Source organism: Saccoglossus kowalevskii, chromosome 15 (genome assembly GCF_978046115.1).
Source record: "Saccoglossus kowalevskii chromosome 15, keSacKowa6.1, whole genome shotgun sequence".
In the NCBI taxonomy this organism is placed as follows: domain Eukaryota; kingdom Metazoa; phylum Hemichordata; class Enteropneusta; family Harrimaniidae; genus Saccoglossus; species Saccoglossus kowalevskii.
In genome coordinates this window covers 1,685,455-1,829,633 of record NC_140655.1, presented here as the reverse complement: position 1 = coordinate 1,829,633, position 144,179 = coordinate 1,685,455, and the positions used below count along the sequence as shown (strand labels likewise).

The 144,179-nt window shown below is 39.3% G+C and overlaps 3 protein-coding genes across 8 annotated transcripts; 2 read left to right on the top strand and 1 right to left on the bottom strand.

Moving 5' to 3' along the window:
• The first annotated feature begins 63,567 nt into the window (after nt 1-63,567).
• LOC146733854 (uncharacterized) lies at nt 63,568-69,484 on the top strand. Its single transcript, XM_085490780.1, has 4 exons — nt 63,568-63,998; nt 64,033-64,694; nt 65,070-68,492; nt 68,802-69,484. Exons 1-4 carry the CDS (start codon nt 63,568-63,570, stop codon nt 69,482-69,484), a joined length of 5,199 nt encoding a protein of 1,732 aa, XP_085346906.1.
• A 2,136-nt stretch (nt 69,485-71,620) lies between these two features.
• On the bottom strand, nt 71,621-124,226 carry LOC102804909 (uncharacterized). 5 transcript variants are annotated; one of them, XM_085508604.1, is made up of 13 exons: nt 124,111-124,199; nt 106,975-107,104; nt 101,881-101,987; nt 92,765-92,886; nt 91,280-91,365; nt 90,865-90,947; nt 88,978-89,098; nt 86,404-86,633; nt 86,355-86,382; nt 85,477-85,589; nt 84,424-84,633; nt 77,731-77,823; nt 73,758-74,134 (listed from the first exon to the last, which is right to left on the bottom strand). In XM_085508604.1, the coding sequence occupies exons 2-13, from the start codon at nt 107,066-107,068 to the stop codon at nt 73,841-73,843; spliced, it is 1,581 nt and encodes a 526-aa protein (XP_085364730.1). In that variant the 5' UTR covers nt 107,069-107,104; nt 124,111-124,199; the 3' UTR covers nt 73,758-73,840. The 5 variants fall into 5 exon arrangements, with proteins under 5 accessions (XP_085364732.1, XP_085364731.1, XP_085364730.1 ...); XM_085508606.1 differs by lacking the exon at nt 73,758-74,134 and adding an exon at nt 71,621-72,383 and having other exon boundaries at nt 86,355-86,633; XM_085508601.1 differs by having other exon boundaries at nt 86,355-86,633.
• A 156-nt stretch (nt 124,227-124,382) lies between these two features.
• On the top strand, nt 124,383-134,417 carry LOC100372346 (large ribosomal subunit protein eL22-like). 2 transcript variants are annotated; one of them, XM_085508607.1, is made up of 4 exons: nt 124,383-124,460; nt 126,385-126,516; nt 132,675-132,796; nt 134,168-134,417. In XM_085508607.1, exons 1-4 carry the CDS (start codon nt 124,452-124,454, stop codon nt 134,313-134,315), a joined length of 411 nt encoding a protein of 136 aa, XP_085364733.1. In that variant the 5' UTR covers nt 124,383-124,451; the 3' UTR covers nt 134,316-134,417. The 2 variants fall into 2 exon arrangements, with proteins under 2 accessions (XP_085364733.1, XP_085364734.1); XM_085508608.1 differs by having other exon boundaries at nt 124,418-124,460; nt 126,391-126,516.
• Nucleotides 134,418-144,179: the final 9,762 nt, after the last annotated feature.

The following is a 144,179-nucleotide window of genomic DNA, read 5'->3' as shown; positions in this document are numbered from 1 at the left end:
ACAAACCTAGTGTTATCATCGTGTTGCTGATGCAATCCTGGTGGTATCGTGGGATTACTGCTGCGATACACTCACACAAACCTAGTGTTATCATCGTGTTGCTGATGCAATCCTAGTGGTATCGTGGGATTACTGCTGCGATACACTCATACAAACCTAGTGTTATCATCATGTTGCTGATGCAATCCTAGTGGTATCGTGTGGTTACTGCTGCGATACACTCATACAAACCTAGTGTTATCATTGTGTAGCTGATGCAATCCTAGTGGTATCGTGTGGTTACTGCTGCGATACACTCGTACAAACCTAGTGTTATCATCGTGTTGCTGATGGAATCCTGGTGGTATCGTGTGGTTACTGCTGCGATACACTCATACAAACCTAGTGTTATCATCGTGTTGCTGATGTAATCCTAGTGGTATCGTGTGGTTACTGCTGCGATACACTCATACAAACCTAGTGTTATCATCGTGTTGCTGATGCAATCCTAGTGGTATCGTGTGGTTACTGCTGCGATACACTCATACAAACCTAGTGTTATCATCGTGTTGCTGATGCAATCCTAGTGGTATCGTGTGGTTACTGCTGTGATACACTCATACAAACCTAGTGTTATCATCGTGTTGCTGATGCAATCCTGGTGGTATCGTGTGGTTACTGCTGCGATACACTCATACAAACCTAGTGTTATCATCGTGTAGCTGATGCAATCCTAGTGGTATCGTGTGGTTACTGCTGCGATACACTCATACAAACCTAGTGTTATCATCGTGTTGCTGATGCAATCCTGGTAGTATCGTGGGATTACTGCTGCGATACACTCATACAAACCTAGTGTTATCATCGTGTTGCTGATGCAATCCTGGTGCTATCGTGGGATTACTGCTGCGATACACTCATACAAACCTCGTGTTATAATCGTATTGCTGATGCAATCCTAGTGGTATTGTGGGATTACTGCTGTGATACACTCATACAAACCTAGTGTTATCATCGTGTAGCTGATGCAATCCTGGTGGTATCGTGTTGTTACTGCTGCGATACACTCATACAAACCTAGTGTTATCATCGTGTAGCTGATGCAATCCTAGTGGTATCGTGTGGTTACTGCTGCGATACACTCATACAAACCTAGTGTTATCATCGTGTTGCTGATGCAATCCTGGTGGTATTGTGTGGTTACTGCTGCGATACACTCATACAAACCTAGTGTTATCATCGTGTTGCTGATGCAATCCTAGTGGTATCGTGTGGTTACTGCTGCGATACACTCATACAAACCTAGTGTTATCATCGTGTAGCTGATGCAATCCTAGTGGTATCGTGTGGTTACTGCTGTGATACACTCATACAAACCTAGTGTTATCATCGTGTTGCTGATGCAATCCTAGTGGTATCGTGTGGTTACTGCTGCGATACACTCATACAAACCTAGTGTTATCATCGTGTAGCTGATGCAATCCTAGTGGTATCGTGGGATTACTGCTGCGATACACTCATACAAACCTAGTGTTATCATCGTGTTGCTGATGCAATCCTGGTGGTATCGTGGGATTACTGCTGCGATACACTCATACAAACCTAGTGTTATCATCGTATTGCTGATGCAATCCTAGTGATATTGTGGGAATACTGCTGCGATACACTCATACAAACCTAGTGTTATCATCGTGTTGCTGATGCAATCCTGGTGGTATCGTGGGATTACTGCTGCAATACACTCATACAAACCTAGTGTTATCATCGTGTTGCTGATGCAATCCTGGTGGTATCGTGGGATTACTGCTGCGATACACTCACACAAACCTAGTGTTATCATCGTGTTGCTGATGCAATCCTAGTGGTATCGTGGGATTACTGCTGCGATACACTCATACAAACCTAGTGTTATCATCATGTTGCTGATGCAATCCTAGTGGTATCGTGGGATTACTGCTGCGATACACTCATACAAACTTAGTGTTATCATCGTGTTGCTGATGCAATCCTGGTGGTATCGTGTGGTTACTGCTGCGATACACTCATACAAACCTATTGTTATCATCGTGTTGCTGATGCAATAATGGTGGTATCGTGTGGTTACTGCTGCGATACACTTATACAAACCTAGTGTTATCATCGTGTTGCTGATGCAATCCTGGTGGTGTCGTGTGGTTACTGCTGCGATACACTCATACAAACCTAGTGTTATCATCGTGTTGCTGATGCAATCCTGGTGGTATCGTGTGGTTACTGCTGCGATACACTCATACAAACCTAGTGTTATCATCGTGTTGCTGATGCAATCCTAGTGGTATCGTGTGGTTACTGCTGCGATACACTCATACAAACCTAGTGTTATCATCGTGTTGCTGATGCAATCCTGGTGGTATCGTGTGGTTACTGCTGCGATACACTCATACAAACCTAGTGTTATCATCGTTTTGCTGATGCAATCCTGGTGGTATCGTGTGGTTACTGCTGCGATACACTCATACAAATCTAGTGTTATCATCGTGTTGCTGGTGCAATCCTGGTGGTATCGTGTGGTTACTGCTGCGATACACTCATACAAACCTAGTGTTATCATCGTGTTGCTGATGCAATCCTGGTGGTATCGTGGGATTACTGCTGCGATACACTCATACAAACCTAGTGTTATCATCGGGTTGCTGATGCAATCCTGGTGGTATCGTGTGGTTACTGCTGCGTTACACTCATACAAACCTAGTGTTATCATCGTGTTGCTGATGCAATCCTGGTGGTATCGTGTGGTTACTGCTGCGATACACTCATACAAACCTAGTGTTAGCATCGTGTTGCTGATGCAATCCTGGTGGTATCGTGTGGTTACTGCTGCGATACACTCATACAAACCTAGTGTTATCATCGTGTTGCTGATGCAATCCTGGTGGTATTGTGTGGCTACTGCTGCGATACACTCATACAAACCTAGTGTTATCATCGTGTTGCTGATGCAATCCTGGTGGTATCGTGTGGTTACTGCTGCGATACACTCATACAAACCTAGTGTTATCATCGTGTTGCTGATGCAATCCTGGTGGTATCGTGTGGTTACTGCTGCGATACACTCATACAAATCTAGTGTTATCATCGTGTTGCTGATGCAATCCTGTTGGTATCGTGTGGTTACTGCTGCGATACACTCATACAAACCAAGTGTTATCATCGTGTTGCTGATGCAATCCTGGTGGTATCATGTGGTTACTCCTGCGATACACTCATACAAACCTAGTGATATCATCGTGTTGCTGATGCAATCCTGGTGGTATTGTGTGGTTACTGCTGCGATACACTCATACAAACCTAGTGTTATCATCGTGTTGCTGATGCAATCCTGGTGGTATCGTGTGGTTACTGCTGCGATACACTCATACAAACCTAGTGTTATTATCGTATTGCTGATGCAATCCTGGTGGTATCGTGGGATTACTGCTGCGATACACTCATACAAACCTAGTGTTATCATCGTATTGCTGATGCAATCCTGGTGGTATCGTGGGATTACTGCTGCGATACACTCATACAAACCTAGTGTTATCATCGTGTTGCTGATGTAATCCTGCTGGTATCGTGGGATTACTGCTGCGATACACTCATACAAACCTAGTATTATCATCGTATTGCTGATGCAATCCTGGTGGTATCGTGTGGTTACTGCTGCGATACACTCATACAAACCTAGTGTTATCATCGTGTAGCTGATGCAATCCTAGTGGTATCGTGTGGTTACTGCTGCAATACACTCATACAAACCTAGTGTTATCATCGTGTTGCTGATGCAATCCTAGTGGTATCATGTGGTTACTGCTGCGATACACTCATACAAACCTAGTGTTATCATCGTGTTGCTGATGCAATCCTGGTGGTATCGTGTGGTTACTGCTGCGATACACTCATACAAACCTAGTGTTATCATCGTTTTGCTGATGCAATCCTGGTGGTATCGCGTAGTTACTGCTGCGATACACTCATACAAACCTTGTGTTATCATCGTATTGCTGATGCAATCCTGGTGGTATCGGGGATTACTGCTGCGATACACTCATACAAACCTAGTGTTATCATCGTGTTGCTGATGCAATCCTGGTGGTATCGTGGGATTACTGCTGCGATACACTCATACAAACCTAGTATTATCATCGTATTGCTGATGCAATCCTGGTGGTATCGTGTGGTTACTGCTGCGATACACTCATACAAACCTAGTGTTATCATCGTGTAGCTGATGCAATCCTAGTGGTATCGTGTGGTTACTGCTGCAATACACTCATACAAACCTAGTGTTATCATCGTGTTGCTGATGCAATCCTGGTGGTATCGTGTGGTTACTGCTGGGATACACTCATACAAACCTAGTGTTATCATCGTGTAGCTGATGCAATCCTAGTGGTATCGTGTGGTTACTGCTGCGAAACACTCATACAAACCTAGTGTTATCATCGTGTTGCTGATGCAATCCTAGTGGTATCATGTGGTTACTGCTGCGATACACTCATACAAACCTAGTGTTATCATCGTGTTGCTGATGCAATCCTAGTGGTATCGTGGGATTACTGCTGTGATACACTCATACAAACCTAGTGTTATCATCGTGTTGCTGATGCAATCCTGGTGGTATCATGGGATTACTGCTGCGATACACTCATACAAACCTAGTGTTATTATCGTATTGCTGATGCAATCCTGGTGGTATCGTGGGATTACTGCTGCGATACACTCATACAAACCTAGTGTTATCATCGTATTGCTGATGCAATCCTGGTGGTATCGTGGGATTACTGCTGCGATACACTCATACAAACCTAGTGTTATCATCGTGTTGCTGATGTAATCCTGCTGGTATCGTGGGATTACTGCTGCGATACACTCATACAAACCTAGTATTATCATCGTATTGCTGATGCAATCCTGGTGGTATCGTGTGGTTACTGCTGCGATACACTCATACAAACCTAGTGTTATCATCGTGTAGCTGATGCAATCCTAGTGGTATCGTGTGGTTACTGCTGCAATACACTCATACAAACCTAGTGTTATCATCGTGTTGCTGATGCAATCCTAGTGGTATCATGTGGTTACTGCTGCGATACACTCATACAAACCTAGTGTTATCATCGTGTTGCTGATGCAATCCTGGTGGTATCGTGTGGTTACTGCTGCGATACACTCATACAAACCTAGTGTTATCATCGTTTTGCTGATGCAATCCTGGTGGTATCGCGTAGTTACTGCTGCGATACACTCATACAAACCTTGTGTTATCATCGTATTGCTGATGCAATCCTGGTGGTATCGGGGATTACTGCTGCGATACACTCATACAAACCTAGTGTTATCATCGTGTTGCTGATGCAATCCTGGTGGTATCGTGGGATTACTGCTGCGATACACTCATACAAACCTAGTATTATCATCGTATTGCTGATGCAATGCTGGTGGTATCGTGTGGTTACTGCTGCGATACACTCATACAAACCTAGTGTTATCATCGTGTAGCTGATGCAATCCTAGTGGTATCGTGTGGTTACTGCTGCAATACACTCATACAAACCTAGTGTTATCATCGTGTTGCTGATGCAATCCTGGTGGTATCGTGTGGTTACTGCTGGGATACACTCATACAAACCTAGTGTTATCATCGTGTAGCTGATGCAATCCTAGTGGTATCGTGTGGTTACTGCTGCGAAACACTCATACAAACCTAGTGTTATCATCGTGTTGCTGATGCAATCCTAGTGGTATCATGTGGTTACTGCTGCGATACACTCATACAAACCTAGTGTTATCATCGTGTTGCTGATGCAATCCTGGTGGTATCGTGTGGTTACTGCTGCGATACACTCATACAAACCTAGTGTTATCATCGTGTTGCTGATGCAATCCTGGTGGTATCGCGTGGTTACTGCTGCGATACACTCATACAAACCTAGTGTTATCATCGTATTGCTGATGCAATCCTGGTGGTATCGTGGGATTACTGCTGCGATACACTCATACAAACCTAGTGTTATCATCGTGTTGCTGATGCAATCCTGGTGGTATCGTGGGATTACTGCTGCGATACACTCATACAAACCTAGTGTTATCATCGTGTTGCTGATGCAATCCTGGTGGTATCGTGGGATTACTGCTGCGATACGCTCATACAAACCTAGTGTTATCATCGTGTTGCTGATGCAATCCTGGTGGTATCGTGGGATTACTGCTGCGATACACTCATACAAATCTAGTATTATCATCGTATTGCTGATGCAATCCTGGTGGTATCGTGTGGTTACTGCTGCGATACACTCATACAAACCTAGTGTTATCATCGTGTTGCTGATGCAATCCTGGTGGTATCGTGGGATTACTGCTGCGATACACTCATACAAACCTAGTGTTATCATCGTGTTGCTGATGCAATCCTGGTGGTATCGTGGGATTACTGCTGGGATACACTCATACAAACCTAGTGTTATCATCGTGTAGCTGATGCAATCCTAGTGGTATCGTGTGGTTACTGCTGCGATACACTCATACAAACCTAGTGTTATCATCGTGTTGCTGATGCAATCCTGGTGGTATCGTGGGATTACTGCTGCGATACACTCATACAAACCTAGTGTTATCATCGTGTTGCTGATGCAATCCTGGTGGTATCGTGGGATTACTGCTGCGATACACTCACACAAACCTAGTGTTATCATCGTGTTGCTGATGCAATCCTAGTGGTATCGTGGGATTACTGCTGCGATACACTCATACAAACCTAGTGTTATCATCGTGTTGCTGATGCAATCCTAGTGGTATCGTGGGATTACTGCTGCGATACACTCATACAAACCTAGTGTTATCATCGTGTTGCTGATGCAATCCTGGTGGTATCGTGTGGTTACTGCTGCGATACACTCATACAAACCTAGTGTTATCATCGTGTTGCTGATGCAATCCTGGTGGTATCGTGTGGTTACTGCTGCGATACACTCATACAAACCTAGTGTTATCATCGTGTTGCTGATGCAATCCTGGTGGTATCGTGTGGTTACTGCTGCGATACACTCATACAAACCTAGTGTTATCATCGTTTTGCTGATGCAATCCTGGTGGTATCGTGTGGTTACTGCTGCGATACACTCATACAAACCTAGTGTTAGCATCGTGTTGCTGATGCAATCCTGGTGGTATCGTGTGGTTACTGCTGCGATACACTCATACAAACCTAGTGTTATCATCGTGTTGCTGATGCAATCCTGGTGGTATTGTGTGGTTACTGCTGCGATACACTCATACAAACCTAGTGTTATCATCGTGTTGCTGATGCAATCCTGGTGGTATCGTGTGGTTACTGCTGCGATACACTCATACAAACCTAGTGTTATCATCGTGTTGCTGATGCAATCCTGGTGGTATCGTGGGATTACTGCTGCGATACACTCATACAAACCTAGTGTTATCATCGTATTGCTGATGCAATCCTGGTGGTATCGTGTGGTTACTGCTGGGATACACTCATACAACCCTAGTGTTATCATCGTGTTGCTGATGCAATCCTGGTGGTATCGTGTGGTTACTGCTGCGATACACTCATACAAACCTAGTGTTATCATCGTATTGCTGATGCAATCCTAGTGGTATCGTGTGGTTACTGCTGCGATACACTCATACAAACCTAGTGTTATCATCGTGTTGCTGATGCAATCCTGGTGGTATCGTGTGGTTACTGCTGCGATACACTCATACAAACCTAGTGTTATCATCGTTTTGCTGATGCAATCCTGGTGGTATCGTGTGGTTACTGCTGCGATACACTCATACAAACCTAGTGTTATCATCGTGTTGCTGATGCAATCCTGGTGGTATCGTGGGATTACTGCTGCGATACACTCATACAAACCTAGTGTTATCATCGTATTGCTGATGCAATCCTGGTGGTATCGTGTGGTTACTGCTGGGATACACTCATACAACCCTAGTGTTATCATCGTGTTGCTGATGCAATCCTGGTGGTATCGTGTGGTTACTGCTGCGATACACTCATACAAACCTAGTGTTATCATCGTATTGCTGATGCAATCCTAGTGGTATCGTGTGGTTACTGCTGCGATACACTCATACAAACCTAGTGTTATCATCGTGTTGCTGATGCAATCCTGGTGGTATCGTGTGGTTACTGCTGCGATACACTCATACAAACCTAGTGTTATCATCGTTTTGCTGATGCAATCCTGGTGGTATCGTGTGGTTACTGCTGTGATACACTCATACAAATCTAGTGTTATCATCGTGTTGCTGATGCAATCCTGGTGGTATCGTGTGGTTACTGCTGCGATACACTCATACAAACCTAGTGTTATCATCGTGTTGCTGATGCAATCCTGGTGGTATCGTGGGATTACTGCTGCGATACACTCATACAAACCTAGTGTTATCATCGTGTTGCTGATGCAATCCTGGTGGTATCGTGGGATTACTGCTGCGATACACTCACACAAACCTAGTGTTATCATCGTGTTGCTGATGCAATCCTAGTGGTATCGTGGGATTACTGCTGCGATACACTCATACAAACCTAGTGTTATCATCGTGTTGCTGATGCAATCCTAGTGGTATCGTGGGATTACTGCTGCGATACACTCATACAAACCTAGTGTTATCATCGTGTTGCTGATGCAATCCTGGTGGTATCGTGTGGTTACTGCTGCGATACACTCATACAAACCTAGTGTTATCATCGTGTTGCTGATGCAATCCTGGTGGTATCGTGTGGTTACTGCTGCGATACACTCATACAAACCTAGTGTTATCATCGTGTTGCTGATGCAATCCTGGTGGTATCGTGTGGTTACTGCTGCGATACACTCATACAAACCTAGTGTTATCATCGTGTTGCTGATGCAATCCTGGTGGTATCGTGTGGTTACAGCTGCGATACACTCATACAAACCTAGTGTTAGCACCGTGTTGCTGATGCAATCCTGGTGGTATCGTGTGGTTACTGCTGCGATACACTCATACAAACCTAGTGTTATCATCGTGTTGCTGATGCAATCCTGGTGGTATTGTGTGGTTACTGCTGCGATACACTCATACAAACCTAGTGTTATCATCGTGTTGCTGATGCAATCCTGGTGGTATCGTGTGGTTACTGCTGCGATACACTCATACAAACCTAGTGTTATCATCGTGTTGCTGATGCAATCCTGGTGGTATCGTGTGGTTACTGCTGCGATACACTCATACAAATCTAGTGTTATCATCGTGTTGCTGATGCAATCCTGTTGGTATCGTGTGGTTACTGCTGCGATACACTCATACAAACCAAGTGTTATCATCGTGTTGCTGATGCAATCCTGGTGGTATCGTGTGGTTACTCCTGCGATACACTCATACAAACCTAGTGATATCATCGTGTTGCTGATGCAATCCTGGTGGTATTGTGTGGTTACTGCTGCGATACACTCATACAAACCTAGTGTTATCATCGTGTTGCTGATGCAATCCTGGTGGTATCGTGTGGTTACTGCTGCGATACACTCATACAAACCTAGTGTTATTATCGTATTGCTGATGCAATCCTGGTGGTATCGTGGGATTACTGCTGCGATACACTCATACAAACCTAGTGTTATCATTGTATTGCTGATGCAATCCTGGTGGTATCGTGGGATTACTGCTGCGATACACTCATACAAACCTAGTGTTATCATCGTGTTGCTGATGCAATCCTGCTGGTATCGTGGGATTACTGCTGCGATACACTCATACAAACCTAGTATTATCATCGTATTGCTGATGCAATCCTGGTGGTATCGTGTGGTTACTGCTGCGATACACTCATACAAACCTAGTGTTATCATCGTGTAGCTGATGCAATCCTAGTGGTATCGTGTGGTTACTGCTGCAATACACTCATACAAACCTAGTGTTATCATCGTGTTGCTGATGCAATCCTGGTGGTATCGTGTGGTTACTGCTGGGATACACTCATACAAACCTAGTGTTATCATCGTGTAGCTGATGCAATCCTAGTGGTATCGTGTGGTTACTGCTGCGAAACACTCATACAAACCTAGTGTTATCATCGTGTTGCTGATGCAATCCTAGTGGTATCATGTGGTTACTGCTGCGATACACTCATACAAACCTAGTGTTATCATCGTGTTGCTGATGCAATCCTGGTGGTATCGTGTGGTTACTGCTGCGATACACTCATACAAACCTAGTGTTATCATCGTGTTGCTGATGCAATCCTGGTGGTATCGCGTGGTTACTGCTGCGATACACTCATACAAACCTTGTGTTATCATCGTATTGCTGATGCAATCCTGGTGGTATCGGGGGATTACTGCTGCGATACACTCATACAAACCTAGTGTTATCATCGTGTTGCTGATGCAATCCTGGTGGTATCGTGGGATTACTGCTGCGATACACTCATACAAACCTAGTATTATCATCGTATTGCTGATGCAATCCTGGTGGTATCGTGTGGTTACTGCTGCGATACACTCATACAAACCTAGTGTTATCATCGTGTAGCTGATGCAATCCTAGTGGTATCGTGTGGTTACTGCTGCAATACTCTCATACAAACCTAGTGTTATCATCGTGTTGCTGATGCAATCCTGGTGGTATCGTGTGGTTACTGCTGGGATACACTCATACAAACCTAGTGTTATCATCGTGTAGCTGATGCAATCCTAGTGGTATCGTGTGGTTACTGCTGCGAAACACTCATACAAACCTAGTGTTATCATCGTGTTGCTGATGCAATCCTAGTGGTATCATGTGGTTACTGCTGCGATACACTCATACAAACCTAGTGTTATCATCGTGTTGCTGATGCAATCCTGGTGGTATCGTGTGGTTACTGCTGCGATACACTCATACAAAACTAGTGTTATCATCGTGTTGCTGATGCAATCCTGGTGGTATCGCGTGGTTACTGCTGCGATACACTCATACAAACCTTGTGTTATCATCGTATTGCTGATGCAATCCTGGTGGTATCGGGGGATTACTGCTGCGATACACTCATACAAACCTAGTGTTATCATCGTGTTGCTGATGCAATCCTGGTGGTATCGTGGGATTACTGCTGCGATACACTCATACAAACCTAGTATTATCATCGTATTGCTGATGCAATCCTGGTGGTATCGTGTGGTTACTGCTGCGATACACTCATACAAACCTAGTGTTATCATCGTGTAGCTGATGCAATCCTAGTGGTATCGTGTGGTTACTGCTGCAATACACTCATACAAACCTAGTGTTATCATCGTGTTGCTGATGCAATCCTGGTGGTATCGTGTGGTTACTGCTGGGATACACTCATACAAACCTAGTGTTATCATCGTGTAGCTGATGCAATCCTAGTGGTATCGTGTGGTTACTGCTGCGAAACACTCATACAAACCTAGTGTTATCATCGTGTTGCTGATGCAATCCTAGTGGTATCATGTGGTTACTGCTGCGATACACTCATACAAACCTAGTGTTATCATCGTGTTGCTGATGCAATCCTGGTGGTATCGCGTGGTTACTGCTGCGATACACTCATACAAACCTAGTGTTATCATCGTATTGCTGATGCAATCCTGGTGGTATCGTGGGATTACTGCTGCGATACACTCATACAAACCTAGTGTTATCATCGTGTTGCTGATGCAATCCTGGTGGTATCGTGGGATTACTGCTGCGATACACTCATACAAACCTAGTGTTATCATCGTGTTGCTGATGCAATCCTGGTGGTATCGTGGGATTACTGCTGCGATACACTCATACAAACCTAGTGTTATCATCGTGTTGCTGATGCAATCCTGGTGGTATCGTGGGATTACTGCTGCGATACACTCATACAAACCTAGTATTATCATCGTATTGCTGATGCAATCTGATGTTACTGCTGGGATACACTCATACAAACCTAGTGTTATCATCGTGTAGCTGATGCAATCCTGGTGGTATCGCATGGTTACTGCTGCGTTACACTCATACAAACCTAGTGTTATCATCGTATTGCTGATGCAATCCTGGTGGTATCGTGGGATTACTGCTGCGATACACTCATACAAACCTAGTGTTATCATCGTATTGCTGATGCAATCCTGGTGGTATCGTGTGGTTACTGCTGGGATACACTCATACAAACCTAGTGTTATCATCGTGTAGCTGATGCAATCCTAGTGGTATCGTGTGGTTACTGCTGCAATACACTCATACAAACCTAGTGTTATCATCGTGTTGCTGATGCAATCCTGGTGGTATCGTGTGGTTACTGCTGCGATACACTCATACAAACCTAGTGTTATCATCGTGTAGCTGATGCAATCCTAGTGGTATCGTGTGGTTACTGCTGCGATACACTCATACAAACCTAGTGTTATCATCGTGTTGCTGATGCAATCCTAGTGGTATCGTGTGGTTACTGCTGCGATACACTCATACAAACCTAGTGTTATCATCGTGTTGCTGATGCAATCCTGGTGGTATCGTGTGGTTACTGCTGCGATACACTCATACAAACCTAGTGTTATCATCGTGTAGCTGATGCAATCCTAGTGGTATCGTGTGGTTACTGCTGCGAAACACTCATACAAACCTAGTGTTATCATCGTGTTGCTGATGCAATCCTAGTGGTATCATGTGGTTACTGCTGCGATACACTCATACAAACCTAGTGTTATCATCGTGTTGCTGATGCAATCCTGGTGGTATCGCGTGGTTACTGCTGCGATACACTCATACAAACCTTGTGTTATCATCGTATTGCTGATGCAATCCTGGTGGTATCGGGGGATTACTGCTGCGATACACTCATACAAACCTAGTGTTATCATCGTGTTGCTGATGCAATCCTGGTGGTATCGTGGGATTACTGCTGCGATACACTCATACAAACCTAGTGTTATCATCGAGTTGCTGATGCAATCCTGGTGGTATCGTGGGATTACTGCTGCGATACACTCATACAAACCTAGTATTATCATCGTATTGCTGATGCAATCCTGGTGGTATCGTGTGGTTACTGCTGCGATACACTCATACAAACCTAGTGTTATCATCGTGTAGCTGATGCAATCCTAGTGGTATCGTGTGGTTACTGCTGCAATACACTCATACAAACCTAGTGTTATCATCGTGTTGCTGATGCAATCCTGGTGGTATCGTGTGGTTACTGCTGGGATACACTCATACAAACCTAGTGTTATCATCTTGTAGCTGATGCAATCCTAGTGGTATCGTGTGGTTACTGCTGCGAAACACTCATACAAACCTAGTGTTATCATCGTGTTGCTGATGCAATCCTAGTGGAATCATGTGGTTACTGCTGCGATACACTCATACAAACCTAGTGTTATCATCGTGTTGCTGATGCAATCCTGGTGGTATCGTGTGGTTACTGCTGCGATACACTCATACAAACCTAGTGTTATCATCGTGTTGCTGATGCAATCCTGGTGGTATCGCGTGGTTACTGCTGCGATACACTCATACAAACCTAGTGTTATCATCGTATTGCTGATGCAATCCTGGTGGTATCGTGGGATTACTGCTGCGATACACTCATACAAACCTAGTGTTATCATCGTGTTGCTGATGCAATCCTGGTGGTATCGTGGGATTACTGCTGCGATACACTCATACAAACCTAGTGTTATCATCGTGTTGCTGATGCAATCCTGGTGGTATCGTGGGATTACTGCTGCGATACACTCATACAAACCTAGTGTTATCATCGTGTTGCTGATGCAATCCTGGTGGTATCGTGGGATTACTGCTGCGATACACTCATACAAACCTAGTATTATCATCGTATTGCTGATGCAATCCTGGTGGTATCGTGTGGTTACTGCTGCGATACACTCATACAAACCTAGTGTTATCATCGTGTAGCTGATGCAATCCTAGTGGTATCGTGTGGTTACTGCTGCAATACACTCATACAAACCTAGTGTTATCATCGTGTTGCTGATGCAATCCTGGTGGTATCGTGTGGTTACTGCTGGGATACACTCATACAAACCTAGTGTTATCATCGTGTAGCTGATGCAATCCTAGTGGTATCGTGTGGTTACTGCTGCGAAACACTCATACAAACCTAGTGTTATCATCGTGTTGCTGATGCAATCCTAGTGGTATCATGTGGTTACTGCTGCGATACACTCATACAAACCTAGTGTTATCATCGTGTTGCTGATGCAATCCTGGTGGTATCGTGTGGTTACTGCTGCGATACACTCATACAAACCTAGTGTTATCATCGTGTTGCTGATGCAATCCTGGTGGTATCGCGTGGTTACTGCTGCGATACACTCATACAAACCTAGTGTTATCATCGTATTGCTGATGCAATCCTGGTGGTATCGTGGGATTACTGCTGCGATACACTCATACAAACCTAGTGTTATCATCGTGTTGCTGATGCAATCCTGGTGGTATCGTGGGATTACTGCTGCGATACACTCATACAAACCTAGTGTTATCATCGTATTGCTGATGCAATCCTGGTGGTATCGTGTGGTTACTGCTGGGATACACTCATACAAACCTAGTGTTATCATCGTGTAGCTGATGCAATCCTAGTGGTATCGTGTGGTTACTGCTGCAATACACTCATACAAACCTAGTGTTATCATCGTGTTGCTGATGCAATCCTGGTGGTATCGTGTGGTTACTGCTGCGATACACTCATACAAACCTAGTGTTATCATCGTGTAGCTGATGCAATCCTAGTGGTATCGTGTGGTTACTGCTGCGATACACTCATACAAACCTAGTGTTATCATCGTGTTGCTGATGCAATCCTAGTGGTATCGTGTGGTTACTGCTGCGATACACTTATACAAACCTAGTGTTATCATCGTGTTGCTGATGCAATCCTGGTGGTATCGTGTGGTTACTGCTGCGATACACTCATACAAACCTAGTGTTATCATCGTGTTGCTGATGCAATCCTAGTGGTATCGTGTGGTTACTGCTGCGATACACTCATACAAACCTAGTGTTATCATCGTGTTGCTGATGCAATCCTGGTGGTATCGTGTGGTTACTGCTGCGATACACTCATACCAACGTAGTGTTATCATCGTGTAGCTGATGCAATCCTAGTGGTATCGTGTGGTTACTGCTGCGATACACTCATACAAACCTAGTGTTATCATCGTGTTGCTGATGCAATCCTGGTGGTATCGTGGGATTACTGCTGCGATACACTCATACAAACCTAGTGTTATCATCGTGTTGCTGATGCAATCCTGGTGGTATCGTGGGATTACTGCTGCGATACACTCATACAAACCTAGTGTTATCATCGTATTGCTGATTCAATCCTAGTGGTATCGTGGGATTACTGCTGCGATACACTCATACAAACCTAGTGTTATCATCGTGTAGCTGATGCAATCCTGGTGGTATCGTGTGGTTACTGCTGCGATACACTCATACAAACCTTGTGTTATCATCGTTTAGCTGATGCAATCCTAGTGGTATCGTGTGGTTACTGCTGCGATACACTCATACAAACCTAGTGTTATCATCGTGTAGCTGATGCAATCCTGGTGGTATCATGTGGTTACTGCTGCAATACACTCATACAAACCTAGTGTTATCATCGTGTAGCTGATGCAATCCTAGTGGTATCGTGTGGTTACTGCTGCGATACACTCATACAAACCTAGTGTTATCATCGTATTGCTGATGCAATCCTTGTGGTATCATGGGATTACTGCTGCGATACACTCATACAAACCTACTGTTATCATCGTGTTGCTGATGCAATCCTAGTGATATCGTGGGATTACTGCTGCGATACACTCATACAAACCTAGTGTTATCATCGTGTTGCTGATGCAATCCTGGTGGTATCGTGGGATTACTGCTGCGATACACTCATACAAAACTAGTGTTATCATCGTGTTACTGATGCAATCCTGGTGGTATCGTGGGATTGCTGCTGCGATACACTCATACAAACCTAGTGTTATCATCGTGTTGCTGATGCAATCCTAGTGGTATCGTGGGATTACTGCTGCGATACACTCATACAAACCTAGTGTTATCATCGTGTTGCTGATGCAATCCTAGTGGTATCGTGGGATTACTGCTGCGATACACTCATACAAACCTAGTGTTATCATCGTGTTGCTGATGCAATCCTGGTGATATCGTGTGGTTACTGCTGCGATACACTCATACAAACCTAGTGTTATCATCGTGTTGCTGATCCAATCCTAGTGGTATCATGGGATTACTGCTGCGATACACTCATACAAATCTAGTGTTATCATCGTGTTGCTGATGCAATCCTGGTGGTATCGTGTGGTTACTGCTGCGATACACTCATACAAACCTAGTGTTATCATCGTGTTGCTGATGCAATCCTGGTGGTCCTGGTGGTATCGTGTGGTTACTGATGCGATACACTCATACAAACCTAGTGTTAGCATCGTGTTGCTGATGCAATCCTGGTGGTATCGTGTGGTTACTGCTGCGATACACTCATACAAACCTAGTGTTATCATCGTGTTGCTGATGCAATCCTGGTGGTATCGTGGGATTACTGCTGCGATACACTCATACAAACCTAGTGTTATCATCGTGTTGCTGATGCAATCCTGGTGGTATCGTGGGATTACTGCTGCGATACACTCATACAAACCTAGTGTTATCATCGTGTTACTGATGCAATCCTGGTGGTATCGTGGGATTGCTGCTGCGATACACTCATACAAACCTAGTGTTATCATCGTGTTGCTGATGCAATCCTAGTGGTATCGTGGGATTACTGCTGCGATACACTCATACAAACCTAGTGTTATCATCGTGTTGCTGATGCAATCCTAGTGGTATCGTGGGATTACTGCTGCGATACACTCATACAAACCTAGTGTTATCATCGTGTTGCTGATGCAATCCTGGTGGTATCGTGTGGTTACTGCTGCGATACACTCATACAAACCTAGTGTTATCATCGTGTTGCTGATGCAATCCTGGTGGTATCGTGTGGTTACTGCTGCGATACACTCATACAAATCTAGTGTTATCATCGTGTTGCTGATGCAATCCTGGTGGTATCGTGTGGTTACTGCTGCGATACACTCATACAAACCAAGTGTTATCATCGTGTTGCTGATGCAATCTTGGTGGTATCGTGTGGTTACTGCTGCGATACACTCATACAAACCTAGTGTTATCATCGTGTTGCTGATGCAATCCTGGTGGTATCGTGTGGTTACTGCTGTGATACACTCATACAAACCTAGTGTTATCATCGTGTTGCTGATGCAATCCTGGTGGTATCGTGTGGTTACTGCTGCGATACACTCATACAAACCTAGTGTTATCATCGTATTGCTGATGCAATCCTGGTGGTATCGTGGGATTACTGCTGCGATACACTCATACAAACCGAGTGTTATCATCAAATTGCTGATGCAATCCTGGTGGTATCGTGGGATTACTGCTGCGATACACTCATACAAACCTAGTGTTATCATCGTGTTGCTGATGCAATCCTGGTGGTATTGTGGGATTACTGCTGCGATACACTCATACAAACCTAGTGTTATCATCGTATTGCTGATGCAATCCTGGTGGTATCGTGTGGTTACTGCTGCGATACACTCATACAAACCTAGTGTTATCATCGTGTAGCTGATGCAATCCTAGTGGTATCGTGTGGTTACTGCTGCAATACACTCATACAAACCTAGTGTTATCATCGTGTTGCTGATGCAATCCTGGTGGTATCGTGTGGTTACTGCTGCGATACACTCATACAAACCTAGTGTTATCATCGTGTTGCTGATGCAATCCTGGTGGTATCGTGGGATTACTGCTGCGATACACTCATACAAACCTAGTGTTATCATCGTGTAGCTGATGCAATCCTGGTGGTATCGTGTGGTTACTGCTGCGATACACTCATACAAACCTAGTGTTATCATCGTGTAGCTGATGCAATCCTAGTGGTATCATGTGGTTACTGCTGCGATACACTCATACAAACCTAGTTTTATCATCGTGTAGCTGATGCAATCCTGGTGGTATCATGTGGTTACTGCTGAGATACACTCATACAAACCTAGTGTTATCATCGTGTAGCTGATGCAATCCTAGTGGTATCGTGTGGTTACTGCTGCAATACACTCATACAAACCTAGTGTTATCATCGTGTTGCTGATGCAATCCTTGTGGTATCGTGGGATTACTGCTGCGATACACTCATACAAACCTACTGTTATCATCGTGTTGCTGATGCAATCCTAGTGATATCGTGGGATTACTGCTGCGATACACTCATACAAACCTAGTGTTATCATCGTGTTGCTGATGCAATCCTGGTGGTATCGTGGGATTACTGCTGCGATACACTCATACAAACCTAGTGTTATCATCGTGTTACTGATGCAATCCTGGTGGTATCGTGGGATGGCTGCTGCGATACACTCATACAAACCTAGTGTTATCATCGTGTTGCTGATGCAATCCTAGTGGTATCGTGGGATTACTGCTGCGATACACTCATACAAACCTAGTGTTATCATAGTGTTGCTGATGCAATCCTAGTGGTATCGTGGGATTACTGCTGCGATACACTCATACAAACCTAGTGTTATCATCGTGTTGCTGATGCAATCCTGGTGGTATTGTGTGGTTACTGCTGCGATACACTCATACAAACCTAGTGTTATCATCGTGTTGCTGATGCAATCCTGGTGGTATCGTGTGGTTACTGCTGCGATACACTCATACAAACCTAGTGTTATCATCGTATTGCTGATGCAATCCTAGTGGTATCATGGGATTACTGCTGCGATACACTCATACAAACCTAGTGTTATCATCGTGTTGCTGATGCATTCCTGGTGGTATCGTGTGGTTACTGCTGCGATACACTCATACAAACCTAGTGTTATCATCGTGTTGCTGATGCAATCCTGGTGGTATCGTGTGGTTACTGCTGTGATACACTCATACAAACCTAGTGTTATCATCGTGTTGCTGATGCAATCCTGGTGGTATCGTGTGGTTACTGATGCGATACACTCATACAAACCTAGTGTTAGCATCGTGTTGCTGATGCAATCCTGGTGGTATCGTGTGGTTACTGGTGCGATACACTCATACAAACCTAGTGTTATCATCGTGTTGCTGATGCAATCCTGGTGGTATCGTGGGATTACTGCTGCGATACACTCATACAAACCTAGTGTTATCATCGTGTAGCTGATGCAATCCTGGTGGTATCGTGTGGTTACTGCTGCGATACACTCATACAAACCTAGTGTTATCATCGTGTTGCTGATGCAATCCTGGTGGTATCGTGTGGTTACTGCTGCGATACACTCATACAAACCTAGTGTTAGCATCGTGTTGCTGATGCAATCCTGGTGGTATCGTGTGGTTACTGCTGCGATACACTCATACAAACCTAGTGTTATCATCGTGTTGCTGATGCAATCCTGGTGGTATCGTGTGGTTACTGCTGCGATACACTCATACAAACCTAGTGTTATCATCGTGTTGCTGATGCAATCCTGGTGGTATCGTGTAGTTACTGCTGCGATACACTCATACAAACCTAGTGTTATCATCGTGTTGCTGATGCAATCCTGGTGGTATCGTGTGGTTACTGCTGCGATACACTCATACAAATCTAGTGTTATCATCGTGTTGCTGATGCAATCCTGGTGGTATCGTGTGGTTACTGCTGCGATACACTCATACAAACCAAGTGTTATCATCGTGTTGCTGATGCAATCCTGGTGGTATCGTGTGGTTACTGCTGCGATACACTCATACAAACCTAGTGTTATCATCGTGTTGCTGATGCAATCCTGGTGGTATCGTGTGGTTACTGCTGCGATACACTCCTACAAACCTAGTGTTATCATCGTGTTGCTGATGCAATCCTGGTGGTATCGTGTGGTTACTGCTGCGATACACTCATACAAACCTAGTGTTATCATCGTATTGCTGATGCAATCCTGGTGGTATCGTGGGATTACTCCTGCGATACACTCATACAAACCTAGTGTTATCATCGTATTGCTGATGCAATCCTGGTGGTATCGTGGGATTACTGCTGCGATACACTCATACAAACCTAGTGTTATCATCGTGTTGCTGATGCAATCCTGGTGGTATTGTGGGATTACTGCTGCGATACACTCATACAAACCTAGTGTTATCATCGTATTGCTGATGCAATCCTGGTGGTATCGTGTGGTTACTGCTGCAATACACTCATACAAACCTAGTGTTATCATCGTGTAGCTGATGCAATCCTAGTGGTATCGTGTGGTTACTGCTGCAATACACTCATACAAACCTAGTGTTATCATCGTGTTGCTGATGCAATCCTAGTGGTATCGTGTGGTTACTGCTGCGATACACTCATACAAACCTAGTGTTATCATCGTGTTGCTGATGCAATCCTAGTGGTATCGTGTGGTTACTGCTGCGATACACTCATACAAACCTAGTGTTATCATCGTGTTGCTGATGCAATCCTGGTGGTATCGTGTGGTTACTGCTGCGATACACTCATACAAACCTAGTGTTATAGTGTAGCTGATGCAATTCTAGTGGTATCGTGTGGTTACTGCTGCGATACACTCGTACAAACCTAGTGTTATCATCGTGTTGCTGATGCAATCCTGGTGGTATCGTGTGGTTACTGCTGCGATACACTCATACAAACCTAGTGTTATCATCGTGTTGCTGATTTAATCCTAGTGGTATCGTGTGGTTACTGCTGCGATACACTCATACAAACCTAGTGTTATCATCGTGTTGCTGATGCAATCATGGTGGTATCGTGTGGTTACTGCTGCGATACACTCATACAAACCTAGTGTTATCATCGTGTTGCTGATGCAATCCTGGTGGTATCGTGTGGTTACTGCTGCGATACACTCATACAAACCAAGTGTTATCATCGTGTTGCTGATGCAATCCTGGTGGTATCGTGTGGTTACTGCTGCGATACACTCATACAAACCTAGTGTTATCATCGTGTTGCTGATGCAATCCTGGTGGTATCGTGTGGTTACTGCTGCGATACACTCATACAAACCAAGTGTTATCATCATGTTGCTGATGCAATCCTGGTGGTATCGTGTGGTTACTGCTGCGATACACTCATACAAACCTAGTGTTATCATCGTGTTGCTGATGCAATCCTGGTGGTATCGTGTGGTTACTGCTGCGATACACTCATACAAACCTAGTGTTATCATCGTGTTGCTGATACAATCCTGGTGGTATCGTGTGGTTACTGCTGCGATACACTCATACAAACCTAGTGTTATCATCGTGTTGCTGATGCAATCCTGGTGGTATCGTGTGGTTACTGCTGCGATACACTCATACAAACCTAGTGTTATCATCGTGTTGCTGATGCAATCCTGGTGGTATCGTGGGATTACTGCTGCGATACACTCATACAAACCTAGTGTTATCATCGTCTTGCTGATGCAATCCTGGTGGTATCGTGTGGTTACTGCTGCGATACACTCATACAAACCTAGTGTTATCATCGTGTAGCTGATGCAATCCTAGTGGTATCGTGTGGTTACTGCTGCGATACACTCATACAAACCTAGTGTTATCATCGTATTGCTGATGCAATCCTGGTGGTATCGTGGGATTACTCCTGCGATACACTCATACAAACCTAGTGTTATCATCGTATTGCTGATGCAATCCTGGTGGTATCGTGGGATTACTGCTGCGATACACTCATACAAACCTAGTGTTATCATCGTGTTGCTGATGCAATCCTGGTGGTATTGTGGGATTACTGCTGCGATACACTCATACAAACCTAGTGTTATCATCGTATTGCTGATGCAATCCTGGTGGTATCGTGTGGTTACTGCTGCGATACACTCATACAAACCTAGTGTTATCATCGTGTAGCTGATGCAATCCTAGTGGTATCGTGTGGTTACTGCTGCAATACACTCATACAAACCTAGTGTTATCATCGTGTTGCTGATGCAATCCTAGTGGTATCGTGTGGTTACTGCTGCGATACACTCATACAAACCTAGTGTTATCATCGTGTTGCTGATGCAATCCTAGTGGTATCGTGTGGTTACTGCTGCGATACACTCATACAAACCTAGTGTTATCATCGTGTTGCTGATGCAATCCTGGTGGTATCGTGTGGTTACTGCTGCGATACACTCATACAAACCAAGTGTTATCATCGTGTTGCTGATGCAATCCTGGTGGTATCGTGTGGTTACTGCTGCGATACACTCATACAAACCTAGTGTTATCATCGTGTTGCTGATGCAATCCTGGTGGTATCGTGTGGTTACTGCTGCGATACACTCATATAAACCTAGTGTTATCATCGTGTAGCTGATGCAATCTTAGTGGTATCGTGTGGTTACTGCTGCGATACACTCGTACAAACCTAGTGTTATCATCATGTTGCTGATGCAATCCTGGTGGTATCATGTGGTTACTGCTGCGATACACTCATACAAACCTAGTGTTATCATCGTGTTGCTGATTTAATCCTAGTGGTATCGTGTGGTTACTGCTGCGATACACTCATACAAACCTAGTGTTATCATCGTGTTGCTGATGCAATCCTAGTGGTATCGTGTGGTTACTGCTGCGATACACTCATACAAACCTAGTGTTATCATCGTGTTGCTGATGCAATCCTGGTGGTATCGTGTGGTTACTGCTGCGATACACTCATACAAACCAAGTGTTATCATCGTGTTGCTGATGCAATCCTGGTGGTATCGTGTGGTTACTGCTGCGATACACTCATACAAACCTAGTGTTATCATCGTGTTGCTGATGCAATCCTGGTGGTATCGTGTGGTTACTGCTGCGATACACTCATACAAACCTAGTGTTATCATCGTGTTGCTGATGCAATCCTGGTGGTATCGTGGGATTACTGCTGCGATAAACTCATACAAACCTAGTGTTATCATCGTCTTGCTGATGCAATCCTGGTGGTATCGTGTGGTTACTGCTGCGATACACTCATACAAACCTAGTGTTATCATCGTGTAGCTGATGCAATCCTAGTGGTATCGTGTGGTTACTGCTGCAATACACTTATACAAACCTAGTGTTATCATCGTGTTGCTGATGCAATCCTGGTGGTATCGTGTGGTTACTGCTGCGATACACTCATACAAACCTAGTGTTATCATCGTGTAGCTGATGCAATCCTACTGGTATCGTGTGGTTACTGCTGCGATACACTCATACAAACCTAGTGTTATCATCGTGTTGCTGATGCAATCCTACTGGTATCGTGTGGTTACTGCTGCGATACACTCATACAAACCTAGTGTTATCATCGTGTTGCTGATGCAATCCTGGTGGTATCGTGTGGTTACTGCTGCGATACACTCATACAAACCTAGTGTTATCATTGTGTAGCTGATGCAATCCTAGTGGTATCGTGTGGTTACTGCTGCGATACACTCGTACAAACCTAGTGTTATCATCGTGTTGCTGATGCAATCCTGGTGGTATCGTGTGGTTACTGCTGCGATACACTCATACAAACCTAGTGTTATCATCGTGTTGCTGATGTAATCCTAGTGGTATTGTGTGGTTACTGCTGCGATACACTCATACAAACCTAGTGTTATCATCGTGTTGCTGATGCAATCCTAGTGGTATCGTGTGGTTACTGCTGCGATACACTCATACAAACCTAGTGTTATCATCGTGTTGCTGATGCAATCCTAGTGGTATCGTGTGGTTACTGCTGCGATACACTCATACAAACCTAGTGTTATCATCGTGTTGCTGATGCAATTCTGGTGGTATCGTGTGGTTACTGCTGCGATACACTCATACAAACCAAGTGTTATCATCGTGTTGCTGATGCAATCCTGGTGGTATCGTGTGGTTACTGCTGCGATACACTCATACAAACCTAGTGTTATCATCGTGTTGCTGATGCAATCCTGGTGGTATCGTGTGGTTACTGCTGCGATACACTCATACAAACCAAGTGTTATCATCGTGTTGCTGATGCAATCCTGGTGGTATCGTGTGGTTACTGCTGCGATACACTCATACAAACCTAGTGTTTTCATCGTGTTGCTGATGCAATCCTGGTGGTATCGTGTGGTTACTGCTGCGATACACTCATACAAACCTAGTGTTATCATCGTGTTGCTGATGCAATCCTGGTGGTATCGTGTGGTTACTGCTGCGATACACTCATACAAACCTAGTGTTATCATCGTGTAGCTGATGCAATCCTAGTGGTATCGTGTGGTTACTGCTGCAATACACTCATACAAACCTAGTGTTATCATCGTGTTGCTGATGCAATCCTGGTGGTATCGTGTGGTTACTGCTGCGATACACTCATACAAACCTAGTGTTATCATCGTGTAGCTGATGCAATCCTAGTGGTATCGTGTGGTTACTGCTGCGATACACTCATACAAACCTAGTGTTATCATCGTGTTGCTGATGCAATCCTAGTGGTATCGTGTGGTTACTGCTACGATACACTCATACAAACCTAGTGTTATCATCGTGTTGCTGATGCAATCCTGGTGGTATCGTGTGGTTACTGCTGCGATACACTCATACAAACCTAGTGTTATCATTGTGTAGCTGATGCAATCCTAGTGGTATCGTGTGGTTACTGCTGCGATACACTCATACAAACCTAGGGTTATCATCGTGTTGCTGATGTAATCCTAGTGGTATCGTGTGGTTACTGCTGCGATACACTCATACAAACCTAGTGTTATCATCGTGTTGCTGATACAATCCTAGTGGTATCGTGTGGTTACTGCTGCGATACACTCATACAAACCTAGTGTTATCATCGTGTTGCTGATGCAATCCTAGTGGTATCGTGTGGTTACTGCTGCGATACACTCATACAAACCTAGTGTTATCATCTTGTTGCTGATGCAATCCTGGTGGTATCGTGTGGTTACTGCTGCGATACACTCATACAAACCTAGTGTTATCATCGTGTAGCTGATGCAATCCTAGTGGTATCGTGTGGTTACTGCTGCGATACACTCATACAAACCTAGTGTTATCATCGTGTTGCTGATGCAATCCTAGTGGTATCGTGTGGTTACTGCTACGATACACTCATACAAACCTAGTGTTATCATCGTGTTGCTGATGCAATCCTGGTGGTATCGTGTGGTTACTGCTGCGATACACTCATACAAACCTAGTGTTATCATTGTGTAGCTGATGCAATCCTAGTGGTATCGTGTGGTTACTGCTGCGATACACTCGTACAAACCTAGTGTTATCATCGTGTTGCTGATGCAATCCTGGTGGTATCGTGTGGTTACTGCTGCGATACACTCATACAAACCTAGTGTTATCATCGTGTTGCTGATGTAATCCTAGTGGTATCGTGTGGTTACTGCTGCGATACACTCATACAAACCTAGTGTTATCATCGTGTTGCTGATGCAATCCTAGTGGTATCGTGTGGTTACTGCTGCGATACACTCATACAAACCTAGTGTTATCATCGTGTTGCTGATGCAATCCTAGTGGTATCGTGTGGTTACTGCTGCGATACACTCATACAAACCTAGTGTTATCATCGTGTTGCTGATGCAATCCTGGTGGTATCGTGTGGTTACTGCTGCGATACACTCATACAAACCTAGTGTTATCATCGTGTAGCTGATGCAATCCTAGTGGTATCGTGGGAATACTGCTGCGATACACTCATACAAACCTAGTGTTATCATCGTGTTGCTGATGCAATCCTGGTGGTATCGTGGGATTACTGCTGTGATACACTCATACAAACCTAGTGTTATCATCGTATTGCTAATTCAATCCTAGTGGTATCACTGCTGCGATACACTCATACAAACCTAGTGTTATCATCGTGTAGCTGATGCAATCCTGGTGGTATCGTGTGGTTACTGCTGCGATACACTCATACAAACCTAGTGTTATCATCGTGTAGCTGATGCAATCCTAGTGGTATCGTGTGGTTACTGCTGCGATACACTCATACAAACCTAGTGTTATCATCGTGTAGCTGATGCAATCCTGGTGGTATCATGTGGTTACTGCTGCAATACACTCATACAAACCTAGTGTTATCATCGTGTAGCTGATGCAATCCTAGTGGTATCGTGTGGTTACTGCTGCGATACACTCATACAAACCTAGTGTTATCATCGTGTTGCTGATGCAATCCTTGTGGTATCGTGGGATTACTGCTGTGATACACTCATACAAACCTAGTGTTAGCATCGTGTTGCTGATGCAATCCTGGTAGTATCGTGTGGTTACTGCTGCGATACACTCATACAAACCTAGTGTTATCATCGTGTTGCTGATGCAATACTGGTGGTATCGTGTGGTTACTGCTGCGATACACTCATACAAACCTAGTGTTATCATCGTGTTGCTGATGCAATCCTGGTGGTATCGTGTGGTTACTGCTGCGATACACTCATACAAACCAAGTGTTATCATCGTGTTGCTGATGCAATCTTGGTGGTATCGTGTGGTTACTGCTGCGATACACTCATACAAACCTAGTGTTATCATCGTGTTGCTGATGCAATCCTGGTGGTATCGTGTGGTTACTGCTGTGATACACTCATACAAACCTAGTGTTATCATCGTGTTGCTGATGCAATCCTGGTGGTATCGTGTGGTTACTGCTGCGATACACTCATACAAACCTAGTGTTATCATCGTATTGCTGATGCAATCCTGGTGGTATCGTGGGATTACTGCTGCGATACACTCATACAAACCTAGTGTTATCATCGTGTTGCTGATGCAATCCTGGTGGTATTGTGGGATTACTGCTGCGATACACTCATACAAACCTAGTGTTATCATCGTATTGCTGATGCAATCCTGGTGGTATCGTGTGGTTACTGCTGCGATACACTCATACAAACCTAGTGTTATCATCGTGTAGCTGATGCAATCCTAGTGGTATCGTGTGGTTACTGCTGCAATACACTCATACAAACCTAGTGTTATCATCGTGTTGCTGATGCAATCCTAGTGGTATCGTGTGGTTACTGCTGCGATACACTCATACAAACCTAGTGTTATCATCGTGTTGCTGATGCAATCCTAGTGGTATCGTGTGGTTACTGCTGCGATACACTCATACAAACCTAGTGTTATCATCGTGTTGCTGATGCAATCCTGGTGGTATCGTGTGGTTACTGCTGCGATACACTCATACAAACCTAGTGTTATCATCGTGTAGCTGATGCAATCCTAGTGGTATCGTGGGATTACTGCTGCGATACACTCTTACAAACCTAGTGTTATCATCGTGTTGCTGATGCAATCCTGGTGGTATTGTGGGATTACTGCTGTGATACACTCATACAAACCTAGTGTTATCATCGTATTGCTAATTCAATCCTAGTGGTATCGTGGGATTACTGCTGCGATACACTCATACAAACCTAGTGTTATCATCGTGTAGCTGATGCAATCCTGGTGGTATCGTGTGGTTACTGCTGCGATACACTCATACAAACCTAGTGTTATCATCGTGTAGCTGATGCAATCCTAGTGGTATCATGTGGTTACTGCTGCGATACACTCATACAAACCTAGTGTTATCATCGTGTAGCTGATGCAATCCTAGTGGTATCGTGTGGTTACTGCTGCGATACACTCATACAAACCTAGTGTTATCATCGTGTTGCTGATGCAATCCTTGTGGTATCGTGGGATTACTGCTGCGATACACTCATACAAACCTAGTGTTAGCATCGTGTTGCTGATGCAATCCTGGTAGTATCGTGTGGTTACTGCTGCGATACACTCATACAAACCTAGTGTTATCATCGTGTTGCTGATGCAATCCTGGTGGTATCGTGTGGTTACTGCTGCGATACACTCATACAAACCTAGTGTTATCATCGTGTTGCTGATGCAATCCTGGTGGTATCGTGTGGTTACTGCTGCGATACACTCATACAAACCTAGTGTTATCATCGTGTTGCTGATGCAATCCTGGTGGTATCGTGTGGTTACTGCTGCGATACACTCATACAAATCTAGTGTTATCATCGTGTTGCTGATGCAATCCTGGTGGTATCGTGTGCTTACTGCTGCGATACACTCATACAAACCAAGTGTTATCATCGTGTTGCTGATGCAATCTTGGTGGTATCGTGTGGTTACTGCTGCGATACACTCATACAAACCTAGTGTTATCATCGTGTTGCTGATGCAATCCTGGTGGTATCATGTGGTTACTGCTGCGATACACTCATACAAACCTAGTGTTATCATCGTGTTGCTGATGCAATCCTAGTGGTATCGTGTGGTTACTGCTGCGATACACTCATACAAACCTAGTGTTATCATCGTGTTGCTGATGCAATTCTGGTGGTATCGTGTGGTTACTGCTGCGATACACTCATACAAACCTAGTGTTATCATCGTGTTGCTGATGCAATCCTGGTGGTATCGTGTGGTTACTGCTGCGATACACTCATACAAACCTAGTGTTATCATCGTGTAGCTGATGCAATCCTAGTGGTATCGTGGGAATACTGCTGCGATACACTCATACAAACCTAGTGTTATCATCGTGTTGCTGATGCAATCCTGGTGGTATCGTGGGATTACTGCTGTGATACACTCATACAAACCTAGTGTTATCATCGTATTGCTAATTCAATCCTAGTGGTATCACTGCTGCGATACACTCATACAAACCTAGTGTTATCATCGTGTAGCTGATGCAATCCTGGTGGTATCGTGTGGTTACTGCTGCGATACACTCATACAAACCTAGTGTTATCATCGTGTAGCTGATGCAATCCTAGTGGTATCGTGTGGTTACTGCTGCGATACACTCATACAAACCTAGTGTTATCATCGTGTAGCTGATGCAATCCTGGTGGTATCATGTGGTTACTGCTGCAATACACTCATACAAACCTAGTGTTATCATCGTGTAGCTGATGCAATCCTAGTGGTATCGTGTGGTTACTGCTGCGATACACTCATACAAACCTAGTGTTATCATCGTGTTGCTGATGCAATCCTTGTGGTATCGTGGGATTACTGCTGCGATACACTCATACAAACCTAGTGTTAGCATCGTGTTGCTGATGCAATCCTGGTAGTATCGTGTGGTTACTGCTGCGATACACTCATACAAACCTAGTGTTATCATCGTGTTGCTGATGCAATACTGGTGGTATCGTGTGGTTACTGCTGCGATACACTCATACAAACCTAGTGTTATCATCGTGTTGCTGATGCAATCCTACTGGTATCGTGTGGTTACTGCTGCGATACACTCATACAAACCAAGTGTTATCATCGTGTTGCTGATGCAATCTTGGTGGTATCGTGTGGTTACTGCTGCGATACACTCATACAAACCTAGTGTTATCATCGTGTTGCTGATGCAATCCTGGTGGTATCGTGTGGTTACTGCTGTGATACACTCATACAAACCTAGTGTTATCATCGTGTTGCTGATGCAATCCTGGTGGTATCGTGTGGTTACTGCTGCGATACACTCATACAAACCTAGTGTTATCATCGTATTGCTGATGCAATCCTGGTGGTATCGTGGGATTACTGCTGCGATACACTCATACAAACCTAGTGTTATCATCGTGTTGCTGATGCAATCCTGGTGGTATTGTGGGATTACTGCTGCGATACACTCATACAAACCTAGTGTTATCATCGTATTGCTGATGCAATCCTGGTGGTATCGTGTGGTTACTGCTGCGATACACTCATACAAACCTAGTGTTATCATCGTGTAGCTGATGCAATCCTAGTGGTATCGTGTGGTTACTGCTGCAATACACTCATACAAACCTAGTGTTATCATCGTGTTGCTGATGCAATCCTAGTGGTATCGTGTGGTTACTGCTGCGATACACTCATACAAACCTAGTGTTATCATCGTGTTGCTGATGCAATCCTAGTGGTATCGTGTGGTTACTGCTGCGATACACTCATACAAACCTAGTGTTATCATCGTGTTGCTGATGCAATCCTGGTGGTATCGTGTGGTTACTGCTGCGATACACTCATACAAACCTAGTGTTATCATCGTGTAGCTGATGCAATCCTAGTGGTATCGTGGGATTACTGCTGCGATACACTCTTACAAACCTAGTGTTATCATCGTGTTGCTGATGCAATCCTGGTGGTATTGTGGGATTACTGCTGTGATACACTCATACAAACCTAGTGTTATCATCGTATTGCTAATTCAATCCTAGTGGTATCGTGGGATTACTGCTGCGATACACTCATACAAACCTAGTGTTATCATCGTGTAGCTGATGCAATCCTGGTGGTATCGTGTGGTTACTGCTGCGATACACTCATACAAACCTAGTGTTATCATCGTGTAGCTGATGCAATCCTAGTGGTATCATGTGGTTACTGCTGCGATACACTCATACAAACCTAGTGTTATCATCGTGTAGCTGATGCAATCCTAGTGGTATCGTGTGGTTACTGCTGCGATACACTCATACAAACCTAGTGTTATCATCGTGTTGCTGATGCAATCCTTGTGGTATCGTGGGATTACTGCTGCGATACACTCATACAAACCTAGTGTTAGCATCGTGTTGCTGATGCAATCCTGGTAGTATCGTGTGGTTACTGCTGCGATACACTCATACAAACCTAGTGTTATCATCGTGTTGCTGATGCAATCCTGGTGGTATCGTGTGGTTACTGCTGCGATACACTCATACAAACCTAGTGTTATCATCGTGTTGCTGATGCAATCCTGGTGGTATCGTGTGGTTACTGCTGCGATACACTCATACAAACCTAGTGTTATCATCGTGTTGCTGATGCAATCCTGGTGGTATCGTGTGGTTACTGCTGCGATACACTCATACAAATCTAGTGTTATCATCGTGTTGCTGATGCAATCCTGGTGGTATCGTGTGCTTACTGCTGCGATACACTCATACAAACCAAGTGTTATCATCGTGTTGCTGATGCAATCTTGGTGGTATCGTGTGGTTACTGCTGCGATACACTCATACAAACCTAGTGTTATCATCGTGTTGCTGATGCAATCCTGGTGGTATCATGTGGTTACTGCTGCGATACACTCATACAAACCTAGTGTTATCATCGTGTTGCTGATGCAATCCTGGTGGTATCGTGTGGTTACTGCTGCGATACACTCATACAAACCTAGTGTTATCATCGTATTGCTGATGCAATCCTGGTGGTATCGTGGGATTACTGCTGCGATACACTCATACAAACCTAGTGTTATCATCGTGTTGCTGATGCAATCCTGGTGGTATCGTGTGGTTACTGCTGCGATACACTCATACAAACCTAGTGTTATCATCGTATTGCTGATGCAATCCTTGTGGTATCGTGGGATTACTGCTGCGATACACTCATACAAACCTAGTGTTAGCATCGTGTTGCTGATGCAATCCTGGTAGTATCGTGTGGTTACTGCTGCGATACACTCATACAAACCTAGTGTTATCATCGTGTTGCTGATGCAATCCTGGTGGTATCGTGTGGTTACTGCTGCGATACACTCATACAAACCTAGTGTTATCATCGTGTTGCTGATGCAATCCTGGTGGTATCGTGTGGTTACTGCTGCGATACACTCATACAAACCTAGTGTTATCATCGTGTTGCTGATGCAATCCTGGTGGTATCGTGTGGTTACTGCTGCGATACACTCATACAAATCTAGTGTTATCATCGTGTTGCTGATGCAATCCTGGTGGTATCGTGTGCTTACTGCTGCGATACACTCATACAAACCAAGTGTTATCATCGTGTTGCTGATGCAATCTTGGTGGTATCGTGTGGTTACTGCTGCGATACACTCATACAAACCTAGTGTTATCATCGTGTTGCTGATGCAATCCTGGTGGTATCATGTGGTTACTGCTGCGATACACTCATACAAACCTAGTGTTATCATCGTGTTGCTGATGCAATCCTGGTGGTATCGTGTGGTTACTGCTGCGATACACTCATACAAACCTAGTGTTATCATCGTATTGCTGATGCAATCCTGGTGGTATCGTGGGATTACTGCTGCGATACACTCATACAAACTTAGTGTTATCATCGTGTTGCTGATGCAATCCTGGTGGTATTGTGGGATTACTGCTGCGATACACTCATACAAACCTAGTGTTATCATCGTATTGCTGATGCAATCCTGGTGGTATCGTGTGGTTACTGCTGCGATACACTCATACAAACCTAGTGTTATCATCGTGTAGCTGATGCAATCCTAGTGGTATCGTGTGGTTACTGCTGCAATACACTCATACAAACCTAGTGTTATCATCGTGTTGCTGATGCAATCCTGGTGGTATCGTGTGGTTACTGCTGCGATACACTCATACAAACCTAGTGTTATCATCGTGTTGCTGATGCAATCCTGGTGGTATCGTGGGATTACTGCTGCGATACACTCATACAAACCTAGTGTTATCATAGTGTAGCTGATGCAATCCTAGTGGTATCGTGTGGTTACTGCTGCGATACACTCATACAAACCTAGTTTTATCATCGTGTAGCTGATGCAATCCTGGTGGTATCATGTGGTTACTGCTGCGATACACTCATACAAACCTAGTGTTATCATCGTGTAGCTGATGCAATCCTAGTGGTATCGTGTGGTTACTGCTGCGATACACTCATACAAACCTAGTTTTATCATCGTGTAGCTGATGCAATCCTGGTGGTATCATGTGGTTACTGCTGCGATACACTCATACAAACCTAGTGTTATCATCGTGTAGCTGATGCAATCCTAGTGGTATCGTGTGGTTACTGCTGCAATACACTCATACAAACCTAGTGTTATCATCGTGTTGCTGATGCAATCCTGGTGGTATCGTGTGGTTACTGCTGCGATACACTCATACAAACCTAGTGTTATCATCGTGTAGCTGATGCAATCCTAGTGGTATCGTGTGGTTACTGCTGCGATACACTCATACAAACCTAGTTTTATCATCGTGTAGCTGATGCAATCCTGGTGGTATCATGTGGTTACTGCTGCGATACACTCATACAAACCTAGTGTTATCATCGTGTAGCTGATGCAATCCTAGTGGTATCGTGTGGTTACTGCTGCAATACACTCATACAAACCTAGTGTTATCATCGTGTTGCTGATGCAATCCTTGTGGTATCGTGGGATTACTGCTGCGATACACTCATACAAACCTACTGTTATCATCGTGTTGCTGATGCAATCCTAGTGATATCGTGGGATTACTGCTGCGATACACTCATACAAACCTAGTGTTATCATCGTGTTGCTGATGCAATCCTGGTGGTATCGTGTGGTTACTGCTGTGATACACTCATACAAACCTAGTGTTATCATCGTGTTGCTGATGCAATCCTGGTGGTATCGTGGGATTACTGCTGCGATACACTCATACAAACCTAGTGTTATCATCGTGTTACTGATGCAATCCTGGTGGTATCGTGGGATGGTTGCTGCGATACACTCATACAAACCTAGTGTTATCATCGTGTTGCTGATGCAATCCTAGTGGTATCGTGGGATTACTGCTGCGATACACTCATACAAACCTAGTGTTATCATAGTGTTGCTGATGCAATCCTAGTGGTATCGTGGGATTACTGCTGCGATACACTCATACAAACCTAGTGTTATCATCGTGTTGCTGATGCAATCCTGGTGGTATCGTGTGGTTACTGCTGCGATACACTCATACAAACCTAGTGTTATCATCGTGTTGTTGATGCAATCCTGGTGGTATCGTGTGGTTACTGCTGCGATACACTCATACAAACCTAGTGTTATCATCGTGTTGCTGATGCAATCCTAGTGGTATCATGGGATTACTGCTGCGATACACTCATACAAACCTAGTGTTATCATCGTGTTGCTGATGCATTCCTGGTGGTATCGTGTGGTTACTGCTGCGATACACTCATACAAACCTAGTGTTATCATCGTGTTGCTGATGCAATCCTGGTGGTATCGTGTGGTTACTGCTGCGATACACTCATACAAACCTAGTGTTATCATCGTGTTGCTGATGCAATCCTGGTGGTATCATGTGGTTACTGATGCGATACACTCATACAAACCTAGTGCTAGCATCGTGTTGCTGATGCAATCCTGGTGGTATCGTGTGGTTACTGCTGCGATACACTCATACAAACCTAGTGTTATCATCGTGTTGCTGATGCAATCCTGGTGGTATCGTGGGATTACTGCTGCGATACACTCATACAAACCTAGTGTTATCATCGTGTAGCTGATGCAATCCTGGTGGTATCGTGTGGTTACTGCTGCGATACACTCATACAAACCTAGTGTTATCATCGTGTTGCTGATGCAATCCTGGTGGTATCGTGTGGTTACTGCTGCGATACACTCATACAAACCTAGTGTTAGCATCGTGTTGCTGATGCAATCCTGGTGGTATCGTGTGGTTACTGCTGCGATACACTCATACAAACCTAGTGTTATCATCGTGTAGCTGATGCAATCCTAGTGGTATCGTGTGGTTACTGCTGCAATACACTCATACAAACCTAGTGTTATCATCGTGTTGCTGATGCAATCCTAGTGGTATCGTGTGGTTACTGCTCCGATACACTCATACAAACCTAGTGTTATCATCGTGTTGCTGATGCAATCCTAGTGGTATCGTGTGGTTACTGCTGCGATACACTCATACAAACCTAGTGTTATCATCGTGTTGCTGATGCAATCCTGGTGGTATCGTGTGGTTACTGCTGCGATACACTCATACAAACCTAGTGTTATCATTGTGTAGCTGATGCAATCCTAGTGGTATCGTGTGGTTACTGCTGCGATACACTCGTACAAACCTAGTGTTATCATCGTGTTGCTGATGCAATCCTGGTGGTATCGTGTGGTTACTGCTGCGATACACTCATACAAACCTAGTGTTATCATCGTGTTGCTGATTTAATCCTAGTGGTATCGTGTGGTTACTGCTGCGATACACTCATACAAACCTAGTGTTATCATCGTGTTGCTGATGCAATCCTAGTGGTATCGTGTGGTTACTGCTGCGATACACTCATACAAACCTAGTGTTATCATCGTGTTGCTGATGCAATCCTGGTGGTATCGTGTGGTTACTGCTGCGATACACTCATACAAACCAAGTGTTATCATCGTGTTGCTGATGCAATCCTGGTGGTATCGTGTGGTTACTGCTGCGATACACTCATACAAACCTAGTGTTATCATCGTGTTGCTGATGCAATCCTGGTGGTATCGTGTGGTTACTGCTGCGATACACTCATACAAACCTAGTGTTATCATTGTGTAGCTGATGCAATCCTAGTGGTATCGTGTGGTTACTGCTGCGATACACTCGTACAAACCTAGTGTTATCATCATGTTGCTGATGCAATCCTGGTGGTATCATGTGGTTACTGCTGCGATACACTCATACAAACCTAGTGTTATCATCGTGTTGCTGATTTAATCCTAGTGGTATCGTGTGGTTACTGCTGCGATACACTCATACAAACCTAGTGTTATCATCGTGTTGCTGATGCAATCCTAGTGGTATCGTGTGGTTACTGCTGCGATACACTCATACAAACCTAGTGTTATCATCGTGTTGCTGATGCAATCCTGGTGGTATCGTGTGGTTACTGCTGCGATACACTCATACAAACCAAGTGTTATCATCGTGTTGCTGATGCAATCCTGGTGGTATCGTGTGGTTACTGCTGCGATACACTCATACAAACCTAGTGTTATCATCGTGTTGCTGATGCAATCCTGGTGGTATCGTGTGGTTACTGCTGCGATACACTCATACAAACCTAGTGTTATCATCGTGTTGCTGATACAATCCTGGTGGTATCGTGTGGTTACTGCTGCGATACACTCATACAAACCTAGTGTTATCATCGTGTTGCTGATGCAATCCTGGTGGTATCGTGTGGTTACTGCTGCGATACACTCATACAAACCTAGTGTTATCATCGTGTTGCTGATGCAATCCTGGTGGTATCGTGGGATTACTGCTGCGATACACTCATACAAACCTAGTGTTATCATCGTCTTGCTGATGCAATCCTGGTGGTATCGTGTGGTTACTGCTGCGATACACTCATACAAACCTAGTGTTATCATCGTGTAGCTGATGCAATCCTAGTGGTATCGTGTGGTTACTGCTGCAATACACTCATACAAACCTAGTGTTATCATCGTGTTGCTGATGCAATCCTGGTGGTATCGTGTGGTTACTGCTGCGATACACTCATACAAACCTAGTGTTATCATCGTGTAGCTGATGCAATCCTAGTGGTATCGTGTGGTTACTGCTGCGATACACTCATACAAACCTAGTGTTATCATCGTGTTGCTGATGCAATCCTAGTGGTATCGTGTGGTTACTGCTGCGATACACTCATACAAACCTAGTGTTATCATCGTGTTGCTGATGCAATCCTGGTGGTATCGTGTGGTTACTGCTGCGATACACTCATACAAACCTAGTGTTATCATTGTGTAGCTGATGCAATCCTAGTGGTATCGTGTGGTTACTGCTGCGATACACTCGTACAAACCTAGTGTTATCATCGTGTTGCTGATGCAATCCTGGTGGTATCGTGTGGTTACTGCTGCGATACACTCATACAAACCTAGTGTTATCATCGTGTTGCTGATGTAATCCTAGTGGTATCGTGTGGTTACTGCTGCGATACACTCATACAAACCTAGTGTTATCATCGTGTTGCTGATGCAATCCTAGTGGTATCGTGTGGTTACTGCTGCGATACACTCATACAAACCAAGTGTTATCATCGTGTTGCTGATGCAATCCTGGTGGTATCGTGAGATTACTGCTGCGATACACTCATACAAACCTAGTGTTATCATCGTGTTGCTGATGCAATCCTGGTGGTATTGTGGGATTACTGCTGCGATACACTCATACAAACCTAGTGTTATCATCGTATTGCTGATGCAATCCTGGTGGTATCGTGTGGTTACTGCTGCGATACACTCATACAAACCTAGTGTTATCATCGTGTAGCTGATGCAATCCTAGTGGTATCGTGTGGTTACTGCTGCAATACACTCATACAAACCTAGTGTTATCATCGTGTTGCTGATGCAATCCTAGTGGTATCGTGTGGTTACTGCTCCGATACACTCATACAAACCTAGTGTTATCATCGTGTTGCTGATGCAATCCTAGTGGTATCGTGTGGTTACTGCTGCGATACACTCATACAAACCTAGTGTTATCATCGTGTTGCTGATGCAATCCTGGTGGTATCGTGTGGTTACTGCTGCGATACACTCATACAAACCTAGTGTTATCATTGTGTAGCTGATGCAATCCTAGTGGTATCGTGTGGTTACTGCTGCGATACACTCGTACAAACCTAGTGTTATCATCGTGTTGCTGATGCAATCCTGGTGGTATCGTGTGGTTACTGCTGCGATACACTCATACAAACCTAGTGTTATCATCGTGTTGCTGATTTAATCCTAGTGGTATCGTGTGGTTACTGCTGCGATACACTCATACAAACCTAGTGTTATCATCGTGTTGCTGATGCAATCCTAGTGGTATCGTGTGGTTACTGCTGCGATACACTCATACAAACCTAGTGTTATCATCGTGTTGCTGATGCAATCCTGGTGGTATCGTGTGGTTACTGCTGCGATACACTCATACAAACCAAGTGTTATCATCGTGTTGCTGATGCAATCCTGGTGGTATCGTGTGGTTACTGCTGCGATACACTCATACAAACCTAGTGTTATCATCGTGTTGCTGATGCAATCCTGGTGGTATCGTGTGGTTACTGCTGCGATACACTCATACAAACCTAGTGTTATCATTGTGTAGCTGATGCAATCCTAGTGGTATCGTGTGGTTACTGCTGCGATACACTCGTACAAACCTAGTGTTATCATCATGTTGCTGATGCAATCCTGGTGGTATCATGTGGTTACTGCTGCGATACACTCATACAAACCTAGTGTTATCATCGTGTTGCTGATTTAATCCTAGTGGTATCGTGTGGTTACTGCTGCGATACACTCATACAAACCTAGTGTTATCATCGTGTTGTTGATGCAATCCTAGTGGTATCGTGTGGTTACTGCTGCGATACACTCATACAAACCTAGTGTTATCATCGTGTTGCTGATGCAATCCTGGTGGTATCGTGTGGTTACTGCTGCGATACACTCATACAAACCAAGTGTTATCATCGTGTTGCTGATGCAATCCTGGTGGTATCGTGTGGTTACTGCTGCGATACACTCATACAAACCTAGTGTTATCATCGTGTTGCTGATGCAATCCTGGTGGTATCGTGTGGTTACTGCTGCGATACACTCATACAAACCTAGTGTTATCATCGTGTTGCTGATACAATCCTGGTGGTATCGTGTGGTTACTGCTGCGATACACTCATACAAACCTAGTGTTATCATCGTGTTGCTGATGCAATCCTGGTGGTATCGTGTGGTTACTGCTGCGATACACTCATACAAACCTAGTGTTATCATCGTGTTGCTGATGCAATCCTGGTGGTATCGTGGGATTACTGCTGCGATACACTCATACAAACCTAGTGTTATCATCGTCTTGCTGATGCAATCCTGGTGGTATCGTGTGGTTACTGCTGCGATACACTCATACAAACCTAGTGTTATCATCGTGTAGCTGATGCAATCCTAGTGGTATCGTGTGGTTACTGCTGCAATACACTCATACAAACCTAGTGTTATCATCGTGTTGCTGATGCAATCCTGGTGGTATCGTGTGGTTACTGCTGCGATACACTCATACAAACCTAGTGTTATCATCGTGTAGCTGATGCAATCCTAGTGGTATCGTGTGGTTACTGCTGCGATACACTCATACAAACCTAGTGTTATCATCGTGTTGCTGATGCAATCCTAGTGGTATCGTGTGGTTACTGCTGCGATACACTCATACAAACCTAGTGTTATCATCGTGTTGCTGATGCAATCCTGGTGGTATCGTGTGGTTACTGCTGCGATACACTCATACAAACCTAGTGTTATCATTGTGTAGCTGATGCAATCCTAGTGGTATCGTGTGGTTACTGCTGCGATACACTCGTACAAACCTAGTGTTATCATCGTGTTGCTGATGCAATCCTGGTGGTATCGTGTGGTTACTGCTGCGATACACTCATACAAACCTAGTGTTATCATCGTGTTGCTGATGTAATCCTAGTGGTATCGTGTGGTTACTGCTGCGATACACTCATACAAACCTAGTGTTATCATCGTGTTGCTGATGCAATCCTAGTGGTATCGTGTGGTTACTGCTGCGATACACTCATACAAACCAAGTGTTATCATCGTGTTGCTGATGCAATCCTGGTGGTATCGTGTGGTTACTGCTGCGATACACTCATACAAACCTAGTGTTATCATCGTGTTGCTGATGCAATCCTGGTGGTATCGTGTGGTTACTGCTGCGATACACTCATACAAACCAAGTGTTATCATCGTGTTGCTGATGCAATCCTGGTGGTATCGTGTGGTTACTGCTGCGATACACTCATACAAACCTAGTGTTATCATCGTGTTGCTGATGCAATCCTGGTGGTATCGTGTGGTTACTGCTGCGATACACTCATACAAACCAAGTGTTATCATCGTGTTGCTGATGCAATCCTGGTGGTATCGTGTGGTTACTGCTGCGATACACTCATACAAACCTAGTGTTATCATTGTGTTGCTGATGCAATCCTGGTGGTATCGTGTGGTTACTGCTGCGATACACTCATACAAACCTAGTGTTATCATTGTGTAGCTGATGCAATCCTAGTGGTATCGTGTGGTTACTGCTGCGATACACTCGTACAAACCTAGTGTTATCATCATGTTGCTGATGCAATCCTGGTGGTATCATGTGGTTACTGCTGCGATACACTCATACAAACCTAGTGTTATCATCGTGTTGCTGATTTAATCCTAGTGGTATCGTGTGGTTACTGCTGCGATACACTCATACAAACCTAGTGTTATCATCGTGTTGCTGATGCAATCCTAGTGGTATCGTGTGGTTACTGCTGCGATACACTCATACAAACCTAGTGTTATCATCGTGTTGCTGATGCAATCCTGGTGGTATCGTGTGGTTACTGCTGCGATACACTCATACAAACCAAGTGTTATCATCGTGTTGCTGATGCAATCCTGGTGGTATCGTGTGGTTACTGCTGCGATACACTCATACAAACCTAGTGTTATCATCGTGTTGCTGATGCAATCCTGGTGGTATCGTGTGGTTACTGCTGCGATACACTCATACAAACCTAGTGTTATCATCGTGTTGCTGATACAATCCTGGTGGTATCGTGTGGTTACTGCTGCGATACACTCATACAAACCTAATGTTATCATCGTGTTGCTGATGCAATCCTGGTGGTATCGTGTGGTTACTGCTGCGATACACTCATACAAACCTAGTGTTATCATCGTCTTGCTGATGCAATCCTGGTGGTATCGTGGGATTACTGCTGCGATACACTCATACAAACCTAGTGTTATCATCGTCTTGCTGATGCAATCCTGGTGGTATCGTGTGGTTACTGCTGCGATACACTCATACAAACCTAGTGTTATCATCGTGTAGCTGATGCAATCCTAGTGGTATCGTGTGGTTACTGCTGCAATACACTCATACAAACCTAGTGTTATCATCGTGTTGCTGATGCAATCCTGGTGGTATCGTGTGGTTACTGCTGCGATACACTCATACAAACCTAGTGTTATCATCGTGTAGCTGATGCAATCCTAGTGGTATCGTGTGGTTACTGCTGCGATACACTCATACAAACCTAGTGTTATCATCGTGTTGCTGATGCAATCCTAGTGGTATCGTGTGGTTACTGCTGCGATACACTCATACAAACCTAGTGTTATCATCGTGTTGCTGATGCAATCCTGGTGGTATCGTGTGGTTACTGCTGCGATACACTCATACAAACCTAGTGTTATCATTGTGTAGCTGATGCAATCCTAGTGGTATCGTGTGGTTACTGCTGCGATACACTCGTACAAACCTAGTGTTATCATCGTGTTGCTGATGCAATCCTGGTGGTATCGTGTGGTTACTGCTGCGATACACTCGTACAAACCTAGTGTTATCATCGTGTTGCTGATGTAATCCTAGTGGTATCGTGTGGTTACTGCTGCGATACACTCATACAAACCTAGTGTTATCATCGTGTTGCTGATGCAATCCTAGTGGTATCGTGTGGTTACTGCTGCGATACACTCATACAAACCTAGTGTTATCATCGTGTTGGTGATGCAATCCTAGTGGTATCGTGTGGTTACTGCTGCGATACACTCATACAAACCTAGTGTTATCATCGTGTTGCTGATGCAATCCTGGTGGTATCGTGTGGTTACTGCTGCGATACACTCATACAAACCAAGTGTTATCATCGTGTTGCTGATGCAATCCTGGTGGTATCGTGTGGTTACTGCTGCGATACACTCATACAAACCTAGTGTTATCATCGTGTTGCTGATGCAATCCTGGTGGTATCGTGTGGTTACTGCTGCGATACACTCATACAAACCAAGTGTTATCATCGTGTTGCTGATGCAATCCTGGTGGTATCGTGTGGTTACTGCTGCGATACACTCATACAAACCTAGTGTTATCATCGTGTTGCTGATGCAATCCTGGTGGTATCGTGTGGTTACTGCTGCGATACACTCATACAAACCTAGTGTTATCATCGTGTAGCTGATGCAATCCTAGTGGTATCGTGTGGTTACTGCTGCGATACACTCATACAAACCTAGTGTTATCATCGTGTTGCTGATGCAATCCTAGTGGTATCGTGTGGTTACTGCTGCGATACACTCATACAAACCTAGTGTTATCATCGTGTTGCTGATGCAATCCTGGTGGTATCGTGTGGTTACTGCTGCGATACACTCATACAAACCTAGTGTTATCATTGTGTAGCTGATGCAATCCTAGTGGTATCGTGTGGTTACTGCTGCGATACACTCGTACAAACCTAGTGTTATCATCGTGTTGCTGATGCAATCCTGGTGGTATCGTGTGGTTACTGCTGCGATACACTCATACAAACCTAGTGTTATCATCGTGTTGCTGATGTAATCCTAGTGGTATCGTGTGGTTACTGCTGCGATACACTCATACAAACCTAGTGTTATCATCGTGTTGCTGATGCAATCCTAGTGGTATCGTGTGGTTACTGCTGCGATACACTCATACAAACCTAGTGTTATCATCGTGTTGCTGATGCAATCCTAGTGGTATCGTGTGGTTACTGCTGCGATACACTCATACAAACCTAGTGTTATCATCGTGTTGCTGATGCAATCCTGGTGGTATCGTGTGGTTACTGCTGCGATACACTCATACAAACCTAGTGTTATCATCGTGTTGCTGATGCAATCCTGGTGGTATCGTGTGGTTACTGCTGCGATACACTCATACAAACCAAGTGTTATCATCGTGTTGCTGATGCAATCCTGGTGGTATCGTGTGGTTACTGCTGCGATACACTCATACAAACCTAGTGTTATCATCGTGTTGCTGATGCAATCCTGGTGGTATCGTGTGGTTACTGCTGCGATACACTCATACAAACCTAGTGTTATCATCGTGTAGCTGATGCAATCCTAGTGGTATCGTGTGGTTACTGCTGCGATACACTCATACAAACCTAGTGTTATCATCGTGTTGCTGATGCAATCCTAGTGGTATCGTGTGGTTACTGCTGCGATACACTCATACAAACCTAGTGTTATCATCGTGTTGCTGATGCAATCCTGGTGGTATCGTGTGGTTACTGCTGCGATACACTCATACAAACCTAGTGTTATCATTGTGTAGCTGATGCAATCCTAGTGGTATCGTGTGGTTACTGCTGCGATACACTCGTACAAACCTAGTGTTATCATCGTGTTGCTGATGCAATCCTGGTGGTATCGTGTGGTTACTGCTGCGATACACTCATACAAACCTAGTGTTATCATCGTGTTGCTGATGTAATCCTAGTGGTATCGTGTGGTTACTGCTGCGATACACTCATACAAACCTAGTGTTATCATCGTGTTGCTGATGCAATCCTAGTGGTATCGTGTGGTTACTGCTGCGATACACTCATACAAACCTAGTGTTATCATCGTGTTGCTGATGCAATCCTAGTGGTATCGTGTGGTTACTGCTGCGATACACTCATACAAACCTAGTGTTATCATCGTGTTGCTGATGCAATCCTGGTGGTATCGTGTGGTTACTGCTGCGATACACTCATACAAACCAAGTGTTATCATCGTGTTGCTGATGCAATCCTGGTGGTATCGTGTGGTTACTGCTGCGATACACTCATACAAACCTAGTGTTATCATCGTGTTGCTGATGCAATCCTGGTGGTATCGTGTGGTTACTGCTGCGATACACTCATACAAACCAAGTGTTATCATCGTGTTGCTGATGCAATCCTGGTGGTATCGTGTGGTTACTGCTGCGATACACTCATACAAACCTAGTGTTATCATCGTGTTGCTGATGCAATCCTGGTGGTATCGTGTGGTTACTGCTGCGATACACTCATACAAACCTAGTGTTATCATCGTGTAGCTGATGCAATCCTAGTGGTATCGTGTGGTTACTGCTGCGATACACTCATACAAACCTAGTGTTATCATCGTGTTGCTGATGCAATCCTAGTGGTATCGTGTGGTTACTGCTACGATACACTCATACAAACCTAGTGTTATCATCGTGTTGCTGATGCAATCCTGGTGGTATCGTGTGGTTACTGCTGCGATACACTCATACAAACCTAGTGTTATCATTGTGTAGCTGATGCAATCCTAGTGGTATCGTGTGGTTACTGCTGCGATACACTCGTACAAACCTAGTGTTATCATCGTGTTGCTGATGCAATCCTGGTGGTATCGTGTGGTTACTGCTGCGATACACTCATACAAACCTAGTGTTATCATCGTGTTGCTGATGTAATCCTAGTGGTATCGTGTGGTTACTGCTGCGATACACTCATACAAACCTAGTGTTATCATCGTGTTGCTGATGCAATCCTAGTGGTATCGTGTGGTTACTGCTGCGATACACTCATACAAACCTAGTGTTATCATCGTGTTGCTGATGCAATCCTAGTGGTATCGTGTGGTTACTGCTGCGATACACTCATACAAACCTAGTGTTATCATCGTGTTGCTGATGCAATCCTGGTGGTATCGTGTGGTTACTGCTGCGATACACTCATACAAACCTAGTGTTATCATCATGTAGCTGATGCAATCCTAGTGGTATCGTGGGATTACTGCTGCGATACACTCATACAAACCTAGTGTTATCATCGTGTTGCTGATGCAATCCTGGTGGTATCGTGGGATTACTGCTGCGATACACTCATACAAACCTAGTGTTATCATCGTATTGCTGATGCAATCCTAGTGGTATCGTGGGATTACTGCTGCGATACACTCATACAAACCTAGTGTTATCATCGTGTAGCTGATGCAATCCTGGTGGTATCGTGTGGTTACTGCTGCGATACACTCATACAAACCTAGTGTTATCATCGTTTAGCTGATGCAATCCTAGTGGTATCGTGTGGTTACTGCTGCGATACACTCATACAAACCTAGTGTTATCATCGTGTAGCTGATGCAATCCTGGTGGTATCATGTGGTTACTGCTGCGATCCACTCATACAAACCTAGTGTTATCATCGTGTAGCTGATGCAATCCTAGTGGTATCGTGTGGTTACTGCTGCGATACACTCATACAAACCAAGTGTTATCATCGTGTTGCTGATGCAATCCTGGTGGTATCGTGTGGTTACTGCTGCAATACACTCATACAAACCTAGTGTTATCATCGTGTTGCTGATGCAATCCTGGTGGTATCGTGTGGTTACTGCTGCGATACACTCATACAAACCAAGTGTTATCATCGTGTTGCTGATGCAATCCTGGTGGTATCGTGTGGTTACTGCTGCGATACACTCATACAAACCTAGTGTTATCATCGTGTTGCTGATGCAATCCTGGTGGTATCGTGTGGTTACTGCTGCGATACACTCATACAAACCTAGTGTTATCATCGTGTAGCTGATGCAATCCTAGTGGTATCGTGTGGTTACTGCTGCGATACACTCATACAAACCTAGTGTTATCATCGTGTTGCTGATGCAATCCTAGTGGTATCGTGTGGTTACTGCTACGATACACTCATACAAACCTAGTGTTATCATCGTGTTGCTGATGCAATCCTGGTGGTATCGTGTGGTTACTGCTGCGATACACTCATACAAACCTAGTGTTATCATTGTGTAACTGATGCAATCCTAGTGGTATCGTGTGGTTACTGCTGCGATACACTCGTACAAACCTAGTGTTATCATCGTGTTGCTGATGCAATCCTGGTGGTATCGTGTGGTTACTGCTGCGATACACTCATACAAACCTAGTGTTATCATCGTGTTGCTGATGTAATCCTAGTGGTATCGTGTGGTTACTGCTGCGATACACTCATACAAACCTAGTGTTATCATCGTGTTGCTGATGCAATCCTAGTGGTATCGTGTGGTTACTGCTGCGATACACTCATACAAACCTAGTGTTATCATCGTGTTGCTGATGCAATCCTAGTGGTATCGTGTGGTTACTGCTGCGATACACTCATACAAACCTAGTGTTATCATCGTGCTGCTGATGCAATCCTGGTGGTATCGTGTGGTTACTGCTGCGATACACTCATACAAACCTAGTGTTATCATCATGTAGCTGATGCAATCCTAGTGGTATCGTGGGATTACTGCTGCGATACACTCATACAAACCTAGTGTTATCATCGTGTTGCTGATGCAATCCTGGTGGTATCGTGGGATTACTGCTGCGATACACTCATACAAACCTAGTGTTATCATCGTATTGCTGATGCAATCCTAGTGGTATCGTGGGATTACTGCTGCGATACACTCATACAAACCTAGTGTTATCATCGTGTAGCTGATGCAATCCTGGTGGTATCGTGTGGTTACTGCTGCGATACACTCATACAAACCTAGTGTTATCATCGTTTAGCTGATGCAATCCTAGTGGTATCGTGTGGTTACTGCTGCGATACACTCATACAAACCTAGTGTTATCATCGTGTAGCTGATGCAATCCTGGTGGTATCATGTGGTTACTGCTGCGATCCACTCATACAAACCTAGTGTTATCATCGTGTAGCTGATGCAATCCTAGTGGTATCGTGTGGTTACTGCTGCGATACACTCATACAAACCAAGTGTTATCATCGTGTTGCTGATGCAATCCTGGTGGTATCGTGTGGTTACTGCTGCGATACACTCATACAAACCTAGTGTTATCATAGTGTTGCTGATGCAATCCTAGTGGTATCGTGGGATTACTGCTGCGATACACTCATACAAACCTAGTGTTATCATCGTGTTGCTGATGCAATCCTGGTGGTATCGTGTGGTTACTGCTGCGATACACTCATACAAACCTAGTGTTATCATCGTGTTGCTGATGCAATCCTGGTGGTATCGTGTGGTTACTGCTGCGATACACTCATACAAACCTAGTGTTATCATCGTGTTGCTGATGCAATCCTAGTGGTATCATGGGATTACTGCTGCGATACACTCATACAAACCTAGTGTTATCATTGTGTTGCTGATGCATTCCTGGTGGTATCGTGTGGTTACTGCTGCGATACACTCATACAAACCTAGTGTTATCATCGTGTTGCTGATGCAATCCTGGTGGTATCGTGTGGTTACTGCTGCGATACACTCATACAAACCTAGTGTTATCATCGTGTTGCTGATGCAATCCTGGTGGTATCGTGTGGTTACTGATGCGATACACTCATACAAACCTAGTGTTAGCATCGTGTTGCTGATGCAATCCTGGTGGTATCGTGTGGTTACTGCTGCGATACACTCATACAAACCTAGTGTTATCATCGTGTTGCTGATGCAATCCTGGTGGTATCGTGGGATTACTGCTGCGATACACTCATACAAACCTAGTGTTATCATCGTGTAGCTGATGCAATCCTGGTGGTATCGTGTGGTTACTGCTGCGATACACTCATACAAACCTAGTGTTATCATCGTGTTGCTGATGCAATCCTGGTGGTATCGTGTGGTTACTGCTGCGATACACTCATACAAACCTAGTGTTAGCATCGTGTTGCTAATGCAATCCTGGTGGTATCGTGTGGTTACTGCTGCGATACACTCATACAAACCTAGTGTTATCATCGTGTTGCTGATGCAATCCTGGTGGTATCGTGTGGTTACTGCTGCGATACACTCATACAAACCTAGTGTTATCATCGTGTTGCTGATGCAATCCTGGTGGTATCGTGTAGTTACTGCTGCGATACACTCATACAAACCTAGTGTTATCATCGTGTTGCTGATGCAATCCTGGTGGTATCGTGTGGTTACTGCTGCGATACACTCATACAAACCTAGTGTTATCATCGTGTTGCTGATGCAATCCTGGTGGTATCGTGTGGTTACTGCTGCGATACACTCATACAAACCAAGTGTTATCATCGTGTTGCTGATGCAATCCTGGTGGTATCGTGTGGTTACTGCTGCGATACACTCATACAAACCTAGTGTTATCATCGTGTTGCTGATGCAATCCTGGTGGTATCGTGTGGTTACTGCTGCGATACACTCATACAAACCTAGTGTTATCATCGTGTTGCTGATGCAATCCTGGTGGTATCGTGTGGTTACTGCTGCGATACACTCATACAAACCTAGTGTTATCATCGTATTGCTGATGCAATCCTGGTGGTATCGTGGGATTACTCCTGCGATACACTCATACAAACCTAGTGTTATCATCGTATTGCTGATGCAATCCTGGTGGTATTGTGGGATTACTGCTGCGATACACTCATACAAACCTAGTGTTATCATCGTATTGCTGATGCAATCCTGGTGGTATCGTGTGGTTACTGCTGCGATACACTCATACAAACCTAGTGTTATCATCGTGTAGCTGATGCAATCCTAGTGGTATCGTGTGGTTACTGCTGCAATACACTCATACAAACCTAGTGTTATCATCGTGTTGCTGATGCAATCCTAGTGGTATCGTGTGGTTACTGCTCCGATACACTCATACAAACCTAGTGTTATCATCGTGTTGCTGATGCAATCCTAGTGGTATCGTGTGGTTACTGCTGCGATACACTCATACAAACCTAGTGTTATCATCGTGTTGCTGATGCAATCCTGGTGGTATCGTGTGGTTACTGCTGCGATACACTCATACAAACCTAGTGTTATCATTGTGTAGCTGATGCAATCCTAGTGGTATCGTGTGGTTACTGCTGCGATACACTCGTACAAACCTAGTGTTATCATCGTGTTGCTGATGCAATCCTGGTGGTATCGTGTGGTTACTGCTGCGATACACTCATACAAACCTAGTGTTATCATCGTGTTGCTGATTTAATCCTAGTGGTATCGTGTGGTTACTGCTGCGATACACTCATACAAACCTAGTGTTATCATCGTGTTGCTGATGCAATCCTAGTGGTATCGTGTGGTTACTGCTGCGATACACTCATACAAACCTAGTGTTATCATCGTGTTGCTGATGCAATCCTGGTGGTATCGTGTGGTTACTGCTGCGATACACTCATACAAACCAAGTGTTATCATCGTGTTGCTGATGCAATCCTGGTGGTATCGTGTGGTTACTGCTGCGATACACTCATACAAACCTAGTGTTATCATCGTGTTGCTGATGCAATCCTGGTGGTATCGTGTGGTTACTGCTGCGATACACTCATACAAACCTAGTGTTATCATTGTGTAGCTGATGCAATCCTAGTGGTATCGTGTGGTTACTGCTGCGATACACTCGTACAAACCTAGTGTTATCATCATGTTGCTGATGCAATCCTGGTGGTATCATGTGGTTACTGCTGCGATACACTCATACAAACCTAGTGTTATCATCGTGTTGCTGATTTAATCCTAGTGGTATCGTGTGGTTACTGCTGCGATACACTCATACAAACCTAGTGTTATCATCGTGTTGCTGATGCAATCCTAGTGGTATCGTGTGGTTACTGCTGCGATACACTCATACAAACCTAGTGTTATCATCGTGTTGCTGATGCAATCCTGGTGGTATCGTGTGGTTACTGCTGCGATACACTCATACAAACCAAGTGTTATCATCGTGTTGCTGATGCAATCCTGGTGGTATCGTGTGGTTACTGCTGCGATACACTCATACAAACCTAGTGTTATCATCGTGTTGCTGATGCAATCCTGGTGGTATCGTGTGGTTACTGCTGCGATACACTCATACAAACCTAGTGTTATCATCGTGTTGCTGATACAATCCTGGTGGTATCGTGTGGTTACTGCTGCGATACACTCATACAAACCTAGTGTTATCATCGTGTTGCTGATGCAATCCTGGTGGTATCGTGTGGTTACTGCTGCGATACACTCATACAAACCTAGTGTTATCATCGTGTTGCTGATGCAATCCTGGTGGTATCGTGGGATTACTGCTGCGATACACTCATACAAACCTAGTGTTATCATCGTCTTGCTGATGCAATCCTGGTGGTATCGTGTGGTTACTGCTGCGATACACTCATACAAACCTAGTGTTATCATCGTGTAGCTGATGCAATCCTAGTGGTATCGTGTGGTTACTGCTGCAATACACTCATACAAACCTAGTGTTATCATCGTGTTGCTGATGCAATCCTGGTGGTATCGTGTGGTTACTGCTGCGATACACTCATACAAACCTAGTGTTATCATCGTGTAGCTGATGCAATCCTAGTGGTATCGTGTGGTTACTGCTGCGATACACTCATACAAACCTAGTGTTATCATCGTGTTGCTGATGCAATCCTAGTGGTATCGTGTGGTTACTGCTGCGATACACTCATACAAACCTAGTGTTATCATCGTGTTGCTGATGCAATCCTGGTGGTATCGTGTGGTTACTGCTGCGATACACTCATACAAACCTAGTGTTATCATTGTGTAGCTGATGCAATCCTAGTGGTATCGTGTGGTTACTGCTGCGATACACTCGTACAAACCTAGTGTTATCATCGTGTTGCTGATGCAATCCTGGTGGTATCGTGTGGTTACTGCTGCGATACACTCATACAAACCTAGTGTTATCATCGTGTTGCTGATGTAATCCTAGTGGTATCGTGTGGTTACTGCTGCGATACACTCATACAAACCTAGTGTTATCATCGTGTTGCTGATGCAATCCTAGTGGTATCGTGTGGTTACTGCTGCGATACACTCATACAAACCAAGTGTTATCATCGTGTTGCTGATGCAATCCTGGTGGTATCGTGTGGTTACTGCTGCGATACACTCATACAAACCTAGTGTTATCATCGTGTTGCTGATGCAATCCTGGTGGTATCGTGTGGTTACTGCTGCGATACACTCATACAAACCAAGTGTTATCATCGTGTTGCTGATGCAATCCTGGTGGTATCGTGTGGTTACTGCTGCGATACACTCATACAAACCTAGTGTTATCATCGTGTTGCTGATGCAATCCTGGTGGTATCGTGTGGTTACTGCTGCGATACACTCATACAAACCAAGTGTTATCATCGTGTTGCTGATGCAATCCTGGTGGTATCGTGTGGTTACTGCTGCGATACACTCATACAAACCTAGTGTTATCATCGTGTTGCTGATGCAATCCTGGTGGTATCGTGTGGTTACTGCTGCGATACACTCATACAAACCTAGTGTTATCATTGTGTAGCTGATGCAATCCTAGTGGTATCGTGTGGTTACTGCTGCGATACACTCGTACAAACCTAGTGTTATCATCATGTTGCTGATGCAATCCTGGTGGTATCATGTGGTTACTGCTGCGATACACTCATACAAACCTAGTGTTATCATCGTGGTGCTGATTTAATCCTAGTGGTATCGTGTGGTTACTGCTGCGATACACTCATACAAACCTAGTGTTATCATCGTGTTGCTGATGCAATCCTAGTGGTATCGTGTGGTTACTGCTGCGATACACTCATACAAACCTAGTGTTATCATCGTGTTGCTGATGCAATCCTGGTGGTATCGTGTGGTTACTGCTGCGATACAATCATACAAACCAAGTGTTATCATCGTGTTGCTGATGCAATCCTGGTGGTATCGTGTGGTTACTGCTGCGATACACTCATACAAACCTAGTGTTATCATCGTGTTGCTGATGCAATCCTGGTGGTATCGTGTGGTTACTGCTGCGATACACTCATACAAACCTAGTGTTATCATCGTGTTGCTGATACAATCCTGGTGGTATCGTGTGGTTACTGCTGCGATACACTCATACAAACCTAGTGTTATCATCGTGTTGCTGATGCAATCATGGTGGTATCGTGTGGTTACTGCTGCGATACACTCATACAAACCTAGTGTTATCATCGTGTTGCTGATGCAATCCTGGTGGTATCGTGGGATTACTGCTGTGATACACTCATACAAACCTAGTGTTATCATCGTCTTGCTGATGCAATCCTGGTGGTATCATGTGGTTACTGCTGCGATACACTCATACAAACCTAGTGTTATCATCGTGTAGCTGATGCAATCCTAGTGGTATCGTGTGGTTACTGCTGCAATACACTCATACAAACCTAGTGTTATCATCGTGTTGCTGATGCAATCCTGGTGGTATCGTGTGGTTACTGCTGCGATACACTCATACAAACCTAGTGTTATCATCGTGTAGCTGATGCAATCCTAGTGGTATCGTGTGGTTACTGCTGCGATACACTCATACAAACATAGTGTTATCATCGTGTTGCTGATGCAATCCTAGTGGTATCGTGTGGTTACTGCTGCGATACACTCATACAAACATAGTGTTATCATCGTGTTGCTGATGCAATCCTGGTGGTATCGTGTGGTTACTGCTGCGATACACTCATACAAACCTAGTGTTATCATTGTGTAGCTGATGCAATCCTAGTGGTATCGTGTGGTTACTGCTGCGATACACTCGTACAAACCTAGTGTTATCATCGTGTTGCTGATGCAATCCTGGTGGTATCGTGTGGTTACTGCTGCGATACACTCATACAAACCTAGTGTTATCATCGTGTTGCTGATGTAATCCTAGTGGTATCGTGTGGTTACTGCTGCGATACACTCATACAAACCTAGTGTTATCATCGTGTTGCTGATGCAATCCTAGTGGTATCGTGTGGTTACTGCTGCGATACACTCATACAAACCTAGTGTTATCATCGTGTTGGTGATGCAATCCTAGTGGTATCGTGTGGTTACTGCTGCGATACACTCATACAAACCTAGTGTTATCATCGTGTTGCTGATGCAATCCTGGTGGTATCGTGTGGTTACTGCTGCGATACACTCATACAAACCAAGTGTTATCATCGTGTTGCTGATGCAATTCTGGTGGTATCGTGTGGTTACTGCTGCGATACACTCATACAAACCTAGTGTTATCATCGTGTTGCTGATGCAATCCTGGTGGTATCGTGTGGTTACTGCTGCGATACACTCATACAAACCAAGTGTTATCATCGTGTTGCTGATGCAATCCTGGTGGTATCGTGTGGTTACTGCTGCGATACACTCATACAAACCTAGTGTTATCATCGTGTTGCTGATGCAATCCTGGTGGTATCGTGTGGTTACTGCTGCGATACACTCATACAAACCTAGTGTTATCATCGTGTAGCTGATGCAATCCTAGTGGTATCGTGTGGTTACTGCTGCGATACACTCATACAAACCTAGTGTTATCATCGTGTTGCTGATGCAATCCTAGTGGTATCGTGTGGTTACTGCTGCGATACACTCATACAAACCTAGTGTTATCATCGTGTTGCTGATGCAATCCTAGTGGTATCGTGTGGTTACTGCTGCGATACACTCATACAAACCTAGTGTTATCATCGTGTTGCTGATGCAATCCTGGTGGTATCGTGTGGTTACTGCTGCGATACACTCATACAAACCTAGTGTTATCATCGTGTAGCTGATGCAATCCTAGTGGTATCGTGTGGTTACTGCTGCGATACACTCGTACAAACCTAGTGTTATCATCGTGTTGCTGATGCAATCCTGGTGGTATCGTGTGGTTACTGCTGCGATACACTCATACAAACCTAGTGTTATCATCGTGTTGCTGATGTAATCCTAGTGGTATCGTGTGGTTACTGCTGCGATACACTCATACAAACCTAGTGTTATCATCGTGTTGCTGATGCAATCCTAGTGGTATCGTGTGGTTACTGCTGCGATACACTCATACAAACCTAGTGTTATCATCGTGTTGCTGATGCAATCCTAGTGGTATCGTGTGGTTACTGCTGCGATACACTCATACAAACCTAGTGTTATCATCGTGTTGCTGATGCAATCCTGGTGGTATCGTGTGGTTACTGCTGCGATACACTCATACAAACCAAGTGTTATCATCGTGTTGCTGATGCAATCCTGGTGGTATCATGTGGTTACTGCTGCGATACACTCATACAAACCTAGTGTTATCATCGTGTTGCTGATGCAATCCTGGTGGTATCGTGTGGTTACTGCTGCGATACACTCATACAAACCAAGTGTTATCATCGTGTTGCTGATGCAATCCTGGTGGTATCGTGTGGTTACTGCTGCGATACACTCATACAAACCTAGTGTTATCATCGTGTTGCTGATGCAATCCTGGTGGTATCGTGTGGTTACTGCTGCGATACACTCATACAAACCTAGTGTTATCATCGTGTAGCTGATGCAATCCTAGTGGTATCGTGTGGTTACTGCTGCGATACACTCATACAAACCTAGTGTTATCATCGTGTTGCTGATGCAATCCTAGTGGTATCGTGTGGTTACTGCTACGATACACTCATACAAACCTAGTGTTATCATCGTGTTGCTGATGCAATCCTGGTGGTATCGTGTGGTTACTGCTGCGATACACTCATACAAACCTAGTGTTATCATTGTGTAGCTGATGCAATCCTAGTGGTATCGTGTGGTTACTGCTGCGATACACTCGTACAAACCTAGTGTTATCATCGTGTTGCTGATGCAATCCTGGTGGTATCGTGTGGTTACTGCTGCGATACACTCATACAAACCTAGTGTTATCATCGTGTTGCTGATGTAATCCTAGTGGTATCGTGTGGTTACTGCTGCGATACACTCATACAAACCTAGTGTTATCATCGTGTTGCTGATGCAATCCCAGTGGTATCGTGTGGTTACTGCTGCGATACACTCATACAAACCTAGTGTTATCATCGTGTTGCTGATGCAATCCTAGTGGTATCGTGTGGTTACTGCTGCGATACACTCATACAAACCTAGTGTTATCATCGTGTTGCTGATGCAATCCTGGTGGTATCGTGTGGTTACTGCTGCGATACACTCATACAAACCTAGTGTTATCATCATGTAGCTGATGCAATCCTAGTGGTATCGTGGGATTACTGCTGCGATACACTCATACAAACCTAGTGTTATCATCGTGTTGCTGATGCAATCCTGGTGGTATCGTGGGATTACTGCTGCGATACACTCATACAAACCTAGTGTTATCATCGTATTGCTGATGCAATCTTAGTGGTATCGTGGGATCACTGCTGCGATACACTCATACAAACCTAGTGTTATCATCGTGTAGCTGATGCAATCCTGGTGGTATCGTGTGGTTACTGCTGCGATACACTCATACAAACCTAGTGTTATCATCGTTTAGCTGATGCAATCCTAGTGGTATCGTGTGGTTACTGCTGCGATACACTCATACAAACCTAGTGTTATCATCGTGTAGCTGATGCAATCCTGGTGGTATCATGTGGTTACTGCTGCGATCCACTCATACAAACCTAGTGTTATCATCGTGTAGCTGATGCAATCCTAGTGGTATCGTGTGGTTACTGCTGCGATACACTCATACAAACCAAGTGTTATCATCGTGTTGCTGATGCAATCCTGGTGGTATCGTGTGGTTACTGCTGCGATACACTCATACAAACCTAGTGTTATCATCGTGTTGCTGATGCAATCCTGGTGGTATCGTGTGGTTACTGCTGCGATACACTCATACAAACCAAGTGTTATCATCGTGTTGCTGATGCAATCCTGGTGGTATCGTGTGGTTACTGCTGCGATACACTCATACAAACCTAGTGTTATCATCGTGTTGCTGATGCAATCCTGGTGGTATCGTGTGGTTACTGCTGCGATACACTCATACAAACCTAGTGTTATCATCGTGTAGCTGATGCAATCCTAGTGGTATCGTGTGGTTACTGCTGCGATACACTCATACAAACCTAGTGTTATCATCGTGTTGCTGATGCAATCCTAGTGGTATCGTGTGGTTACTGCTACGATACACTCATACAAACCTAGTGTTATCATCGTGTTGCTGATGCAATCCTGGTGGTATCGTGTGGTTACTGCTGCGATACACTCATACAAACCTAGTGTTATCATTGTGTAGCTGATGCAATCCTAGTGGTATCGTGTGGTTACTGCTGCGATACACTCGTACAAACCTAGTGTTATCATCGTGTTGCTGATGCAATCCTGGTGGTATCGTGTGGTTACTGCTGCGATACACTCATACAAACCTAGTGTTATCATCGTGTTGCTGATGTAATCCTAGTGGTATCGTGTGGTTACTGCTGCGATACACTCATACAAACCTAGTGTTATCATCGTGTTGCTGATGCAATCCTAGTGGTATCGTGTGGTTACTGCTGCGATACACTCATACAAACCTAGTGTTATCATCGTGTTGCTGATGCAATCCTAGTGGTATCGTGTGGTTACTGCTGCGATACACTCATACAAACCTAGTGTTATCATCGTGTTGCTGATGCAATCCTGGTGGTATCGTGTGGTTACTGCTGCGATACACTCATACAAACCTAGTGTTATCATCATGTAGCTGATGCAATCCTAGTGGTATCGTGGGATTACTGCTGCGATACACTCATACAAACCTAGTGTTATCATCGTGTTGCTGATGCAATCCTGGTGGTATCGTGGGATTACTGCTGCGATACACTCATACAAACCTAGTGTTATCATCGTATTGCTGATGCAATCCTAGTGGTATCGTGGGATTACTGCTGCGATACACTCATACAAACCTAGTGTTATCATCGTGTAGCTGATGCAATCCTGGTGGTATCGTGTGGTTACTGCTGCGATACACTCATACAAACCTAGTGTTATCATCGTTTAGCTGATGCAATCCTAGTGGTATCGTGTGGTTACTGCTGCGATACACTCATACAAACCTAGTGTTATCATCGTGTAGCTGATGCAATCCTGGTGGTATCATGTGGTTACTGCTGTGATCCACTCATACAAACCTAGTGTTATCATCGTGTAGCTGATGCAATCCTAGTGGTATCGTGTGGTTACTGCTGCGATACACTCATACAAATCAAGTGTTATCATCGTGTTGCTGATGCAATCCTGGTGGTATCGTGTGGTTACTGCTGCGATACACTCATACAAACCTAGTGTTATCATCGTGTTGCTGATGCAATCCTGGTGGTATCGTGTGGTTACTGCTGCGATACACTCATACAAACCAAGTGTTATCATCGTGTTGCTGATGCAATCCTGGTGGTATCGTGTGGTTACTGCTGCGATACACTCATACAAACCTAGTGTTATCATCGTGTTGCTGATGCAATCCTGGTGGTATCGTGTGGTTACTGCTGCGATACACTCATACAAACCTAGTGTTATCATCGTGTTGCTGATGCAATCCTGGTGGTATCGTGGGATTACTGCTGCGATACACTCATACAAACCTAGTGTTATCATTGTGTTGCTGATGCAATCCTGGTGGTATCGTGTGGTTACTGCTGCGACACACTCATACAAACCTAGTGTTATCATCGTGTAGCTGATGCAATCCTGGTGGTATCGTGTGGTTACTGCTGCGATACACTCATACAAACCTAGTGTTATCATCGTGTTGCTGATGCAATCCTAGTGGTATCGTGTGGTTACTGCTGCGATACACTCATACAAACCTAGTGTTATCATCGTGTTGCTGATGCAATCCTGGTGGTATCGTGGGATTACTGCTGCGATACACTCATACAAACCTAGTGTTATCATCGTGTAGCTGATGCAATCCTGGTGGTATCGTGTGGTTACTGCTGCGATACACTCATACAAACCTAGTGTTATCATCGTGTTGCTGATGCAATCCTGGTGGTATCGTGTGGTTACTGCTGCGATACACTCATACAAACCTAGTGATATCATTGTGTTGCTGATGCAATCCTGGTGGTATCGTGTGGTTACTGCTGCGACACACTCATACAAACCTAGTGTTATCATCGTGTAGCTGATGCAATCCTGGTGGTATCGTGTGGTTACTGCTGCGATACACTCATACAAACCTAGTGTTATCATCGTGTTGCTGATGCAATCCTAGTGGTATCGTGTGGTTACTGCTGCGATACACTCATACAAACCTAGTGTTATCATCGTGTTGCTGATGCAATCCTGGTGGTATCGTGGGATTACTGCTGCGATACACTCATACAAACCTAGTGTTATCATCGTGTTGCTGATGCAATCCTGGTGGTATCGTGTGGTTACTTTGAGATAACGTTGATGCAAGGCAGGTGGTATCAGGGTGTTGCAGGCGTGTTATATTTATTGTATCCCCGACTGTTACACTGTAACTAGAGTTGATTCTTGTATTTTCCGTACAGTTACGCCGAGCGTAATGTTATTTTTTGCATTTCTTTTCTCTTTTCCGACAGCACACGATAACCAAATTTATTTAATGTTAAACTGTAGTCAGAGTTTGTTTATTTATTTATTTACACTCTTTAATAAGAGTTGTGTATTGTATCCCAGTAACTATAGACGATTGTTGTACTTTTATGACAGTTGTGTATGGTACTTCCTATACAGTTACATGTTTTTTATAATAATTATTTTATTGAACGTTTTTAATGAGTTTTGTATTGTATTTGCTAGACAGTTATACTGTAACCATGGTTGTTTAAATTGTAGCTTCCAGACAGTTACACTGTAACCATGGTTGTTTAAATTGTAGCTTCCAGACAGTAATACTGTAACCATGGTTGTTTAAATTGTAGCTTCCAGACAGTAATACTGTAACCATGGTTGTTTAAATTGTAGCTTCCAGACAGTTACACTGTAACCATGGTTGTTTAAATTGTAGCTTCCAGACAGTTACACTTTAACTATCGTCATTTCTTGTAGGTTTTACTGTAACGAGAATTGTTTAATGTACTTTCGAATAGACTACATTGTATCAAAAAATGCTTACCGTATTTCCCGGACGCTTACAATGTGTGTGTTATCAATAATGTTGCAATATACAATTTAAGTTGTTTCAACCAAGTGTCTAGATGGTAATATTAATCATGAAAGTCGTAACTGACTACCAACTGGATTTCAAGACATGTTAATAACATTTAGTTATCAATTCTGCATTGTATGGTAGCTGGTTTTAATAATAGTGAACGCAATAATAAAAAAATAGTTAATATTCGTATCTACGTTTAAAATTTGAATTCATTTGAATAACTATAAAGCGAAAAGCTAATATGCAATTAGTTAATTGAAATGCACTTACATTAATTAATTGATATTTACATCAAACAATTGGATGGTTTGAGGATATTTGTTGAACATACAGGATATAGATATTAATTTGCGGGCTACGTCAGAAGCTATAATGTAAAGTCAACACGTTTACGATTCAATTGAATTGGCGTTCACATATGTAGTAATATGCCGTGACTGAGTCAACATAACATTTAATAATGGATATCATAAATGACAATTCACAAACAATTAGTTAATGAAATTTCTAGACATTTGTGTTGTATATATGTTTAAATTATAAAGTACAATTACAACAACAATAAAAATTATTATAGAAAATTCATATACCGATCATATTGAAAATGGGATGGCCTAGTCTGATAACGATCTCCAGACGCCAGTTTGAATCAACTCAAGCGATTCGTTAGCAAATTTGCTGACGATGTCGGTAATTAGGTGTTCCTTTCATTCACGTATTCACAATAAAACACCAAACCTTAGCGAAATAAATGACGATAACGCAAATTTGTAATAAATCTCACTAAATGTTGAACTTACGCGTCTTGCTAAAAGAAGCAACTCAAATAAGTCTCGTACTCATCTTTGAATAAGTCGATAACTCTCGTGAGCACATATTTTGTCCAATGAAGTATTTAATCGATCCCTGTTGACAAATGGTATCGACCATTTTCACTTAAACATCCCATCGACAAAGCGTTGCGATTATTAGATCTCGATAAAAACTAGCGATTCCATTTGTTAGAGGGTGGCATTATTTATTTATTTCTCATAGGAACAAAGAGATTCCACCCAATTACAGTTCCTGTTAAAATAAAATGAACATAAAAAAACTAACGAACAGGTATACATGTAGTATAAATTTATGTCACATAGAAAGCTTAGGGATACAAGTAAAATTACTAATGAAAATATCAAAGGGCTGGTTGTAAAAAATGTATGACAGTGTTCTTTAAAAAAATAAAGCAGCGGAGTGAATTCGAGCGACAAAGCAGAATGTCCTTAGAGTGTATGAGAAGGGGATTTGGATAGGAAAATATGGATTTCAAGAAAAACGTTGCATCTACGCCCTCAAACGAGAAAAGTTGAACATACAAATGTCGACGGGATGTGTGGTCGTCAATTTTACTTATATATACACAAATATTTTAAAACCCCGCGTTGAACTCTCAAGGCATACTCAAACCGGTCTTGAATGTTAGATACATACAAAATTCTACATATACTTGCACTCTTAGACATGTTTGACAACAGTTTGGTAAAACCAAACAATTCATTAAAAGCCTTCAAAAGAAGGTCATTGACACGTGTGGAGAAGATCAGAACGTGGTTGAGATAAACACCCAGGTCCTTAAACGATGAAACTCTTTAAATGTTATCATCAGAGAGTGAGTAGTTAAAGATAATTGTAAATTTTTCATTTGTGAAAGATATTGACATGTATGGCTATGGCTATGAGGACGATAACCGCAGTTAACGACGGACCTGTTTGCTGCTGAAATTCTAGCAAACCCCAAACATGCTGTTATTGTCAGAGTTGCAAAGTGCTGATACTTAGTTTAACTGACGTTCCATGTACCATGACTCAATGTCTTGTGGTAATTACATTCATTAATATTAGTGTTTATTCTGAATAGTTTAGAGTAACGTCTGCATAGAGTAGTACTACACTAGATACGACGGGATAATAGAGTAGTACTACACTAGATACAACGGGATAATAGAGTAGTACTACACTAGATACGAGGGGATAATGGAGTAGTACTACACTAGATACGACGGGATAATAGAGTAGTACTACACTAGATACGACGGGATAATAGAGTAGTACTACACTAGATACGACGGGATAATAGAGTAGTACTACACTAGATACGACGAGATAATATAGTAGTACAACACTAGATACGACGGGATAATAGAGTAGTACTACACTAGATACGACGGGATAATATAGTAGTACAACACTAGATACGACGGGATAATAGAGTAGTACTACACTAGATACGACGGGATAATAGAGTAGTACTACACTAGATACGACGGGATAATGGAGTAGTACAACACTAGATACGAGGGGATAATAGAGTAGTACTACACTAGATACGAGGGGATAATAGAGTAGTACTACACTAGATACGACGGGATAATAGAGTAGTACTACACTAGATAAGACGGGATAATACAGTAGTACAACACTAGATACGACGGGATAATAGAGTAGTACTACACTAGATACGACGGGATAATAGAGTAGTACTACACTAGATACGAGGGGATAATGGAGTAGTACAACACTAGATACGACGGGATAATAGAGTAGTACTACACTAGATACGAGGGGATAATAGAGTAGTACTACACTAGATACGACGGGATAATAGAGTAGTACTACACTAGATACGACGGGATAATAGAGTAGTACTACACTAGATACACTAGATACGAGGGGATAATGGAGTAGTACTACACTAGATACGACGGGATAATAGAGTAGTACTACACTAGATACGACGGGATAATAGAGTAGTACTACACTAGATACGACGGGATAATAGAGTAGTAATACACTAGATACGACGGGATAATAGAGTAGTACTACACTAGATACGACGGGATAATAGAGTAGTACTACACTAGATATGACGGGATAATGGAGTAGTACTACACTAGATACGAGGGGATAATAGAGTAGTACTACACTAGATACGACGGGATAATAGAGTAGTACTACACTAGATACGACGGGATAATAGAGTAGTACTACACTAGATAAGACGGGATAATAGAGTAGTACTACACTAGATACACTAGATACGAGGGGATAATGGAGTAGTACTACACTAGATACGACGAGATAATAGAGTTGTACTACACTAGATACGAGGGGATAATAGAGTAGTACTACACTAGATACGAGGGGATAATGGAGTAGTACTACACTAGATACGAGGGGATAATAGAGTAGTACTACACTAGATAAGACGGGATAATGGAGTAGTACTACACTAGATACGACGGGATAATAGAGTAGTACTACACTAGATACGACGGGATAATAGAGTAGTACTACACTAGATACGAGGGGATAATAGAGTAGTACTACACTAGATACGACGGGATAATAGAGTAGTACTACACTAGATACGACGGGATAATGGAGTAGTACTACACTAGATACGAGGGGATAATAGAGTAGTACTACACTAGATATGACGGGATAATAGAGTAGTACTACACTAGATACGACGGGATAATGGAGTAGTACTACACTAGATACGAGGGGATAATAGAGTAGTACTACACTAGATACGAGGGGATAATGGAGTAGTACTACACTAGATACGAGGGGATAATAGAGTAGTACTACACTAGATAAGACGGAATAATGGAGTAGTACTACACTAGATACGACGGGATAATGGAGTAGTACTACACTAGATACGACGGGATAATGGAGTAGTACTACACTAGATACGACGGGATAATAGAGTAGTACTACACTAGATACGAGGGGATAATAGAGTAGTACTACACTAGATAAGACGGGATAATAGAGTAGTACTACACTAGATATGACGGGATAATAGAGTAGTACTACACTAGATACGAGGGGATAATAGAGTAGTACTACACTAGATACGAGGGGATAATAGAGTAGTACTACACTAGATACGAGGGGATAATAGAGTAGTACTACACTAGATTTGACGGGATAATAGAGTAGTACTACACTAGATACGACAGGATAATAGAGTAGTACTACACTAGATACGACAGGATAATAGAGTAGTACTACACTAGATAAGACGGGATAATAGAGTAGTACTACACTAGATACGACGGGATAATAGAGTAGTACTACACTAGATAAGACGGGATAATAGAGTAGTACTACACTAGATACGACGGGATAATAGAGTAGTACTACACTAGATACGACGGGATAATAGAGTAGTACTACACTAGATACGACGGGATAATAGAGTAGTACTACACTAGATACGACGGGATAATAGAGTAGTACTACACTAGATACGAGTGGATAATAGAGTAGTACTACACTAGATAAGACGGGATAATAGAGTAGTACGACACTAGATACGACGGGATAATACAGTAGTACTACACTAGATATGACGGGATAATAGAGTAGTACTACACTAGATACGACAGGATAATAGAGTAGTACTACACTAGATACGACGGGATAATAGAGTTATCGTTATTACCATGTGGATACATATATTTTTCATGTTATTTAACCATAACTTCACTTCTTTTTATCGGATTTATTTCATTGTTGTATGTAATTATCAGTATTTATTATCTTTAGTTATGTTATCAAGATTGAGTACTTGTAATCAAAGTTTCTATAGATTTATGCTGTTTTCGTGACGCAAAGAAACACACTTTGGCCTGTATTCAGCCATTTCTATCAGTTTACATAAGTGTATTCTCCCTGATTGGCTCAATTAAAACAACCAATCATATTAATTGACGCCAAGGATTAAAATTCTAAGGTGTGAATCCACCCTTGTCTTTAAATTGACAAAGAGTGTTAATTAAGACAGACTTCATCCTTTGTACTCCAAGTGATACATTGTTCCAAATCGTCCTAGCGTATGTAGTTTTCAACTAGCTCTATCTCATTGCTGTACAACTGAATAAATGCGTGTTCACCATTAGAACATTGCACACTGGTATACCGTCTACTGCTTGATGTATCTACAGTCTATCTGGTGAGATTTAAAGATCCTATACTGTTTGTGGCAGTTTTCCCCCACAAATTGGTGCCGAGACCAGGATTCTCAACCAGACCTCTACGACTCAACGTTAGATCACAGCAAGCAATCATGCCAAGAACAGTTCAACTCATCCAGAAGCGGGATAAAGCTCGGACGCAACTCCGAAGAGTCCTCGAACCAGTTGAACTACTAGTCAATCAGTTCAATGAGCTACAAGACAAAGAGACCGCTCATCAAAATATACGCGTGCAGCAAGTGACGATAGAAAGAAAACTTAACGATCTCATCGCCGCTAACAAAGCAGTCATGGACGTCGTCGATGTTGACAGCCAAGAATTCGACGAAACAGAGTCGTACGAAGTCGATGTCAGCCACCGATGCACCCGACTCACGCTATTCTTGGAGGAACAAAATGCGACAGCCCAACGCGGTCAGCAGACCCAACGCGAGCCAGTCCAGCAAACCCAGGCAGCTAATCCGCCGCAACATCGACATAAATCAATACAATTACCCCCAGCTCAAGATACCGACGTTCTATGGCGATTCACTATTATGGTCTTCATTTATTGACAGTTTCAACGCCGCTATTCACAACGATACGCAAATTCCACTGGTCCAGAAGTTTTCTTATTTGCGTAGTTTCACTGACGGAGAAGCTGGAAGACTAATCGACGGACTCCCGATCACCGAAGTAAACTACACAATCGCCTACGATCTCCTCAACAAAAGGTATGGACAAACCCAAGATATTATAAACGCTCACATGCGATCACTGTGGAACAGACCCGCACCGGAAAACAACCCAGCAAGCCTACGCCACTTTCACGATGATCTAGAAACGACCATCAGAGCATTAAGAGCCCTTGGACGTGACGAACAAAACTTCGGCGAGCTGCTAATACCAATGCTGTTAGACAAGTTACCTATCGATTTCCAGCGACAGTTAACGCGTGCGAAAGGAAGAAATGCGTGGACACTAACAACACTCAACGAAGCTATGATTAATGAGATAAGTGTACTTTCAGTCGGACATGAACCCACTATGTTTCAACCCGACACTTATCAACCAACCGTCTCTGCGTTCCGTACACAGGTAAATCGAACCCCAGTCGATAAATGTAACGAGACCAATCCTCAGAATATATCTGCCTTCCACGGATCTTCACAGCGACGTCCCCCGAGACAGTCCACGACGCGATACTCGAAAGGGAAGAATTACCAAAACTGTGCTTTCTGTGAGTGACCACACAAGTCGCTCAATTGCACAACGTATAACAATTACAAAGATCGCATAGACATTGTGAAACGCAACTCGTTGTGTTTCAATTGCCTCGGCAAGCACGCAGTGCGAGCATGCAGATCCCGTTTTACGTGCAGACAATGCCAAGGTAAGCACCACACGTCATTGCATACGGACAATAGCAATTCAACTTCAAACCCCAAATCATCCGAAGTGAACGTCCATTTCTCGCATGCTACTCGTAATTCTGAATCTCGGATTCAATCAGAGCGAAGAACATATACTACGCCTGAGCCCAAACTACGCAGAACTCTGCTGAAAACAGCTAAAATTCCTACATCATATAATGGAAATACTTTACCCGCCACAGTGTTATTTGATGAAGGGGCCGACCGTAGCTTTGTTACTCAAAAGTTCGCCAACAAATTACGCGCTAACGTTCATTCATCAGAAGTTCTCAATCTCAAGGCGTTTAGCAACCCGCGTACCGGATATAAAACCATCCCGCGTACTACATTGAATTTATATAAACGTGATGGTACCACCGCTCCTATTGACTTGCTTTACGTCAACGAAATATCCGATGATCTGATGAACAATGTCACCGCGGACATTTTACAACTGCCGTACCTTCGAGAATTGGAACTAGCACATCCCATTTCAAGCGAACCAACGATAACAATTGATATTCTCATAGGAGTCGACAAATACTGGGATTTCGTTGGTGACCACATAATTCGTGGTCCAGGGCCTACAGCTGTTTCATCGCCGTTCGGCTACCTGCTTTCCGGACCAACACCCACTGGTGAACCTCGATCATCACGAGTGCAAACTTTCCACATCACCGCGTTGCCTTCAACCCAGGACCAACTAGAAGCAAACGTTACATCGTATTGGGATCTGGAAGCCATCGGTATACGTGACGCGATAACCACTTCGGACGAACTCACTAACAATCAAGAGCAGTATAAACAATACACTGACAATTATTTATCACAACAAGATGGCAGATTCATCGCTAAACTACCATGGAAGGCGAATCACAACCCTCTGCCTACAAACTACAAGTCGGCAGAGAAACGTACACGTAACATGATCCACAAATTACCACGTGACATTGTCAGTATTTACGATAAGGTAATTTCTGACCAACTAAATCGTGGATTCATTGAAGAAGTCACCAACGACAACACATCCGTCGGACACTACCTGCCTCATCGTTCGGTAAAACGTAACAGTGCCACCACACCAATACGTGTAGTATATGACTGCAGCGCCGCGACCGGAAACGGACAACCGAGTCTCAACGACTGCCTAATCACCGGTCCTCCGCTTCTAAATAACTTGACTTCAATACTACTGAGATTCAGATCGAACCCTATCGCATTAACTGCCGATATAGAAAAGGCATTTCTGCAAATACGACTTGATGAACACGATCGTAAATACACCAAATTTCTATGGCTATCGGACAGCAACGATGTGAATAGTCAGTTCAAGACGTATCAGTTCAGTTCGGTCTTATTCGGGGCGACATGCAGCCCATTCATCCTTAATGCCGCCATCAAAACACTCACGGATGACAACATTGAGATTCCAGCCGCACGCAATCTCCAACAAAACATTTACGTGGATGATGTAATCACTGGTTGTGATAGTTCAGATGACGCCGCTCAATTCTATAAAGAATCAACGGACCTCCTCGCTACACGTCATTTTAATTTACGTTCTTGGAGCACCAATGATCCAACACTACGGGATGCCATAACCAGTAGCCATCGAGCGAGCTCAACAACCCACGTCAACATTCTCGGAATGAATTGGAATTCGGATACTGACCAGCTCAACGTGAAATCACTTGAACCACCGAACTTTGGTCCGCTCACATCGAAACGTGACGTTGTCAGTTATGCCGCCAGCCTCTACGACCCGCTAGGCTTATTTGCACCAGTACACGTAAGAGCCAAATTATTGATCCAACAATTATGGAAATCAAACCATAGTTGGGATATGCCTATTTCAACGGAACTGTTGCCTGTTTGGACAAATATCGCCAATGATTTATTTCAAGTCACAAATCGAGACATCAATCGCCGATATTTTGCTGACACGGACAACAATAACATTGAAATACATGCGTTTTCCGACGCTTCAGACAAGGCTTATGGTGGGGTAATTTATATCACAGCCGAAGACGGTCAAACTGCGCTAGTAATGGCCAAAAATAAAGTTGCGCCGATCAAAAAACAAACATTGACATTACCGCGTCTGGAGCTGATGGGTGCTGTCATAGCAACGAGACGAAGTCAGTTTGTATCGAATGCGTTATCAACTAAATACAACATCACCAAACGCATACTATGGTCCGATTCACAGATTGTCTTACATTGGTTGAATAATCGCGGCAAACAAGATCTATTTACCCGAAACCGAGTCAGCGAAGTCAACAAATCAGAACAAGAATACAAGTACGTGCCGACCCATCACAATCCTGCAGATCTGCTCACCCGTGGAATAAATCCCGCAGTACTACACGATTCTCACTTGTGGTGGAAGGGCCCAGAATGGTTATGTAATCGTGAATCCTGGCCTAAATGTGAACTTTTCAATTCGAATGTGCAAAGCGATATATCTGTCAATCACTTACAGATAGAAACCACTCAGCAGCCCCTCGAATCGATTTATACACATACTAATCAGCCTGTTGATGACCGCGAACGTACCATGAGCGACACCAAACGTAATAATTCTGACACTGAGGGAATACCAGCCGGCATTCATCAAATTATTGATATTCATGCGTACAATGACGTACATCGCCTTCTGCTTGTAACAGCATATGTGTTACGCTTTGTCAACTTATTGAAGAAACGTATCATAAACAATGACAAAACGCCGCCAGTTTCGAACACCAATAATCGTCCACAAACAACGATGCCTTCAGCAACGGAGATTATTAACGCAGAAACGGTTTGGATACGAGCTATTCAACACACGGAATACGCTAGTATAATCACCGGTCTTAAACGGAATAACCACAAGATTGGACCTCTGAGTAAACAATTAAAATTATTCCTGGACGAAGACAAACTACTAAGGACAGGCGGTCGTATACAGAACTCTAAATTGGATTACAATACTATACATCCAATTCTCCTACCAAGTCATCATCAGTTTACAACAATGATTATAAATGCAACGCATCTCAGACTGAACCACGCTGGTTCTCTGGCAACTACCACAGCTATACGCGAACGCTATTGGGTTCCGTCTATTCGTCGCGTCGTAAATACCATTCTCCACAAATGTGTGACGTGTAAACGAGTCGATGGGCATCCTTACTGCAAACCAATACCCGCCCCATTACCAGATTATCGCGTACGTCAAGCACCCCCATTCTCAACATGTGGTATTGACTACACTGGGGCTCTGTTTGTCAAAAACCCACATAATAACACTATCACGAAAGCTTACATCTGCTTGTTCACGTGTGCTATAACCCGAGCAATCCATTTGGAACTAGTGCCGGATATGACGACAACCACGTTCATGCTAGCCTTTAGACGCTTCGCCGCCCGACGTTCAACTCCCACGATGTTGATTACCGACAACGCTACAACCTTTGTATCGGCAGCTAACGAGCTTAAAGAAATCATATCAGACCCAGAAGTTCAATCATTTCTATCAAAGAATCACACTACTTGGCGATTCATTCCCAAACGTAGTCCCTGGTTTGGTGGGCTATATGAGCGCATGGTGGGAATTACTAAAAATGCCCTAAAGAAGGTATTAGGCAAGGCGTGTGTTACGTATCATGAACTTGAAACTATCCTCACAGAAATAGGATATATTGAAGATAATATTTGGTAATCGTAGTCCTAAATAACTATTAAAAATAGCTAGACGTTTCGAGCAATGGCTCTTTATCGATAGCATAGAAGCAAGTGCTCACTTGCTTCTATGCTATCGATAAAGAGCCATTGCTCGAAACGTCTAGCTATTTTTAATAGTTATTTAGGACTACGATTACCAAATATTATCTTCAATATATCATACTTATCAGTCCGAGCAGCGTTTATTTATTTATAAACTACTCTCACAGAAATAGTCTCTTCAATAAATGACAGACCCCTAACACACGTGTCTGCAAGTGTTGATGATCTCACACCATTAACGCCATCGCACCTCATCAACGGACGGACAATTACTAGCCTACCACATGCAGTACCCGATGATGCAACGGACATTCCGAGCAATCACCGCGTGTTAAACCGCCGCTATCAACACATTGCTTCACTCCAACGCACTTTCTGGAAACGCTGGTCGGCGGAGTATCTTACTGCTCTTCGAGAAAGACACCTACTCACCACGAAAGGCGTGACAACTAACACAGTCAAAGTCGGTGATATCGTGTTAATTCACGATGATATTCGGAAACGAATCAACTGGCAAATGGCCAAAATAACGCGACTGTTTCCAGGCAAAGACGGTATTGTTCGTGTAGTCGAGCTCAAGACGCGACACGGGATGACAAATCGAGCCATCGCAAAACTATATCCGTTGGAATTAAATGCCGGCGTCCCGACGAACACGCCTCCGCTCAACGATGGGGATATCCCCAGAAGTCATGTGCACGACTCCAATCCCAGTTCAAAGAATCGAACGCTTCTTACACAACGCAAATCGAATCACGCAGACACTTCGCGTTTTCAACGAAAGCAGCGAAAGGCTTCTGTGTTGGCCAACAAACGCATTAATATGCTTATTAAGAAAGACCTCGTCTAAGGACATAAATGAGACTTTATATAGAAAACAACACTTTCTTCAAACTTTATTAACTCTTTAGTTATGTGACTAATCAGTCTCATTTGTCAACAAGTAATGTATAACTATTGTAAGCATTGCCTTATCGTACAATGACTATTTGCTGACATTATTTTTATTATAGTTCTAGTAATAATTTTCGTATTTTCTTTTCAGCATTTTTTGATTTATTCTAGTATTTAAATAACATTAATATCGTCCACATATGCCTTGTATCGTACAAGAGTATCTTCTCCGCCCCCGGGAGTATATCGTTATTACCATGTGGATACATATATTTTTCATGTTATTTAACCATAACTTCACTTCTTTTTATCGGATTTATTTCATTGTTGTATGTAATTATCAGTATTTATTATCTTTAGTTATGTTGTCAAGATTGAGTACTTGTAATCAAAGTTTCTATAGATTTATGCTGTTTTCGTGACGCAAAGAAACACACTTTGGCCTGTATTCAGCCATTTCTATCAGTTTACATAAGTGTATTCTCCCTGATTGGCTCAATTAAAACAACCAATCATATTAATTGACGCCAAGGATTAAAATTCTAAGGTGTGAATCCACCCTTGTCTTTAAATTGACAAAGAGTGTTAATTAAGACAGACTTCATCCTTTGTACTCCAAGTGATACATTGTTCCAAATCGTCCTAGCGTATGTAGTTTTCAACTAGCTCTATCTCATTGCTGTACAACTGAATAAATGCGTGTTCACCATTAGAACATTGCACACTGGTATACCGTCTACAGCTTGATGTATCTACAGTCTATCTGGTGAGATTTAAAGATCCTATACTGTTTGTGGCAGTTTTCCCCCACAAGAGTAATACTACACTAGATATGACGGGATAATAGAGTAGTACTACACTAGATACGACGGGATAATAGAGTAGTACTACACTACATACGACGGGATAATAGAGTAGTACTACACTAGATACGACGGGATAATAGATTAGTACTACACTAGATACGACGGAATAATGTAGTAGTACTACACTAGATACGACGGGATAATATAGTAGTACAACACTAGATACGGTACGGGGGCCACCAACGGTATTAGATATACAGTATAATATACTACGGTGGTAGGATGTGTTTTTCGACTGCCGGTGCATCTTTGTACTCTGCTGTATTTGTTCACGCAGTTTGGATACAACTAAAAGTTACAATTGCTAACATTGCAAACCTTTTTCTCAAAAATAGTGAGATTGTAGCATATACAGATTTGAATAAATTTTCTATTCATATTTTGCACTGCACCACGGGAAAAGGTATTTGGATATTTTGGTGCTGCCACGCAACTCCAAGATCAATTAGCGAGAGTAAAAAGAAAACTACCAAACTATGTTGTTGGCCACATTTACGCAACATGCAAGATGGGGTTGCTGTTGGCAACTTGAACAACATACATACAGATAACAGTAACACATATCAGTCAATACCAAAAATATTTTATATCTAGAACATTCTTGGTTCATGTTTGTATAGCCCCTAGTTTATATAACTTATATTCATATCTTAAATCATTGATAATATGCTTTGTTTGCAGGGTTATCAAAATTAAAAGGTGAACAACTTTAATTCTTAGTTTCGATCGCGAATTACAAGCACTTGTTGTGAACAAATAAAATCCGTAGCCCAAGGGTTTGCAAATTTGAAGAATGGAGGGGGTATTTTTGTTGGTGATTCTGTAGTGAATAATGTGTATGATGATTGTGGTTCTCCTGTAAAAACTACTGTATAGAGATCTCGTTAAAAATACCACATGTAGATATAATTGTTGTGATTCCATAGAAAATACTATGTGTATGATAATAGTAGTAGTAGAATATAGGGTGAAGCACCCATTGTATGAATGTTTGAATTGAATGCTTTTAAATGGGAGGCATGGACAGCCATTAAACAGATAATTAGGGATATCCATTGGACATGTAGTGGGGTAAATAAGGAAAGTGTTGCAGGACACTAATTGAATTTACCTGTATAATGGAGTGCCCATTAAATGTGTTGTGAGGCACTAGTTAAAATATGATGGGGTACTCATCAAATTCTGTATTAGACACCTCTCCTATCCAGTACTCATTCTACAAAACATTTACATGCAATGATGACACAATTTATTTATGCAAATGTATTATAAATTATATATTCTCTTAAGTATTGCAAATAGATGCATTACTGCACTAGACGTAGGAAAGCACAAAAAGTGATGAATATTCAGATTTTACAAATTTGATTTTTATATGCTCTATGGTGCTATAAAGAGAGTAGAGAATGGAATGACATACAAGCATGGATACTCTATACATAATTCACTACAAACACTTATTTTATTCAGTGTTTAACAGGCATGCATGAAGTGACATTTCTCATGTTTTCACAGAAATATTGACTTCAAGATTCAACTTGGAATAAGCATACCCACATCACCATAACAACAACACTATTGTAATAAAGAACCACAAACACAAATGTATATAAAAGCATTGATACAAACAGTACAATGACCAATATTTAAAATATACCTTTAAGTTATTAATTTATAGTAGCTGCTATATACAATATTATTCTCAGTTCTTTTACTGTAGTGTGATACAGAAAGTCTCTTTTTAAAAAAAATATTTCTGGTTAAACTGTTTGTTTGTTTTCTTAAAATATATGATGGCACATAAATTTTGCAGGTTTAATTAATTTGTCAAAGTAGAGAATAAAATGAAATAAAGATGACCAGAAACATTTAATAGTATTGACTTCCAGGTTGTTGTTGTTGTTGTTGATGAGATTGTCGCTGTTGTTGTTGCTGCTGCTGCACAATGTAATTCGATGGATGGCCATGACGTGGACTTTGGTAACCAGTCTATAAAAAAATATAAATATGTGATTAAAATAAATCAAAGGCACAATGTATTTGAGAGCTTACGGGTCTTTTCAAAGTGGGAAAGGCTTTATCTTTGTTATTAAATTTTACCAAATATTGTAGCATAAAATACTTTAAATATCGTACCAACTTTGAATAACTAGTTTTAAACAAGCAGCCTGTCGGCTGAGATAGCTCCGCTGTTAGCAATGTACATTTCAATTAAAGAACAGAAGATATCATTAGAAAATGAACAATATGCATAGTATCAATGCAATGGGACTTGTTGTTTTCAACAAGAATTCAAAAATATAATTTTTCATCATAAATGACATAAATAATCATCAAAACAAGTCATTGAAAATGACACAGTTCACGTTAAATTTTTGAAAGTTGTCTTTGTGCTGGTCATATTAAAGCGGAGGGGTTGTCGTGAGCGTGTCCTTGAAACTTGAGTTCCAAGTGGCGAATACAACAGATTGTCTATTTACATCAAAACACGTGTTCCGAGTAGTAGTATTATGGCCAAAAATAAAAACAGCCGTTGATCTGATAATGAAACACACTGATATGTATGATGTATGTGCCAAATACGAATGAAAATGGTACATAAATTGTGGAAATATAGTAGTAAAGCCAAAAAGTCAGATGGCTGTCAATCGGCCATCCTTGACCAGATTTTGAAACAAATTGTCATGGACATGCATCCTAACATGTATGAAGTACATGCATGTGCCAAATTTGAATGAAAACTGACAGAGCACGTCCAAGATACCGCATAAAAAAACAAAATGCCTGCCAGTCGACCATCTTTGATCCAATTGCGAAATAAATCGTCATGGACATGTATCCGAACATGTATAATCTATGTACCAAGTTTGAATGACAACTGACAAAGCATGTCCAAAATACAACATTTTCAAAAAACAAGATGGCTGCCAGTCGGCCATTTTGAATCGAATCGCTAAACCACTGCATGTGCATGTCAAACAAAAGGTACTAGGCACATGCAAAGAATGAACGGAATCGGTCCACAGGATTCTGAAATATGACTCTGGACGGACGCACAAACGCATGGACGCACGGATGCACTGACGCACGGACGGAGACCGAATTATAAGTCCCCGTTTTCAGACTTCGTTCGAACGGGGACTAATCAGATCTGCAAATATGTTGAAGAGTCAGTGTTGTGTCTGGATAAACTTCCATGTACAACTGTATTCCTAGTAATACAAGGACACTGTCAATCACAGAACTGTTCCAGTGAAAAACTTCTGATATTTTAGACAATAACAGGGCAATGATGCTGTTTGTCATACAAGTACTACCCGGTAGCACCAGATGACTGAGAAACTGCAATGATCCTTGGTGTACAGTACCTGAGACAACTTTACTTCCCATGTACTTCATGTACAGGTCTACATGTAGTTTGTGGCCCTGAATTAGTTTCAATATCTCTAAATAAGGACAAAAGTACTTTTCATATGACAATGATACAAATAAAGTGCAAGAAACCAGAAAAATATTATCACGTTTTTATTATCATACATTAATATTAACAAATCATGTGAAATTGAACTTTTATGTACAGAGAAACACATATTTATGCTTTGGTTGACAGCACTTCTCAAAGAAGAAGAAAAAGACCTGCAAAACTTTATACAATTGTCAGACATGCAGCAAATAGTATGCTTTTGTAATATATGCAGTTCCAGTGGCTTTGCTTTCTGAGAAAAAAATTCTGGCTCTATCTGAAAAAAGAAAGAAAGAACATTTAGTCCAAAGTAAGCAGAGGTTGTAGCATATGTGCTCCCATTAGCTGTTAAATTTAATTAAAAAAGATATTAGTGTACAGTCTTTTCAGTACAAAAACTCAGGGTTCTTCCCAGGGCTTTTCAGCGCCGGGGGCCGCGGGGCTTTACTTTGGACCTCGGCGATATCTGTTCCCACCTCGGCGCTTGATTTCATATTTGACATGCCAATATCAGATGTGCAAAAGCTTTGTTCGGCCCAGACCGGCACTCAGAATTAGTGATCACCACGGAAACGCTTCCTACCAGGACTATTGTCCGATTGTTATTATAATTACGTACCGACCGACACGCATCCTGCCAGTCGTGGATTATAATTTGTAAACAATAGACCTGGTCGCACGATACCTGCAGCTAGTCAAATTTGTGAAATTAGCACCTCTCTGTTTGTAAGTAAATACTTTCTGCGATATACAGTCTTTAGATTGAAGGCTAAAATTCTTTCAAAATCAATTCCACCTCGATATACCAGGGTCAAAGCGGAGTTCACGATCAGTTTACGCTACTCAGAAAAAAACGTGTTTATTGCGTGATTTGGTAAAATACATTTGAACTGTCATCATCTCGAATCATGTAAAAACTCTTCTTTCAAGACCCTATTTTACCTTTTAAAAATTGCAAATCACCTCTTTCGAAAGCCATCATGCAGTTTTCAATTGAAATCGATGCCAACACATCGTGCTACGACATCGCTAACTTCCGCAATGTAATTTTTATGTTCACTGCCATTCGGGAAAACGTCGGATTCTACTGGCATTACCATGCAGCATTTTGATTGGTTAATGGCATTCTTGACCCATCGGGTCAAAGGACACGTGCTAATGTTTCACAAACATCATGGCGGGTCTGTTTTTTTAACCGAAGTGATCGAGTGATCAAAAATAAAGACGCTCCCGATAAAAATAATCAGATTTTACTTACATTTCATATCAAAAAAAAAGAAGTAACATTTTTTTGAGGAATTATTGCTATAACCGGTGTATAACATCGCCAAGTAAGTTATGTCACGTCGTAACTTTGATGATCGTTTTGAAGTTTTATTTGTGCGCTCATTACTGCAAATGTAAACGTTTTAGAAGTTGATGGTACGAATAATAAATTACAACAATACGCCAATCAATTACGTGATCGATTTTTTGAAAAAGAATGTTTTTGGAGTGAATATAATTATGAGATTCGTGAACATAACTCTGGCTTAACGTTTTGAATGCGTTTCATTCAACGTTTTACAATAGACAATTAAATTGCAATAATAATTTATTTGTGTTTGTTTTTAGTCTGCAGCATTTGTATTTCGAGAATGTTTCAAACTCTTCTAAACATAATGTGTTGATTCCATTAAAAAAATATTTGCTCTGAGCTGACTGAGCTCACTAATATTCATAATTGTAAATGAGTTCTGTTAATCAATGAAGGAAATGTATGTAAATGATATGCAAATTAATATGCAAATTAGCTGCGGCGTTATGCATTTTTTCTGGGGAGAACCCTGAAACCTATTACTTAATATATTTAAACCAGCCAGAAAGAAATTGCAGTTTACACTGTGCAATTAGGAATATAAATGGACAACAATTGATGCATGTCTAGCAATATACTGTTTGAAAGGCTGCAAGATGTAATGAAATAGCAAACCAATCACTACTTGAGTCGGACTGGCTGGGAAACTGCACAATACATACAAAAATGTATGCAAATGATATATGAGCAGCTCCACCAAATATAAAAATATTCTTTCTATAGTTATGACTTTATTACGAATGTGATTTTCCACTCCTTAGCAATAGTAGAAATGGTCGTCAGTATCGATCAAGTTCATCTAGTGTGACCTTCGTGGCTGGCGAAAAGCAAGATGTCGTATAATCTTTTAAATAGGCGTCAAGGAGGAGTGAAAGGCCTTAATTTGGTTCTACAATGGGCGTCATGAAATGTTGGAAAATTACAGTCAATCAAAAAAACTGTTCACATGACAACAAAAAATACTCACTATATTTAATATGCATTATTTTTTTAATTTTGTTGGTAACGAAAAGTATAAAGTACAAGTTTAAAATAAAAACAAACCATTGCTTAGTAGCAAATGATTACGGTACGGTAGCTTACTTGTTTTCAAAGTGTTGCAATTGTTGATTAGTACTCAGTAGTGATTTTATTAACGTACAAAAAATAAATTCGTTGAATTGTTATGAAATGCAAGTAAAATTCAAGTTTCATCGTAAGCGAATGATTTCGGTTACATGTAAACGCTCGATGCGATACGATATCCGCCATGTTATCCATGCACACGAGGCATGTTTATTGACCAGATAGGTCAAGTCGCTAATCAACCAATCAAAATGCTGGATGGTGCCCATGTGCTCAAATTACCATAAAACATTTAAATATGTTAATGACAGTTCAGCGACCTCATGGTGAAATAACACGGAAGAGATTTACCGATGTTTTAGTGCGATTTTTTGGCTTCGTTTTTCATGGGGAAAAGGCATGATTTTTTTTTAATCGGCCCGATTTAGAAAAATAGATGAACGTACCGTCTCAAATAAGAATGTATCGGGTGGAATTTTTCGGGGGAAAAAATAAACGTACCAGTATGTTTATTTGGGACATGAGAGTAGCGTTGTGGGCAAGCTCTCCTGAGTAGCAACATATTTTCAACTTCGACGATGGCGTGATCAGTGGATTACGTAAATAAACCAACACTTTCAATGAGTACATGCCACCCAACTAAACTTGTTTATGGCTGTTTATGAACAGCGAGGACGCATCTCATAGAACAATAGCTGTGGAAATCATAAACAAATGTAAATGTTGCAAAAATCAAGCATGGCGATAATGATTTTGAGCGAGGCAAAGTCTGGCAAGCGTCTCAGAGCAGCATTGCGCCGACATCACCACGACGTTTGAATCCCGGAGAGAGCACTGCAAACCTCTTAAATCACGAGGTAAACTTTCAATTTACTACAACAATAATAGAATGGCAGTTTTTCTGGCGAAGCTCTCGCCAGGTTAGCAAGAGTTTCCCACTATCACCAAACCCAGGACACAAACGATAATACAAAGTGTATAAATACCATAATAAGCACAGTTTCTTACCTTTGAAATTGACGAGACAGAATTTTGTCTATATAAGCGTTGCGCAAATAAAGATACAATTCCGGGATACAATATCCTCACACAAAAATGACTGTGATTTCCACTGAGACGAGAACTGCGCATGCGTTATCAAAACTCGGATTAAACTCGGGTAATTTCGGGAAAAGTCGGATTTTCCAGCAATTTTGAAGGAAAAATGTTAAAAATCAAAGAAAAACACAGTGAAACTTTGAAGAATCGAAAAAATAACTTGATGTGCCTAATAACACCACCAACTCCTGTCTCTGTATCAACTTGAACTGAATTGGATCACACATGTGTGAGAAAAAGCTGGTAACGTGAATGTGCACACACGGAAGCACAGACACGACCCAAATTAATACAGATTTTTGTCACTGCCAGGTAATATATAGTACTGATGTTGTAATAAAGAAAGAACTTACAGCTAGTTGTGGTTGTGCAGGTTGCTGTTTTTGATGGTATATTGGAGAACTTGGTCTTGTTTGTCTGGTGCCAAACCCTCCAACTATACTTGGCTGAAAGATAAATTAAAAATATATTGCATAAAAACAGCAGAAGGGAGGCAGACAAAGCTCTGCTCTTGAGATCAGATTAACCCATAACATCAGACTAAGGGTAGTCACCATTCTTAGTAAATATGTTAGCATTGCTTCTATGGTAACAATAATTTAAAATAACAAGTTTAGGAATTTGGATGTTATACCATATTTATCCGGCAACCCCCCCCCCCCACTTTTGACACAATAAAGCAGTTGAGGTCAGGCATACGCCCAGAAGGTCTTTTTCTACACAAAAAATAACAAAAACCTATTTTCTATTCTTTGACTGTGGTTGTATTAACAGTTGACTTTTTTGCAGTCAGTTGTGATGCTTATAAACATAATTGTTAATTGGGTAAAACAAGGTGTGAAATAGCTGTGACAGCAAAATAGGGATTTTCGCTTTCTGCCTTCAGGGCAACGAGTTCACCGCTGATTTACATTTATTTTTCAAGATTTGTTATCAGAATCATAACAGTCAGCTAGTCTATAAAAATGTATATTAAAGCAGAAACTGTAGTTCTCTTTTTGAAATATGTCGTGGTCCTGAAAAGGGCCGGTCGTTTGGTTTGTGCTTTCTTAGAAATGATTCAAGCAACTCGTATAAAGAGCTGCGAAACAAGTGTTGCACTTGGTCGGCAGTAGCGTCATCAATAATTAAACCAATGTTGCAATATTGTAGCAGACCATACTAAGAGTGGTTGAAATCACGTTATTTTGGCTTCATAAAATATTTGGTAGCAGCTTGTGAATCCATGACTTGGGCCAGCAATTTTGCAATGTCATGCCAAAGACTGCCAACTTTTTTACCATCTTTCGTCACCGCATTTCTGTCTTCAAAACTATTCTTCTGTCGTTGGATAAAAAAATACTTTCTATTTCAAGCCCACCGCGATATCCATATAGTGAGAAATTCCAACCACCGGAACTTGCTGAATGATTACTTTCACCATGATTGATAAGCGTTGAGTTTGATTAGAAAGCATTGTCACGATTTGACCTCAATGATGAAACACTAGTAGTGATATCATTCTTAGCCAATCAGTAGAGCAGATAAATAAAGGTCAAAGATGATTGCCAGACTGTAAACAAAAGCATCGTGTGCCTTCACAGCAGAGTGGTCCCATTTTTCTTGTCTCTTTATTGTGATTAGACATGAATGAAAAGTGCCAAGCTGATAGACTAAAAGTGCTAAGTCCAAATTGTGTGGGACGATATCGACGAACTTCAGGACAAAGCTGTAGGGATGTTGTTCTACAGCTACAGTGACGCCGACTTAGACCTTGGGGGTTTTGAGTTCGATGAAGATGGCAATGAACATACAAATAAAGATCTGAGAAGTTTTTTTAAACAGTTATGAATTTTTATAATTTTTACTGAGTAAATTTGTAAATTATTATTGATCTTGTATGACAGTTGATCCGTAATTTGTCAAGACCGGAAATCATTTTACGCAGTTTAACCCCTGACATTTTAGTTCATTTTGAGTTCACGCATATTGGGCGAGTTTGTCGACGGGGAAATCCTAATCCAAATGATTCCTCACTGTCAATTTTTATTATTTCTGGTTTATTTGTCACATTATTAGCAATAAATTATTTTTGTTTTACTTCTAATGTTGCATATTGTTCATTTATTTCTGTTGCATGTTTTCATTTGCCGTTCTATTCCCTGCCGCAGTTCGATATGCGTGTTGTCAATTTTCGCAAATTTTCGTTTTTTTTGCAGGGGATATCCGGACAAACGCCCACCCCTATTTTTTGGCAATTTTCCATGTTCAGGACCCTAGGCTCTTACCCAGATAAATACGGTAGACTGTTAGTTTCAAAACATGACTCGCAATGATCATCTAGACCCTAGATGTACACACACAAATAACTTATTTTTTCAAGGTTTTACCAGCATTGCTTATTATTCAGTCATAGTTTGTGCTATGAAATACAAGTAAAGTTTTACAATGAGCATTCACATTTTAACACACTATCTATTTTGTATGAAAATCAGATCTGGCATGTTTTCTTAGGCAGGCAGTCAAAAGCCAATGGCCAATCATAATGTGTGGTAATGTGGACAGTTTCCAATACCTTCCGAATACTTATGATCAAAAACAATGCATTGCAAAAGTGAGTTTTGTTATTACATGAAGTAGGAGTATAACTCGTTAGTGATGTTTTATCTTTATAAAAAAGCAACAGTTTTTTTTAAAGAAGTTCTTTTAAAAGGAAAAACAAATATTGATAGTTGTGAATGTTATAAAAGATAATAGCCGATGAAATATATTGTATAATGATGATGTACCAAGTGGTTTTTAACGTTAAATAAACTGTTTATAAATCCATAACTGTAACTAATTATTCAAAGAAATGTTTTTATCACAATTGAAACAGGTGGTCAAACTTGTTCTGATGACTAAATTTGAATTTTAAATGATAAATAGATCACATCGTCCAGTCTGAAATAATTTTAGAATATCTTTAGATGTTCACCAATCAGCTAAATTGTATTTGACATCAAAACATTAGTCACAAAAGATTTCATGACCATTTAAATAATCAACTCCACTATTCATCAATAAATATGCAAATTAGTTAATATCTTTGTTTTAATTCTGAAATCATAATGATCAATCAAATTATAGACCTTAGGCTCTACGATCAAATAAGTAATTCAACAAACTTTTATATGTTTTTCAGAGATTGTAGATGCGGTATATATGAACAAACACAGCGTCAATGAATTTTGTTAAATTTACTCATTCTGAGGGTTTGTTTTCTGGATGTAATATGAACAACTCATCCTAGTGGAAACACAAAAATATACAACTACAGTACAGTTCTCGCGAAAGCTTTGGCTTTTGTGGCATCATTGTCGCCTACGAATGGCTTCATTGTCGCCTCAGCATCGCATCATTGTGACATCAGCTTCGTGTCATTGAAAATTGAAGCTGTGTTCGCCTCGCTTATTCTGTGGCATCATCGTGGCCTCAGCTTTGCAGTCTCATGGCATCAACATGGCATCAGCTTCAAAGTATTGCGACATGAGTATGACCTCATTATTTTCACACGGAAAGGCAGTAGAGAAAAACACATGTACAGAAGTCTGATATGTAATCGATTTGAAATTCAAGGCGGTAAGGGGAATAAAATAATATGACCAGAAGTAAAATGACATTTTAAAAAGATATCTTGTTTAATTATTTAATGTTGTGAGTATTGGGTACCAAAAACTTTGTACATTGCAATCTGCAAGGTGACGAGTGTCATACATGTATTGACTGCAGGGAAATTTAAATCACACAATGCAATCGTCGTTCGGATACAACGCAATTTGCTATATGAAATGAAATTTTATTTGCTGGTAAGAAAACAGATTCAGATTCCTCATTTCGGTGGTATTTTTCTGTGTTTCATTTAGTTTTAGCAGAGTCCGATCCCATGCCCGGACTACTAATACAAGCAAAACGCACATATGCCGCCTCGTGCATCGGCGTTGTCGCCTGCCATCTTGATACAAAGTTCCAAAACAAGTGCGTACATTTCTAACTATGAGTGGTGTCGGTCTGGTAAAATTTACATCCAATTTTCAAAATTAAGTCATGATCAGTGACCTAAGCTCGACCTATACGTACTTTAAAAGTATTCTCACAAAAAATATTTTTGAATAAAAACGAGCCACATGCCCTGTAAAAAATTGAATAGCACTTGATATGCAGAAATAATTTATTGGGCTTCAGAAAAAAACGTGTCCATTTAGTTGTAGCCGTAAATATTTGGTGACCAGTCGATGAACAATTTGAAACTCATGATACACACGGAAGTCCTTCGATACTGAATATCATCGACCCCAATCTGGTTTACCTTATTTCCCAACTTGCAAAACTGATTTGTATCTCAGCCCAGTTTTTTTTTCTTTTTTTGAACTGAGGTCAAATCCCAGCAGTTTGTCAAAATATACCGATGTTTTTCAGTGAATAATTGTGAAGCCTGTCACAGCACAAACAAACTATGTGAATCGACGCAGGAGATTGGATGGTACAACGACCCTTAAATTAGCGTCAAATATGCTTTGTTACAACATCATTGATTGGCTGAGAGTCACCTGATCGGAGCACACAACCTGGGTCACAGAACCATATTTGTCCGTATTATCAACGGGACTTTGCGAGAGAACCACACCCACACTTTCAACCATTTTTAGCACGGTAGTTGCCAACAAATGTCGAAAACTCGTGAATTTTTTGGATTTGAATAAAATAAAGCTAGCGATTGGTAAGACTGGTTAATAATTTATCTCCCGATGCTCTTCGATTTTTTACAATTTTATTTCAAGGTGAGAAATGGATAATTGAAGTTCCATCGATTTCAGGGCGACTGTTTCACCACGACAACTCTATGTCGTGTTGTAGTTTCGCGAGGTAAAACAAAATTATAATAAATAATACTTGTTTAATTATTTGGTTTTACAGCCCGCAAATTACGGGACATGATCCCCATGAATTACGATAAATAAATGCTGATTGTGTTGAATGACGGTCGTCGGGATCGTTTGGAGAAACCAACGGGGATATTCCAAACAAATTATTGGGACACGGTCGATAGACATTTCAAACAAATGAAATTATTAACGAAAGACGAGATTTTTCCAGATATTTACGAACATACTGTCATACTAAATATATGCAAAATTGACAAATACACAAAGAGATATTACGTTTTATTTTAGCCTTAGAAATATTTTCTTTCACTCAGTCCATGCGTGGGACTTCTATTTAGCTTCATGGTCCTTCGGCTTGTATTCTCCTTCGGGGAAATAACAATAATTATACAAATCGTAAACTCAACAAAGTCAGGAAAAAAAACCCAGACAACCATGTCGTACTTCTGTTGAAATACATTTTGTAGCAGTGCGTCACGTCAGAATAAGTTGTTTAAAATAAAATAGTCAATCCCAGCCAAATCTAGGTCAAAGGGTCAGATTGCGTGCATATAATTATAGATAGTTAAAACAAAAAGTATTTGAACTTTTGACGGTTGTTTAACATCTATGCACGGTTACTAAACTAGTAACCGTGATCTATGAAAACCAGAAAATTGTCCGAATTTTTGCACAGTCGAAAATAAAGCGGAAATTCAACAAGCGGTCGCAAAAGCGAGCGATTGAAAAGCGGAAGCGGACGAGAGGTTGGGCGAAATGAGTTCTGTACTTCTTTGTTTGATGAAGCGATGCTGATGTCACATTGTCGCCATAATGAGGCCACAATGAAGCGAAGCGATGATCGCCTCAACTTTTTATGTCGCGACATTGAAGCAATGCTGAAGCCATAACATTGCCATAATGATGCGATGCTGAAGCGAAGCTGACGCTGAAGTGAAGCCAAAGCTTTCGCGAGAACTGTACTGTATATCTAACTTGCAATTTTCTTCTGTTTTATTCAACATTTTTTTAATAATAAAAAAAAGTGTGGTATTCCTTTAAGTTGAATCATCAATAAAGGATCTAATGCAAGATTATTGGTTAGTGACAATTAATCCATTATGAGCTTTCATAAACATATACCGTACTCGACCGCGTTAGCGCCCAGGGGCCTCAACTCACGATTTTTTAGGGGTGGGCGCTTACCCGAGCAATCCCCTCGAAAAAGAGTGCAAATGAAAAATTTGATTCATCAAGTGACAGATTACGTCTTTGAGGGAAAATCAAATTACGAAATTAGTTGAGTTGTCATTGATTTTCACAAGAAAGAAACAAAAATGATCACAACAAATATGCACATTTTATTACAATATTAATTACGTACCACCAGAATTTATGAAATTAAAAACATTTGAGTCTGTTGGAACACAGTCGAAGTCAAAATTGTCATATTATCTCCACTGACGAAGGTGTTGGATCGTACGCAAACTCTCGATGAAAATCACTTTACGCCATGATGCATTTGCATTTGACCTGCAGCAGCATCCTTTGACCTAATGGGTCAAGTTGGTTATTTACCAATCAGAATGCTGTGTTGCACTGACGCAATCCTTCGGAAATTCTCGAAGACTTTCCGGTAACGCAATGCGGAAGTGAATTATCGATATCGAAGTACGATCTGTTGGAATTTATTTCAGTGAATAAACGACATGGTTTTTCCAAAAAACTAGTAACTAGCCATTTTTGAGAGGTAAACTGAATATGGCATGAAATATTTACCGCATTTTACTTGTATTAACAGATCATTGTCGAAGCGTAGTTTACACACGGTTACCGTGTTCTACGCATTCACAACATGTTCACAGCGGTCGATATCCACGCTGTATCATATAAAAACGATTACCAAGATTCGTTACGCAAGACCAAGTTTTAAATTAATTGCATTTTGAAGGGGTGGGCGCTTTGCCGAATGTGACCCCAAATATAAAAAGTGCGCAAAAGTGGGGGTGGGCGCTTGCCCTGGCATGGGCGCTAACGCGGTCGAGTACGGTAGTTTGATATGGTTGAAAATAATTTGCATTAAAATAATTTGCATGGATACATTATTATTACAGTGTTATGTAAATTAGCCACTGCAATAAGTTATAAAACAGTATCACTCACTTTATTTAGATGCAATTGTTGCTGTGATAGCAATGACTGCCGTGGCTGCGGTGGCTGCTGTGGTGGCTGAGTATGAATAGTTTGGTGGTGTGGCTGTGTATTCATTGTAGGTCTGATATGACTCTGTGGCTGACCTCCTCCTCCTCCTCCTGCTGCTGCTGCAGCTGATGATGATGATGATGATGGTTGTTGTTGTTGTTGCTGCTGCTGCTGAGAATATCATACAAAATAAATCATTGTCAATGGTCAATGAAATATACCATATAACTCCATTTTCATTTTATAGTTCAAAATATTGGTTTCAGTTCAACAAGATAGAAAACACTTGTTCTGCTGTATTTATATAATACAAGCAGCCTCTCTGGCACATTTCAATTAGAGATTTAAAGTTATCATCACGAAATAAACATATCAACAAAAGATCTATCAAAGATAAATATATAAAAAGTATCAAAGCAATCAGACATGTGGTTTCAAGAAAAAGTTGAACAAGCAGCCTCTTGGGTGAGATAGCTTCGCTGTTAGCAATGCACATTTCAATTATAGAACTGAAGATATTAGAAAATGAATAAATCTAAGTGAGGTCTACTCAAGATACATACACACCAAGTATCAAAGCATTCAGGCTTGTAGTTTTCAAGAAGAAGTCTAAAAAGTAAAAAGTTGACATGGACGACGACGGACAATCACTCATATCAGCTAAGTTGACAGCGGAGCTAAAAAGGGGTTTACATACCAATTTGAAAATATATTGAAGTTTTAATAGTTTGCAGTATAATAAGGCATAGGATACAAGAGAGTTCTTGCATTCTCTGTATGCATATCAAGAAATATCTTTTGTTATAAATATTATAACAAATAAATAAGTAGAAAATTTAAATAATAGTGCATTTTTATTCAAAAAATGGGGTCAGGTTAAACAGAAAATGGTGAAATATTTGGGCACATAAATGTGCAATCAGTGAATACATTGATCAACCTTAAGACATGGCAGCCAGCAGCACAAGTTAGTCTAACATTGGTGATAGTAAAGCATTGTCACTGTGGCCTTACCTGCTGTAACTTGAAATGACCCTGTTCTTCCGTAAATCCTGACTGCTGGTTAGCATGTTCTAACTGTTGTTGCATTGACATACTAGAATTATGCTGTCCACTTTGTACATAGCCTAAAACACAATGAAAAACTGGTCAGTATTCAATGAAATGTATTACTGTTTTTTCAATCAAGCACAATGCCTTGTTATCCAATCAAACGTCACTATTCACACACTTGTCCTCGTCAATTTAGAAAAACTCGGTGATGATCGACATAGGTGTAGATAGTTCCATGGAAATAGAAGTCAACACTTAGACTGACTACCATACAAGTAATTGTGTAGTCCAGACCAACCCTGTAGTAGTCCGTAGTAGTCTAACTTCTTACCAACTCGAATGTTGTCCAGTGCCGGGGGTGCAGCGACAGTGTACAAACGTGCAGTGGTGACGATGACGATCATGGTGACCAGCTACGCCAGAATATACACGTATCTAACATCTAACTTAACCCTATGCAACAAACTTGATATTATGTGTTCATTATGGTTCATTCTTCCTCGAAAACAAGAACATAAGTGGCAAGATGAGAAAACTGTTCAAGAAATGTGCCTTCTATACACGTATCGGCAATGCAAGCTGCCCAGCAGCAAGTGGAATTTCTGTATGCAAATAAGAAGCTACTGAAGAGCCTCGTTTTAAAATACACAAAAATAAAGTTGCCGTTGACTGAGTTTGAAACACATTTTTTTCACTTGAAAAAAATATGTTATGTTTAGAAACATAAAAATTAATAATATTGATGTACCAATGAATAATGCAGCCATTTCCCAGGCACTTTAAACAAGCATGTGGTAGTGATTGATGAAATACAAATCAAATTTCAAGTGCATTCTTACGTTGTGGTGGTGGTTGCTGCTGCTGCTGCTGCTGCTGCTGCTGCTGTTGTTGTTGTTGTTGATAATTCTGTGGATACTTGTCATTTAAAGGCTGCTGAGCAGGCACATAATGTCCAGAAAAGGAACTGAATGCCGATTGGCTGCCTTGATACTTGCTGCTTGTTGATTGGTTGGCTGGGTAATTACTATGTGTTGATTGTTGTTGAGCACCTGGATAGGTCACATGTGATTGGCTGGTATAATTGGTACTAGATTTTCCAGTGTTGTAACTGCTATGACCTGAAAGATCAAGATCTTGTTTTAAACATGGAATATTTATTGTCAACAGCTTTGCAAGTCAAGTATTTTGTCAAGGTCAACTAAATCTTTGAACTGATTCCTTTTTCAATTGAGGGATGGATGCCATGAATTACTACTGTTCTCGACAGTGCAAATGACAATTTTAATTTACCATATGACAGGTTGAGGGGGACATTACGTCCTTGAGGGAAAATAAAATTACGAAATTAGTTGCGTCGTCATTGACTTTTACAATGAAGAAACAGTCACAAAAAATATGCACATTTTATTACAATATTATTTATGTACCACCCAAATTTACAAGGTTAAAAAGTTTAACAGATAAGTAAATTTGTAAAGATAATGTACAGATGTATTGTCATTGGGGCGTACAACTCACAAAGATAGATAATATTCAAGAATGCATTTCATTAAAAAATACCAGAACTTGCCCAAAGTTAAATCTCATTCCTGTTTTTTTAAATAAAACACATGCACAAATTATTTCTCAACATGTTGCAATTACTTCTATAAGTCATCTCAGTGCCTCTTGGAAAGCTATATTTCACTCTCCAGCCACTTTCAAAAGGCAAGACTTGAAAACTAATTTGTTGCATGGTAACACTGTTTGTTCTAGTGTGTCTATCACATTGACAGATAGATAATATACACTTACTGGTTTACAGGCACAGAATAAAAAATAGGTTTTGGAAGGTGAATATAATGAATCCAGGTTTAACTTTTTTCAGTTACATATCTATGATCTTGATAACAGTATTGAGTGTCTCCAGACAATTTATTGGAAACAAAGGTAAGTAATTTGTACCTTCAGTGTTCTCTCCAGGAATTTAAACCACTATGGCGGCCTAATTTACATATCATTTGCATATCATTTACATAATAATAGAAATTGACCAAAGCACATTTACACCCACACAATAAACAACATATATTTTCAAAAACAAAGTGGCAGACATTTATTTGCTTCACACAGTGTTATAAACACTTTTATTTTGGGCACTTTTGTAATATTTATAAGCTCTGTCACAGTGCAATTGTATTTTTTTTTTGGAGTCAAAATATTACGTTTCACAATTTAGAAGAGTTTGAATTTAAAAATGAAACATTCTCGAAATGCAAATGCTGCAGACTAAAAAGAAACAAATAAATTGTAAAAGGTTAAATGGAACTCATCTGAAACGTTCCAGCCAGGATTATGTTCAAGACTTTCATGATCTTATTTACTGCAAAATTCTCCTTCAAAACTCAACCACGTAATTACTTGGCGGATTGCTGGTTATTATTCCGACCACCAGCTTCTACAACGAACAAATAACACTTCCAAACGATCATCAAAATTACGACGTGACATAACTTACTTCGCGATGTTATACACCGGTTATACCAATAATTCCTTTTAGTCGGTCATGATGCCATGCAAAAATTAAATACTTCTTTTTTTTATATGAAAAAAATGTAAAATTTGAACTAGTTTTATCGGGAGAAATTATTTTTGATCACTCGATCACTTCGGTGAAAAACAGCGACCCGCCATGATAGTTATGACGCATTAGTTGACCGGCATGTGTCCTTTGACCCGGTGGGTCAAAAACGCCATTAACGAATCAGAATGCCGCATGGTAATGCCGGTAGAACCCGAAGTTTTCCGAATGATCGTGATCATAAAAATTACATTGCGGAAGTAAAGCGATGTCGTAGCACAATGTGTTGGTATGAATTTCAGATGAAAACTGCATGATGGTTTTCGAAAGAGGTGATTAGAAATTTTTAAAAGGTAAAAGAAGTCTTGAAAGAAGAGTTTTTACATGATTCACGATGATAACAGTTCAAATGTATTTTACCCAATCACGCAATAAACACGTTGTTTTTTCTTGAGTAGCGTAAACTGATCGTGAATTCCGCTTTGCCCATGTTACATCGGGTGCAATTGATTTTGAAAGAATTTTAGCTTTCAATCTAAAGACTGCGTCCATCGTCAGAAAGTATTTACTTACAAACAAAGAGGTGCTAATCTTACAAAATTGACTTGTATTGTTTAATCGCGGGACTATGTCTATTGTTTACAAATTATTCTCCTCGACTGGCAGGATGCGTGTCAGTCGGTACGCAAGTATAATAACAATATGGCAATAGTCGGAAGCGTTTCCGTGGTGGTCGCTAATTTTGAGTGCCAGTCGGGCCGACCAGTGTGACGAGATCCCCAATGAAAAAAGCACTGTGGCGGTTTTGCTAATCACCGTGGCGGTGTCAGACCGGTGTGGCGGCAAATCGAAGCACTGTGGCGGGACTGCCACGCTGTTTACATCTTGGGGAGAACACTGACCTTGTTGGTATGTAGCAGTTGTTTGGTATGAAGCAGGGTAACCCTGTGGATATCCTTGTGGACGTGATGGATAGAGCTGTACTACAGGAGGTGATGGACTTCTGGCACGTTTCACTCCGGTCTATCAGTAAAAAAAAGACATAAATGTCACAGTCCCCATTATTTAATTTTAAAATAATACATGGAACATCTGCAAACAATTGAATTAATATGTACTCTATGTGGGTACAACTCATCATAAAGTGATTTCCCTTAATCTGATAACTGAAAACTGTCATTGACCCGAGTCCAAAATCTCAAGAGTACACAAGTGCAACCAAACTACGCCTCATACATGCTCAAGAAACTGCATTCATAAATCTGAGTAAACCTTGATGTACCTTCAATAACAACTTGACTTTTTTGTTAATTCAGGTCTTTGTATATTACCAGGACCTGGGTTTGTTTCAGTATTACCATTATAATTCCCATCAAAATGTAGCCTTGACACCCCTCTACATTTCCCATTGAGATTGGTAATGGTACGACCCATCTGTCACTGATTCAGATTAAGGTAATGACCAGGGCATGACATCACTAAAAACCCTAGCATTACAATCTAAGCTAATTATTTATTCTGAGCATGCTCAGTTACTCTGTCAGTGCAGTGGGGGAGGAAATTTTGGATGAAAATCTTGAAAAAGACCCAATTAATTCCTGAAATAAGAATTAATAGTTTACCTTTCAGGCTGTGCCTGAAACGGGACTGAAAAAAAGTAATTATATGTAAATTCAATATTATTACACGACTGTAATCAGTTGTAACTTTAATAGTACCGGTAAATGTAAACAAGTTCCTCATCAAAATTATTGTCACCAATCGCATCTAGGTTGTATAAAACAGTAGTCATTGGTTGTCACCAATCGCATCTAGGTTGTATAAAACAGTAGTCATTGGTTGTCACTAATCACAGCTAGGTTGTAAAGAGTAGTAGTCATTGGTTGTCACTAATCACAGCTAGGTTGTATAGAGCAGTAGTCATTGGTTGTCACTAATCACAGCTAGGTTGTATAGAGTAGTAGTCATTGGTTTTCACTCATCACAGCTAGGTTGTATAGAGTAGTAGTCACTGGTTGTCACTAATCACAGCTAGGTTGTATAGAGTAGTAGTCATTGGTTGTCACTAATCACAGCTAGGTTGTATAGAGCAGTAGTCATTGGTTGTCACTAATCACAGCTAGGTTGTATAGAGCATTAGTCATTGGTTGTCACTAATCACAGCTAGGTTGTATAGAGTAGTAGTCATTGGTTTTCACTCATCACAGCTAGGTTGTCAAGAGTAGTAGTCATTGGTTGTCACTAATCACAGCTAGGTTGTATAGAGTAGTAGTCATTGGTTGTCACTAATCACAGCTAGGTTGTATAGAGTAGTAGTCACTGGTTGTCACTAATCACAGCTAGGTTGTATAGAGTAGTAGTCACTGGTTGTCACTAATCACAGCTAGGTTGTCAAGAGTAGTAGTCATTGGTTGTCACTAATCACAGCTAGGTTGTATAGAGTAGTAGTCACTGGTTGTCACTAATCACAGCTAGGTTGTATAGAGTAGTAGTCACTGGTTGTCACTAATCACAGCTAGGTTGTATAGAGTAGTAGTCATTGGTTTTCACTTATCACAGCTAGGTTGTATAGAGTAGTAGTCATTGGTTGTCACTAATCACAGCTAGGTTGTATAGAGTAGTAGTCATTGGTTGTCACTAATCACAGCTAGGTTGTATAGAGTAGTAGTCATTGGTTGTCACTAATAACAGCTAGGTTGTCAAGAGTAGTAGTCATTGGTTGTCACTAATCACAGCTAGGTTGTATAGAGTAGTAGCAATTGTTTGTTACCAATCATTATTGCACTCACATGAGAGGGTGATGTCTGTGTTTGTCTAAATAGATGTCCTTTGGGAGAATCACCCAATAATGGGCCTCTTGCTGACATTCCACCTGGAATAAAATTGAACACCATTAACACATACATTGTCAAATGTAGAGGAATATACTTTTGCGGGTGTTCTTTCAGTCCATTCAGTTATAATCTGTTTATTATTATGAACGCTGTACCAGTAATCAAAATACATGTACCTATCATGTAAGTATCATGAATGAATGATGTAAGGGTCATCTCTCTGCTGGTATATAAAGAAGTGTCAGTGTTAATGCAATGGACATAAAGCCAGCAGCACAGGGAATGTTTGGATACCCAGGTAACTGAAGGTTTGGATACCATGGTAACTGAATGTTTAGATACCATGGTAACTGAGAAATATAATACTTACCATGCATGATGACATGTGGTGCTGTCATAGGGTGAATGTTTGAATGGTAAGATGTATGCCCCATATCACGGAAAAATTCACGATCACTGAAACAAACCACAAAAATGAATTTGATGAGCTGACAGTTATGTTTATGTGTAGGTCCTCGTACTACTATTTACCTATTCACCACCAGACTTTCTTGCCCAAACTTTTCTGCACTATTTTTCTTATATTCTTCAATATTCCTGGAAATGAACACTAATTTTGGAGCCAACAGACAAAATTTGAGTTGAATTTGAGTTCTTACTCAAAAATTTTGCTTTTTTTGTCCCAATCTTCTAACGAAAAGGGTACTATTTTGTGAAAAAAGAGGGAACTGGTGGTGAAATAGTTAAACTCCACATAGACAATGTAAAAACTTGACAACAATGATTTGCTTAGTTCTAAACTCAAGTACATGTAATAACCGGCATCATCACAACAGATGTTGTCCCAAAAAAATGTCGATTGAACTAAACTGGTATTGGCAGTATTAGAAAATTTAACCCAGCTGAGTGCTCACTCCATGTATCAGTCCACCATTTCAAAACAACATTGTGTTTGCTATAATTCTAGTCACAACCTTAAGCCTTACTTGTTATGGTATCATATTAAATACAACAAATTTGTCAATGCCTTACTTGTTATGGTATCATATTAAATACAACAGTTTTGTCAATGCCTTACTTGTTATGGTATCATATTAAATACAACAATTTTGTCAATGCCTTACTTGTTAAGATACATGCAAGCAAGGGCAATCAGAGAAAGCTGAAGATATTGGAGGCATGAAGTACCAATAAGAAATACAGTATTTATTACATATTAGCTTCTATTAGAACAAACTGCAAGCAATGATCAGGGTGGTTCCAAGTAGCTATGGTTTATAAATATTTAATGAAATAATGACCATATATGGCGACTTGATATTTTGGTAATATATTTTGTCAGACAACAAAATTATAGCACCAGTTGCATGCAACAGTAATTCATTGAAATCTGTTGAATGGTTCTTGAGAAAAAAATTGAAAAACCTTAAAATTACCTAAATAATATTCAAATTAGATAATTAATATGCCATGGACTTCAACCAAAAATTAGTATACATGTATGAAGTTTCATCAAAATCTAATGAGCAGTTCATTAGATATCAGTGGAAAGTCATCAAACAATTAGGTAATTAATATGCATGAATTTAAACCAAAACCTAATCAAATCTGCGCATTAGCCTAGAGCATCTATGCGTCAAGTTTTATCAAAAACCAACATTTTGTTCTTGAGATATTAGTGGACACGAAGACTCCCATTGTGTGCTTTGCACACGGGAGTCCAAAACAGGTTTTCAAAATAAAGTGAATCACATTCATGGGTATCAAGTGAGGTTTATATGTAATCAGTCATACAGATTAGTGTGAGGTACTCTGAATGTGGTAATGATCCTTTAAAAGTGTGATCATACTATACCTTTGTTCTTTCATTTTTTGTCGTCGTCTGTTTTCATCTTCATTGAGTACTTTCTTCAACTGCAAAAAAAGTTCATGCTTCTCTTTCTGCAAATTCTCAAGTTTCTCTCCTAATTTTTTGATCTGGAAGTCAGGAAAAAATGTAATCAATTCATCATAATCCTAAGCAATACAAGTGTTTTTATCAAATGATCTTTTAGAGGGGCAACGAAAACAGAAATTTGAATTTTTGATAACATTTTTCAGTATATGATATCCATGCTAGAAAGGTTCTTTCAGGGTGGACACTACTTTTTCTACATAAATATTTAAGATACTCAATTTGCATAATGTTTGCCACAGCCACTTTGATAACTGAGTGACAAACAAAGTAGCCATTTGAAATTTCAGTTGATCGGAAATTACAATGGCAGAATACAACCTACAGTTGACCAACCTTGACAACAAATGTGCAAAGATTAGAAAGAAACCCAGCAATAACATGTCAAAGAATTAGGTTCAGACATACATAAACTGGATGATGCATGTTACCATACTTGCTTACTGTGAAATACTTTATTTTAGCTGGAATTGATTTCCACTAAGGCTACACCGATTTAATTTTATGGATGACATCCGCGCGCGCATTAGTTTTCGCCTGTTCTCACACAAAAAAAAAAATCTCCGACGACGAGTCTCTACAGATCGGTTTTCTGTCCGGAACTTGCCGACTCATATTGTCGCAAAGCGCTGACTTGTCGTAAAACTCGTTTTGGACTACATCAAAACCAAACTCCACACAGTTAGATGCGCGTTACGTAAAGCGCAAAGACCTATGGGAAAGAGATTGCCTCAAAACATGCAAATTTTGCCATAAATGATCCAATATGGCAACCACACCACCAAAATACGTGAGCATAAAAGTTCAGAGGTGAAACGGAGGGATTGTTGTAGACTGGTATGCAATTGACATTGGCCAGGGAGACGCTTACACAGCTATATGAGAGGTCGGTAGCGGCAAGAGAGTTTCGTCCAGACAACTTTGAGAACATATTGTCCAGAGTGGCTGTCCCGCGTTTCTTCTGCAATGATGAGAAATGGGAGAAGAGTGGAGGTGTATGGTGGCCTAAAAGTCGGTCAGGCGACAAATCAGTTCGGTTGCTTTGTCCACATTGAAGTCGACAAAACTGCAACGAAAGCAGCAGAAGCTCCTTGGCTGAAGTCCCCTTACGGGGTGAAGAAAAGTTTCTTATTTTTTTCCATTTTCTGATTCGGATAATTTGCTTGCACACACAGTAATATTTTGATCATATGACGCATTTTCATCAAGATACATGTACATAATTTTCTGCATTCAAATTTTTGTTGACTCTCTGTTGGTGTTTTTTTTTCAATATCGAGCCTCTTATAATTTGTTACATAGTTGAAGTAGTTCTAGAGCATTTGTGTCTACACTTAGTCTATCTGAAGTGTCACTTTAAAAGCTGTAGTTTGAATGTCAATTTGAAAGAAGTTAATTTCCAGGTTGCTGTTGACAAACTTATTTTTCATTTTTATTTATTTTTGTTTTCAATACAACACAGTAAGTTTTTCTTTATTATTGCGTTGATGTGTATGCCTTTGGCAAAGCTAACATCTGCCTTATCCTCTTGCCTTTTCAAAATCAAAAGTGATGATACCTGTGACAGTAATACAGTACGAAATGTGTACATCAGCATGTGCCTCCTACAAATTAAGACTTGTTTTTTTGATACACTGTGGTTAAATTCGTAATAATAGCTCCGTAGTCCTGTGGTTTTAGCAGCATTTTTTTTTTGGCCGAATTTTTTTTTTTTTTTTGCCCTCTCGCATTAGTTTTGGGGTCTTCAGAGGATGTCATCCGTAAAATTAAATCAGTATGGCCTAAATAGACTTTTTGGGTGTTTTGTATGGAATTTATTTTCACTTGGATTTGATGAGTTGAATGTAAAAATACAAGAAAACAGGTATACAGTATTCGTAGGACTTTATTTTCACTGAATCATTCCTTTCATGAAAATTGATTCCAGGCAAAAATTAAGAAATTTACAGTATCTGTAATGTTTGTTTGCAGGAACAACATGAACAGTTTGTAGTATTATTATTTCAGTTTTTTTTTTTTTTTGTGTTTACAACATTTTTTATTGGGCTTCTTTAATGAAGTTACATAGCAAATAAAACTTATGAAACCTTAGTATTTTCTAAGTGTACATTATGTGATACAAGGAATCAAGGGGGACCACTTCTTGTAATGTGCCTGTTTATTATTTTGCCTTGCAATTTGTCTTTCAATTTCAAAATATCTTTTCAGCAAATGCTTGAAATTTAGGTAGTTTGGCACTGTTTTTTTGAATTTTGAGAAATAGATATGTTTTCTAGCTAGTAGACTTATAAAGTTCACTTGCCAACTATATTCAGGATTCCCCAATATCAAACAAAGTTTATTTGGCACACTACTGAGCTGAAGTGCTTCCCCTTGATTTACAAAGATATCTTGCCATAGGGACACCACATACATGTCCTTACATAACATAAATAGGTGTTCAAGCATTTCTGGGTGATCATTGCATAAGGTACATTTTTCTTCTGGGAAGCGGTGTGGGTTAATTTTGTGCAGTTGATAATTAGTGTACAAAATATTGTGTAAAAGTTTGAATTGAAATTCTCTGGTTTTCGTGTCTGTTGTTAAGTTGATGACCATTTTATACATTTGGTTCCATTCTATTACATCAGTGAATCTATTTTCAATTATTGACTGACTTCTGGGTTTCATAAAAATTCCGTTGATTAGTTCTCCTTTTAAGGATTTTCTTGTTATATTTTTCAGGTGAATTTGTTTATTTTCAACTCTAATTGTTATTTCTTTATGTTCCAGATTACTTGCCAGTTTTAATTCTTCTGGGATAGTGTTACACAATCCAATCCATTTTAGTTTGTCAATCATTGTTAGACCTCTCCTCTGAAAATCAACCCAAGGTTTCATTCTTTTACCACTGTATAGATCAGATATGTATCTAATTCCTAGTTCATCAAACGTGTGGTAATATATTGATTTTCCCCTAATTTTGATTAATTTATTGTTCCATAGAATCTGATCTACTTCACTATGCTCGTTTATTTCTTGCCATATATTTAAACAAACTAATATAAATTCCGTAAATTTCACAGCGAGCAGTCTGGCTGAGAAGTTGCATTTTAATAATATGTACCCTCCAATTTTATTAATTTTGTCTTGTACAAAGAATTTCCAGGGATGGTGTATTTCGTCATTTATTAAACGTTTTATCCAAAGAATCATTTGAGTTTTCTTTTTCTTGCTATTCGGTCTGTACCTTCCCATATAAAATGGTATACAAGTTTTTGAACTTGTTTCAAAACATTATTTTGCACATATGTATTAGATAGAATATATGTAAATTGAGATAACCCAAATGTTTTGATTATTTGAATCTTCCCAAACAGGGAGAGTTTTCTACACTTCCATGGATTAAGGATTCTTTTCTAATTTCCTAGGGGGTTTTTCTATATTTTTTTCTTTCATTTCCACTCTATCATATGAATAGTTTACTCCTACAATCTTAATAGGTGGGCCACTTTACCCCAAATTTCTCATCTTTTTTGTTTCTCCATTTTCCCAGCCAGACCGCTTCCGTTTTTTCTTTGTTTATTTTCAACCCAGAGCATGTCTGAAATTTTTTCATCTTGCATAATAGAACTTCCACAGATTTACAGTCAGAGAGACAGCATGTCATATCATCCGCAAATGCGGATTCCTTAACATGCTGCCCTGCCACTGAAATACCAATAATATTTTTGTCTTCCTTTATTGCAATAAGTAATGTTTCCAGTACCAATATAAATAAAGCTGGCGACAAAGGGTCAAAGGTCATTTGATATGAAAATGTAATCTGGCCTACTTTGTATTACATAAGGTTTACCTCTCCGCCATGTGAATCGCTGTACCTCAGGGTTCAATAGACGCCAGACATCCATAATGTCGTTCATTTGGTTTGGTTTGCTGATTTTTGCCAAAATTTGGGGTTACCTCCTCCTCTATCTAATTTTAAGTTGATTGCAAAATTTAGATCCCCTTCCCAAATTATCTCACTTTGTGGTTCAAAGGGATTGTCCAACAGCAACTGGTCAATTTGTGACAAAAAGTGGTTATGTTCTATTTCTCTGTTAGAAGCATATGTGTTTAAAATTATAAAGGATCTTCCACCACATACAGCATGGAGCAGAACATACCTACCATCCTCCCAGTCAATAATGCACTTTTTAATGGATAAATTCAAATCTTTAGCTATCACCATCACCCCCCTGTACCATGGGCAAACCAGCACTGGCCTTTGAATTGTAATGACCAAAACTGTTCATCTGATGGGGTGCTATGTGTTTCTTGTAATAAAATTAGGTTAGCTTTTTTCTTGTTCAGCCAGATTGAAATCTTTTTCCTTTTCTTGTAATCCCGCAACCCCCTGGCATTGAAGGTTAAAATACTAAGTTCCATCAATCACATAATTATACATATAATCAGGTGTCAAGTTGAAATATTTTGCCCATTCTTGAAGTATAACAACAACATAACTTAAATAAAAACATATAAAAGCTAAAACAAATAATCCATACCTAAATACATAACAAGAGATTGAGTTAACCAAAAGGTGGAGTGCAGGTGTTACCATGTCGGTAGAAACAAATTACTTAAAAAAAACACCTATCTTACCTCCGGCCTCAAAATGACAGTTAGGGAAGAGTAGGAAATCAAACTCGCGGTTTACCGCGGTCATTACCGCGGTGGTGGTGGGTGCTCGCCGGTCGGCCGCATTTTATGCAAATTTATGCATAGATTCCATGACCCCGGTTTACCGCGGTCGTGTGCGGTAGGCTCGCATGGCAATTTACACCCTATTATTAAGACTATGAATGGACACAATAGACTGGGAAACTAAAGGTTACTTGCCGCCAAGTTCAAATAATAAAAATCGAGTGGTACCAGAAGATTGGGAAAATCGTCTCTATTAGTTCGCAGAAGAACACTTTTTTATTTTCACGAGTCTTGGTATAACATCGCAAAGCAACCCAGAATAATGTAGACCCCACATAATGTAAAATAATATCACATTATTTTGAATTTACATCATGTATAGTCTCAGGATTTATATTAAAAGATTAATGTTTCGCGTATACCAATATAATCGGGCGAAGTATAAATTCCAAGTGTAAAACACTCGATGAGAGGCCGCAGTTTACGTTACCTCGAGACCATGCACTAAGTAGGAAAAGCAAGCCGAAGTCGAAGAGAGAGTGTCACACACTTGGTTCTACAATATATACTACAACAACTGGGTGATCAGTGAAAAAAATAGCGCACTTCTTGGCGAAACTGACTAATCTAATAAACCTTGGCCCAAGTTTAACCCCAAGTCACGTGCTGAACAAGCGGGTCGTTACCTCCGCGCGTTGACCTTTTTATTATACACATCCCATTACGCAAATTTTTACTGGCTCTGCGTTGCCTTCGTAATAATTACGCAAACTTATTTTCCATTGTTTACGTACTGGCTGTGAATATTTCAACTTTGCCGACTTGATAATGCGTTGGCTTCGTAATAATTGCGCAAACTTGTTTTTCATTGTTTACGTACTGGCTGTGAATATTTCAACTTTGTCGACTTGATAATGCGTTGCTTTTGCAATAATTACGCAAACTTATTTTTTATACCCCTGTCGACACCTCGAGTCAGGCTGCTATCACCCTTTCTATTTCAGTAATTGACGGTCTGTAGGTGTTAAGTTGTCACCTCCAACTGATTGAGCGGGCAATTAAATACGCGATAATACCAGACTTAGTTTTTCTACTTTAAAACTGACGGCAAAACACAATACAATCGTCCGGAGCCATCGAACTACGTGACTTAGTCGAAACTGCGACTTACTGCCTCAGAGACGGGGCCACTGAATAACTGTTGTTGATAATGATATTGTAAACAAACACGCACACACAAAACATTAAAGCCAGAAAAGTCAAGTCAAGAAACAACATTTCAAATAATAATAATTATGGTTTGACATCTATATTTTGAAATAAACTAAATTTCATGTAAATAAAATCCATGTGTTACAATTTACTGTAATTTCAAAATCGGGGCAGCGTACTTTGAACGCAGAGTATTCGATCGCAAGAAAAAAACAAAAACAACGTCAGGTGCTTTTGAACAACGTGCGGTTGGCACAGTAACTGGCAATGACCTCAGCGGTTCACACGCAATGAAATTCTAATCGAGCCAGCTAGCGTTATCGTACGGTATCATAAACTCAATAATTATTCATTCAAAATGCCTTTCACACTCACGAGTACCATGGAACATGAACATGTAACAGAAAAATAACGTTTTGTTTAAAAAAGATTCTGTCAACCAAGAATACATGCGCAATGCAAGATTTATGAAACGAAACAGAAAATAATCATGTCATTGTCAGTGCAATGCAGACAACCTGACCTGTTTTGATTAGTTCGCCCGTTTCTCGTTTGCTGGCCATTTTTTCTGGAGTGTGACACAAATGGTGAACATGATACTGCCAAATCAATCAAGAACCAGGATACGGCTTGGATACGCTGACACTTTGTAAATTGTCCTCTTTTCAATTGTAAACTTTATTCCAGTGTAATAAAGGTATACCTACATGTACCATGAAAAATTGTATTGCATCACTTTGGAAATTGACGCTAAATACATGTACTAAATACTAAACAAGCGCACATATCGTATTCATTTACAGCATCGGATTTTAAAACATTGACTCGTGGAATCACAAAGAAACTGTTAAGTACGTATTTCACACATTACCGAGGACCGCGGTAGAGACCGGTACAGCGGTAGAGACCCCAAATTATAAGCAGTCCGCGGCTCTCCCCAGCGTTCTGCGATACACCGCGGTAATGACCACGGTGCACCGCCCGTTTGATTTCCTACTCTTCCCTTACTCACATGTAAACCTTATCAATGCTCAAATCAATTTTAGTTCCATTTAATGTAATATTACTCATTTAATGTCCTTAACTGTCATCTGCTTCATCTTGTCGTCGTCCCCTTCGACCATTAATGTAGCGGGTACACGCCAAGCCACAAAACATTGTTTTTGGGGTTGTTCAGCCTTCAACTGCTTCTTGTACTCGAGTAGGCGTCTTCGTTCGGCTTGCACTGTTAAGCTGACGTCATCAGTGATAAATATATGATTACCTTTATATGGGTGATTTCTCAGAATGCGTGGTGCCGACATAAGTATGTTTCTGGTCTCGCCTGCATTTACAAATGCCACTTTTATTGGTCTGTGGTTAGTTGTTTTACCTTTCGACGGGTTCAAAAATGGCGGGTCTCTGTGTGCCCTCTGTAGCGCTATGTTCTTTACTGATTCTAACCCCATGTGTTGTTCCATAAATGATCGTATAAATTCTATACATCCCTTGTTTCCTTGTTCTGACCGCTCTGGTATGTTTCTGAAATTAATATTCATCCGTCTTCCTCTAATTTCTTGATCGTCTTGTTTCCATTTTAGTCTCTCTATTTCTTTTTCGGCTTCTCGTAGTTTTTCTTCTAATTCAGTCAATTCATGTTTGGTGGCTGTGTCTTTCGTAATTTCTTCCATTTTCTCGTGGACATTTTCGAGCGATGTTTCTATATCTTTCACTCTTCCTTCCATCTCTTCTATTTTCTTAGTTAATGGTGCGATCTTCTCGACATCAGACTTTATTTCGAAGATTATCGTTATTTTTTGTTCTGTAGGCAGGTTCACGAGTGTTTTAAGATCTTGCTGGCTATTACCGTTTTTCGTACCGCCATCTTGTTCCTCCCCTTCGGTCCGGTGTTGTTCGCTTTGTATTTCTGGTCGATCCTGATATCATTTAGTCTACTCTTCTATCTTTGTTCTTGTAGCTGGTCTTATTACTTGCCATGGTGTATTAAATTTTTCTGGTTGATGAGGTTTTCGATAGAATTTTTCCTTATTTTGGTGGAGCAGATCGGTACCGATGTTTCTACTACTCACGCATGCGCACTCCCTTATTTCACAGTTATACATAAACAAAACCTAGAGTGATGTTGCTAGCGGCTTTTGCCTCTGATGCAGTGTCCTCATGTGGTTTGCTATACTTTAATGAGCTCATGTAACAACATGTGGCAAAATTTTGCGAAATACACTGTAAAATCTGTATTAGAAACCGTAGCTTCTATTAAAATGATGCAATGCAACAGAGGGGATGCGGCTTCTATTAGAGCATCTACACATACGAGAAATAATGAATTTTTGGTTCTCAAATAAAAGAATGGGTGCGACTTCTATTAGGGATGCGGCTTCTAATACAGATTTTACGGTACATACCAAATACTTTTTGATGAACACACGTCACAATGCCTTATTAATTTAAAAAAACCTTCACTCAGATTGTCTAAGCATGGAAATGCCCTGAGAAGTCCAAATCAATGAAATAGTAAACAAGAGAATACAATGATGGCCACACATTTTGTTGTGCACATGTAAACAAACTATGACATCATGGTAAGTTATTCTTTGATAATTATGGATCAAGTGGCTCAGGTTTAAGGACAGGAATTAGGGATTGAAATAAAATAAATAATAAATTGTCAACATTCAGTGTTCCAAACCTAATTTGTAATATGTGTCGCCCTTGAACAAACAACAAAACAAAGCAATTTCACAATGTTGTTGTAAGAGGGCAGAAAAAGTTTCAGCCTTTTTGTCACAATTTTGTATTCAATGCAGTGTAGACGATAGTTGAAATTTAGTTCAGTAATTTTATTTTATTGATAAATAGTTGATATATCATATTTGTATATGAAGTTTATCAATCAAAAAGTTTTTTATCACCAAGATTGAATGCCCAACTTGCTAGGCCATAGTGCACTCATGGTCAGACAGAAATATCAAATTCAAGCAGTTCTTTTGGCATTTATAGATACTGTTGAATTCTCAGCAAACGATCACTTGTCAATTGTTTTGAAAATTATTCACTATTCTGTTCCTCCTTTTTATTCTGATTTATTTTTTCCAATTATTTTGTTTGAATATCAACTTGTCTGCCTATATAACCTTGGTTACCTGTTCTTTAGTTTCTTCTAGATTCAAAGATTCGGCTTCAGCTTTCTTTCTCTGTCTTTCTCTCTCCTCTTTTTTTCTTTCTATGGCTTTATCAGCTTCTTCCTCTTCTGTTGAATGACATATTAAATATCCTATTTTTACTGACACAATTACATTTTTTGGCTTACATGTAAGTGGCATTAGCGAGAGAAATTGAAAACAAAAATAGAGTATGCACTTCCATCTACTATGTTTCATTGTCAAGCGATTGACCAATGAAAAACAAGCCATGCATGGCACAGTCCCCATTAGTTATCAAATTTAAGTAATATATATAGTAATATAGCTGGAATATAACCATGTCAGGAATATGATTATGATGATTGTTTAACATTAAAATGATTGACATTTGTATCTGATCGTCAAACAAGTACTTGTCCATATTGAGAGATATTGCTCTGGAACAGCATTAATTAAAATAGAATCAGCCATTTTGAATACATGTATCTATAACATGATGTATAACGAATATATAAAATTTGAACATAATCAGTCCAATCATCTGGAAGCCCAATTATTAAAACAAAATGGCCGCCAGTCAGCCATTTTGAATCTGATCTGAAAAATAAAATTTTTGCATCAAGGTCTTATGATGTCTAATGTATATATTGAGTTTGAACAAAATCCATCTGTAAACAGCCAAGAAATGCTTGATTTTGATGATTTTTTAGCACAAAATGGCTGCCATTTGGCCATCTTGAATCAGATCGTAAAACAAATTGATGTCATATGTATAATATCATGTATGATGTATGTGTGAAGTTTGATTGTGATTGGTCCAGGCATTTCTAAGATACAGGGCCGAGCACACGCACGCACACACGGACGGAAACACAGACGCACAAGGGTCAAAACGGGGACTAACAAGCATTCACATATCATGTCATTCAATGCTTCCAAATATGGTAGCAATAACAGCTGTGCTCGCAGAAAATCTATCAATCTTATACATGTTGTCATTTTAACAGGTTACGATCAAAGCTTCAAAGCAAATTCAATAATTGTTATTAGTATTACTGCCACACATCTTTAGTTGCATTTATGTCGTGGGTAAATTAATTTAGCGGAATCTTTGCAAAGTCAAATGCATGTGAGTACCAGCATGGAAGTACCGTGATTACTGAGTTATTGTAATCAGACAATTCATACTGTGTAACATAAATCAGACATTTTATTGTATGACACACTTTTTTCTTCTTCTATTTCGCTTGCCATAGATGATTTCCATGTTGATTAAATTATATGTATCAAACATAGAGAAAAATAAAAATACATCATTGCAAGCTATGATAACAGGTGGAGAAATTATCATACAAGAAATGGATCTGAACTTCCATAAATGACTTTTTTTTAAATATTCATTTTGTGCAGAGATATATAAATTATGATAATAATCACATACATTTGTACCAATAAGTGATTTTGGACATCAGGGTAGCAAGTACTTCACGGACACTTTAAGCTCTTATTAGTGAATATAGTAAATTAATATTTGTTTCTCAAAATTTACTGAAAGTCTGAAGATGAATTAGGAAAATTTACATTTGTACATGAGTGTGAAGACAGTGTAGGGTTTGATTCGCATAACGTTATTCCATACATTTGTACATGAGTGTGAAGACAGTATTTATAACCTTTATTATAACAGAAAATACTAAAGGATAATCTTCATATCAATACTATCTGGTTTCAATGTATTTTATTACAAAAGAAATATTTAACACATCAATATCCCCCCTTCTTAAAAGTTTAAGCATGGCATTTCTATGGCAAAGCATGCAAAAAACTGCAGTGCTTAAAATTAAAAGGCCTGAGAACACTGCCCTCAATGCAATCTGATTAAAATCTGATGTATTGTACGGCGTGTATTTTATTTTATATATTTATTTTATTTTTACTATTTTTTTTAATTATTTTGTATTTTTTATGTTTTTTGTTATGTACTTGTGATTCGATATATTTTTAACAATCACCACATACATCTGAACCAATGCATATGTAACGAGGTTTCAACGAGACCTCGTCCGACTGGTTTAGTCAATGAATCACAGACTTTCTATAGTGCACCTTATGACATCACTGGTCAGAGTCAGGTCACAAACACACTCAAATAAAATGGCGGACTATATCGATGTTAGCCATGAAAACGATCAGGAAAAACACGGCTTTTCAGTAATGCAATGAAAGTAATCTATGATTTTTATGTTTATATGGATGTTCAATGTTTACATTAAACAGTATTTATGGGCACAACATTTGCATAATTCCGCTTTTGCTACATTATAATATGTATGTTGGTCAGTAGATACAGTAGTAATTTCTTTCATGATTGGGGGCTCGCTGGGTATCTGGTTCTAATCTACATGTATGTACGAAAAATCTCAGCAGCGAGCCCCTCAGTTTAGCCAAATAAATTTCTGTTATCAAATATTTATGTGTTGTGTCATACATTGTGGCTTAAATAGTTCCAGTTTAGTTCATTATTTTACGTAGTTATTCCGGGAGTGACGACTTTTTTCCACCAAACACCAGTATCTTTTTCCAGTCACTTGCCCTGGAGACGGGTGATGTTTTGTTGATGATAGGGCCAAAATTGTCTACAGTATTGAAGCCGTAGCTGTAAATATTCATCAACATAATATACAATAACTCTTTATTAAAGTAATTGAGCTGATTTGGACTGGAATAAAATATTTTTTATTTGGAACACATCGCAATTGATCAGGAAATATTTTTTGTTCCAATACTCCAATGCGTGGACGCCTTGTGTCGGTGACCGTTATACAATTTAAAATCAGATTGCATTATTTACTATAGTTGTTTACAGTGTTCTTATTATTATGATTTACTTATTTTTTGCTTCCATTCTAGATAATTATGCTCAGTGTTTAGTGTAAAATTGAAGCGATGACTGAATAAACAAACCTTGGCTGGCGAAGATGCATCAGGAAGTGTACACATTTGTTGGAAATGAAAAAAATATTCAATGTAATGACAAAAATTATAAAATGCTGTGGAATCTCTTATGTAAATAAAAAATTTCTATTACCAGTGATGGTTTATGCAAATTAATTTATTGAGCTGTACATGAATTGATGTATTGCTACACTGAGATACTTTCTCGCACTTCATCTACACTCAATATTTTCTTCGCCACTGGTATTTTTCGACGTGGTGGTGGTGTGGAATTTCAAAATAAAACAGTTCAATGATGAGAATCCAAATTCCCATTGATAATTTGTGAGAATTATCAAGGGTCGACAAAAATTTATGAGAAAATGCATGGAAGAAACAAATTATCACCAACATCCATGAGAACATGAAGTCTTGTTAAACTGCGAAAAGTGTGCGCTTCTCACACTTTAACAATTTGAGGTGCAGTGACAGTAATAATACTGAAATCAATCTAAATGTTACTGCAAATCAAGTATGCAATAGTTGCATTCAAATAAATTCTTTATGCTGAAGAAATTAAAAATTTGTATTTGTATTTTTGTGTCAATCATGATTGAGATGATTGTCTTCAAAATGAAACCCATGCTACACAATACAATTGTTTGTTAATTATTTTCTTCACTGAGTACGTCATCGGCCAATATAAAAGGCTAGCTATGACTGCAAGAAAGGTTAGGTTATACAAGATTTGAACGGGATTTACTGTAAAACGTGTCTTTTTAGCTAGCATGTTATTTTAGCTAATTTAGCTAATCTATAATTTCGCTAATTCAAGATTTAAAATAAGTATATCCTCACAATGAGATTGTTGACACTTTAGCTAAATTAAGATTCAGTTAATTCATGCATGGATGGAGTTAAATTCGCTATAATGGCATGTACACATGTAGCTATTTAAACACGTTTTACAGTATCTAGAAATTGGGTCAGATCCTTGTATTGACATTCGCAATTACCAAAATTATAAAAAACTATCAACAAAAAAATAATAGATCAAAATAAAATAAAATATTAAATGAAAACAAGCAGCCTCTCGGCTGAGATAGCTCCGCTGTTAGCAATGCACATTTCAATTAAAGAACAGAAGATATCATTAGAAAATGAACAATAGGTATAGTATCAAAGCAATGGGACTTGCTGTTTTCAACAAGAATTCAAAAATATCATTTTTCACCATAAATGATTGTGGTTTTTAACAAGAAGAAAATATCACTTTTTACCAAAAATGATAAAAATATTCATCAAAATTAGAGAATTTAAAATATCATGAAATAAACAAATTTGAGAGTGGTCCACATGTAGTACCTATATATGTAATATCAAAGCAATTGGACTTGTGATTTTTTACAAGAAGTCAAAAATATCACTTTTTACCAAAAATGACAAAAGTATTCACCAAAATTAGAGAATTAAAGATATCATTACAAAATGAACAAATCTGAGAGAGGTCCACATGTAGTATCTATATATGTAATATCAAAGCAATTGGACTTGCGGTTTTTAACAAGTTGAAAATATCACTTTTTACCAAAAATGACAAAAATATTCACCAAAATTAGAGAATTGAAGATATCATTACAAAATGAATAAATCTGAGAGAGATCCACATGTACAATGTAGTACCTATATATGTAATATCAAAGCAATTGGACTTGCAGTTTTTAACAAGTTGAAAATATCACTTTTTACCAAAAATGACAAAAATATTCACCAAAATTAGAGAATTGAAGATATCATCATGAAATGAACAAATCTAAGAGAGGTCTACCCAAGGTACATATATACCAAGTATCAAAACATTCAGGCTTGTTGTTTTCAAGAAGAAGTCGAAAAAGTAAAACATTGACATGGACGACAGACGCTGGACGACGACTGACGCAAGACGCCGCCGGACGATCACTCATATGATAAGCTCCGCTCGACAAAGTCGACAGCGGAGCTAAAAATGAGAAAAAGCCAAAACTAGGAGCATATTTTAATCAGAATGCCCTCAATGGTCATAAGAAGATTGTTAACAATGATAAAAAGACATTTTATTCAAAATTGACCTGCTTTATTATTACTGCAAAAAAACATACTCAAAACAAAATTGGAACTCACCTTGACGCTTACGTTCTCTTTCTTTCAAAATATGATGTTTCAAGGCCGCAGCCATAGCTTCAGTCATTTTAGGCCTCTCTAACAACGCTGGCATTGTTGTGAGTACAAACACTCTGAAGCTTCAAAAGACCTAGAGTAAAAAAATGATGGCAATGCTATGACTTGATTTCAGTTTTATTTACTAAAATATGATATGCATGACCATTCTAATTTGTATCTGCTAACATGTAAATTATATTGCATATTGTAGTGTATACAAAATAAGTAGCCAAACCGGAATACTGGAAATTTAGAAAATATTATAAATTAGTACTTTATTTTCAAATAAAAATTATTGGAGCTCTTCACAAATTGAGAAATATGACATGTATTTATTTCTATTCACGCTGTTTTGTATGGCTCTAAGTATCTACTAAACCCAATAGGCTAACCAATAATACCATGCAAACCTGGAAGACTTCCATGAATTTTTTTCTGATAATGGCAGAATATTCCTACATATAAGAGATCTGAAAACAGGAAAATTGGGCAAGTGTCTGACTGCTGCATGAAAGCAAAGTCAAGATAATATTATACAATTACATATATATACATATTGTTTATAGTAATATAGTTAGAACATAAACATGTCAGAAGTAGGGATCCAGAAGATGATGCTTGATTATGATGATGAGAAATATTGCTCTGGAACAGCATAACTAAAACAAAATGACCACCAGTCGGCCATTTTGAATACAACTATATATCTAAAACATGATATAAAACAAACATAAAATTTGAACATAATCAGTCAAGGCATATCAGAGATATGGCTCTACAGTGCATTCATTTAAACAAAATGGCCACCGCCAGTTTTGAATCTGTTCTGAAAAATAAAATGATGTGCATCAGGAACCCATAATCTCAAATGTATGTACCAAGTTTGAACAAAATCCATCTATAAACGCCAAGATCCAGTTCTGGAATGCCAGAAATGCTTGATTTTTTAATGATTTTTTAGCACAAAAATGTCTGCCATTTGGCCATTTTGAATCAGATAGTCAAATATATCTATGTCATAATGTATAATGAATATATAATATTTTATCATAAACAGTCGAAGCATGGCAGAGATATGGCACTAGAACTGCATTTATTGAAACAAAATGGCCACAATTCGGCCATTTTAAATTGGATCTGAAAAATAAAATGATGTACCGGTATATCAAGATCAAACAAAATCCATCTGTAAACAGCCGAGAAATGCTTAATTTTGATGATTTTTCAGTACAAAAATGGCCACCATTCGGCTATCTTGAATCAGATCGTGAAACAAATTGATGTGCATATGTATAATATCATGTATGATGTACATGTATGTGTGAAGTTTGATTGTGATTGGTCCAGGCATGCCTTAGATACAGGCACGCACGCACGCACGCACGCACGCACACACAAAACATCAACATACGTCCCTGTTTTCGGGGACTAAACAGTCACCAGAGATGGCATATTCCACGGCAACCTGGCGTGACCTTTTAAAGCTATTGTGTTGGGTATGCATACATTAAATAGCATACAGGTATGCATTCAAGCTTTAGTCAGATGAGTCTACTTAGCAAGTACCAATTATTAATAATAATAATACACCTCTACAATTCTCCTTGGGACTAAAAATATGCAAATAGATCGTACTGGACAGCGTTAGCGCCCAGGGGCCTCAACTCAGAAAATCATGATTTTTTAGGGGTGGGCGCTCACCCGAGCACCCCCCTCGAAAAAGAATGGAAATGAAAATTTTGATTCATCATGTGACAGATTGAGGGGGGTAATTACGTCGTTGGGGAAAATCAAATTACGTAATTAGTTGCGTCGTCATTGATTTTTACAATGAAGAAACAGAAATGACCACAAAAAATATGCACATTTTATTACAATATTAATTACGTACCACAAGAATTTACGAAATTAAAAACATTAGAGTCTGTTGGAACACAGTAAAAGTCAAAATTCTCATCATTATCTCCACTGACGAAGGTGTTGGATCATACGCAAACTCTTGATGAAAATCACTTTCGCCATGATGCATTTGCAGATTTGACTGGCAGCAGCGTCCTTGGACCTAATGGGTCAATTTGGTTATTAACCAATCAGAATGCTGTGTACTGACGCAATTCTTCGGAAATTCCTGAAGACTTTCTGGTAACGCAATGCGGAAGTGAATTATCGATGTCGAAGTACGATCTATTGGAATTGATTTCAGCGAATAAACGACATGGTTTTTCAAATAAACTGGTAACTAGCTATTTTTGAGAGGTAAACTGAATATGGCATGAAATATTTACCGCATTTTACTTGTATTAACAGGTCATTGTCAAAGCGTAGTTTACGCGTGGTCTACGCATTCACAACATACATGTATTCACAGCGGTCGATATCCACGCTATATCATATAAAAACGATTACCAAGATTCGTTAGGCAAGACCAAGTTTTAAATTAGTTGCATTTTGAAGGGGTGGACGCTTTGCTGAATGTGACCCCGAATATAAAAATTGCGCAAAAGTAGGGGTGGGCGCTTGCCTGGGCATGGACGTGGTCAAGTACGGTATATGCCAAACATATTGTAACTAATATTATAAATATACAGTGTTGTCGTCAAGCAAATAGCAGAGTGCTTCAGATAATAATAATAATAATAATGAAATACATTGCATTCTTAGAAATAGTTTCAATTGGTTGACAGCAATAAAATGTTAGTAATAAAGTACAATACATATAAAACTAAAGTAAAATGTCAGTTATTGTTATTTCTAATTTCAAACATTTAGTAAAAGTATTCACCAACTTGTCTTATTACTATGTCTTCTCTTGAACTCGTAATATATTCAAATATCTGTACATCACTTTTTAATTCTTCTGGAATATTATATTAAATAATATTATTAAATAACTTTTGTCTCTGTTTGATATCTAAGACATTCCATGAATAAATGTTCAATTTTAATTTTCATCTGGGAATATTGCTTACAGATCCTGTCTTCTAAAGGTATTTTGGATTGGGTATGTCTACCCTTCTCTATTTCTAATACATGACTGCTTATTCTGAAAAGAGTCATTATGATTTTATGTTTCAGATTACATAAGAGCAAATATGGTTCAAAAGTGTATGAGTCATTAAACTTTATACATGTATACATTCTCAGTTTTCTATTATCATTTGTTACAATCAACTTCCAGAACTTCCAGGTTATTAAATATGTTGATCAGATCAGCGCTGGCTAACATTAACGCACAGTTCAAGAAGCCGTACCTACACACGAATTGGTGACGCCACAAAATACATGACCTTCAATCGGGGTCGTTTGCTGGGTATATACGAATTGGTATATACAAATTACAATAAAGATACTTAAGACATTACACAAAAGGTGGAACAAATCACGTGACAATATAATGATAATAACAGTAATAAATCCTAGCTTAAAGTACCTGTGAAATGGCTGTTTTCACGCCTAAAATTATCCATTGATACATAAATATTATTAATTTTTATGTTTCTAAGCATGAATTATTTTTTTTTAAGTGAAAAAATGTGTTTTAAACTCAATCTACGGCAACTTTATTTTTGTGTATTTTAAAACGAGGCTCCTCATTAGCTTACAGAAATTCCCCTTGTGATGTCAGAAAGGGAAGTCGCATGGCAGCTTGCATTGCCGATACGTGTAAATAAGGCAAATTTCTTCTGCAGTTTTCTCGTCTTTGACTAAATTTTCACTTATGTACTTGTTCGTCCAGGAGGAATGAACCATAATTAACACATACCGGGTAGTATCGATTTTTGTTGCATGGGGTTGAGGTTAGATGCCAAATATGTCCGTTCTGGTGTAGCTGGTCACCATGATCGCCAGCGGTGCACGTTTGTACACTGTCGCTGGACAAAATAGAATTTCACGTCGGAATTATCTCGTTATTTAGCAGGTTATTAGGCACGTCACTACACTGTTTTATTTCATCGATCTTCTGAGTAAAACTTTCAAAATTAAAATAAAAGAGAACATATTTTGACATTCTAAACATTAGACTATAGTGATCACTATAAAATAATTAAAAAAAATGACAAAGCACAGTTACTAAATAAATGACAGCCGCATGAAAATAAATTGAAATTTTGTTGAAATAGGTGAACGCGCCGGGTCACGACGAGGGCAAGTGCGTTAAAAAATAATCGAGATCGACACACGTACAGATAAATTCGGAGTGGATTCGAGTTAGCGTTGATCCATGGTGTGATTGTCATGATTATAACATCATATTAAAACTTTATTTGGTGGAAACACATTGACCAAGCCCGGATTCTTATTTCATAAATTATTACGCAGATCAAGCTGCAAGCATGGATGTAAATAAAGAACAGAGGTGTGAATTCGACATTCAACACCAATCACCAAACAATTCAGAAACTTTTAGCCTTCGAAAATGAAAACAATTAGCAGTGTGTAAGGGCTGTGTAATTTCCTGTTTGTCCGACGCTTCGTTTTCGTGTCACTGTCAAAATTATTGCTACCTTTTACTTAACAGGGAATAAATGGTCTCTATAAAACGATAATCAAGGTCGCAAAAAAAGTCAACTCATTTGAAACACTTGCCGGATGTCTATCTCTCTTCTGAAATCTGCCTCGGTGATCATGGTCTGGAATCTATTTCTTTCAAAAGTGTTGCGCCAGGTTTATGTTGTCGGCGTTTCTCTTTAAACCTAGTTGTTTTTTTCATGGACTAGGACAGTTTTTACAAAAAAAGGAATCTGAGGTTAAGTGGCTTTCCTCCACTGATGTCGCACCTTCGGATCGATTAGAAACGTGTGAATACTTACACTATGACTATACGTTTCACTGCAACTGCCCACAACACAACATCTAATCAAAGAAAGCTTAGAAAGAACTCTCGTGTGCTGAGAGTATTGAAGACACATTAAAAATTAATTCAAAATTACTTGTACATGAGATATTGATGGAAAAGCTGAAAACTAATTATGTAAATCAGGTAATTAATATGAACAGAACAGAACAAAACAATTATGAATTATTATGCTAATTAGAGAATTAATATGAACAAATTTTAACCCAAAATTAATCAGGCCTGTCTATTGTCCTAGAGCATTTATGTACCAAATTTTATTATATTTATTCAAATGTGATGATTAGTAATTGAGATATCAATGTTAATTAATTATATTAATTAGGTGATTAATAAGCATAAATATTTACCAAAAACTAATTGGGTTTCTGCATAGTTCTCTTTAAAAGTTTCATTAAAATCCAATTTGTGGTTCTTTATATATCAGTGGAACATTATGCAAATTAGGTAATTAATATCCAATTAAAACTAATCAGGTCTCTGCATAATCCTGGAAGATCTATGTAGCAAGTCTCATTGAAATATGATGATTACTACTTGAAATATCAAAAGCTGAAAATTAATTAATTATGCAAATTAGGTAATTAATATGTACTCTTATTACCTTAAAAACTATCAGGTGTGTGCAGTGTCCTATGACATCTATGTACCAAATTTCATTGAAATGTGATGATAACTACTTGAAATATCAAAAGCTGAAAATTAATTAATTATGCAAATTAGGTAATTAATATGTACTCATATTACTCTAAAAACTATCATGGCCTGTGCAGTGTCCTGTGACACTATGTACCAAGTGTCATTGAAATGTGATGATTACTACTTGAAATATCAAGAGCTGAAAATTAATTAATTATGCAAATTAGGTAATTAATATGTACTCATATTACCTTAAAAACTATCAGGTCTGTGCAGTGTCCTATGACATCTATGTACCAAATTTCATTGAAATGTGATGATAACTACTTGAAATATCAAAAGCTGAAAATTAATTAATTATGCAAATTAGGTAATTAATATGTACTCATATTACTCTAAAAACTATCATGGCCTGTGCAGTGTCCTGTGACACCTATGTACCAAGTGTCATTGAAATGTGATGATTATTACTTGAAATATCAAAAGCTGAAAATTAATTAAAAATGTACATCGTTTAAAAGTATACTGAATGACCAGTGTTATTACGGTTCAGGGGTATGACTTCCTCTCACATTTTGGCATTTGGTGGCGCACTTTCGGCGAAAGTCGGAAATCCGGAAACAGTCTACCGTTTCAGGATAGGTGGGCGTGGCTACAACACGAGAAATATCCCAAATTTACTTGGATACGAGTAATCATTTTCCGCAAAAAAATCAATAACTGCCTATTTCAGTGGGACACAGATCTAAAATGAGAAACGCGAGGGTGGGCATTGCACAGACACTTTAACAGTTGAACAGAACGATCATATAGTCAGTAAGGGTCACGCACTTTGTTGCAAAATGGCAGTGCGGTTGAAACTGGGTCATGGCGTGCAGGTGAGGAAGACATCATTAAACACCATGGGTTCCAATCCCACTAGATACACACTCACCAGAACCGAATCAATCGTTTTGGCTTTCCTGTTCAACTCTGAAACATTGAAGTAGTTGTGGCAGGGTACACAAGCGTGCCGCATCATACTTGAACATACTTAAGAGCGTTCTAACCCCATTGTCCGTAACGCGAAAACAACCACGATAAAAATAAAACTGGGAAAAAAAAAAAATCCAGTTAAAAAGCAGTCACCAGAGTCATCAACAATATCAAATACAGAAGATAAATAACAAAGAAAAAAAGGTCAAATACACGAAATAAATTATACAACGAAAAAAAACAAACATTTTAACTGCCGCCTCGTAGGTTTGCTATTTGTAACAAGTCAAATGATAATGTTTAAGTAACACTCAGGAACTCCTGTCTCGAGCGACAACGTCATGGCAGAGTACACAAGCGTGCTATTAAAACAGAACAAAATACGAAAAACATAGTGGGTTCGAGTTCCACGAATGATCATCAAATAATAAGCAATGCATGGCACAGTCCCCGTTAGTTATCGAATTTAAGATAAAAAAAACAAGTCATGAATGACACTGCCTTCGCTAGTTGTCATTCTAAAGTTGCATGGACATAAATTGGCAAACGTGATTTCTATGGCATTTTCAAGTTTATAGCACTCTCCATCCAGGTCAGCATTATTCTCAGCAAGGAAACCAGATAGCACCATCCCAGTACAACAGGTAAAATGACAAGGAAGTATACAAATCAGATCTGCAAATATGTCAGTGTTGTGTCTGTTTGGATAAACTAGTTTGTGGCCCTGGATTAGTTTCAATATCTCTAAAAAGGACAAGATTACTTCTCATACGACAATGATACAAATATAGTGCAAAAATCCAGAAAAATAATATCAAGTTTTTATTATCATACATTAATAGTAACAAATCGTGTGAAATTTTATGTACAGAGAAACACATATTTATGCTTTGGTTGACAGAACTTCTCAAAGTAAAAAACAGAGGACCTGCGAAACTTTATACAATTGTCAGACACGCAGTGAATAGTACCGGTATGTTTTTGTAATACATGCAGTTCAAGTGGCTTTGCTTTCTGAGAAAAAAAAATCTGGCTATGCACCTGAAAAAAACCAAAAAAACCAAAACATTTAGCCCAAAGTAAGCAGAGGTTGTAGCAAATGTGCTCCCATTGGCTGTTAGATTTAATTAAAAAAGATATTTGAGTCTTTTTAGTACGAAAAAATACTACTTAATAAATTTATACCAGCCAGAAAGAAATTGCAGTTCACACTGTACTATTTTAAACATGTTCTACCAAAGTCTAGGATGAACTAATTCACCAGTCTGTTTCCACTCTACAAAGTTGTCAAATTAATATATCAAAAGAAATAAAAAAAAACCATTGAGAAAAATACAAAAAAATACATTTAATATAAAAGCAGATAGAAGTGCATAAAAAACTAATCAGCAGAGGTAGTGATCATGTAATCAAATTTCTTTTGAACTGGATTGCATTGTCTCAGATTGGCTGCTAATTTGCATATTAATTTGCATACTAATTACCAATTGTAGTATTAAAAGATATATAAAATAATATCCGAAGTTTTGAAAAAAAAAATTATGACTATTAAGTCAACATCATTAAAATTGAGGATTACGTGTATTTGACCCCCTCCCTAATATTGTTTCACATATCCCTTAAAAACATGGCGGGCGTTAAATCCATCTCAATCGAGGTCCGTAATTTATTTTCCTGATAAATTATGGTAGCTAAACATTGAAATTGCCACCCTGACTTCAGTATTGAAATAAATAGCTGATTGGGAAAATATGTCTCTGTTGACAGAGGTTCGATTTACCGATAAACTTCAACACCGCATGGAGCATGGAGGTCCCCGGTCACGAATGTAGTAACGCACTCGGGTATCATATTTACTTCAAAGGTAATTTAAAAGTGATGATAGATTCATTGATATTGAATTACAGTACTTTTCAATTTCATCATTGCTTTCAAGCAGTCACGGTTGGCCGAACTTGACTTGTGTTTTCTCGATAATTCTAGTCTTATATGTCGTCACGAAACCAAGTTTCAATCTGCTAGCAGTTGCCAATGAACACTGGAAATAGCAATCGTACATAACAGAATCACAATCAGCGTGTTCTAAACTTTTACGTTTTTATTATTCCAGTATTTCATATGCCAAACGTTATTCCTAAGCCTCCTTAATGACGAGATAAACTTTCGATTTACACGTTTCATAACCAGTTCTTGAACTAATAGCAGGACTGTTTTTCTGGCAAAATGTGACACTGTGCGATCGCTAGTTTCTCACTAAGTCAGGACACACATAAGGATAAATCAAAGTTCATAATAAATACCATAAGCACAGTTTCTTACCTTTGAGATAGAATTTAATCTATGTAAGCCTTGTGCAAAGAAAGATACAGTCCCGGAATACAATATCCTCAGACGAAATCGACGGCGATTTTCTCAGCGGTTAGACTGGCGCATGCGCAATACGGTATGCCAGTTCTCTTGCGAGATGTCGTTAAAACTCAGATTTTTCCGGCAAATTTCGGCACTTGTACTAGTAAAATGTTGAAAATCACAGAAAAACACAATGAAACTTTGGCGAATCAAAAAAATACTTGGCGTGCATATGTATGGCATTGAGAATAAAATTTGCACCAACTTGGAAAAAAAATGGACAGAGCATATCAAAGTTATAAGAGGTAAAAGACGGACGGACGGACGGACAGAACCCAATCTATAAGCCTTCGGCAGACTTTGTCTGCGAAGGCTAAAAATCACATTAACGAACCTTGTGTGCCAAATACAGTTATTTTTTTTTCCAGTTTATTAGTAACGAAAGGATATTCTAAAAGAAGTTTCGATATAAACGAACACAACTGCATTGCTTAGAAGCAAATGATCGCGGTAGTGCAATCCGGTCATGCTGCATTTCACAATTGTTGATAATTACCTAGTAATGATTATAATAATGTCCAAAAAATAAATTCATTGAATTTTTATGAAATGCAAATAAATTTTAACTTATTTCATCATAATCGAATGATTCTGGTCGCATTTTCAACGTTCAATGCTGTAAAAATGAATATCTGCCATGTTTTGACCTGGGACCGTATTCTTTGACCTGACAGGTCAAATCGCTAATTAACCAATGAAAACGATGGATGATGCTAACATGTTCAAATTACCATAGCTTATTTATATATGTTCAATGTTATTGAACGCAACACGGAAGAGATTTTCCTATGTTATTGTACGATTTTTTGGCTTGGATTTTGATGAGAAGGCTGCATGATTTGTTTTTAAATAAAAAAATTAGTTGTTTTCAAAAGATAAACTGAGCATTTCAAGAATAATTTTGCATTGTTTACAGTGATAACAGCTCATTGTCGAAACGAAGCTACCCATTCACGCTAGTCACAATAAACACCATACTTTTGAATAGACGAGAAATGACTACGGTAAAACTTTTAGGCATCAGACAAGAATAAAATAACACCTTAAAAAAACTGCCAAAAAATCGCCCTATAGTTCCTATTTAATTTGTTTAATAACCTAATTTTACGGCAGAATCTAGTATTTTTCTAGAATTTTTACACACATATGCAAATTTTAAAACTATACATTACCGATTTACTACTTGGACTTTAGTAAGCACTAAGTTCATGAGAAAGTCTTCTATATCATTGTTTTTTGAAAATAGTGATGGCAATACAGTAGTATTAGTAGTAGTACCATCACAACCAGTTGTATATTACGCGTCAAAAGTGACAACATTGATTTGGCAATATTGACTATTTACTGTCAAAGTATCATTTATGTGGGTGTGACAGTGAGTTAGCATGTGTACAACTAAATTGTCGTTTCAGGATAATAGTACCGTAAAAACTCAATCAATTTGGCCACTCAAATAGTTCGGCTACCTATTTTTTGCGTCGTGGTTAATTTTATAATGTATCCGTTTAGTTCGGCCATCTGTCCAGTCAGTCTATTGTTTGTATTCAATTAGTTCGCCCGGTGATGACACCGCCCGAATTTTACGTCACTCTCTCAACAAAGGTATATTTTCACACATCTATCACGTAAATACAATATACATGTATAAGCATTTACATCCATGGTATAAGCAATCGGGATATCTGCCAGATGTGCAGTCATGGTGTCAACCGGCAGATGTGCAGTCATGGTGTCAACCGTGGTTGTACAAAAGACGTGTGAAATATACTCTGTTGATTGTCATTACAAATTACCCAGTACATCAGTTGTAAATAATCACTAAAAAAATTCTCATCACGACGCCAAAAATATCGACAACGAACAAATACTTTAAGTCATTGCTAGCAATCACTGACGAAACAAAGCTCCATGGTTTAGGGACACCAAAATTCAGGCCGACACTTGAATCTTATCATCTTTGGAATTTCAAGCAAGTCGATACAAAGTCGATACAAAGTTGTGTTACGTGAAAGCGTCATTATTATTGGACATAGTTTTGTTTACACAGCCATGCAGCACGTCAAAATATCTTTTTTTCGGTTGATCCAAATAAAATTATCTGCTGGATTGTTTCAACACAGTCGTTTCAATAATGTTCAAAACATTGTCCTGCAGAGTTGTTTGTTTAAAAGTCAAGTGGATTATTAATTTTAACGGGTTAAAAAATTAATTCATGCCGACTTGCAAATTGTATCGTCTTCGGCATTTCCAGTAAGTCGATACAAAGTCGCCAATGTGTAGCGTGAAAGCGTCATTTTTATTGGACATGGTTTTGTTTACACAGTCACGCAGCACGTCAAAATATCTTCTTCTTTTTTTGGTTGACCCAAATAAAATCACCTGCTGGATTGTTTCGACACAGTCGTCCCAGTTATGTTCTAAACTTTCTCTTGCAACATTGTTTGTTTAAAAGTCGGGTGGATTTTTTGTTTTGTTTTTACTGTGGTTAAAAAAACATGACCGTGAAGTGAAGACTGCGCTCTCATAGAAGCGGTTTCAGTAGCGGTGCGTGGTTACTGTAAAGTGGCAGACGAGACGACGTGAGGTGTGAATCCTGGGCCTATCATTTCGACATTATACGTCAGACTGAGTACTGACTTACGTACATCCTTTAATTTCAAAAGAATATGTGATAATGTTGCGGCTGGTCAGAGTATCATGCTGTAAAACTGGCGATTTCTCAGGGGAAAGACACTTACTTCTAGTTTTCCCACAAGCTATTAGTACTTATTTTGTCGCTCGCTAGCCATGTCTTGAATCAATTTTTTTTTACTAAGGCAACTGCCGAGGTCCCAGCTGTACCTGCTTCTATGTACCGGACAACACCACCAACATGAGTATTGTGTAGGTGACAAAAGTGACCTTTTAACCATCAGAACTAACAAAACAAGACACAAACCTGATGAGCAACAAGTCATTGAAAATGACACAGTCCCCGTTAAGTTCTCTTTGTGCTCGTCATATTAAAGCGGAGGGGTTGTCGCGAGCGTGTCCTTGAAATTTGAGTTCAAGTGGCGTATACAACAGATTGTTTATTTACATCAAAACACGTGTCATAGTAATATGGCTAAAATAAAAACAGCCGTTATTGAGCCATCTTTGATCTGATTATGAAACACACTGATATGTATGATGTATGGGCAGAGCTCCAGAAGGAGTACCTACACTTTATGCAATTTTTTTTTAAATTATGCTAATTTATTCATGACGTGTGCTCATGAATATTCATTAATTTGTGGGTCAATACATTTTAAAAGGGGCGATATATTATTTTTGGGGGAAGAGTTAGAAAGGGGGATTAGCAATCCTTAGGGGGTCAATACAAAAGAAGGGACCCATTTGGAGAGCAGCCATGCTCCTCGTGTCTGTTGTTGCACGTGACCTACAGCTGTCAACTGTGTTCGTTCTTCGACTGGCTTCCATGTGGGGTAGTATTCTTGTGTTCTGTTTTCCTGACTTGAGTTTTTGAATCCGCTGTTTATGTTTTTAACGTCTTTCATGTCTTTTGTAGGAATGTCCAATCCGTGATTCGAACTTGCGATCTTTGAGTTCCCAGCGCACTGTCTTGTCCACTGTACCACGAGTGTCTTCACACAGGAGTTAGGATTTAAGTCCTATTCATAGGAGCACTGTCTTCACTAGCATTCAAAAATCTAACTAAACATACTGGATTCGAACCAGCGATCGCTCACATTGCTGACATAGTACAAATCAACTGAGCTATGTGGGTAGTCATGCAAACTAAATAATTTGTTGTCATATTTAGCTTTATTGCCAAATGGTGTTTGCGAGAAAAAGGTGGGCAGGCAAGGGAATTGAACCCAGGTCCTCCTGATCACTATGTAGAGAACTGACCCACAAGACCACAATGGATTGACTGGATGTGTTTGCATTTGATAAGACTATATAGTGTGTATATATATAAAAATACAACACATTTCTATTATTGAGTTACAATTGTCCAAAAAATTGCCAATTTTGTGTTTTTACTTGTGTAAACTATATGCATGCCATAACCCGTTAGTGTACATTTTGCCAATTGGGTGTTTGCCATTTGCGTTGCCCATACCTGACCCGACCCTAACCCTAATGCCAAGACACGTTCCTGTTTATAATTGCTCAATAATGATACTCTGTTGTGCACTGTCTGCGGGTAAGTTGCATTGATGTCAACTGATTAAACAAGTCGCGTTTAAGTAATTTCCACTATTAACAAGTGGTTAAATTGCGACAATAAATGTGTGGACAAATATTTGAGATTAATTTTGGTGTAGACAACTCTCGTTTAATTATTTTACACCATTACAAGTTGTTAAATTGAGAGAATAAATGTCTCAACAAATATTAGTTTGATGTAAACAACTCACGTTTGATTAATTCCCACAATTACATGTTGTTAAATTGAGAGAATAAGTGTGCGGACAAATATTTTAGACTTATTTTGGTGTAGACAGCTCTCGTTTGATTAATTCCCACAATTACAAGTTTTTAAATTGAGAGAATAAAAGTGCGGACAAATATTTTAGACTTATTTTGGTGTAGACAGCTCTCGTTTAATTATTTTACACCATTACAAGTTGTTAAATTGAGAGAATAAATGTATGGACAAATATTTTAGACTTATTTTGGTGTAGACAGCTCTCGTTTAATTATTTTACACCATTACAAGTTGTTAAATTGAGAGAATAAGTGTGCGGACAAATATTTTAGACTTATTTTGGTGTAGACAGCTCTCGTTTAATTATTTTACACCATTACAAGTTGTTAAATTGAGAGAATAAATGTATGGACTAATATTTGAGACTTATTTTGGTGTAAACAACTCGTGTTTGATTAATTCCCACAATTACAAGTTGTTAAATTGAGAGACTAAATGTGTGGACAAATATTTTAGACTTATTTTGGTGTAGAAAAGTTGCATTTAATTTACTTCCACAAATTACAAATTGTTAAATAGAGAGAATAAATGTGTGGACAAATATTTTAGACTTATTTTGGTGTAGACAACTCTCATTTAATAATTTTACACCATTACAAGTTGTTAAATTGAGAGAATAAATGTATGGACAAGTATTTGAAACTTATTTTGGTGTAGACAACTCTCATTTGATTAATTCCAACAATTACAAGTTCTTAAATTGACAGAATGAATGTATGGACAAATATTGACCATTATATTTGTGAGTAAATACCTGTTGTTTAATTAATTTCCACCTCTACAAGGTTGAGAGAATAAATGTGTCGACAAATATTTGATACTTATTTAGGTGTAAGAACTCGTGTTTGACCAACTTCCACCATTGCAAGTTGTTAAAATAATGAAATAAATATATTGGTATCATTTGATATTTGATTTAATTGTGAAACTTTCTAACAAAATGTTAACTGCTGGCTTCGAACCCTCAATCAACAATTCCGCAGACACAGTATAAATTCAACAACACCACAGAAGATATTCGTCTGCTGCCTGAATTGTTTTTGTAATATAGGGAACGCCATCGACACTTTAACAAAACTTACCTTGACTTGGGTCTTGTTTATCTCTTGTCACAATCTGGAAACTGTTGAACAAATTGCGCGTCGTCCAGTTTAAGATGTTAGTTATTTTATTATTTATTCATTCAGTTTTGTATGGTGGAGTTTTGTGAGGTTTATTATTTTTTTGCGACGTTCTTTGTTTACTTGTTTACGGTTTGAGAGATTTCAGTTTACTAGTATTTGATTTATGTTTTTACGGTAGCTCTGAGCGGGACTCGAACCCACTGTCTTTTCAAGCTAATTTTGTTTTATTTTGATAGCACGCTTGTGTACCGTTGGTCGTTAAGTGGTGTTCATTTTTCTAACTACTCCAGTGTTCCGATGAGTTGAACGGAAAAGCCAAAACGATTGCTGGTTTCTGATTGCTTCGGTTCTGGTGAGTGTGTATCTAGTGTGATTCGAACCCATGTCGTTTGTATTGGGCGTTTTTTTATTTCCCATGTTGGCTACGCCGTAATATGCAACCACTTCCCCCGTTTTATTGTGATTTTGAGTGTTTAATGGTGTCTTCCTCACCCGTCACGCCATGACCCAGTTTCAACCACACGCCATTTTGCAACACAGTTAGTGACCCTCGGCGTCACCCGACTGACTATATGAGCGTTCTGTTCAACTGTTAAGCTAGGATTTATTACCGTTATTATCATTATATTGTCACGTGATTTGTTTTACCTTATGTGTAATGTGTAAGTATCGTTATTGTAATTTGTATATACCAATTCGTATATACCGAGGAAACGACCCCGATTGAAGGTCATGTATTTTATGACGTCACCAATTCGTGTGTAGGTACTGCTTCTAGATCTGTGCCGATGTATGTGCCAAATACGAATGAAAATGGTACATAAATTGTGGAAATATAGTAGTAAGGCCAAAAAGTCAGATGGCTGTCAATCGGCCATCCTTGACCAGATTTTGAAACAAATTGTCATGGACATGCATCCTAACATGTATAAAGTACATGTATGTGCCAAATTTGAATGAAAACTGACAGAGCACGTCCAAGATACCGCATAAAAACACAAAAACAAGATGCCTGCCAGTCGACCATCTTTGATCCAATTGCGAAATAAATCGTCATGGACATGTATCCTAACATGTATAATCTATGTACCAAGTTTGAATGACAACTGACAAAGCATGTCCAAAATACAACATTTTCAAAAAACAAGATGGCTGCCAGTCGGCCATTTTGAATCGAATCGCTAAACCACTGCATGTGCATATGTCCCACATAAGGTACTAGGCACATGCAAAGGGATTCTGAGATATGACTCCGGACGGACGCACGGACACACGGAGACCGAATTATAAGTCCTTGTTTTCGACTTCGTCCGAACGGGGACTAATAATAAAACTAACAATTAACTGAGAATTCAAGCCTTCACAAAAACTAATGTCAGATACCACTCCCATTGATCAAAAACTATGATAATTATTTGAAATTTTAAACCTCCAAAAAAACCAAAAGACCAGAACACAATGCTGTCTTATATCAATCTATAACTTTGAAAGCTTTCCAATAATTTAAGAATTTAATCTCCAAGAAAACCAATGTCAGACTCGAATCCATCTGGTATTAATCAAAAACTGACAATTCTTCGATAATTAGCAGATGATTAATATGGCAACTCCACAGTCCTTTTCAACATGTTAGCGGATTTTTTCAAATAATATTGTAGATGAGAGTCATTGCTCAAAACATCAACAAAATCATGAATTACCGGTACAATGAAGGCAGACAAACATTCAAATTTAAATATTTAATAGTGATTGGCTTAAAAGTTCACCATTGTCTACGTCCATAATGAGCACATGTGCATTCATATGACACAGCAATTTTGATTTTTAGAAAAAATAATATTTTTAAAATGTTTCCAAGCCCTCTATCCTTCTCTGTATTATCTACATCAAGGATTTATAAGGTTATTGTATTCAACTTTCATAACCATGTAAAATGATATGCAATAATGATCTGATCTCACAAGAAGTCAAGAAGTGTTCATGTGTCTTAATCAAACATAGTTATAACTAATTACAGAACATCAGTGGGTGTTCGACTGCATTAATGGAAATGAGCAAGATTATTGTTGTATCAAAAAACATAAAAAGCACATATCACAAGCTTTGCGAATAAGCAAGAGCACTACCAAAAATGGTCTGTGATAAACATGAACCAGTTTATTCACAGGCCCACTATTAAATTTACATTAGGCTTTTGAGATCATATTGCAATTCAAGTGATTATTTCAAATCACAAGTGATCTTCATCACATCACACACTATAAATCCTTGCTATTGTATTTGTACATCTATTTTACATGTGTATAAAACCACTTGTCAATTGAATGGTAGACATGACCCGTCACAATCGTTTTACCACTACACCACATACTACAGTCGTCTGCAACATTGTCATTTATGACGGGAATAATCAAAAGCGTGCTGTAGTACAAACTACAAACAAATAAATCACGATAATAATTTTTCAAATCCCGGATAACAATACATACCCATTTGTTGGTCGTTGAATACAACCATAAAGTCGCAGAATGTCTCACAATTCTCGTGCAACTTATTGTCATGATTTCATCGTCAATGATATATTTATTACTGAGTAGGATGAACATAGAATAACTTACCAGAAACGAAGCTGTCAGTAAAACGAAATCGATTCTCCATTCAAAGCAGGTCAACATAAAACTGCCGCCATATTGGAATTGACCTTTCCAATCATGCTTTGCGGCTGTTTTCGTAAAACGTCGGGAAAGTGTGCAAAATGATATTTTTGTTTTTTTCATTGAAATTAAACAAAATTGTAGTCTTGGCTATAAAATGAATACATACAAATTAAGCTGAAAGATCAAGTAAGTTTAGATTTTTCTTTTTTCTTTTAAATATGAACTAACTCGGAGATGCCGAAAATAGCCGAATAGATACCCCCAGCAAAGTAATTCTGGCCTCTTTCTCGTGAATTTCCAACATGCCACCAGTAAGTTTTGTGTCCTCCCGCAATTTCATGCAGAATTTCATCTTTTTCAATGTCTTTTTTTTCTGTTTTACTCCATAATGGGTTTTGAATGTATGTAGATTTGATTTATATAGCAGGAAAGCCCACTCGCGGAAAAAACAATGTATTTTTATAGTTTGTAAATCTTGGGAGGGCAAACATCGCGCTGGGTGAACACGTGTTCTAGTATATCGACTTATCCATAAGGTTTAGAAAAAAATCTACCGGGGTGGAAGGCATGTCTACCTGTGCCAGACAAGCAGGCTTTAGGTATCGGAGACGTGTAATTTATAGAAATTAACTGTCGTTGGTGTGATAAAAGGGTGTGTTATAGTCTTGTTACAAGAACACCACTTTTAATATATGTTCGGACCACAGAAGCCTGACATCTATTCGTGTCATTACATGGACGTCTATGGGGTGGAACGACTGTTCCGGTACAGGACCCTCACCCTTGCTCAAATTATATAAATAAAATAGTATCCACGCTTCAAAACCCTGAAAATCACAAATACTTGTTTCTGGCCGATCAGCCCACAGGGAGCCCAGGAACTATAATCAACTGTAATACGTAGTCTCTATGAGCAGGGGGGGGGGGGTATCGGCTGGTATCTAGTGTAAGAAATAGACAAGGAATGAAGGCTCCAGCCAGCTCACATTTTTTAAACTCGAAAAAACAGACGAAAGGAATGAAAAATAAAATATAAAAAAAATACCAGGTTGAAGAATATTAGTTGCTTCTTCAAATTTCGCCAAAGCCCTACCTACATTTTACCGATATCTGCAGAATAAATCAAGAAAACTACACAAATTTACTCCATTTAGGAATTCCTAACGGTTTGCCCGAACGCGCGGCACAGTTGGAGGCGTGGCTTGTTCAGCATTTGTCAACAACCAATCACAAGACTGGTTACGAACCACATCGAGGTCACGACTCGGTTAGCCTTGCTTAACTGGTTCGTAACCAGTCTTGTGATTGGTTGTTGACAAATGCTGAACAGGCCACGCCTCCAACGGTGTCGTGGGTTCGGACTAACTGGGATCTTGACATGATGTCACCATACAGTACTATGCGAGTTGCAAACCCCAAGTTATGTACCTCTGATATATATATATAGAAAACTGAGGAAACAACATGCACACATTTCTTAAGCCCAAAATACAAAATAAGACACTGGGCTGTTGGAAGATGTTGACCGATTACATATACTATTAAATTGTGTATTTTTCCAAATTTCACGCATTTATGACAAAATATGACAATTTCTGCTCGTTGCGATACCAGACTTCAAGTTTTGTCAATCTGCGCATGCATAGAGCAGACAAAACTTGCACTCCTGGTGCTTGTGAGGGTGCCAAATGTCAGTCATGAGTATGCATAATCCATTGCGGAGCTAACCATTCAGCAACTTAGCTGGCGAGAATCATACCTCAAAATACAAAACATCTTGTCCAACCCAATTACGAGTGCTGATAAGACACCATGCAAGTGGAAAATGTATAAATTGTATATATTTGTCTACACATTTCAGACAAAATATGACAATTCTCAAGAAGGCGGAACTTGCAGTTCAAGTTCTGCCTATTCTACATCATAGTCTCTTTTGTCTGCCATCTCAACAAAAGTATCAAAAATTTTAAAAAGCGGAAACTGATTGAGCGTCCCCAAATGTTGGCACGTTTCTCTCATGGTTTTTGACAGTTTGCTCTATTGTACTACATGTGCTTGGGTATATTGAGTAATATTTGGATGGTTCAATTCAGTAATGTTATAATTTAGGATGTACCAAATGCGACTTTTAGTTTATATCCGCTCCTTCCTAAAAAAGCAAATAATGTTTTTATATGGATTTAAAGTAAGTTTATTATTATATAGCACACTAATACAATATGCTGTTTGTTTTAGAAACAGGTTAAGAAAGTTAGCAAGCCATCAGGTGGGAGTGGTGGTAAGGGTAAGAAGAAGAAGCTAACTTTGAAGTTTGTAATAGATTGTGCACATCCTGTGGAAGATGGAATCATGGATGCAGCCAACTTTGTAAGTTGAGAAACACTTGAAATATTTAATCCTTTTCAAGTTGGGCGTTTCAAGCTGTCAATTCAAGTCGGTGAAAAACAGCATGATTCAATGCATGCCTGGACAACAATTTATCGCTTTGACATTACCCAACTACACAAATGCATCATGACAACCAAAGAAGCCAAAAAAGTGTTGGGGTTGGGTAGGATTGGATTGAAGTTAGTGTTTGGTAGGAGTGGACATTACGGTGCTGGTAATATCTCCTCATGCTCTTGGAATTTTGATATTTCAAGGTGAGAAATGGATAGTTGATTACTAGTACTTGGTTGGCATATCTGACATAAGATATCTGTTTAATCAAAATAACAAACAGTTTTTTCACAACTAAACTAGTTAAAGACTGACATGGTATATAAACAGGCGCGGCCGTTTTTTATTCAAATGTAGTCACCCTCCCTCGGTGATTAAAAGCTCCACAAAAACATGAGAAACAGTGATTCATTGCATTATATTTTCTATTTTTCAAACGTGAGTGGCGCCATGAATGTTCAGGGAAGCCATAAATAAAAATAGTAAAGAATTTGACAGGTAGAACATTTACTTTTGCAGGGAAAATGGGTTTCAAAAGCGTCAAGTTTCGAATTTGCTGGCACTGTAAGCTCCACCCACATCGTTTTCAAAATGCCTACTTTGCATATGAGGTGAAATAAACTCCACGAGTGCGTTGTTTATGTTAGAGAGTACAATGGAATGAATTACAGGAAAAAAACATAAACGAGCTTTATTGGGCATGAGGTTGTCAAAACCAGACAGAATATAAAGTGTCTGTAGTTGAAATCAACTTATCAACGATAAACGGCATTCATAAACCATTCCTAACAATTTTGCCTGTAGTTATGATATATATACTCAATGTACCTTTTTATTTATTCAACAACCTTCACCCACGTACGGACAGAGTAAATTTTGTTGTAATATTGCTCGGCCAAGTTTTGCCGTGACTGAATTTCAGGCCAAATTGATATATATCCGATAAAAATGCACATTTACGCATTCTTGTGTTTGACTAGACCGGCATAGTTTGGAATTCTTTTTAGTTTGCCAAAAAAATAGACTATAACCTGTGGCTGCGAAAAAAATCTTGAGCAGTTTCACAATTCTTATTTTCTCGGCTCAATGTCTGTGAAAGACCTCAATCCAAATTCAAAATTGCGTGGGAACCTATTTGATATTTTGTAGCAAGTTCCACTATAAATGTAAACAATGTCGCCACTGATGTTCTTTCGTCTTTGCGTTGCCTAGCCAATGTAATAAGAAAAAAAACATGATCACTGGCAATAGGCACGAACACGTGAATATGTGACACGAAACTGACCATTTCCCATACGATAAAAAAATATTACAACCTGATGATCGATCCAAGCCGCTGAGGTCATGGAAGATAATACATGTAGGTCAAATCCGTGAACGAATGTGTTTCGTTTCACCTGGACAATCAACATAAATATTATTTGAATATACAGTTCTCTTAGTTGTCAGAGGTAAAAAGTGATCGCTCAGAGACCAGAGGTTTACTCTACGCAACGTAATATATGTCTGAGTATACAGTACTCATTTCGCCCAACCTCCCGACCGCGCAAATTCCGCTTTTTTTTTCCCGACCACGCAAATCCGGAAGTGTCTGCTCACCCAATCGCTTGCTCGCCTGACGGCGCAACCGCCCGCATTTACAGTTCATTACCTACTGTTTCATGTACAAGTGTATTATTTTTGTTTTTATGATGTTAAAATAAGAATAAATACAATCAAATTTATAAACGACCATTGAAAAAATGCTGTGGATCACACGGCCATACTATAAAATTGGTAATAATACATACACGTAGTAATAATGTCCACCATAAACAAGATTGAACCAAACATGTGAAATCAAATACGGCACTGACACAGGTACAACTAATATGAAATAAAACCATTCTATTTTTGGTGGAGAGCGAAAAATGTCTACTGTAGAGTACGGTATTCGTTGAGTAACTGTGTGTCGGGTGACGGTTGTCATGCACGCATGGTTTGAGTTTAACACGGGTCAAGTTGTAGTTATGTTAAAATCCGTGGCACCTATAACAATTGAAGAATATCTGCAGGAATAGTAAGACTCTGAAAAAAAATTTGATTGATTGTAGATAGAATGACTGTAGTGTACAATTTGTCAAACAAATACAATACTTGCAAATGTAATGTCGGCCAACGCCCATCTTACTTGTCCGAAGTTGTCGAAGCCGACATCAATGGAGATCGCGTTCTTTAACTAGGCGGCTGGCAAGCGGACTAACACGATACATAAACTTGTTGAATTACAATTATGGTTTTTATTATTGCGCCCAATGTCTTGTAATAAAATAAAGGATTCAAATTTTGCAGGGTGTTCCGTTTTTTGCGAACTCTTGGCGAAATACTTTCATGAGCTGTACGTAGTTCACTTACAGCCAAAACAAAGTCAGCTTGGACATTAAGTTGTGAGACGCGACAAAACAAATGCTGCCAGTGATAGATTATGTGAATAAAAGAACAAAATAAACGCAATCAAAGGTGCCGACCACACGCTTTGGAAATAAATAGAACGCGTTGTTAAGAGGAATCACACCTGCATCTCGACGACGGTCATGAGCAGGGTTTGCCGCGTCTTAGAAAAATTTATTATCATAGCGTTGTTGGTAATAGTTGAAAATGACACATCCACGTGAACCTGCTTATATGAGATCGTAGGAGTCTGTTTTCAACAGCCGTATACATTTAACTGCGTCGTTGCTAATTTTCCTTGGTGGTCCACGAGCTCTGTTCCTTGTTTGCACGTTATCATGCTCACACAATCGCAGACATTATTTGTAAGGGTGCCCTTTAAAATGTCACATTTTCTCGATGTTTTAGCGAGTACTCCGCGGGTATATGGCTTGTTCTCACATCAGCATAATTTTCTTAGAGTTCACTCATCGCTTTCCCACACGCACTTCTCGTTCTTTGCTGCTAACTTTTTTTGCACTCAAATATGTTTTTGTCTTTCTAAACATCGAGTTTATTTTTGACATTCAACGAGATTGCTTGAATTTTAAATTTGATGACGGTTCGAATTTATCCACTTTTACAGTGATCAACATTGCGTTCAAGTAGAGTTACTAGTAATTACAAGCCTGATTTACATTTTTCTTGCGGTGTTTTTCGTCAATGTATTAAATATAATTGCTTTGGGAAATAACAATTATATTGCGCGAGTGAAAGAGTTTGGTGAGACTGTCACAACACGTGTTATTTATTTCCAACACGCGTGGTCGGCGCCTCTGATTGCGTTTATTTTGTATTTTTGTTTTCAAAATGTATCACTGGCTGAGTTTGTTTTGTTTTCCTCAACAAATTAACTGTTACGAGATCTGTCATTTTTCGTCCGGCTGCTGCCAATCCAATAGTTCGTCGCCGCATATACTCAGACAAGCGATTAATCGTCACAGTCATTATACTAGTAGTTTAAGTCCAATTGATTTGTAGAAATTCAGCTATGCGATATTTATATGTGCAGTTTTGTTTTGCGCACCCAGACACGAGCAAAAGTTAACTAATAGATTTTCTGAACTACAGCATTCGTATTACTTATGCAAATTGCGTTAGGGTCATAGTGTGAGTTGCGTTCGCAAATAACAAAGTGTCAAATTATTTTGAGCGCCGTTCGGAATAAATTTAGTCAAAATCACACACAGAAACACACACACAACACACAAATACTAGTACTCAATACATATCGCGATTGACCAGTCATATAGCTGCTTGAACTACACACAAGGACGTAAATATGTAAATACAGGTCGCAGTTTGACTTGCCTAGCAAACGTTACAATGTGTCAAGTGATTTGAAGGCATCTTTGTTCCAAAACAGAGAAGCAATAGGCGTTGTGTTTTGAATCGTCATTAAAACTTGAATTTATTACGAATAAAAACTTAAGTTTATACATACAATGTACGATCATTGTTACTCCAGCGGTCGGTTGGCAAGCGGACGATGTTTCTGAAGCCAGCCATAGCAGGAAAGAGCGAGCGGGGGAAAAAAAGTGGTTGGTTTCCGGTCGGAAAGCAGCGAGTGGTCTAAAATTAAGCGATAAGCGGTCAGAAAAAAAGCGATAAAAGCGGGAGGTTGGGCGGAATGAGTACTGTATTTATTGAACATTTGCAGCATAGACGGTGACACTTGAATGAACTATGCATACTAGTATACCCGACTTGAATTCGGATTCCAACAAGATGCCTTGTCACCAGAAATGAATTATTTCACTTTACACAGCTCAAATCAGTAACACATAAACAAAAGATTAGGACTATCTATATTTAATCAACGATTGACAGTTGCTGTCGTTGAATAATCAGTCAAATTAGAATACAATCTGATTAAAATCTGATGCAGTGTATGGGCTTTAATTATTTTGGCTATAAACTTATTTTAATTTTAATTTTTTATTAGTCCCCGTTCGGACGTAGTCCGAAAACAGGGACTTATAATTCGATGTGCGTCCGTCCGGAGTCATATCTCAGAATCCCTTGGACCGATTCTGTTCATTCTTTGCATGTGCCTAGTACTTTATGTGGGACATATGCACATACAGTGGTTTAGCAATTCGATTCAAAATGGCCGACTGGCAGTCATCTTGTTTTTTGAAAATGTTGTATTTTGGACATGCTTTGTCAGTTTTCATTCAAACTTGGTACATAGATTATACATGTTAGAATGCATGTCCATTATGATTTATTTCACAATTGGATCAAAGATGGCCGACTGGCAGCCATCTTGTTTTTTGAAAATGTTGTATTTTGGACATGCTTTGTTAGGATACATGTCCCCGACCGTCTGTGAGTTCCTGAGTCTGTCCGTCCGTGTGTCCGTCTGTCCGTGCGTCAGTCTATCCAACGTCATATTTCAGAATCCTGTGGACCAATTCCGTTCATTCTTTGCATGTGCCTAGTACCTTATGTGGGACATATACACATGCAGTGGTTTAGCGATTCGATTCAAAATGGCCGACTGGCAGCCATCTTGTTTTTTGAAAATGTTGTATTTTGGACATGCTTTGTCAGTTGTCATTCAAGCTTGGTACATACTGTGAAATACTTTATTTTCGCTGGAATTTATTTTCGCTGAAAAGACTTTTTGGGTGTTTTGTATAGAATTTATTTTCACTGATTTTTGATGGGTTTAATGTAAAATATAGGAAAAAGGGTATATTCGCTGGATTTTATTTTCACTGAATCATTCCTTCAGCGAAAATAGCGAAAATTAATTCCAAGCGAAAATAAAGTATTCTACAGTAGATTATATATGTTAGGATACATGTCCATGACGATTTATTTCACAATTGGATCAAAGATGGTCGACTGGCAGGCATCTTGTTTTTGTTTTTTTATGTGGTATCTTGGACGTGCTCTGTCAGTTTTCATTCAAATTTGGCACATACATGTACTTTATACATGTTAGGATGCATGTCCATGTCAATTTGTTTCAAAATCTGGTCAAGGATGGCCGATTGACAGCCATCTGACTTTTTGGCCTTACTACTTCCACAATTTATGTACCATTTTCATTCGTATTTGGCACATACATCATACATATCAGTGTGTTTCATAATCAGATCAAAGATGGCTGAATAACAGCTGTTTTTATTTTGGCCATATTACTATGACACAAAACACGTGTTTTGATGTAAATAAACAATCTGTTGTATACGCCACTTGGAACTCAAGTTTCAAGGACACGCTCGTGACAACCCCTCCGCTTTAATATGACGAGCACAAAGAGAACTTAACGGGGACTGTGTCATTTTCAATGACTTGTTACTTTTGTTATTAATGCCTTTTAATTTTATTATTTTACTTTGATTTTGTGATTTTTTGAATATTGTCATCTAATTGGCTGACAGTACTTGCAAACAATAGACGGTCAGCAGGATGGTCTGTCAATTAAGCTATAGCTAACGATATTGTAGGCTTAGTGTATAAATTCATCTTGAGGATCATTTGATATTAATGTAGCAACACTGCACTAGGGCTTTCTTCCCTAGTTGTAACAGTCAGGGTCTCCTTCCCTGAATGTTGAGGTTAGGGGACCCTTCCCTCACCTCTTCTTTTGTTATTCTTATCAGGAGCAGTTCTTGACGGAAAGAATAAAGGTAGATGGTAAAACTGGTAACCTTGGAAATAATGTCAGTATTGAACGCAACAAGAGTAAACTTATTGTTACTGCTGATATAGCATTTTCTAAGAGGTAAGGAATATAAATGTTTTGACAGCTAGCTAGCTAGTTGGGTATAGCAGCCTAAGCAATTCAGTAGGCATGAACTGTCAAACCTGTGTACAGCAACCAGAAGAAAGAGGTTGATGCAGCCCTCTAAGTAACGACTAAAATGGTCGCCAATGCGAGTAAATTCATTAATTGGCAACTAAAAATATTTTCCAGGTCGCCAAAAGGCGACTCAAGGAAATTCCGTTGGCGACCAGTACACTCCTACTGAGAATAAGGTTTTGCATAGTTTGAATGCTTGGTGGCGCTTATTTACCCATAATCCATTGCGCGCGCATGCGCATGTGTCTATATACGTCCATGATGGTTGTTTTGAAATGAAACGTCAGACAATTGAGTCGTTTTTTTAGTAACGCATCAAAGCATCGGTGTAGAGTGCCAGATGATGCCACAGACACAGGGGAAGTTGTCGAGTGCCAGGCATCTGATCAAATTCGAGAAGAAACTGGAAAAACAAGTAGTAAATTCCAGAAGGATTGGTTAAAACAATTTTCATGGCTCGTATTTGACACAGGCGCTCGGAACGTTTCCTGAATAATAAAAAATGACCTAAAGTGGGATCGGCATAGTTGGTCAGTCGCCGGTAAATTCCCCTACTACTCGTATAATAACACAAGGTAGGAAAGCGTTGAATGATACAGTAAACAAATACAGTACATTGTAATGTACTTTCTGTTGCAGGAAAACCACATTAAATATATGATACAAACCACTATGTCATTGTGTAATATTGTCATTGGTTTTGGCCACTACATTTTTAGGTCTGGCCACTAACTTTTTGGGCCTGGCCACTAACTTTTTGGGCCTGGTCACTAAATTTTTATTTTGGCTACTAAAATTTTCTTCTTAGACTTAGAGGGCTGTGATAGTGTGGAGGAGAGTGAGAAACTGCCCTTGTGGGTTTTGATTTGCACGAGTCATAAGCAGTATGTGGTTTTTAAACAAGTATACTTCTAAATCTGCACTGTTTCTAGTTGCATACTGGACCAATTCTTCGCACCAAAATGGCTTCGCCAGTCATATGTACTGTGTGAATATTTCAATTTGAAAAATACTCCCAGAATCTTGTTCAATAAAATAATTTTCATAAAAATTGATAAAATAATTTTATTTGGCTTAACTAAACATTTCTGTACATTTCCCTTGTTTACTAAATAAGCTTTCCTTTTGATGATTCAATACACCTGTCAACCATCTTGTGATATTTTCCCATAAAACTCTACAAAAGAGGCCGTGCAAGGTATTTCTGCTCCCAAAATAGTTTTTAAGCTCGCATATGGCTTAGAGAACTGATTGGTGAAGGTAGTAACACTGTCTTAATTTATTATTCACTAGATATTTGAAGTATTTGACAAAGAAATACCTGAAAAAGAACAATCTGAGAGATTGGTTACGAGTGGTTGCGTCCAACAAAGATACATATGAGCTGCGCTACTTCCAGATCAACCAGGATGAGGATGAAGATGACGAAGATGAAAGTTAATCTCGGGCATATGTTTGCGAAATTATTTGTGCTGGTGATTTTTACATTGCTGGTCAAAACAAATAAATAAATGAATAAAGTGAAATCTTCTGTTGTATTTCACCTAGTTGTCATTGGTACATTTCGTAGACTTGTCCAAAATAACTAACCTTTTCACCACCAGTTTTCTTTTTTTCACAAATTCACAATAGTCATGTTTATAGTCTGCACTTTCAGACGATTGGGACAAAAATAGCCAATTGTTTTTAATAAAAACTGAAAATTTACTCAAATTTTATCTGTTGGCATTGGAGTTCATTTCCAGAAATATTGGAGAATATAAGAAAAAAAAGTGCAAAAACATTTCAGACGAGAGATAGTCTGATGGTGAAAAGATTATTTCGGTGGCACAGTAATTAATTTTATTCAGTTTCAAGATGGTTGATTTCCCCTCTGGCATGTCGAGCATACTTGTCAAAGTTGTCCCCATGCTGTAATTTGAGTTTTCTCCCACTGTATATTTGTTATGACAGTTTCGGTTTTCAGAAATTTTGCTTGCACGAAATGAGAGAATATGTAAATTACTACATGAACGAAGTCAATGTAATAAATGTGATCAAAATCCGCTCAGAAGTTTGAGATTGTGCTTACAGGCTCACCTAACTCCTAGTCTCTTGTGTGCTTCACATACAAAAGCTAACAAGCAGCCTGTCAACTGATGCAGCTTCACTGTTCATGAACCCACAGTGTAGAAATTGAAAATGATCAAGTCAGAATTAAGTGTTGTAAGTCACTTTTGTACGTTTGTTGCTTCATGCCAGTTTCATAAAAAAAAAATTGCAAGATCAAAGCTTCCAGCTGCTCTCTTGGTTTGGCAAATGCTCGTACACTTGCTGTGAATAAAATTATAGCGCAGACTCTACATTTGATATTTTACTCCTTGTTGGAATGCATTACTGGGATAAAGTTCATTTTAAAAGAAAATGCAATGTGGAAGCTAACTGATGGAAAGTTGCCATTTCATTGAAAACTGATTGGGACCATAAAAATTGTGAAGCACACTATTATGACAAACTAGACATAAAATAGTCTTGAGTAAGGCTTTACCTCTAAAGATATTTCGGGGTCCAAGGATATTATCAGGGTTTTTTTTCTTTGGTAATTTTTTTTTTCCCCCCGTCGAGTCGTTTGAGAATTCTCCATACTGATAGTCCCTAATGTGAACTGGTGCACCTTACTTTCAGAATTTTGATTGGTTTGGCAGCCATATTGGATTGAAATTGCACCGGAAGTGGCTATTTGACCACTTTCTGAGGGTATAGGCAGAGAGATATTTTTATGGTGTACGTAATCGTAACAATTTAGTGGTCATGTGACTTTTCCCTAGCCATCTTTTCCCTCCAAAAAATGCTTGAAAATCTCTTCAAAACCAAGCTAAATGCTGTCATATGGTATATTCATATGCAACTTCATACTTTGCATATAGATGTCTGGCCATAGCTCCATTTGGTTTAGCAGCCATCTTGGGTTTTAGTTAAAAATTACCAAAAGTTTGGGCAATTGTTAGAGGTGCTTCAAACTAGATATTTTGTATATGTCTGGGCTTTGCTTCATATGAAAAAAAAATTAAACTTAGTCACTGCATGATTTGTTAAAATGAAAATGTGCAATTACATGTGTTGTATTGGTCTGCTTGGGCTCAAATTTTGTATGTGCATTCTTTCACCCAAATGGCACATGGCTAGGTCAAGTGACATCTTGTACATTTGGTGGGGGCTTCTAACCTCATTAATATGCATAACTGTGATATCGTAAGCACTGTTTTAGTGAGTGAGTCTTTATTCACTTATCAAGGCCATAGGCCCAACAAAGTTGTACAGGTTGCTTATTTGAAAACAAAATAATATATATGTACATTTACAATCTCATTAATATTACAACAATTCTGTAATTTCGCTCCTTAACTTTAGGGCTTGAAATACAAAAGCTGCAAGCCGCATCAGAATATTTTTATCTTCTGATTTCATTAGTCAATGAACTTATTAAAAGTAGGTGGGTTATAAAAGAAATACGGTAAGTACTTGTCTATGAGATTTGTAAACAAGCAGCCTCTCGGCTGAGATAGCTCCGCTGTTAGCAATGCACATTACAATTAAAGAACTGAAGATATTAGAAAATGAACAATATATATATAAAAAGCAACGGGATGAATCTGAAAGAAGTCCACACGTAGTACGTATATATGTAATATAAAAGCAATCAGACTTGCGGTTTTCAACAAGAAGTCAAAAATATCACTTTTCACCAAAAATGACAAAAATAATCATCAAAATTGAAGATTTCACAACAAAATTAACAAATCTGAAAGAGGTCCACATGTAGTACCTATATATGTAATATCAAAGCAATTGGACTTGCTGTTTTTAACAAGAAGTTGAAAATATCACTTTTTACCAAAAATGACAAAAATATTCACTAAAATTAAAGAATTAAAGATATCATGACAAAATGAACAAATCTGAGAGAGGTCCACATGTAGTACCTATATATGTAATATCAAAGCAATTGGACTTGCGGTTTTTAACAAGAAGTCGAAAATATCACTTTTTACCAAAAATGACAAAATTATTCACCAAAATTAGAGAATTGACGATATCATTACAAAATGAACAAATCTGAGAGAGGTCCACATGTAGTACCTATATATGTAATATCAAAGCAATTGGACTTGCTGTTTTTAACAAGAAGTTGAAAATATCACTTTTTACCAAAAATGACAAAAATATTCACTAAAATTAAAGAATTAAAGATATGACAAAATGAACAAATCTAAGAGAGGTCTACCCAAGGTACATATACACCAAGTATCAAAGCATTCAGGCTTGTAGTTTTCAAGAAGAAGTCGAAAAAGTAAAACATTGACACGGACAACGGACAATCACTCATATGATAAGCTCCGCTCGACAAAGTCGACAGCGAAGCTAAAAATGTACAGACTAAAAGAAAATGATATTTCAATTTGGTTCAAGTCACAGAGAGCACAAACCCTTTGATCTTTCTGTTTTTTCTCGGTTAGCTTCAATAAGCAAACAATGAGCGGATCAACGGAATCTTGATAAATAGCTTCTATGTTTAAAGATATTAACTGAAAATATATAATGCTCGGGTGTAATTGTAGTTTTGAATTCTCTGTAAGTTTCTAATTTATTCATTGTACCCCAACCTATTCACGATGCAACAAAAACATTCATAAATATATTGATATTTTAACCTCCTGCCACCTTTCATCTAAGTTACATAGAAATAACAAGTTTTTCACTTCAGCTACCCATGTTTTCTTTGATCTCAATCCTGACTTTTCTATGTTATACAACATTTGTGTGGATACCTGGAAGGTGGCATATTGACCAATTTCGCCCAGTGTTTCACACACCGCTTTGCTGTATGAAAGTAAATGGGATATCTCCCACAATCACCCAAAACACTATTATTCGGAGCTCTGTTTGAAATGCCTAGAAATCGTCTGCATGCATAATTCTGGATTCGCTCTAAATTGTCGTATCTCTGCCGCGTATGTAAATATTGGCAAGACCAATAAATCGAAAATTTTGAAAAAAGTTTTATAGGGCAATAAATTGTTTTTTTTGCTTGTTGGGCCAAAAATGTTAGTTGCCGAAGACCACTGCAGGAAAATACAATACCTACTTTTATATTTGTAGTATGACACCACTTCTACAGGCTGGCCCCCATAGTACCACTTCTCAGAGTTTGATAGATGACCGCCATTTTTGACTCCCGTGTGCGAAGCACAAAAAGGGAGTCTTTGCAGTTAGTGTGTCTGTATGTATGTGTGTCCGTCTGTTCCACTGATATCCCAAGAACCATACATCAGTTTTTGATGAAACTTGGTGCATAGATGCTCTGGGCCAATGCGCAGATTTGATTAGGTTTTGGTAAAAATCCATGCATATTAATTACCTAATTTGCATGATAATTAGCTGATTTTAGCTGTTCCATGACTGTTGCACTGATATCTAAAGAACCACTCATTGGATTTTGATGAAACTTGGCACACAGATGCTCCAAACTAATGCACAGATTTGATCAGTTTTGGGTAAAAATCTGTACAATATTAATTACCTAATTTGCATAATGATTAATCAATTTTCGGCTTTTCCACTGATATCTCAAGTACTAATCATCACATTTCAATAAAACTTGGTACATAGATGTCATAGGACACTGCACAAACCTGATAGTTTTTAGGGTAATATCAGTATATATTAATTACCTAATTTGCATAATTAATTAATTTTCAGCTTTTGATATTTCAAGTAGTAATCACCACATTTCAATGAAATTTTGTACATAGATGTCATAGGACACTGCACAGACCTGATAGTTTTTAGGGTAATATCAGTATACATTAATTAGCTAATTTGCATAATGATTTAATTTTCAGCTTTTGATATTTCAAGTAGTAATCATCATATTTCATTGAGACTTGCTACATAGATCTTCTAGGATTATGCAAACAACTGATTAGTTTTAATTGGATATTAATTACCTAATTTGCATAATGTTCCACTGATATATAAAGAACCACAAATTGGATTTTAATGAAACTTTTAAAGAGAACTATGCAGAAACCCAATTAGTTTTTGGTAAATATTTATGCTTATTAATCACCTCATTAACATAATTAATTAACACTGATATCTCAATTACTGATCATCACATTTGAATATAATTTGGTACATAAATGCTCTAGGACAATAGACAGGCCTGATTAATTTTGATTAATATTAATTCTCTAATTAGCATAATAATTCATAATTTTTTTGTTCTGTTCTGTTCATATTAGAGTGGAAACAGACTGGTGAATTAGTTCATCCTAGACTTTGGTAGAACATGTTTAAAATAGTACAGTGTGAACTGCAATTTCTTTCTGGCTGGTATAAATTTATTAAGTAATATTTTTTCGTACTAAAAAGACTCAAATATCTTTTTTAATTAAATCTAACAGCCAATGGGAGCACATATGCTACAACCTCTGCTTACTTTGGACTAAAGGTTCTTTTTTTTTTTTCAGGTAGAGCCAGAATTTTTTTCTCAGAAAACAAAGCCACTGGAACTGCATGTATTACAAAAACATACCGGTACTATTTGTTGCATGTCTGACAATTGTATAAAGTTTCGCAGGTCCTCTTTTTTTTTTACTTTGAGAAGTTCTGTCAACCAAAGCATAAATATGTGTTTCTCTGTACATAAAATTTCACACGATTTGTTAATATTAATGTATGATAATAAAAACTTGATAATATTTGTCTGGATTTTTGCACTTTATTTGTATCATTGTCGTATGAGAAGAAATCTTGTCCTTATTAGAGATATTGAAAATAATCCACTGCCTGATCTGATTTGTATACTTCCTTGTCATTTTACCTGTTGTACTGGTTTGGTGCTATCTGGTTTCCTTGCTGAGAATAATGCTGACCTGGATGGAGAGTGCTATAAACTTGAAAATGCCCTAGAAATCACGTTTGCCAATTTATGTCCATGCAACTTTAGAATGACAACAAGCGAAGGCTATGTCATTCATGACTTGTATTTTTCAGATCAGATTCAAAATGGCTGTCTGGCGGCCATTTTGTTTTAATGAATGGGTTTCCAGACCCATATGTTTGACTTGTTTTGACTGATTATGTTCAAATTTTTAATATTCATTATACATGTCAAAAATCCATGGAATATCAAGCATTTCTTGCATTTATGGATGGATTTTGTTCAAACTTATAACACACATTACAGGTTCCTGATGCACGTCATTTTATTTTTCAGATTGGATTCAAAATGACTGACTGGTGGCCATTTTGTATTAATGATTGGGCTTCTAGAGCCATATCTCTTAAATGCTCTGACTGATTATATTCAAATTTTATATATTCGTTATACATCATGTTATATATATTTGCATGTATTCAAAATGACTGATTTTGAATGCTGTTCCAGAGCAATATCTCTCAATATGGACAAGTACTTGTTTGATGATCAGATACAAATGTCAATCATTTGAATGTTGAAAAAATCATATTCCTGACATGGTTATATTCCAGCTATATTACTATAAACAAAACTATTTATCTTAAATTTGATAACTAACGGGGACTGTGCCATGCATGGCTTGTTGACATTTCGTCTTGTACCGTAATCCTTGGGACAAAAAAGGATTTAAATAGATGGACACAGCCCCACAGCAAGCTTTCACATTTGAACGATGTATAGTTGTACTGTACTGCTCATGTGCTCAAATGTAACCCCCCCCCCCCCCAAATATGCAAGTTGTATGTTTCGTGGTAAGCAGTTTTGAGAAGTAATTTGTACCAGTGTTTCAATCTTGCAGGTAAGAAGTCAAAAATGTAAAAATACAGGGGTTTGTAGCTGGTTGTTTGAAACCTCTACCCCTTATCAGACAGAAATAAACTCAAATTGCCTACCCCTTTCCAGACATTAAGCACAATGGTAACTGATATCTAAAAAAACCACTCATTGGATTTTGATGAAACTTGGCACACAGATGCTCCAAACTAATGCGCAGATTTGATTAGTTTTGGGTAAAAATCTGTGCAATATTAATTACCTAATTTGCATAATGATTAATCAATTTTCGGCCTTTACACTGATATCTCAAGTACTAATCATCACATTTCAATAAAACTTGGTACATAGATATCATAGGACACTGCACAAACCTCATAGTTTTTAGGGTAATATCAGTAGATATTAATTACCTAATTAGCATAATTAATTAATTTTCAGCTTTTGATATTTCAAGTAGTAATCATCACATTTCAATGAAATTTGGTACATAGATATCATAGGACACTGCACAGACCTGAGAGTTTTTAGGGTAATATCAGTAGATATTAATTACCTAATTTGCATAATTAATTAATTTTCAGCTTTTGATATTTCAAGTAGTAATCATCACATTTCAATGACACTTGGTACATAGGTGTCATAGGACACTGCACAGGCCATGATAGTTTTCAGGGTAATATGAGTACATATTAATTACCTAATTAGCATAATTAATTAATTTTCAGCTTTTGATATATCAAGTAGTAATATTTCAATGAGACTTGCTACATAGATCTTCTAGGATTATGCAGAGACCTGATTAGTTTTAATTGGATATTAATTACCTAATTCAATACTCTCAGCACACGGGAGTTCTTTCTAAGCTTTCTTTGATTGTAGTTTAAATAAAATAAAAAAAAATCGCGAAACGGAGGTGTTAGCGCGAAATCACCTCGACTGGTTTATTCTGCAGGCAATTTATTGCGATTAAATATTCATGAATGCCCACAGGTGGGCGCGGAAACACGTGCAAAATGAGGTGAACATGGTAAAGGTCACACTGCAGACATAACATGGCGGGACGTTAAAATTCTAGTTTGTTGTAGTCGTCATTTCTAATTCATCACAATCACAATCCATTTCGCGAATTTTTGTATTTTATTTGAAGTACAAAAACAAATTAATCGCCCAGACTGCGCCAGTCTAATCTGTGATATGCAGTCTGATTTATTCCACAGCGCATCTACCACAAGTTAGTTTAAATCAGATTTTTTTATGAAAAATAGGTGATCAATATGCATGGTTTCAACATTAAACTAATATCTGTAATTTATGCCCCAAAGCATTAATGTACAAAGTTTCATTGAAATGTGATGATGCAAATTAAGTAATCAATATGCTAAATACTGGTGAAAAAAATTGATTAATAATTACTGTATTACTTTATTTTAGCTGTAAATGTTTTCACTTTAAAGACTTTTTGGGCGTTTTGTATTTTTGACAAGTTGAATGTAAAATATAAGAAAAAAGGTATATTCGCTGGATTTTATTTTCACTGAATCAATTTCTTTCAGCGAAAAATTAACTCCAAGCGAAAATAAAGTATTTTACATTATGCAGATTAGGCAATAAATAAATAAACCATCAATATTTTAACCCAAAACTAATAAAGTCTGTGCATCCGAGCTTCTATTTACCAAGTTTCATTACAATCTGACCAGCACTTTAATAGATATCAGATCAAAAAAGTACTTTTGTTCTTAATAGAGCTGGCATGTTGGATAAATGAATACTACTAAAACGAATGACGGCTAAAATTTGCATTACAGCGAGACTGTATGTGGTCATAAATACTACATGTTGCTTTTACGACTTTATATTAAAATATTAATTCATTGCCAACAAGTTACAATTTATTGCAAACAATTTATATAGTGCACACTGACTGAATGATAATCTGAATATCTATTAAGAGATAATTGCAGGAAAATACTGACTCCATCAGTGGTGCTGTATAATTGTCAATTAGTGGGAAGTGATTATGATTTGGATGAATAATCTGTGGATACATATTACCAACTATGAGAAGAATGTCATTGACCCCCCCCCCCCCACGAGTGGAAGACACTGCCCCGAAACACACACTCGGACAGTGGATAGTTTAAGCTGTCATTTGCTTTTGTAATAACTTCGATAATTTATGTCAAACCCACATGTGTACCCAAAACAGTCTGTATTGGACTTGTAATATTACATATGCCATCAGTGACCCAACAAAGAACTATTGTTTTTTTAAAAAGGGTATTTATTCTAAAACAGTTTTTCCAGCAAAACTGGAAATGAAAGATGCTGAACAATAAATGAATTGCATAACACATAGTTTGGTTTTTATGGCTCATATGAGACTTGTATGCATTGATTTGGACTAACAAGAACCACTGCAGCCTGGATGGATGGATGGATGGATTGCCTTACAATCTGATGTAGCAACCTGGCAAACCTTATTTCATTGTCAGTTATTGTACATGTAACTATGGCAATGTATACATTAGAAGTACATAAAAAATGCATTTGTTGTAAAATATTACTTCTTTCGATCATAAAACTGTATTAGAGTATTAAGGAAGCTTTGGCATAGTAGAGTACATATATATCGCAATTCCAAATCAGTAATTTGTGAGATGGTTTTGACCGAATTGAAACCCCACCAATCACAGTGTGTCAAACAAATGTAACCTGACATAACTATCCAATACTACATGTAACTGACATACAATGTATCCATATTCAGAATGCTTTGATTGAAGAACACATGGACATGTTTTGTGACATATGTTTAGTGGGGTATATGAAAATCTACTGTATTTACTTTATGGTTTGCTGAATATTTGTAAGATACAGTCTCCATTAGTTTTATAATTAAGCAGCTGCAACAGTTTACAATCCCAATTTCAGTGATTGTATTTCTTGTTAGGCTGTTTTTTCAAATATAAACAATATAATTCCCGAACAATGCATCTAAGCATGCACATTGTGTGAAACATGTTTCATCTTTGACAAGATTCTAAGACATAATATCAATGTTTTCTCCTATATCAAGCACCCTGGCCACTACCATCCATTGCCATAGATACATGCTGAGCACCCTGGCCACTAAAATCAAGTAATATTCAAATTACATATCTGAAAATTTATGACAAAATACTACAAAAATTGAATAACTATGACAAATGCTAAAATAGTAAAAAGTGCAATTTTTTTTCTACAGACATGTCAAATGAAATATAAACATATTTCATATAAATAAATCTGACATAGGTCAAATAATTCCAAGAAAATATATTCGGTCTCATCAGCAAAATGTTTAAATAATATATGCAACATTACTAGGTTGATACTTTTCATTACCCAGGGAGTTTAAAGGAATAATAAAATTGCCTGATACTAACCTTGCATGTCAGATAATAAACTCTGGAAAATGAAATATTCAGTCTTAATTTTATTTGCATGTGGATATGATATATT

Bases quoted from the DNA above. Each gene is read 5' to 3' on its own strand.
- LOC146733854 (XM_085490780.1), top strand. From the start codon at position 63,568: ATGCCAAGAACAGTTCAACTCATCCAGAAGCGGGATAAAGCTCGGACG. The intron at 63,999-64,032 runs GCGATTCACTAT...ATTTATTGACAG, and splicing joins CAAGATACCGACGTTCTATG to TTTCAACGCCGCTATTCACA. The intron at 64,695-65,069 runs GTGAGTGACCAC...TACCCGCCACAG, and splicing joins TTACCAAAACTGTGCTTTCT to TGTTATTTGATGAAGGGGCC.
- LOC102804909 (XM_085508601.1), bottom strand. From the start codon at position 107,068: ATGCCAGCGTTGTTAGAGAGGCCTAAAATGACTGAAGCTATGGCTGCG. The intron at 89,099-90,864 runs GTGAGTGCAATA...TTTTACTGATAG, and splicing joins CACAGACATCACCCTCTCAT to ACCGGAGTGAAACGTGCCAG. The intron at 77,824-84,423 runs GTGAGTGATACT...TTTATCTTTCAG, and splicing joins AACAATTGCATCTAAATAAA to CCAAGTATAGTTGGAGGGTT.
- LOC100372346 (XM_085508607.1), top strand. The intron at 126,517-132,674 runs GTAAGTTGAGAA...TATTCTTATCAG, and splicing joins TCATGGATGCAGCCAACTTT to GAGCAGTTCTTGACGGAAAG. The intron at 132,797-134,167 runs GTAAGGAATATA...ATTATTCACTAG, and splicing joins GATATAGCATTTTCTAAGAG to ATATTTGAAGTATTTGACAA.